This window comes from Ictalurus punctatus, chromosome 1 (genome assembly GCF_001660625.3).
Source record: "Ictalurus punctatus breed USDA103 chromosome 1, Coco_2.0, whole genome shotgun sequence".
In the NCBI taxonomy this organism is placed as follows: domain Eukaryota; kingdom Metazoa; phylum Chordata; class Actinopteri; order Siluriformes; family Ictaluridae; genus Ictalurus; species Ictalurus punctatus.
Window position 1 is genome coordinate 21516568 of NC_030416.2, and position 102500 is coordinate 21619067.

Below are 102500 nucleotides of genomic sequence, written 5' to 3' on the forward strand. Positions count from 1 at the left end.
TGTGAACACCTAACATATAATTGCAGAAAGTGCAAAGATCTTAAATCCACTGCTTTGGTTTTGCCGCTCCACCCTGTTGTTGTGAGGGAGCCCCAGAATACAAGGCCTAATTATGGGCTGCAGAGGAACACACCCAACCGCAGAGCTATTTGACATCATCCAGCCTATTCAGGTCAGTTATAAACCAATGGGATCTAATGACATGATCCTGACCCTCACCCTTAGAATATGAGATCAGATACTGGATGAGAGAATGAGTTTATGAAAACAGGTCTAATGAATTGAGGTCATAATCTGGTGGCCATTTTAGAACAAGTGATCAGATTTGGCACAATAAGAGGACTGTACAATATAGACTTCAGCCTGTTATTCATTATCCAGTCCATACAGGATTTCATAGAGTTTTTTTTTTGGTGATTGTTGCAGCAAAAAAACAAAAAATAATGCCTGATTTTACTGTGGCTTTTTTCAAAATTTGTGCTGAGTTTTTTTGTGCACATGAATTAAAGACGGCATGGGATGAATGCACATTGTGATGACGTCACATGACGTGTCTCGGCCCAAATCTGCAGAAAATTTGCAGCAATTTTGAAAAATTCGAAGCTCCTCTGAATATTGCAGAGTTTTGCTTTCTGTGATCGCAAAATCCTGGAGGGACTGATTATCATGATCATGGCCTTGTAAATGCCTTGCAACAAGCATTCAAAAAAGTTTAGTTTAGTTTTTTTTTTAATCAAATATAACAATCACAAGCCTCGTATCGTTTGTACACTTTTCTGTGTACAACCTTCAACGATCTCCCATGTTACAATCTAACTGGCTCTCTGCAATTCTGTGCACTAATTTCCTGCAGGAAAAAAAACTGTGCAAGTGAAACTCTGCAGAACATCACAAATGGAACAAACCTTTCAGAATAAGATATAGTCACTTTACTGAAAACATTAACCCAGAGTTTTGTTTGAAGCACTTGTTGAGTAAACGAGATGCTCCTGCAGGAGCAAGTCTGTAATTGCTCAACTGCTATGTTATTTAAAGTGCCTTTTTCTGTGATAGTAGATAGTTCTTGGCCACATTTATTGACAAACTATAGGATATAAGATATATAAACTATAAGATATCTAGCTTGAAAGACTATAGGTATACAGATGTTTATAGACACAGTGACCTTTAGCTGTGCTGGACTAGCTCTAATATTAGACATCTGCTGACCGTCTGAAGTCTGTCTGCCTCATGGTACTTGCAAACCGCTCTTTAAATACACAGTTTGTGAATTCCCCTTTCTCCCTCTAACCTCAGCCAAATGGGAATTGAGGTGGAGCTGCTGAAGTTTGAAATTAGACCTTATCATGTATGCTACAACATCAAAGTGATACTGTACATGCAGAGCACAACAAGCATTCAGCACACTGTTAAACACAAAGAAAATTAGGACCCTAGAAAGACTTGATAACACATAACTAAATAACGCTTAACTAGCTAACCACTTCACCAAATCTTATTACATTATACTAGCTACCACTTTAGTCTAGTCAGTCTTCCAGACATGGCTTTTTATTGCAACTACTGCAAACTTGTGGCACAACAAAAGTAGAAACAATTATTGACAGGGTGTTTTTCCCCTTTTTGACTGAAACCAATCATAGCTAGCAGATTCACATTACTAACATTAATTATGAATTGAAAGGATATAGTGACCAAAACAGTTGGACTTTTTTTTTTTGTCAGTTTACAGTTTTGTTTTTTGTTTTTTTTTTTTTTTAAAGGTATTTAGAACTATTGCTGAAGTCCAGACTCCTCATTATACTGGCTACAATGTAAAATGAAGGTTAAAAATAGTCATGGAATGTATTCCCACTAAATCCTAACTAACTAACGGACCACAATATAATATTCAGAACTGTCCTTCAGAACAACGATTAATGAAATCCATCACATGGTAACTGACCATTATTCATTTCTGTCCAATGGTGAATGAAATTTTGTCATTGAGGGTACAAGCATATGATTGATAAGGTCTTCTTGAATTATTGTTCATTTTCTGAAGTCAAGTGCAGTTCATCCCAAGCTGCGGTAAGAAATCGCCAAACACATTACACAAATATTAAGTATGATTTAAAAAGCAAATCTCCATCTTCCTTAAACCAATAAAATGATATGGAAGTGTCTGACATGTTCAAATTGCATTATATTCAATTAGTCCATCCTGGCTTACATGAAAGCAGCTCTGAGCTCTGAATAAAATAATAAATGCATACATGATCACCCCAAGACACTCTTTAACCACTTCACAGTGTCAAAACCAGCATGAGTAGAATAATTTAATTACTGAATACTGGGTGTGTTACGTTTTGAAAGCCATGCCCGTATTAGTGAATGAAGTCATAGGCTGTGTACGAAATCACATACTGTGACTGAACCTGCTGCATTTGATTCAGTACCTACTGCCCAGTCATTGATGCAGTACAAGTGGTAAGCACGAATACAATCCGGACGTACTACGCAGTGCAGGTTCTGACAGCTCTTCCGCACCAGTCCCGTTCCCTTATGGGATAGCGCAGTATCCACAGTGTCCATTGCTTCCATACTGCAGAATCTCAGCGGAAGCAGTAGGTCATCCGGGTATTTTTCATGCATACGGTTTTATGAATACTGAGAAATCGGACATACTACTCCTTTGGCATACTGCTTTTTGTCTACTGTGTAGTAGGGATAATCGGACGCAGCCATAGTCCGGCATGAGTGTGAGAGTGTGTGGGAGTGTGAGAGCTCAGTGTCTGACGGCATGTGATTTAAATGCTGCTTGGGTGCTAAAGACTAGCACCATGCCGGTAATGTGATCCTCTCTAAACGCACACTCAACCTCTGCAGCGTTACCACTGCTTCTGCGGCTTCCTCTTCCCACTTCCTACTGACACTCTTCATCTCTATGGGACGGTTTCTATTCTATATGATGATAGAGCCTGATGGGGGGCACGGTCGCTTAGTGGTTAGCAAGCTTCCCTCAGCGATTCCCGCGGCGATTCCCGCCTCTGCCCTGTGTGGGTGGAGTTTGCACGTTCTCCCTGTACTTCGGGGGTTTCCTCTGTGTACTCCGGTTTCCTTCCCCAGTCCAAAGACATGCGTTGTAAGCTGATTGGCATCTCTAAGTTCTTCTTAGTGCTTGTGTAACTGTGTCCTGCGATGGGGTGTCCCCCGTCTGGGATAGGCTCCAGACTCCCCCACAACCCTCTGTAGCGGGTTTGGAGGATACGTAGTACAATAAATGGATGGACGGCTGGATGGAGCATGGTGATAGACTGGAAAAAACAGGCAGAAACTTAATGATGAGCATCTTATTGGTTTCTAAACCAACAAACACAAAGCCAGTTTGTTACAATCCTGCTAAGAACTGTTATGACTTTTTAAACTGGAATCCAGAGAGAAGTGACTAATAGAGAGCACATTTTTGGATTGTGAGCTTTTTTTTGTTGCACACTGAAAAGAATAAGAATTTGTTTTCCAACAAAGAGGATTTTTCTAATCCTAAGTAGCCTGCATGTTCTTGCAGGTTATTTCTTGCAAAACTGGATAACAATGGCAAAGACACTTCCTTAAGCCATAAACATTATGTCAGCTTTTCACGTGGGTACAGATTACAGGATGATCAAGGCTTATGGTTCCATCCAAGTAGCTCCAAGGCAAAATTTGCCTTTCTCAGTTATATAAATCTTCATAAGAGGTTAGCCTCATTTTTTCCCCCAGATCTGTAAATAAAAGGTGAGCTTTGCAACTGAGTGACTCAATGTCCCTGATATTTTAAGTGCATGTATTGAACTGCACTATAAAATCTAGTAGCAAAGTTATTTTAAACAAGAGCAATCAACATTGAGAAACAGCTCAGAATTGTAGGCCAGATGCAGTCCTTGAAAGCCAGATGATACACAAGTTTCTTTACGTAAATAAGGAATAAATCATGATGGGGCATGCTGATATAGGAAAATAACCCATGACGGGTGGTGTTATGTGGCCCGATGTGAAGCAGAATGAATGTTCCCTCCCAAATAACAGCACGACCCAATGAGTTTTCTTCCTCTTACAGCACGGCAAATCGCAAACAATCATGCTACACTTAACATGTTGTACTTTTTATCCATTTAAGGGTACATTTAATGTTGTGAAACATCTGTGAATAAAAGTTAGCTTGTCATGATACAGAGAAACCACAAACACAAAGCTGTCCTGTTAAAAAATAATAAATCAAATTTGAGGTTTTGTGGCTTTTAGTATGAATATGTTAGCCTTAAGGTTATCCATAAGCTAGTGTTCTCCGAAACAATTACAAAATTCAAATTTAGAAGATATATGCATTCAAAATATACAGTCTCTTTCTCTATCACCAATACGAATCAACAGTTTTGATGACATCATTCTGCACTTCAGCTTCTCATCAGATTTTATGTCCAATCAATAGAATTTGAAGTGTCCCACCCCAACATTATAAAAATCCATGGAACAAACTGTCAGCACGGTTTAGCCCGGGCTGTGAGGTAAGCTATACACTATTGGCTATTTAAAAAGGGGGAGGAGCCACACTATATGTCCCGTCCTGACTTCCTGTTTCAGTGGAAATGACATCAAAACATCGAATAATGCGGAGTGTTTCACGGCACTTCACTTCATCGGAAATTAAAGTGAACGCTTCATCTCTGAGTTTTACAAAGCACTAGCACTGAAGACTCCTTCCAAAAATGCTAAACAAACATCACCTTACAGAAATTTTGAGCAGATCAACAATACCACACGTCCCCCCCCCCCCCCATTTGTTAAAAGGTCTCAGTGTATGATAACATACAACAAGCATATTAATATAAATCTATAATTTTCTTGCAGCTAGCACTACTGTCAGAAAAGAAATTCACACTGTCTGACCAATCAGAATCGAGAATTCACCAGTGCTGTAGTGTAAAAGATGTTTAAGCTGGCAAAGAAATGTTAACCAAACCATATCAATACTGCACAAAAGTGAGTTTTATCAAATAAAATAGTTTGATCTCACTATAGCAAGAACTGCTGTGTGTCTTTATTTCATAGAGTTTTTTGTGATTGTTGCAGCCCAAAATGCTTGATTTTGCCGTGATGTTTTTCAAAATTTGCGATGCAACTTGCGGTGTTTTTGTGGGTCTTTTGCAGAAAACTACTTGCATTTGGCGAAACTGTTTTACACGGTCTTTTGGCAGTGACATTTTGCATGTGTATTGAAGAGGGCGTTGGCTGAACGTGCATTGTGATGACATCACATGACTCGTTTTGGCCCAAATCTGCGATAGTTTTGAAATTGCAAGCTCCTCTGAATATTCCGTTCATTTCTGCTATCGCAAAATCAAATAATCCTGGGGCGACTGAATAATGTCTGTTTCACAAGGCCCGAGTGCTGCTAACGGCTGAAAAAGGACTTTGCTGCTTGCTTGCTGTTGGTTGGGTAAAGGCTCAGTGTGCTGTGGAGCTGAAACATTCAGTTCCTCAAGAGTGACAGAAGGAAGGTGGCAGGAAGCAAACAGCATGATGCAGAACAGAACCTGTTTCCCATCAGGCTGCATCCGTCCCTTAGCATCTCACAATCAGTATGACCAAAATCTCTCTCTCTCTCTCTCTCTCTCTCTCTCTCTCTCACACACACACACACGTGAGATAGCATCTTTTACTGACAGCAGTCTATCTTCTCAGGTAGAAACAGGACCTTTTACATGACTGAAGGGCAACTGTAAACATTAATTGAAAGCCATTAGTTTCAACCTTGTTGAGTAACCCTAATCCTAGCACTTGTTCTTACATAAAGAGGACTGCAAAGCTCAGAGTTAACAGCTTTACCCCAGGTTAGCACTGACGTCCAGGGGAAGATATCTTCAAAAGGGAAATATTAACTTTAAAAGGAAATAAAGTATAACGAGAAGCTAAACCTAAGGCCAGATGAGACTACCTATCGATTAATCAATAATTTATCATGTGTCAGAAGTTCATCTGGAAACAGCCCAAAACACTGTTTTCACTGTGTGCTCATCTGAGAAAGAACAACTAACTCGATTTCAACTATCAAAACAGCACTGGTCCATGAATGGTAGACCTAATGCCTGATTTACTGCATTCACGGTGCAGTCATAGCAGAAACGTTTACAAAGAAAAGCTCACATGTGAAAGCAGTGTCAGGAAGCCTTTTGTGAAGCTCATGCCTAAAAATTGAGATCGGCCTGGGGTCATGAATCTTCAAAATTCTTACAGACTGATCTCGCTAGAGAGGAACACCTTAACGTACATACATGCTGATGACTATGTGAAATTTAATGGCATGAAATTTCCTTTCAATTTTACCACTACAGAACTTTTATAGACTACGGAAGCACATATTTGCTAGCAAACATTTTTGAATAATTAACCCAACAAACAATCCACTACAGATGACTAATTACTACTTTAAAATTGTAATCTGTTTACATTACTGATTACTGCATTTAAAACGTAATCAGATTACTAATTACTTTACTTTCAAAACCTATCAAACCTATACAAATACACTACAAAAGATTCATTAAAGCACATGCTCATTGCTCATTAACTGAAGCAGCCGTCAGGGGCGTGAGCTGGACTGTTAATCATCCGGGGCTGAGCCCAGATTCTTCTCCATGCATTTATTCCAGCTCATCAAGTAGCCCAAGTTTTGTTTTATGGACGCTGACGTAACTTAGCTGTCAATGTATGGCATGATCAGAAAAAGTTTATCATAAAACTTGCCTCGGGTATAATCACTGTTTGTAGAGCTGCCAGACTGATCAAATATAAAACTTTTCTAACTAGACTACTTTGGTGTCACTAGCCAAGGGGAGGCACAGCTAAACTCTCATTGTATGGGTTACAAAATACATTATCTTTCCTTATGCTCTGCTCAGATCATGTTCACATAACTTGGAAGTCATATGGACATTTACACACCTTGTTTTCCTGTTCAGCATCAGAGGATGTTACTTTCAGTTTCAACCCCTATACTGGTTTAAAAAATAAATAAATAAATAAATAAATAAATAAACAAACAAACAAACAAACACCACAACAACGACGTATATCCATTTTTCCTCACACTGATTGTGTGAGCTAGGGTTTGGCAGAATTGAGACCTGTCAGCCAATGAGACACGAGTGTTTCCACATATTTTCCTGTAAATACTGTCTGATTGGTCTCACCTCCATTCACTAAAGATGTAAAATTACAACACTGTCTTCTTTTACTGACATTCAGTTACGAAGTGACAAATCACTCCAAGTGGAGAAGTATTCGGGGCTAAAGAAAAAAATCTTCGGGATTACATCCCCCAATGCCCAGGCCAGGTTATGCCCCGGCAGCTGCGCAAAACCTGATTTATTTATTTTTATTAATGCATTTTACTTAATACTGTTTTCTTAACAATGAATTTGTAACACAAGTAATGTAACTGACATCAGTAACTGCAATCAAATTACATAAATTTATAATGTAATCCGCTACATTACTGTGTTATCAGAAAACTTCATTAGATTACAGTGACGCGTTACAATACCCAACTCTGCTAGCCAAAGTGTGGTATTGTGCAAAAACATTTTTAGCACCAAGGATTTATGTTACAGTTACATCCAACTAAGAACATGAAACAAATTCAAAATATGTTGATTGACTGCATGAAAACATCTCAAGTGGTGGATTTTGTTTATATTTTTTTAAAAAAACCTAACTAATCACCATGCAGAATGTGTAGCCAACATTTAGCTACTAACTATTCAAGTTGTTTTGGCTAAATTGCTGGAACGTTTGGGCTATTTTGCTAACAGTCTGCTTAGCAGGATTTAGTCTTCTGAGCCCGATAAGTGCCAACAGCATAGTCAATTTCAGCATATGGATTCCTAGTTGTTATTTTATTTTTTGGACCTCAACTGCTTCTGTTGAGGGCTAGCTTCACTAGCATGCTAGTATTTGTGGACACTTCATAGGTGGACACAGTGGCATATTTCCTGGCTAGCTAATAATCAAAACAACTAAAACATCTCATACATCTTACTTGTAAATATCTTGGGCTTAAAGCTGATTTCACAACATAATCACAAACAATAGCCAAGCGTTCTCTCATGTTTTGACAGTTCGGACTTGCGGCAGACATTTCTCAGGAATCTAGATATGGGAAACTTACTTAAAAACAAAACACATACAGGCCAGAGTGAGAACACTGCTCAGAGCTTGTCGAGAATGTTGCTAATAATGTTTTAGGTATGTGGGACAAATCCACAACACAGCAGCCCACAGAGAGAACACACTGGTCAGCACTGTCAGGCAAATTCTCTTGAGGAGGAAAGAGATGTATCGGAGACAGATTTCTTAAAGAGACATTTCATTCTGAATCCAAAAGGTACTGTTTAAATGTGAACTCTGAAAATCCCAAACACATGAAAGAAGCAGTGTTTTTTTTAACCAGTGTTAAATCCTGTCAGTCTCATAGAAATTTATTCCAAATAGATAAATAAATTCTTGCTTTCTTCCAAAGCAAGAATTGTGTGTCATTGCATTAATCTGTGTCAAAGGCTAGCTGGATGCACATCCCACTACTAACCTGCACATGGTAGTGAAAGTTCAACAGCTTTTCAATACAACACTGTGGTAAATGATTTGATTCTGTAAGGTTTCGAGATTAAGAAAACAAGTTTCACATCCTCATCTTGTAGAAAAGTCAGGTTTAAAAAAAGAGTGAGATTTGGAGATATTTCAAAACCAGTGGTGGATAACGGTTAAACAGTTTTATGGTATGTAAGGTATTTTTACCTTCACAGCGGTGCAGTATGGGGTTGTACAACACCGGTCTATAATTATAAGTGCTGCAACTAATATTTTTGTGCATGTTTGTAGTGAAAACTAATTGAGATTCAGACAACGATGACAACGGCATCAACCCCGACAATACAAGAGCTACAGTTAATGTACATTACAAGCAACAGAATGGAGAGAAAATGTGATCTCAGTAACTCTGACAAGGGCAGTGGTAGATCAGTGGTTAAGACATTGGACTACTGATCATATGGTCATGAGTACAAATCCCAGCACTGCCAAGCGGTCACTGTTGGGCCCTCAAGCAAGACCCTTAACTCAGTTGTATAAATGAGATAAATGTAAGTCACTCTGGATAAGGGCGTCTGCCAAATGCCATAAATGTAAATGTAATGCAAATGACAAGGGCTTCATCTCAATCAGCTACCTAGGTCGTATTTTGTGCTTAAAATGGCCAACTCCCTGATTAGCGCCCTGACAACAAGAGCTGGTTCAGATACATCCGATGGCATGGGTTTTGGTGCCAGATGGGCTGATTTGAGTATTTCAGAAACTGGAAATCAATCCAAGGATTTCCTCTGATTTATACGCACAACCATCTCTAGAGAAGGGGTCTTCAACCTTATCCGCTAATGGCCAGACTGGCGGCAGGCTTTCATTCCAGCCAAATAGGAGGCACACTTGATGGTTGATTGCAGACAAAGATGAACTGATTAAACAAGTGGAATCAGGTGTGGCTCCTGTTTTGTTGGAATGAAAGCCTATTGCCAGTCCGGCCCTTTGCAGATAAGATTGAAGAATGCTCTAGAGTTCACACAGAGAAAAGATGTCAGAGGAGAATGGCCAGACTGACAGGAAAGTTACAATAACTTGAATAATCACTCTTTACAACCATGGTGAGCAGAAAAGCATCTCAGAATACATAACACATCGATGCTTGTGGCAAAGGTCCGCATCAGGTTCCACTCATCAGCCAAGAACAGGAATCTGAGGTTACAGTGGGCACAGGTTCATGGAAATACGTTGCTTGGTCGGTTTCCAATGTGCCATTTGATTTTATGTGAAGAAACATAAAGCAGCTGACTTCGCAAATCTTTCTGGGTTTTCCATTGTACTTGATGGAATTGAAATTAGACACCACTGAGCAGAGAAGTGATTCTAGGCCATGCTCCAAACCAAATACCATCAGTCAAAATGGTACAGCACTATACAATTTATAAAGTTGTGGAAGGCAATTCAATTTAGTACAGTAGTATGCAGCCCTAGTGTTCTTACAAAATTGCACTCGTCTGAAATGAATGGCAAACTTAGACAATTTTGTGATGATTGTATTTGATCAATTTGCACTTTATCCAACTCCACTAACTGTTCAGTGCTCATGCTACTCAGCCAAGAATGACAAAATTCAATAGAGGTGTAGTCAGAAGACTGTAATAATAATAATAATAATAATAATAATGACAAATTGTGGGATCACTGACTGTGCTATAGGAGATCAGATTTTCCCCTCGCTGCTATCCTGACTTGAAGCCAAGAGCATCCACCCCACTGGTCCCCCAGCACAAGGAAGGAAGCACAATCTTTTGATATCACCAGAGAAAGCTTTACATAGAAAAGCCTTTTTTTTCCTAGCCAGATCTAGGGTGGAGGTTAATGCATACCACACAAAAGGTACTAGTAAGAGTAGAAGGCTCCTAACGTACCACTGCAGCGATGTTCCCAATCATACTTAATTGACACTAATGTATTCAAATGTACGGTCAGCTCAAATGCAAAATGAACAGCAAGTGACCGCTCTATTTTTGCTCTGACTGCGTTGATGTAATTAACTCAATGGTTCTCTATTTATAGATAACTTAATAGCAAAAGCCCTAAATTTAAACACCAGGAGGGTCACATTAAACTGTACATGTATTCACTTAATCAATATGCATACTGTATACCTGCAGTGTGAGCTAAAATTCAACCCGGATCAAATACTGCATTTCAGTGCAAGCCATATGCAGATAAGGCTGGACGATAGGACAAAAATATCATATCACGATACATGAGGACATTTCTACAATACAAGATGCACATCACAATATATAATTTAGCTAACAAACTGCCTGCAAAACATTAGAAAAATAAGCAAATAATGTTAAACGTTAATGCCTACAAAGACCAAAAAGATGAAGTTAAAAATAAATTACGTCAAATCAACATCCATTCAATACCATTTCATTTGTAATTTTTAAAAACGTATTATTTTTTTAAAACATCACCGTACCAATGATCTCAGAAAAGTGTATCATGATATCATATCTCACACAGCCTTACATGTAGAATATTAAATGTATAAGAGTTTGTTGAATGTATAAGACATTGTTCAATATTGCTGTATGTACTTTATTCCCTAGTGATGCTCAGCAACATATTGTGAAAAACATCCATCTGACGTGGACAAAATCGTCATACTGGTGGCATGATGTTCCGCATGTCCAGTGGTTTCCTCCTACCTCGCAAAAACATGCCTGTAGGTGAATCGGCTACACTAATTCGTACCTAGGTATGAATAAGTGTGTAAATATGTGTATGGTGCTCCGCGACAAACCAACATCCCATTAGGTGTATATTCCTGCCTCATGCCCAATCTTCCCAGATCGATGTAGCCCTGACCAGGATTAAGTGGTTAGAGGAAACGGATGAATGGATGAAAATACCATACTGTGGTACATATATTATGTATTGGGATTGCAATATGCCTTGCATGGTATTAGAATTGACAGGCCCCTGATGTGACACGGTTAAAGAATGGAAGGAACAAAAGTTCTGCTTGTTGGATCATGTGAAAGCCATGATTCATCAAAAACACCCACAAAATATTCATCTGGAATATCTGCAGCTGATCATCAGGATGCTTTCAGCTCAAATGGACAAAGGCCTTCAATACCAATCATGCCAAAGCTCATATCGTGAGAAGGATTAAGAAACAATATATTATCCAGCAGGGGGCATGGTGGCTTAAGCGGCTTTAACACTGGCAGTTTAGTCCGAAACAGAGCACGGTTTGCATGAAAAATTGGTAATGTGAATGCGGTCATATGGACCGGGAAGCGCACTGCGGTACTGAACCCTGTACGAGGTGATCCGAGCTCGGTTGCACTGGAACTGTGCAACGATTCCCCTGAATGTGAACTCAACTCGTATTCGGGTCCACACTTGTTCTGGAAGTAAAGTAATCTGCGCGTGTGTTTTAGCCGATGATGATGACATACGTTTCCACAACACGTGTACCATAGGTGGCAGGGGAACATTGTGGGACACAGAAGAGGTCCACTACTATGCATAATAGCAAAAAGACATTTAACATTTATGGCATTTGGCAGACACCCTAATCCAGAGTGACTTACATTTATCTAATTTATACATCTGAGCAACTGAGGGTTAAGGGCCTTGCTCAAGGGCCCAACCGTGGTAGCTTGGCAGTGCTTGGGCTTTAACTCCTGACCTTCTGATCACTAACACAGAGCCTTTAGCCACTGAGCCACCACTGGCCACAAAAAAATAGGGTGAGTTGTGTAGGTCTGTCACGATAACAACTTTCGTCAAACAATATATTGTCCCAGAAATAAATGTGATAAATGATATTCTTGTCATTTTAAGAACATTTTATGCCACTGATATATTTGAAACACTAGAATGATTCTTTCTAGATTTTTCTTCTTCAGTAAACATTGTAAATGCAGTGTTAATATCTTGTTGTTTTTTATTAAAAGTGAAATATTACTTTTTGTTTATATCAATTATATCATTTTAAACAACACTGATAGTGTCTGTTTTTGTGATGTAGCTGCAAGAAATTCTGAATGGCCGGTAAAAAATTAGTTTTTTAAACAAAAATTACCAGCCACTGTGGCAGGTGGAAGAAAATAAAATTCATATCAGACTCTGGTTGGCACCCGTTCAGGGTGTCCCCCGTCCACCTTGTGTCCCCGTCCAGGGTGGCCCCCATCCACCTTGGGTAGGATAAGCAGTACAGACGGAAGGAAGGAAGGAAAGACAGATGGAAGGAAGGAGAGAAGGAGAGATGGACGGAAGGACGGAAGGAAGGAAAGATGGACGGAAGGATGGAAAGATGGATGGATGGATGGAAGGAAGGATGTCGCAGTGTTCCTGCTGCAGTATCCACCAACACAAACACACATGACGCATGGATCTTTTCATTTGAACAAATCCAGGGCTCCATAACACACACCACTAGTGTATAGAGAAATTCGGCACAGATCTTCAGCTGTGTCTGAATCACAGAGAAACAATGACCAGACGAGCTCGACATACCCGTCCTGCTTTCACTAAGCTTGTGTAATTGCGCTTTTCTATGATGAGTTGTAACATGTCGCGCCTTTATCACGCCATGCAGATACTGATGACACGCACAGCACCAACCAGAGAACATCTCTGCATCAACGCAACTTTGTTTTCAGAGGAAAGTATGAAGTAGACTCCATTAAATCTCCATTAAAAGAGGAGCTGATTAAGATTAGCCCCCAGATGGTTTTAACATCGTGATTACACATAGCTGAAACTCTAGAGAAAATACACATAGCTGAAACTCTAGAGAACTTCTAGAGCAGTATGATTAACATTAGGAACAAATCGCCACGTGGTGAAGCTGAAATCCAGAAGATCTGGCCCTTTTCTTCAGATCATCACGCAGCTGAAGGAAAGACTGATTTCTCATGACTTACGTGTCTGTGTCTGGATTAGTCCACTAAGATCTTCACGATCCATATTTCTCTGTCGATCAGACGGACTGTCGCTAGTGTATTCTCCTGAACTGTATACTCATTCCTCCGAAATAAAAAAGGAAGATGAGATAAACCCAGTCGGCTCTCTCCGTCTCTACAGCCCCCTGTCCTACAGCACACAAAATCTCAGCTCAGGAGAGGGGAAACCTGTCGATTTAGTAAAAACCCGACACTGCCTCGACTTAGAAGGGACTTAAAACGAAGTTCAGGACCAAACACACTCATACGTACACACTTCTCACACAACAGCTGATGATATGATTGCTCGCAGTAAAGGTCGCCCCACAGCCGAAGCCAGAATCTGGACCGTACCATTGTTGCTCAGAGGGAAGAACGCTTAGCCGTGTTGACTTCTTTATCACGAACTGACCTTGTGACACGGTTTATATTCTGCATTTAAATCCAGATAAGAATATACTGTCTTATTTTGATAAGTCGGCTAGAGGATAATGTTTTATCGTGTCCCGACGTCTTGTAGTTTTTAGAGGATACCCCTGCGTTCTGCTTGCGGTGGATCTTACCCAGGAGCCTCACTTTCAAACCTTGTAGGCGCTTTTTTAACACTGCCATGTCATATAGTGTACAGGTAGCTGTCGGCTACAAGAATATAACTTGTAGAATATATCGTTAAATAAACATTTATAATTTTTTTTTTTAATCATTACATATGAAAGTATATTACCATGGAAATATATGTAACGTTGAATTAGATTAGAACAAGGCTAATTAGCTCTGATACTATGAATGCTAAACTAGCGTCCAAAAAACAATGACCGTCCAATTACTCGTCATATTCTTGTCAAAGACATGTAGATTGCATTAAAACAAATATTTTAATGCAACCAAAGTAATAAGCTCTCAAAAACATAATAAGCAGGGTTATTATGCGAGGGTTGGTGAATGATGAGGGTTGGTGGATGTAGCCAGGAAGGTCTTATACTCTTAGATCACTTGCAAATTTGCTATTTTGATCATTTTATGCAGATAGTATTTCTAAATTTTCACAAATCTCTATAGCTCACACTGACAATATGTTTACATGCACATCAGTATTCCAATATTAATGGGAAAAGATTGCAATCCGATCGCCCGAATCAGATTAAGACAATATTCTGATTGCCAAAATTCTGATTCCCACCACTGGAATATGTCTGTTTTTATCAGACATTTGTTGCATGTAAACACAGTATTCAGAAAATCCACTGAAAGAAGATGTATGGCAGCTCAGGCATACTTACAACAACCATGTATACAGGAATATTCCGACACCAGTATGCATAGAAACATATAAGCAACATATTCTGACTATGGCTGCACGCTGAATATAGACCTTAAATGGAAGTTGATGTGCATGTAAACATTTTTCAAATCCATCCATCCGTCTTCCACGCTGCTTATCTTACACAAGGTCACAGGGGTCCCAGAGAACTCGGGACTGGGTGCCAACCCATCACCAGGCATAATCACACACACAGAGAGACAATTTGGAAATGCCACTCAGCCTACAAGACTGGACGCATGGGGAAAACATGCAAACTCAACACACAGAGGGTGGAGGAGGGACTCAATCCCCCAACCTCAGAGATGCAAGGCAAACACGCTAACCATGAAGCCACTGTGCCTCCACAGTTTTTAGATATCAAGCTATATGTTAGCACCTCTTATAGCACACGAAAACAGGATTGTGTATACTTTTTACTGTACTGTCATTGCTAGGTGTATTTCCAGTAGCCACGGTACATTCAGAAAAGCATTTCTGTTCAAACTAATCAAACTAAACCATGACACTGTTTGTCACCTGTAGACCACAACAGAAACAGACATGGCTGCGATATAATGAGGGGGAGGAAAATGACACATTTGAGAGGGGACACACTGTCCCGCCAAAGACCCAGTAGGGCTCCTTTGTGCAGCTGTTGGCCCATGCGAACACACAAACCCTAAGAGCCACCTGTCACACATAAGTGGACACAGAAGAGGAGTATGAAGGGGGATGGGGACAAGGACAATCAGGAGAAGTGAAAGTGCCGCAGCAGAGACTGGCAGATAGAAAACAATGTTGGTTGTTCCTTGGAAATATAATGAGAAATAAAATGTCTGATAGATTAAATCTTCACAGTCAAATGCAGATGCTCATTACAATGCCTGGAGCACATCCATATAAGGGCAGAAGTTATTTTATTTTATTTTATTTTAACCTAGCCATAACATCTAACTTTAATTCCATGCATAAATAGTGGAACATAATTTGCAACTCTCTGGAAATGTAAATGCAGTTAACCTTTAATGTGATTACTAATCCATGAGCTTTATTTTAACAATATCTTGAACAAAAACCGTTCATTATATAGCCTATAAAGGGTGGTATACAGTCATACAACTGTTATCTACAGGATCATATTATAGTTTAATAAATACATTCAATATGTTCTAATCTGAACTTGTTTTGTGGTGTAACTGTTCTTAATCTGAAGTTAGTACAGACTTGCCCTTATTAAATACATCATCACCAACTAGTCTTATTTAAACTACAATTTGACTACAACTTAACTACAATATGAGAGATTTGTACAGTTTGCACCAAAAATATAGACAGATTTAAAAAATAATTATAGTTGTTTATTACGATATCTTGAAGTCTGTTCATTTTTGCTCCGGAATCCCTGTGTTTTTGTATATTTGGTTAAAAATGCTACACAGTAACATTACTTTTAATGAACCCCAGCATTCCAGGAACATTAAAACTGCTCATTCGGTCACATTATTTTAGGAATCAAACCAGAATCTCTAATGAGCTGTAATGCTTAAATGAAATCATGAAATTGCATCATGATAACAAAATCTCATGGTGTTTCATAATCAGATACTTAGTTAAATGAAATATTGTGCTGCTTTTTGATGATGCACAAAATAACACACTCCAGCTGCATCTCATACAGTATTTACAAGAATAAATTCTTTCTTAATTGGTTACATTCAGACTCTTTCTGCCGGTAGGCTTTGATTTGCACTGATGCTAAGTGTTAAGTGTTAGTTATTGCTTGAAATGACGTAGGATTGTTAAGGAAACCTCACACTGATAAGCTAGACCAATACTGTCTAAAGATGAAAGCACACGGAAGGAAAGAGACAGGAGGGAGTTTATTAAGTATCCAACCATACATGGGTGCACAGGAAAAGTATCCCCCCCCCCTTCCTCCGAGAAGGAGAGAAGTAGTGGTTCATTTACAAGCAGCAGTCTGTTACTCTCTCTCTCACTAACTCTCTCTCTCTCTCGCTCTCTCTCCCTCGCTCTCTCTCTCACTAATTGTATAGATATGCACACAGGAAGCACATGTACACACACACACACACACACACACACACACACACACACACACACACACACACACTCACACACACAGGGATGTATGCATCCATTCACAAACACAAGCCGGATTACTTTGTGTGTAATCAGAGTGAACACTCCAGGCCTGAATCTGAATACAGAGCAAGAGATCCAGGCTCGAGGTAAACAGCACACACAATAGAGCATGATGTAATCACATGAGCAGTGGAGCAGCCAGCAGAGATTCAGTGAACAACACACTGTGCATAAAAGAGTATCCTGAAAACCTGAAAACACCCCCCACTACTGACACGGACAAGGAAAGAAAAAAGGGATTTTTTTTTATGGTGGTCGATTTGTCACATTACACAAAACTACGCTAGAAGGTTTACTTGTAATGTAAATAGAATGAAAAAATGGCAGAGACCTCTACATGTCTTAAAAATGTTGAACTGTAGCTCACATCCTCAACAAAACTGTGATGGGATTATTTCAAAGCAAAGATAACATCCAAAGATCAATGCCGAACCATTGACGTTTCAAAGTACTTTAACATAATCTGATTACGGGCCATATGTGACAAAAGGATAGCAGTTTTAACACTGAAACTCTGTTTATACAGTAAAATAAAGTGGAGCATAAACATTGAAATAAAGTACTAAAGCTCAGGTTTAGCATGGGTTTCACTGAAGAATCTTACCTTTTGTGTCATAGAGTCTAGGGGTCACTTTACTGAGTAACCAGGGTCATCGGTGGCCCCTTAATCAAATCACAATGGTGTGAATGCCAAGAATGTCCCCCACGTGTACTAGTTCACTATCCATGGCCAGGGTAGAGTATCTATTAGAAATGAACTTAGTAGTAAATTCAGACCATGCAGGATTTCGCAGAGGCCTTTTATGATTGTTGCGATCAGAAATGCTTGATTTTGCTGCGGCTTTTTTCAAAAATTGTGATGCAACATGCAGAGTTTTGTTTTTGTTTTGTTTTTTGCGGAAATTTAAATTGGTGAAATTGCAACTGTGCAAAATTGGTTTGCACGGTCTTTCGCAGTGATGTTTGTTGGTAAATAAGACCTTTTAGCTGTAATCATGCTCAACACACTTGAATTGAAGATGGTTTTGGCTGAATGGACGTTGTGATGACATCACATGATGTGTTTTGGCTCAAATCCGTGAAAATCTGTGGTAATTTGGAAAAATTGCAAGCTCCTCCAAATATCAGAGAGTTCGCTTGATTTTGCGTTCATTACTGCGATCACAAAAGTGAGAAATCCTGGAGGGACTGTAAATTTGCAGTAGAGCTGTATGAACCCAGAATTCCTCAGGTCTAATCAGACTTACATGTGAAGAGAGAATACTTTTCTTACTGACATATTTGTTAAGAAGCAATGTGACAGAAAACAGGCTCTAACTATTACACTAAAGTGTAATAATAAATACACATATCTGTTGAATTGGCTCACACATGCTGAATACCTGCAATATATTCTGGGTTACCAGTCCCCACATCTCTATACAGGCTTCACTGTATTATTTTATATAGTACAGAATGCAAATATGATAATAAACACATATCATTTTGTTTGAATCATGGTCATTCAATAAATTTCACCATTTTACACATGAAACCAAAGCTTTTTGTGCCTCTTGTTACAAATCTGTTTCATACTACTCCCAGGCACACATGCACACACACTTTCGGTGAACTTTACAAGTTGTATTTGAGGTCCAGCCCAGCCCAGAACACCTCCTTCTACTCTACTGTCATGCACACAGGCTCCTACCCCCCTCCAGCTTACTATCCTCCCCTTCTACTCTCCTTAATTAACATGATAAATAGAAGGCTGAGTGGACAGAGAGGGAAAAGGACCAGCAACCCCCCCTCTAGCAACCGGTGAATGCTTGCAAACTGTTCTCCAATCCCTATAAAAATGTTTCTATTTCAGTTTAGCATGAGGTCCAGGAGGAATTATGACAGACTGATGAGAGATCAGACATGTTATTTGCAGCAGTTCCTCTTCAGGAATGGACAAGCAGCTTGGACATGAAATGAGGCCTTTCAGTAAAAGAACTTGACCACTTGTATGTGACATAGTCAGACTGTAGACTGAAGCTGCATGTGAATAGAGAGCCATGAAGGCCGGCTGTTATTTGACGCTAAATAGATGGACAAGTGGCAGCAGGACAAACACAAGCTCAGTGGGTTAAGATCACATTGGATGAAAAGGTCATAGAACAGTTCTGCTTCGCTGCTTTCAATCGCTCACTTTCTCTTTCAAAAATAATGCTAAGACTCAGACTGCTAGTGAAGCACGTAGATGCACTTAAAACAAGCTTACTTGTAAACACAGCAAAAAAAAACTTCTTGTACAATCCAGCAGAATCCTCAATATAATTGTACATTAGGCTAAACGTCCTGCACACAACACTCAAGCTACTATGACAAAGCAAACCAGTGTATGAAGTGCTGACACCAGCACATGGCCAGAACCACTGAAGCACAGTACCGTTACACACAAATGCTGTGTTCCCATGTGGAGGTTGTGGAGTGAAGCACACTCAAACTGAGACTCTCAGCCAGTGACAGGATCTTTAGCTTCATCTCATCACATTCACTTGCCAAATGGCATTCATGTCATCAGATAGCATTTCCCAGAATTAATAACCGTTAATGATGTTGTTGGTGAACTAAGAGCCATCGTGTGTCTCATCACTGTTATACTCTCGTTGGTGAAACCTGATATAAAATAAGAACCCTAACCCAACCCCCCTAATGAGCACTGACCAAGAAAACACACACACACACACACACACACACACACACACACACACACACACACACCTCTTTAGGTCAAATATCAATAATATGTATAAAAAAAATTAGGTAGCTTACTATGGTTTTAAAATGCTCATCACTGGGGAGGTATACTCAAACAATACCAAATAAAAAGGGTCTTTATTAGTTTTAATACATTAGTAATATCAACCAAACACTATCAAAGCACCTCGGTACTTTATTCCCAAATCACCCCAAACGTTATTGTGGATTAACATGGGATTACCTAAAACATCTGATCAGTCTGTGAAATCAGAAGAGTAAATTAACAAGGAACATGTGTTCACAGCAAAAGTTCTAGCACCTCTTACCCATTGCAAATGGTCTTCATCTCTCCATGATACGTTAAAAAAGGCCTAATCCTCAGACCCCCAAAGGAGAAAACCTCTTCTTGCCGAACCCCTTTGACTGAAATCCCCACCATTCCTTATTTAAGGGGTTAGATACACCTCCAGTCGCCAGCAAGCAAAGAGATGACTTGTAGCATAAGCTGAGGCAAAAGCAAGCAGTCCAAAATTACATGAGAGAAATAATACTTCTTCATTTTCTTCACAATAACTGAACAGGTCCATCATGATAAGCAGCAGCATTTAACAATGACTGGCCTTGCTCAGGCTGAATGGACTATCATCTATAAACTGAATTTGGACTGTAACATCTAAGTGCTTTACAACATTAGAAAAGGCTTTAAATGATTCAAATTATGGGCAGTTTGATTTGAATTTCAAATTGATATTTTCAAGTATTACACAACGTAAAAGAAAATTAAGATCAATAAAAGATTCCAACACCTAACGATCAATAGTAGTCATCCATCCATTTATTTTCAATACCGCTTATCTTATACAGCTCTCCCAGTATGCTCGGGGCAGAAGGCAGGGGACATCCTGGACTGGTGCCAACCCATTGCAGGGCACAATCACACACTACGGACAATTTGGAAATGCCAATCAGCCTACAACACATGTCTTTGGACTGGGGGAGGACACCAGAGTACCCAGAGGAAACCCCCAAGGCACACAGGGCAGAGGTGGGGTTCGAACCCTTAACCCCAGACGTTTGAGGCAAACATACTATCCACTAAGCCATGGTGCCCCCACTGAATGTTTTTCTATTTTTATACTGTGGAATTAGAGTACACTCAGTGATCAAAACCATCAATGCTGTCGTACAACAAGGAGAACAAAGCCACTATCATTACAATGCCTGTTAGACCTGTCATGTGAAACAGACTGTGTGTAAGCAGAGAGCAGAGAGCGCTGACTCAGATGCCAAGCCCAGACACCAACACATTCTTGCAGGTACACCTTATTATGTCTCATCTCTATTCCATCACATGACACTCATAACCCAGCCCGAATTCTTGCTTTCTGGCACATGGTAAAACACCTCCTTATTGCCAGTCAGCTGAGTGATAACACTGCTGGATAAAGTCCAGAGCCAGCAATGAGCGGACACGGAGACACAGCAGTCCACAGACATGAAAGCCTTACTGTCCTACCTCTGTAACACAGTGTGTGTGGAATTAACTCATTGTATACACAATGGCAGGTAAAAATAATAATAAGCTGGATCTAACAGGCACCATGACTGAGGCCAAGTAGATGTACTATAAACAACAGAAGTGAAGCGTGTTGCCTTGCACCCTCACCTGGTGGATTCATGTAAGAACACAAGGCAAATGGTTTTTCAAAAATAAGTAAAAATCCGGTAAAAAACAAACAAACAAACAAAAAAAACATCAAAAGAAAAATGAGTACAACCTAAGAACACCATGCAAATTCCAACATCCAGATTTCTTCCTGGTGTCTCTCCTCATTTCTTTAGTGAACAGACAAGCATGCACTAGTCCAATGTCCCAACATGTCTCCTGTCATGTCATAACAATACAATGAGGTAAATAAGTAATGGGAATTTCAGCTGCCATTCTCCATTTTGATCCTTACAAATGGATTTGCAGTAACACAAAACACTGAAGACACACCCAAACCCCCCCACCACCACCAACATATACACACACACACACACAGACAGAGACAGAAGGGGGAAGAAGTGGCTGGAACACATAAGAGACCCACAGCTGTTGCCACGGTGAAGTCAACAGCATGAAAACACCAGGAAGGATGGTCTGAATGTTCAGCGCTGCCTCACTTCTACCACACTGGCCCAAATGATGTCAAGGAAAATATCTGACATATTTGTCCCAGACATGCAACCCATCATCACATCACATTATATTTTTACACTGTCTTCCAAAATAAAATGACTTCATCAGTTAATCCATGTTCTTCTTTACACTGTCTATTCTACTGCACTGATATTCATAGAAATATTAACGTTGTATCAAGACCACAGTGTATCTTGGTCAATGAGTTTGTAAATTCTGTGCAACATCAGTGTAGCATCTCAACTGTTGTCTAATATCTCCCCTTTCTATAGTCTGAGCTTGCACACTATATTCCTGTGGGGGGTTTTTTTCTGGAAAAAAAGTATATTACCTGAGTAAACATGCAATACAGTTTTTAATTATTTTTAAAAATGTTTTATTGAAGCAAAAAAAGTTATCCAACACCTATCACTCGTGAAAACTAATTGCTCCCTTAAACTTAAAATCTGGTTGTGCCACTTTTAGCAGTGATAACTGCAACCAAATGCTTCTGATAACTGGAGATCAGTCTTTTACTTACTTCTAGGACTAGGACTTACTCCTATGCTTTGGATCATTGTCTTGCTGCATAATCCAGTTGGAGTTTCTGTAGCACTTTCTGGTAGAGAGCAGAATTCATGTTTCCCTCAATTATTGTAAGTTGCCCAGGACCTGAAGCAGCAAAGCATTCCCACATCACCACACTTCCACCACCATGCTTGACCGTAGATATGATGTTCTTTTTGTGGAATTCTGTGTTTGGTTTACGCCAGGTGTAACGGGACCCCGGTCTTCCAAACAGTTCCACTTTCGACTCATCAGTCCACAGAACATTCTCCCAAAAGGTTTGAGGATCATCAAGGTGTGTTTTGGCAAAACTCAGATGAGGCTTAATGTTATTCTGGGTTGCATTTAAATGCATTTTTGCCCAGTGTCTTTCTGATAGTCATGAAAAGTTACCTTTATTGATACAAGAGAGGCCTGTAGGTCCTTTGATGTTGTCCCTGGTGCTTTTGTGACTTTCTGGGTGACTAGTTACTGTGCTCATGGAGGAATTTTGGAAGGTTGGCCACTTCTGTGGAAGGTTCACTACTGAGCCAAGTTTTTCCATTTGGAGATAATGGCTCTCACTGTGGTTCTTTGGAGTCCCAGAGCCTTTGAAATAGCTTCGTAACCCTTCCCAGACATATATTTCAATCACCTTCTTCATCATCATTTCTGGAATTTCTTTCAGTTTTGGCATAGTGTGTTACTGGGTAAAACCTTTTAACCAACTTCATGCTGTTGAAAAGGTTCTACTTAAGTGCTGATTTGATTGAACAGTACAATTTAGTATGCCATATACACAAAAACAGAAGAAATCAGACAAATACTTTTTCACAGCACTCTGTGTGTGTATGTGTATATATATATATATATATATATATATATATATATATATATATATATATATATATGTGTGTGTGTGTGTGTGTGTATATATATATATATATATATATTTGGAATGAGATGTTCCAAATGAGACAACAAGCACATGTGGGTGTGATGGTCAGGAGTCCCCACACTTTTGGCCACATAGTGTATATTATAATAGGCAAATGGGTGGCTGTGGCTCAGGTGGTGGAGCAGGTTGTCCACTAATCGTAGGGTTGGCAGTTCGATTTCTGGCCCATGACTCCACATACCGAAATGTCCTTGGGCAAGACGCTGAACCGCAAGTTGCTCCTGATGGCAGGTTAGCACCTTGAATGGCAGCTCTGCTACCATTGGTGTGTATGAGAATGAGACGCACTGTAAAGTGCTTTGGAACTGCTAAGGTTAAAAAATAAGTGCAGATCATTACGCTGTTTTCTTTGAAGCTTTGAAGCGTTTAAAACCGAACATAATGGACAAAATGAAGGGGATGCTCGTCTGTCTCAGACATTGTGCAAAATTGCACATACTGTTTTTTAATTGGCTTACAGTCTTCTGGGGTCTTTTACTCTGTAACAATGATCCAAAATAAGTACAGTGAAGATTAATATTTTATTTTAAAAAACCCTCAAATAAAACTACTGTGATTTAATTAGGCTCACAAGAGTACCCTTACAGTGAACCATGTATTCAAATACTGTATTAAGAGTACTTGTAACTCATTACTTTTCACCCGAGTCTAACATACAGTTCTTACATCAAAGCAAATCAAATATAGGTGGTGCAACGGGTAGCAGCCTCACCGCTCCAGGGTCCTGGGTTTGATCATGAGTTCAAACTCTTCATGAGGTTACTGTCTGTGTCTACATTTCTGTGCATGTATTCAGGAAACCCATTTACAGAGTATGCCTACAAAACATGCCAGTAGGAGGATAGGCTAAGATAAATTGCGCCGAGTAGGGTGTGTGTGTGTGCAACCCTGACTAGGATAAAGAGAATGAGTAAGAAAGAGCGAAAGAGAGAGAAAGAGTAAAATCAAATACACACAGTTAATGAATCAGGACTTGGATCAGTCACAGTTTTAATATCCATTATTTTGTAGTGTTTTTGGTGTTAGAAGAAGCCTTACAGTAAGAAGTGGATTCATTATAGAGTGGAAGCTTTAAACAAGTAACAATTACAGATTACATGTTCAAGTTTTGTATAATTCTGAAGAATCCATGAAACAACCGACATGCACTTCAATAATAAACCTAGACATGGTAAAAATCACAGTGTTATGTACACAAAGTTTCCAACGAAACAGATCATTTTAAATAGTCCACAATTTACCAGCTGTGTAAAGCAAACAAATTGCTTCTGAAGTTGGAGGTAAAAAATATTTGACATTCAATATAATAAAAATGTCAAATCACATTATGTATTCCCACAGCTGTACAGACACGCAGCTAACAAACTAAAGGAAAAACAGTGGCTGTTCTGCTTTGGGTCCACTTGTTCCCTTAGAGGATATGCTCACTGCAGATCAATGCAAAAGTTCTCTGTCTGATCACCTTTATCCTATGATGAAACATTACTATCATGATTAGAGAGGTCTTTGCTAGGATAATAATGTCATCATCCACAGGGCTCGAGGGCTGAATGAACGGTCTGACAAATATGAAAGTGATGTAAATGATATGCTATGACCTTAACAGTCACTAGATCTCGACCCAAATGAACAGCTACGGGAGATTTAGGTGTTTAGATGTGTTAGACAGCACTCTCCACCACCACCATCAAAACACCAACTGAGAGAACAGCTTTTGGAAGAATGGTGTTTACACATCAAGTAGAACTCCAGAGATTTACCAAGGCACATTCAATCTGTTCCACCAGCTTGTTTTGGCCTAACACTATTTGTTTTTTCCTTTCATTTGTCACCTGTCTGTACATCTAAAGATCTATATCTTTTTAACTATATATAATATAGTTACATGTACACACACTCTTATAAAAAGAAGTTCTAGCTCCCTAAAGGGATTGCATGTGGAACCCTCTTTGATGGGGGAACATTGTTGTAATGTTTTGCATAGAATGTTTAAATGTTTGTCCCTAAAGGGACAAACTAAAAACCTCATGGGCCGAGATTAAACCCTTTTCCCCATTGCATACACATACTTATGCATATGCACAGACACAGTGTGTACACATGAAAACACTCAGAAAAGAGAACATAAGAACATACATAGCGAATGAGTATATCATCATTTTAGAAAATGCAGCAATTTCAATGTCATTTTCCTCAATGGACAGAATAAATATATCAAGATCCCAGACGAAAGGCACATGTTTCCAGACAGGAAAATGTTCCAAGCTCACTGAGCTCATATGAACCTCAAGTCCCAGTGTGGTTTGGTAGTTAGAGTACGGTTTCTTCACTGTCCTCCATGACCATGCTCAGGTGACTCTTCCTCTGAGTAGAAATGGCTCCCCAAAGACGACACACCATCCCACCTCTGTGATTAAACACCCAAAGACAATTTCAGAATAAATTCAATACATCATTTTACAGAGCTTCAAGACCTCATACACAAGTTGGACAATTCAGTGTCCAAACTATTTCTTTTTTAATTTGTAGTTTCACAGTAAACAAAGAGGTTCAATGACCAGAAAAAGAAAAATTAATCCTATTAGCTTTCACAAACAAAATTTTTCTTCTGGCATGGATGTGTAAACTTAATGTGTGTCATAATGGTAAATGGTCTGCACTTATATAGCACTTTGATCCAAAGTGCTTTACACTGTGTCTCATTCACTCACACACCAATGGTAGCAGAGCTGCCATGCAAGGCGCTAACTTGCCATCAGGAGCAACTTGGGGTTCAGTGTCTTGCCCAAGAACACTTCAGCATGTGGAGTCATGTGGACCGGGAATCGAACCGTCAACCCTACGATTAGTGGACAACCCACTAATCAACGTCACCTTGTGGTTAATATACTGACAGAAACTAAAGATGCCAGCCATAGTCCAGAACAATTTTACATGTGATGTGAGAAAGAATGCCACATTTCATAGCTGAAATGTTGGCCATCGTATAGCTGACTTGCTCACAGGGCACAAATACAAAGTGCTACATTAGAAATTTTGATTGTTGCTGCCAGGACTGGGCTACACAATAGAGCTCTCACTTGCTCCATGGGCTAGCTAATGAATTTGAAGAAATGCTTACTTGATGCCACAGTACTTGAGGTCATCTCTGCAGGCCATATGGAGCAGGATGTCTAAGGTGAAGCCATGAGCCACGAGCTGGACAAGAATATTTCATTTACTTTCACACAGCAGTGATGGGATGTGTAAGATTCTTTGCATGTCAGTGATGAATAAAGTGTAAGGTAGAAACTCTCACTGTGTTTATGGTATGCTCATCTGCTGGGACAGCCTTCAGCCAGCGCACCATGGCAAGGGTCTGAGCGTTATGGCAGACAGCCTTATTATCTACATGGGATAATGACATGCCAGAACATATTACATAGACGTAATAATCACTTTCACAACTGATTTATGCTGACAGACATTGAAAGAGAGAGAGAGCGAGCGAGCTGGTCTATTCTCATGCAATGCCACCATGCTGAGACAATGAAACGCGTTAAAGAGTAGGGAAATATTTCAGCATTCCAATGCACACCAGCTTCAGGAGCCTTTATCCATTTATCCACAAAAAAACACAACTCTATTCATCTTGCACTTTTTCTACATGCAGTGAAGTGTAAGCTGCGTTTGACTAAAACGCCTTTCTGACATCCTAAGAAAAAACTAAGAAAACACCCAATGAACATACACCCATCGTCATTCGTTCAATTTATTAGGAAAACCTGTACATTCATGCAGCTATCTAATCAGTCATTAATGTTGCAGCAACGCAATGCAAAAAAATCATGCACATACAGCTTCAGTTAATGTTCACATCAAGAACCAGAATGAAGAAAAAGTGTGATCTCGGTGACTTTGTGGCATGGATGTTAGTACCAGTTGGGCTATCTGATACTGCTGATCTCCTGGAAATTACACACACACACACAAAACCAGTCTCTAGCATTTACACATAATTTTCTCTCAACAAAGAGTTTCAGCCTGCAGACCCTCCGGTCATATAATGTTTTTGTTGTTTTTCTGTGAAAACTCTAGAGACTGTTGTGTGTGAAATTCCCAGGAGTTCAGCAGTTTCTAAAATACTCATGCCATGATTAAAGATCACATTTTCCCCATTCTAATATTTTATGTGAACATTAACATCTTGACCTGCAGGATTTTAGGCATTGTGCTGCCACCACATGATTGACTGATTGGATAACTGCATGAATGAACAGGTGTACAGGTGTTCCTATTAAAGTGCCTGTACAGACATTAAGCTTGTAAAGAATATAACACTGAATAAACAGCTCAGTGTTTTGAGAAAGTAAGTATACATCACTCATCAGTTAGCTAGATTGTCATTGTTAACAAAATACAAACAGGAAGGCCTCCATGTTTTTCACCCCACTTTGTGGCTCAAACACCCCGAGGCTGAACATTACACAATTAAGAGTTACGTTTTCCTTCTTCAGCTGTTAATTTGAACGCAGCAGTAAAACCCTATATAAAGCCATTAAAATCTACACACAATCATACTTAGTTTGCAGAATACACAATGTGTAAAGTCATAATCTACAACGTGCTCACAGAGCAAACATGTTCATGTCACACATTTTGAATGTTTCTAAACAGAACATTCACAGCTCATCAACTACGAACCCAAAACGAAATCACTTAAAGTGTCCTTACATTCAATTCTACATTTCTGGAGAATATAACATCAGACATAATGATCAGAGTTAATGCAGCAGGATTATTTCAACAGCTCAGCAAATTATTTCATTGTCAAAACAACTCCTAAATCATCATCGGGGTGTGGCTGATGATTAATGTAACATCCCTTATTAACCATGACTTTACACGTCAGGTTTGCAGACATGCATGAGCAAGTGAGGACAATCCAGCTGTGCACCACTTCTTTGTCACACCATTCATGAGGTTCAGACGAGAGTTTTTTGTTGCATGCAGACAAGTCAGACGTTGTTTTATACAGCATGTCCACTCAACTTAAAGTGAAATCCTTCTAATAACTGGATTAATGTATGTAAGGGGGGCAAAATTAGACTGGAGGCAGAAGTAAATATATTTACCACTGCTCTCTGTTGCAGCCTTGACCTTTAGTGTGTCTATTGCTCCTTGTACATTATGCAGAGAGTTCATTACAAGCTCTTGGTATTCCTTTTCCTTCTCGTTTAGCTGAGTCAGCAACCTGGAAATCACAAGTAATGCATGGTTCACGTCAGCACTGAGGCTACACAAACTGTTACACTATAATTACACACCATCCTCTCTGACATTTAGGCTACAGAAGCTAATCAGGAGAAAGCTGACTTTTGCCATTATAAAAACCATGAGTGTGACTCAGATGGGAGGAGAAGCTATACTTACCATTTCAATGCAGCACTACAGAGCAAGTGGCGTATGTGATATACAGCCAGGTGGACTAATGTTGTATTTTTAAATTACATTACTACAATTAAATTACAATATTCAGCTACAATATTCATCATATTTCATAACTATAGTTCTGAGTCAAGTTGTCTGGTTACTTGAACTGAATGGCTTTAATTTCACTATTTCAGTTTTAATTGAACTACAAAGTGATTTTAATATGATACAGAACATTTTCAGTCATTATTGTTTGTGTGTGTATTTATTTGTCTGTTTGATTTAACATTAACTAAGTACTATTTCATATTAGTGGTGTAAAACAAATACCTCTAGCTATATCCACTTAGTCCTACAAATAGTTGCATCTCCATCTGTATTTTTAAATTAAATTATTGAATAATTAATAAACTCTACCACTATAGCCGCAGAAATACTGGAAAACCCTGCCAGCATGGTCAACATGTTATAAATAAACACTGTCAATGCACTGAACATTATGGTTTTTCTTTGCCCTGAGAGCTCCGAGCACTCACTCACGGCCACATTAAAGTAAAAACCTCTAGGTTTGTGCAACTTTTTCTGACAAGCTTTCTAAAGAAACAAACAAAGAAAGAAACAAACAAAAAAAAAACTGTTTGTATTCATTTGCAACACTATCTGTTCAATCAAAATTAAACCATTATTAAACCATAATCCAAATTCTCACCTGGTTTAAGCTAAACAGGATTGAGCATGGCCAGTACCTGGATGGGAGACCTCCTGGAGAAAACTAAGGTTGCTGCTGAAAGTGGTATTACTGAGGCCAGCAGGGGGTGCTCACCCTGTGGTCTGGGTGGGGACACTATACTGTAAAAACAGCACCATCTTTTGGATAAGACGTTAGACCGAGGTCCTGAGTCTCTGTGGTCATTAAAAATCCCAGCAAAATTCCCCCATAGGCCCTTCTCTATCATGGCCCCCTAATAATCCCCATCTCTGAATTGCCTACATCTCTCTCTAATCTCCACTAATAGCTGTTGTGTGTTGGGTGTTCTGGTGCACTATGGCTCCCAACGCATCATCCAAGTGGATGCTACACACTAATGGTGGTTGAGGAGATCCCCCCATACTATGTAAAGCACTTTGAGTGTCTAGAAAAGCGCTATATAAATGTAACTGTAACTAACTAACATATAATGTATTAGTAGTGGATATTCAAAAGTTATTTGAAATCTTTTTTTTCCATGAAGAGAGGTTATCCATCCATCTATTTTCTGTATGGCTTATCCTACTCAGGATCATGGGGGAGCCTGGAGCCTATCCCAGGGGACTCGGGGCACAAGGCTGGGGACACCCTGGACGGGGTGCCAACCCATTGCAAGGCACAATCATGCACACATTCACACATTATGGACAATTTGGAAATACCAAGCAGCCTACAGCTCATGCCTTTGGACTGGTGGAGGAAAATGAAGTACCCGGAGGAAACCCTCGAATGCAGACACCATACACATAAAGTCGGGATTCGAATTTCACAACCCTGGAGGTGCGAGGCAAACATGCTAACCGCTACGCCACCATGCCCTGACGAGAGTTATATTAAATAAAATGAAGTAAGCAAATCAGCAAGCTAGATACCTCTTGGTTTCCTGGCATAACGAGATAAATTCCTGGGCGAGGGGGCTACAGCTAGTGGCGAGGCCATTAGGCAGCCTGGAACTGATACTCTGCAGCCTGTGCTGGTGAGGTTCTTGAGACGTGCCATTAGTCTCCTTGTGTGACTCTGCAGTTGGTTCCTCATTCGGCTGTTCTGTTTCAGGAGAACCCTCCTCCACTTCGAAGGATGACTGGAGCTGCAGCTTGAGCTCTGAGAAACAAATAGAGCCGGTGTGAGTGATGCTTGAAGTTATGGAAAATTTACGCCATTTGTTAGGACTGTCAAATGTACCTGGCAGAAGCACGGTAATGGCATCTTGCACAGCCTGTCTGAGCAGGTTATCCAGAGCAAACATCCAGTGAGGTTTCACCTGCTGCTGCCGCAGCACCTTCTTCACCTGTACAGACAATCTATTAAACATGGCTGCATATTTAGCAATACAACATTTACATTTTTTTCAAGAGTAAAAACACGGGCTGGGATCACCACTACAGTGATCACAGCATATTGATTGTCACATACTGCATCCTGGAAGCTGAAGAGTGCCGCCTGCAGGCTGCAGAGAGGTACTGAGTCATTATGCAGGCTAGTGTGCAACATCAGGAGTCGGTTGGTCAGTTGCTTCCTGTCTGGAGATCGGATGTTTTCTCGTAGGCAACCAATCAGCTGCTCGATGTGCTCGGCGGTGATGCAGGGTTCTTCAGTCTGGAGGACAAAAGGCAATCGCTTGGGTTTTCACAGAAACCATTCAGTACATTTAAATATAAAAAAACAACAACTTAATTTCCCTTCCATTTCATTTTGTGCAATGGACAAAACCACACACGCTAACAAAGGCTGCATGTGTACATATGTATACCTGTGGGAGTGATTCGTTTATATTGTGCAGTACTTGGCTGATATAGTCAGTAAGGACTCTGTGCAGAGTGCTTCTCCTCTCACTGTCTTTCCTGAGCAAGAAAAGACCAAGGTTCTCTCCTGACACAGCAGGACTCATCATGTCCCCCTGTGGTCCCTCTGGCATCCTGGGTCACACACAAACACCACTCAGAAACACACACTTGTGCAAAGTCCTACCAAACTTCATAGGTGATTAAAAAATGTTTGTCGGTGCTCTAGCTCACAGCAGGAAGTTGTTGGTGCAGGTGCTCTCTGAAATGTCATTTTCTCTGAGGCAATGGATCGTTTTCCTCAGATTGAGGGAATTAGACAGCTCTGTCCTGTCAGCATCCACATCCTCCACATACACAGCTATGGGTACAGACATGCTCCTCTGGTAGTCTCCTGCTGGCAAAACCAAAGTTTCACTCTCTCACTTAATTTTTTTTGGTAACATTTCTTTGCCTGGCTTTAATGCCCTTTATTTAAAATTTTATTCAAATTTTGCCATTCTGTGTGCTTCTGTTCACTACGCTTACCATAAACCCCCTCTCTGTGTCGTGGTACAGATATGCAAAAACGCTTTAATGCAGTAGTATAAATCAGCGCCAATGTTTCTAAAGTCATGCTGGCTCACCGGAGGGATCTGGCTCGGCTAAGCTGGGCAATGGCTTGTTCCTCTTCTTGGTGCTGCTCTTAAGGAAAGCATCTTTCAGCAGGTCAGATGCTATGGTCCTCTTGTCGGGATTGGGCTCAAAGCAGCGTATGATGAAGGATTTGGCCTCCTCTGACATGCACTCTGGCACAGTGGGGTGGATCTTAAACATGCCGACCTGTAACAGAAGCCTGCTTTAGTCATCCTCTATTCATCACATCATACCTGTTTAAAATAATGCAATGTAGTTCAGCAATGTAATAAATACATAAAAAACAATTAGCACCTTGAACATGGCAGCCTGTGGGCTGCCCAGCTCATGGAAAGGGGTTTTCCCAGTGGCCATCTCTATAATGGTACAGCCTAGAGACCAGATATCAGCCGGTTTCCCATAACCCCGCGGACCCTGGTCTATAATCTCTGGAGCCATGTACTGCAGAGTACCTACACACAAGTGACAAAATAAATAAGGTCCCACATACAGCTTAAAAGGTTTGTATTGTACATAAAACACACACACTCACACACGGACAAAGATATTAAAAATGTCTGTAAAGAATCAAATCTGCATACAGCAAGTATAGAGTTATAGTTGAGTCATGAACAGACTCACCAGACGAATGCTGACATAAGGGGTGTGTGTGTGTGTGTGCTGTTAGCTGCATTAATAATTATGTAAACGGAAGGTAAGAGAAGAAAACTAAGTAAGTAAAACAAACGTGTGTGTGTGTGTGTGTGTGTGTGTGTGTGTGTGTGTGTGTGTGTGTGTGTGTGTCAAGAAGAAACTGTGTGCAAGAGGAACTTATCTGATTCAATCCTGAATGTCAGCTTTGTTTGATACCACCAGTTATACTACTATACTTATCCCTCCCCAATATACACACACAGACAAAGAGAGAGAGACACAGGGAGACAGAGAGAGACAGAGAGAGAGAGACACACACACACAAGCAGAGACACACACAGGCAGAGACACACACAGGCAGAGACACACACACACAGGCAGAGACACACACACACAGGCAGAGACACACACACACAGGCAGAGACACACACACACAGGCAGAGACACACACACACAGGCAGAGACACACACACACAAGCAGAGACACATACACACAAGCAGAGACACACACACACACACACACAAGCAGAGACACACAGACACAGAGAGTGAGAGAGAGACACACACACACACACAGAACGCGAGAGTGAGAGACACACACACAAGCACAGAGACACACACACAAGCACAGAGACACACACACAAGCACAGAGACGTGGACAGAGACACATGCACGCACAGACACACGCACGCACAGACACACGCACGCACGCACGGACGCACGCACGCACGGACACACGCACGCACGGACACACGCACGCACGGACACAGAGACACACGCACACAAGCACAGACGAGCACACAAGCACAGACAAGCACACAAGCACAGACAAGCACGCACGCACAGACGCACGCACGCACAGACGCACGCACGCACAGACGCACGCACGCACAGACACACGCACGCACAGACACACGCACGCACAGACACACGCACACAAGCACAGACACACGCACACAAGCACAGACACACGCACACAAGCACAGACACACGCACACAAGCACAGACACGCACACAAGCACAGACACGCACACAAGCACAGACACACGCACACACGCACAGACACACGCACACAAGCACAGACACGCACACAAGCACAGACACGCACACAAGCACAGACACACGCACACACGCACAGAGACACAAGCACAGAGACACAAGCACAGAGACACAAGCACAGACACACAAGCACAGACACACAAGCACAGACACACAAGCACAGACACACGCACACAAGCACAGACACGCACACAAGCACAGACACGCACACAAGCACAGACACACGCACACAAGCACAGACACACGCACACAAGCACAGACACACGCACACAAGCACAGACACACGCACACACAGACACACGCACACACAGACACACGCACACACAGACACACGCACACACAGACACACGCACACACAGACACACGCACACACAGACACACGCACACACAGACACACGCACACACAGACACACGCACACACACGCACAGACACACACACAGACACACACACAGACACACACACACACGCACAGACACACGCACAGACACACGCACACAAGCACAGACACACGCACACAAGCACAGAGACACACACAAAAGCACAGACACACGCACGCACAGACACGCACGCACAGACACACGCACGCACAGACACACGCACGCACAGACACACGCACGCACAGACACACGCACAGACACACACGCACAGACACACACGCACAGACACACACACGCACACACAGACACACGCACACACAGACACACGCACACACAGACACACGCACACACAGACACACGCACACACAGACACACACACACGCACAGACACGCACGCACACACAAGCACAGACAAGCACAGAGACACACACAAAAGCACAGACAAGCACAGAGACACACGCACGCACAGACACGCACGCACAGACACACACACACGCACGCAGACACAGAGACACACGCACGCACAGACACACGCACGCACAGACACACGCACGCACAGACACACGCACGCACAGACACACGCACACACAAGCACAGACAAGCACACAAGCACAGACAAGCACACAAGCACAGACAAGCACACAAGCACAGACAAGCACACAAGCACAGAAACACGCACGCACAGAAACACGCACGCACAGACACACAAGCACAGACACACAAGCACAGAGACACACACACAAGCAGACACGCGCACACAGAGACACGCGCACACAGAGACACGCGCACACAGACACACGCGCACACAGACACACGCGCACACAGACACGCGCACACAGACACACGCGCACACAGACACACGCGCACACAGACACACACGCACACACAGACACACACGCACACACAGACACACACGCACACACAAGCACAGAGACACACACACACGCACACACACACACACAGACACACACGCACACAGACACACACGCACACACAGACACGCACACAGACACACACGCACACAGACACACACGCACAGACACAGACACACACACACGCACACAGACACACACACACGCACACAGACACACACACACGCACACAAGCACAGACACACGCACACAAGCACAGACACACGCACACAAGCACAGACACACGCACACAAGCACAGACACACGCACACAAGCACAGACACACGCACACAAGCACAGACACACAAGCACAGAGACACAAGTACAGAGACACAAGCACAGAGACACAAGCACAGAGACACGCACGCACACACAGACACACGCACACACAGACACACGCACACACAGACACACGCGCACACACAGACACACGCACACACACAGACACACGCACACACACAGACACACGCACACACAGACACACGCACACACAGACACACGCACACACAGACACACGCACACACAGACACACGCACACACGCACAGACACACACACAGACACACACACACAGACACACACACAGACACACACACAGACACACACACAGACACACGCACACAAGCACAGACACACGCACACAAGCACAGAGACACACACAAAAGCACAGACAAGCACAGAGACACACGCACGCACAGACACACGCACGCACAGACACACGCACGCACAGACACACGCACGCACAGACACACGCACGCACAGACACACACACGCACACACACACGCACACACAGACACACACACAGACACACACACAGACACACACACAGACACACACACAGACACACACACAGACACACACACACAAGCACAGACACACACACGCACACACACACGCACACACAGACACACACACAGACACACACACAGACACACACACAGACACACACACAGACACACACACAGACACACACACACAAGCACAGACACACGCACACAAGCACAGAGACACGCACAAAAGCACAGACAAGCACAGAGACACACGCACGCACAGACACACGCACGCACAGACACACGCACGCACAGACACACGCACGCACAGACACACGCACGCACAGACACACGCACGCACAGACACACGCACGCACAGACACACACACACGCACGCAGACACAGAGATACACGCACGCACAGACACATGCACGCACAGACACACGCACGCACAGACACACGCACGCACAGACACACGCACGCACAGACACACGCACAGACAAGCACACAAGCACAGACAAGCACACAAGCACAGACAAGCACACAAGCACAGAAACACGCACGCACAGACACACGCACGCACAGACACACAAGCACAGACACACAAGCACAGACACACGCACACAAGCATAGAGACACAAGCACAGAGACACAAGCACAGAGACACAAGCACAGACACAAGCACAGAGACACACACACAAGCAGACACGCACAGAGACACGCACACACAGACACGCACGCACACACAGACACACACGCACACACAGACACACACGCACACACAGACACACACGCACACACAGACACACACGCACACACAGACACATACGCACACACAGACACATACGCACACAAGCACAGAGACACACACACACACAGACACACACACACACAGACACACACACACACAGACACACGCACACACAGACACACACACAGACACACACACAGACACACACACAGACACACACACAGACACACACACAGACACACACACAGACACACACACACAAGCACAGACAAGCACAGAGACACGCACGCACAGACACACAGACACACGCACGCACAGACACACGCACAAGCACAGACACACGCACAAGCACAGACACACGCACAAGCACAGACACACGCACACAAGTACAGAGACACAAGCACAGAGACACACGCACAGAGACACACGCACGGAGACACACGCACGGAGACACACGCACGGAGACACACGCACAGAGACACACGCACAGAGACACACGCACAGAGACACACGCACAGAGACACACGCACAGAGACACACGCACAGAGACACACGCACAGACACATGCAGACACACGCAAACAAGCACAGACACACGCACACAAGCACAGACACACAAGCACAGACAAGCACAGAGACACACGCACGCACAGACACACGCAGACACGCACAAGCACAGACGCGCACACGCACAGACGCACACGCACAGACGCACACGCACAGACGCACACGCACAGACACACACGCACAGACACACACGCACAGACACACACGCACAGACACACACGCACAGACACACACGCACAGACACACACGCACAGACACACACGCACAGACACACACGCACAGACACACACGCACACGCACAGAGACACAAGCACAGAGACACAAGCACAGAGACACACGCACAGAGACACACGCACAGAGACACACGCACAGAGACACACGCACAGAGACACACGCACAGACACATACAAGCACAGACACACACACACAAACTACAACACCAATAAACAGAGGTGTGAAAGGTGTGTTAATGCACAATCACTGAAAGTGAAAGGTCACCTGTAAAGGTTTCTGTACAAGGGTTGATTCCTGCTAGTCTTTTAGACGTTCCAAAATCAGATATCTTGAGTACGCCACTGTAGGTGTTGATCAGGACATTATCACCCTGGTGGGAAGAGAAAAGCAAGAGCAATGGAGAGGAATCAAACGTAATATGTTTGATGCATTACATACATGTTCTCACTCTTAGCATGAACCCAAATGTACCTTGATATCTCTGTGAACTATCTGGTTATCATGGAGGTATTTCAGTCCTTCTAGAATCTGCTTGGTGTAGAAGACAATGGTGGGCTCGTTGTCTTTAAGAGGACCCCACTTTGATCTTAAGAGTGAGGACAAGCTTCCTGTGAAAACAATGAAAAGTGGCTTGTGTGCTTGTGTGTGCACATGTTGCTTTCTTACAGACAAACATTCCCTGTGCTGCAAAGAGCAATGTGCCAAAGGCACTTTGTGGCAGACAGAAATCCTCCCACACGCACACACACACACACACACACAGACACTTCAAGAATTTCCGGCCGACCATAAATGTCTGAATTTCCACACACAATGTTAATGACGTTATTAGAGAGAATAGGGTGGAGCAGCTTTACCGCCTGGCACCTCCTCCATGAAAATCTTGATGAAGCCATCCTCGCTGAGAGAGCCCAGGTACTGCACAATGTTGCGATGCTTCAGTCTCTTGTGCAAGGCGATCTCTTCGTGGAGAGGCTGAGAGTAACTGGCAAACACAAATAGATGCAAAAGTGCATGGAGAGAAAAAAAAACGTAGTTCTAATGGCATTTGCTAGTTGAAAGTAATAACGCTTGATTAACACTTTTAAAAAGTTTAAACAGGCTTCAAATTCTCATGCAGGAAATGAGCAAGCCCTTGAGAACACAAGGTCAAATCTTTTTCCATTTAAACATAAGTGCTGGAAAAAAACAAAACCGTAGATTATATCTAGTCAGTTTAGTCAAGCATGCTGCACTATAAAAATGGCAAAAATGAAAAACTGAGCATGACCATACGTGCGGTCTTTCTCTGGGATCTCCTTGATGGCGATGCGCACTTGATTACTCAAGTCTCGTCCAGCATACACCACTCCATATGTTCCTCTCCCCAGTACCACCTTCTCTCCGTTTTCTCCTTTCTCATACATGTACTGGGAGAAATACAGCATCGGGGGTTAAAATGAAAGCTGATATTTTTGTCACAAGATGTTGAGCAGAGACTGGAAACTTTGACATGCATGCTGGGACTGGTCACATAGTGAAACCTGTTCATTGGGAACCTGTCATTTAACGTACCATGATAAATAAATGTTAGTTAATCATCACAGTCATTTCTTTAATTACTTAAGCATGGAATAACATGACAGACCATGCAGGCTGTGTAAAACAACCCTACGTGAAGTGGATTTTTTTTTTGTATAATTACACGTTTTTCCACTTATACAACAATTACAATATGTATTAATGACACACATCATGCACTGAAATTATTTATAGTTACATTTAAATTTTATGGAACGTCACTAGAAGTTAGTTGCTATTATTGATATGCTACAGCAGTTATAAACACTCGTCCCCTGGTGAGCCTCCCTTTTTCCCCCTCTCTCTCATTCTCACGCTCTCTCTCAAAAAAATAATAAGACAATACAAGAAGAACTCAACTGCCTCCGCTACCAATTTGTATGCCTGGAATACCTTTAAAATATAATTCAAACAGAAAGGAAGCTATTGAGGAAAACCTATTGTAGACATTTGCCCTTGACCCGGTTTGGATCAATTCCAAAATCGAATCAGTCCATCTGCTGGGTAAAGAGATAATTCCATATAAATCATTAAACCATTTGTTCTTGAAACATCATGCTAACAATAATCTCGGACAGACGGACAATCAACCTGAAAACATAATGCCTCCACCACCTATTGACGGAGACATAAAAAAAAAAAAAACGCAGCTTCGTGTGTTACCGAGAAACTAGACCAGGCTCCACAGTCCTGCAGACTTCCTGTTTCAGGAAACTTAGTGACTTTTACAAAGCATGGACACGCAAGACTCCTTCCATAAATGCAAAATAAACATCTACTCGTGGAAAACACATTTTCTTTGTTGAACAAAAGCAAGTTTTTAAAAAAAATATCCATTAATTATTAAGCTTAAATTATGTACAGCATCCGGCATACAAGTCCCTGTGTGTGAGCTGTTACTATAGAAACAAGAACATATTAGAAAGTACGCATTAACATAAACCTTCGTTCACGTTACAGTCAGAACTACTGTCAGAACCGTCCAGTTGCATAAAAGTAGCCCACACCTTCTGACCAATCAGATTTAAGAATTCAACCTTGCTGTGGCACAATTATGGAAAATCTGGATGAATTGATCATCAAACATCAGATATGTACAAATCTGTATATACACACATTATACATTAAATAGAACGTATAAAATATCTACTACAATAAACCAGATATTAGTGTTGCCACAATACTGCAATTTCTAACTTCGATACATTGAAAAATATGGATACTCGATACCATTGGACACCACGGGGAAACATTAAAGGCATAAAACATTTGATTTTTATTAAAAGATAAATACAGAAAGGCAATAACATGACAACAAGGTATATTTTTACATTAATGAAAACTTCTTGAGGATGTGCACTTGTTCAAAAGCCTCTGAGATCGTCACACATTTAAAAGGCAATAAAGTGCAAGGATAAAACAAAACGGTGCAATCTTATGTATTTTCAAATAAAAATGAATATCTTTCACAGAGTATTTTAGGCGCTGTTACCAACCATGTCCTTCAGGTGCTTTGCTAAATTAGCGTTGTTAACAAGCAACACCTGTATATTTGCTTGCGTGTGTCATTCGCCTTTCTGTGTTCATTTGCCTCAAATCTTGAAATATTTCCAAATAGCACTACTGCTGTGCCATCTTTCTAATAGCATACAGTGAGGGAAAAAGTATTTGATCCCCTGCTGATTTTGTACGTTTGCCCACTGACAAAGAAATGATCAAATAAATCTACCATTAAAATTATAGAATGAACAGTGAGAGACAGAATAACAACAAAAAAATCCAGAAAAACGCATGTCAAAAATGTTATAAATTGATATGCATTTTAATGAGGGAAATAAATATTTGACCCCTCTGCAAAACATGACTTAGTACTTGGTGACAAAACCCTTGTTGGCAATCACAGAGGTCAGACGTTTCTTGTAGTTGGCCACCAGGTTTGCACACATCTCAGGAGGGATTTTGTCCCACTCCTCTTTGCAGATCTTCTCCAAGTCATTAAGGTTTCGAGGCTGACGTTTGGCAACTCGAACCTTCAGCTCCCTCCACAGATTTTCTATGGGATTAAGGTCTAGAGACTGGCTAGGCCACTCCAGGACCTTAATGTGCTTCTTCCTGAGCCACTCCTTTGTTGCCTTGGCCGTGTGTTTTGGGTCATTGTCATGCTGGAATACCCACCCACGACCCATTTTCAATGCCCTGGCTGAGGGAAGGAGGTTCTCACTCAGGATTTGATGGTACATGGCCCCGTCCATCGTCCCTTTGATGCGGTGAAGTTGTCCTGTCCCCTTAGCAGAAAAACACCCCAAAGCATAATGTTTCCACTTCCATGTTTGACGGTGGGGATGGTGTTCTTGGGGTCATAGGCAGCATTCCTCCTCCTCCAAACACGGCGAGTTGAGTTGATGCCAAAGAGCTCCATTTTGGTCTCATCTGACCACAACACTTTCACCCAGTTGTCCTCTGAATCATTCAGATGTTCATTGGCAAATTTCAGACGGGCATGTATATGTGCTTTCTTGAGCAGGTTGACATTGCGGGCGCTGCAGGATTTCAGTCCTTCACGGCGTAGTGTGTTACCAATTGTTTTCTTGGTGACTATGGTCCCAGCTGCCTTGAGATCATTGACAAGATCCTCCCGTGTAGTTCTGGGCTGATTCCTCACTGTTCTCATGATCATTGCAACTCCACAAGGTGAGATCTTGCATGGAGCCCCAGGGCGAGGGAGATTGACAGTTCTTTTGAGTTTCTTCCATTTGCGAATAATCACACCAACTGTTGTCACCTTCTCACCAAGCTGCTTGGCAATGGTCTTGTAGCCCATTCCAGACTTGTGTAGGTCTACAATCTTGTCCCTGACATCCTTGGAGAGCTCTTTGGTCTTGGCCATGGTGGAGAGTTTGGAATCTGATTGATTGCTTGCTTCTGTGGACAGGTGTCTTTTATACAGGTAACAAGCTGAGATTAGGAGCACTCCCTTTAAGAGTGTGCTCCTAATCTCAGCTTGTTACCCGTATAAAAGACACCTGGGAGCCAGAAATCTTTCTGATTGAGAGGGGATCAAATACTTATTTCCCTCATTAAAATGCAAATCAACTTATAACATTTTTGACATGCGTTTTTCTGGATTTCCTTGTTGTTATTCTGTCTCTCACTGTTCAAATAAATCTACCATTAAAATTATAGACTGATCATTTCTTTGTCAGTGGGCAAACGTACAAAATCAGCAGGGGATCAAATACTTTTTTCCCCTCACTGTAACTAAATGCTATTCAACTGGAGCGAATGAGACGAGAAGACAGCACTGTGAGTGAGTGAGAGGAAGCGGGTCTATGTGGGCACTGCAGTGTTGGGTTGAAGAGAGATCGAGAAAGCGCAGTTGGTATCGGTGTATCGATACTGCGGAAAATATTCAGAATTGATACGTATTGAAAAATCTATATTTTTGAAAACTCTACCAGCTACATTGTTCGCTGCTTCAACTGTAAGGAGATAATGAAATGTTATGAAAGTAGTACTGACCTCCAACAGACCTTCACTCTCCAAGCTGGAGTCGTCCCCTGCACCTTCTCCCTGACTGATCAGAGAGCTCACCAGTTCACAGAATCTGAGTAAAGAAAGTCATACTCGCATGTGCACAATAGAAACCCAAAAAGAGGCATTTAAAAGAAATAACTCATTAACATGATTTACCATGGAAACAACCCTTTTCTAGTTATTGTTTAAATAAGCAAAAAAAGGCTAACACATTTCCAGTGAGTTGCACGAGACAGTCAGTGCGTTTACATGGACAACAATAATCCACTATTAACCCAATTAAGACAATACACTGATTAAAAACTACCATGTAAACGGCAATTTTTAATTACCTTAATCCGACTAAAGTCATACTCGAAGTAAACACAAATCGAATTAAGTCATGTGGAGTACTCCTGTTTTAGTCACATTGTTGACGTGTATTACAGACATGTAAACACCTTAATCACATTATTAACATCGTGTGAGAGTTTTCACTGCATTTTGCAACAGGACACGACCACACACGGCAGTGCTCAACCGTTTTACAGCGGACAAGAGAGCACGGCTGCATCCCAAACCACGTACTTGCCTACTATAGGCCTGTAGTAGACGAAATACATGTATCTCGGCTACTATATAGTAGGTAAGTACGCGGTTTGGGACGCAGCCCACGGCTTCAAGCAGTCGTCTATTAGCAGGTATAGCATGACAAATAATTAACCGCACTGGAAGCGTTCGTAAAAATTAAAAATAAAAAACACACAAAACTGTATACACGGTACCATAACGAAGACGAACTGTATGTAAATTACGTGAAATTCTGGAGGGACGTCGGACAGCGTGGCGCGGTGACGTGTGCCTTTAATGACGTGTGTCTCTAATCTAATTATGTGCTATAACATGTAACACGGGTACATGAAATGAGTATTCTAAAAGCAACTCATGTAAACACTTTAATCACATTATTATCTTAGTCAGAGTAAGGTCAATAATTAGATTTCTGCTGTCCCTGTAAACGTAGTCATTGAAATGAAATCAGGCCAAACAACAGTTTCTAAGAAGAAAGTCTCTCATCACCAAGACATGGCCAAAGTTACAAAGAACAATGCTGGGTGGAATTTTCCTGTTTGATATATTTTGGCTCAATCTTAGAAACAAATTCAACTTTACAGTACAGATCTTGGCTTAAACATACAAGAAGAACATTACAGTCCCGCCTTGCAGCTTTCTTTGGCACTCACCCTTTGCAGTGCAGATCACTTGGGAAGCACAGCTGGAAGTCATCGGAGTTGTAAAGCACATACAGGAAACAGCTCCGCTCATCAAATTTAGAGACACTAAAAGTGAAACATGACAGATCATGTAATTATATATATTATATATATATATATATATATATATATATATATATATATATGGTAAATGGCATTTGTATTTGTATATTTGTATAGGCACTTATATACTTGGCATATATATAGCGCTTTTATCCAAAGCGCTTTACACTGTGTCTCATTCACCCATTCACACACACACCAATGGTAGTAGAGCTGCCATGCAAGGCGCTAACTTGCCATTGGGAGCAACTTGGGGTTCAGAGTCTTGCCCAAGGACACTTCGGCATGTGGAGTCATGGGAATCGAACCGCCAACCCTACGATTAATGGACAACTCGCTCTACCACCTGAGCCACAGCCGCCCATAAATATAAATACCCTGCACGTGATTTGTGTTGCAAACATGTAGCTAGAAAGAAAGCCACCTACTGCTCTGAATGCTGTATGGAAAAGAAAAGAAAAAACCCAAGAGGAATGTACACAATGATGTTGACCTGTAGCCAACATGACTGTCATGCCCCAGTCACAAAAAGGAAACTACAGAAATAGCCAAAAAAGAAAGAAAGAAAGAAAGAAAGAAGGAAAGAAATCAGGAAATGAACAGTAATCATCTGGGGGAATAAAACAGAGAGCGATTCAGACAGACAGAAACAGAGAAAGAGAGACAGAAAAGAGACAGACAGACACACAGACAGAAACAGGAAAGAGAGAGAGAGAGAGTCAGAGAGGGACAGTCAGAGAATGTGCACATGAAAAACTGAATCAGACAGAGAAAGAAAGAAAGAGGCAGAAACAAAAAGGAGAGAGAGACAGACCCAGGTGTCCATACCTCACTCCACGAATTGCTGATGCAGGGAATGTCCACTCATGTAGGCCTTTCTAAATGTGGCAAGACATAATTGAACACGAACGAATGAACGCACATGCACTTGCGAATGAACACACACACACACACACACACCAGCATGCATGCTTACACACATGGTATCTAGTGAGACAGACAATGCAAAGTGTACAAAGCATTTGATATGTATGGCATAATATGGCAGCACGGTGAAACATATTCTAGTCACATAATGAACAAAAGTGTACAATTTCTGAGATGATACAGCCGGTTTATGATTGCTGTCTTGTTCTTGCCTAAGTAACACCCAATAGCATACAATATTCATGTTCAACAACCTATACACAGTGCTGTTCCAGCCTGTTGGGTGTAAACTTCACACTAATGTGTCACGTTACAAACAGTATAACTAAACCCCAGCTGTGCTAACTGCGATAATCAGGTATACTTTACACACTGACAAGTAAAACTCCCCTCCTTCAATTTCTTAAATTATTTAAACAACCTTTTAATAATTCAGTATTACTGCCAGTGCCATTCAGATGGAACTGAGGGGAAGTTTAGCAGAGCAGACAAGCGCATGCAGCATGGTGTGTACCTGTAGTGGTGTAACATGTCTCAGCTGCACGGTGCGGCTCTTGTCCTCCTCACACACGCTCACTATGCTGGGCTGGAAGATTTTAGTGGGCTCTAGGATCAGTACCTGCAATGACAACCATTACAGAACTCATTGTCTTTTTTTCTTACTGAAGTTGCTGTTTCTAATTAAAAAGCTTGAATGGAGAAGAGATCTCGACAAACTTCTGGAACACTTCTCGCCCTATGACTTTGCCTGATTCATCCTGATACATTACTTCTGCTCCAAGCTTCCACACTCACGATTCGCTTTATACTGCAGTTAACGGCCCCACATAGATACCTTAAAGATGTGCACTTCCCAAATAAACTTCATGGCCAAATCTCACCATTGATTTAATGGATAATCTCTCCAGATACTGTAGACTTGTACCTAGGACCTGCTGCTGTAATTAGAAAGACTGTCCTGTGCTCATCCCAGGACTCCTATTAACAATATGTTCAGACTGAACATCTTTTGAACACAATCTGGGGTCTCCCAGAAGAGGACCTTTTGGTTCTGCTTCCTCTTCTGGTTTCTTCCTCATGTTGTCTCAGAGTTTTTGCTGCTAGCTTGTACATTGGAGATCTAAATATAAATCTACATCCGGATTACTGTGAAGCTGCTTTGAGACAACGCATATTGTTAAAAGCACAATACAAATAAATACGATTTAATTGAAGAGATTGAACTCGTACGGGGCAACGTGCTGTAGAAAGAGTAGGTTTGCATGCTTGCACATGAAGCTCCATCCAGAAGTCGACAATTTCTTGTTTTGAGTGTTTCACCTCTGGCGGTTTGGCAAACTGTTTGTATAGAATGTATGTCTCCATGACTGATCCAACATACCTGTAAAAAAAATCCAGAAAGTACACACCAAGGCAAAAGAGTACACACACGTTAATCCCTGGATGAATGAGTGATAAAGTGTTAACTGGACATGAGTTGTGGCACTCACCACATTGGTGCTTTGAGACGGTAGAGTTTCTCTGAGGCTTCGATTACTTTCTTGTGTTCATTGGCCAGAATACCAGCCCCAAGGTAGAAACCTACATCCCAGTAATCATGCATCTTCTCCAAACTGCCCTTCCTACCGAGCAAACTGCTGAGAGTGACGCCTTTCCCCCGGAACAAAGGAAGTAGGCACAACATTACACAACAGCTTCAGTTTCAGAGAAATCAGATACCTTTTATGCACAAAATCTGTTATAATGTCAAAAACCCAAGTGAAGTTTAGAACTAAAAACAATCTTAAACAAGTACACAAACAAGGGAAACGACATCAGGTCAACCGAAAGTTTACGGCTTCTCTAAATGGACAAGTTATACATACACGTTATATACAAGCTATATATAATATATATATACACATGTTACAGACATACCGAACTTTCTCAGCTCAACAGAAGAATCAAATTCATGGCCGGCAGCCATGAGAAGCACCACGTTGTTAATGCCCGAGTGCAGTGAGGGCTCCATTTCAAACGCCTTACCATACCTTGGAATAAACATGTGGATATAAAGAATCAGACAAGACTGAGTTGTAACAGCCTTCTGAAGAACAGAGCAGTGTTCTCACAAGATTAGACTACTAACTCATTATGTGCACCATCATTTTCATCACCAATAGAAGGGTCATCAATACTCTGAGATAAGGCTCTCTCCAAAAACTTCTACACCTTATTTTAATCAAAGGATGGCGGTCTCAAAAAAAAAAAAAAAAAACCACCACGCATGCACATGAACAACATGGTGAGCCAAATTATTGTGTTAATTGGTAGGCTCAGTAACAATATCATTTTCCATTCATTTGAGCCGAGAGAAAATTAAAGATTGTAATCTAATTTATATGGGCAGGGGTCATCAGCTGGAAGACGGTGGTCCAGATGTGGACCCGGCAAAGTATTTCAGAGGACCGAACTGAATCCTTGGGAAAACAATACTGTAGTAGAGCTGATCAACATATGAAAAACGGATGGTGGGACCAGAAAGGGCACATGGGACCAGAAAGTAGCTAAAGGAGTGAGGTCATTAGTACATAAAGAGGAGAGTTTTCATAGACTTCATTAGATTTTACATTCTATTTCATTTAAGCGCTCTGGTCTGATTAGCAAACTGACAGCATGGCTTGTTTAAAAAGGTTCATGACAAAAACAATATTTAAACATGAGTGGACAGAGTGTGTTTATTCTGTGTATTTAAGCCTGTGTTTATTCTCCCCACATCAAATTCTAAATATATGTGTTGAATGTTGCTAGTCAAAACTGGTAAATTATGCCACCACTACAAACCACTCATTAATGGTTATGAATTCAAAGCTAGCGGTTTTCACCATTCACTCATGTTAGTTGCTTAATCTGACTTTTGTATAAAAGGAATTTTACAAATTTGAGTTAAACACCCCTGATGTAGGGAGTAGAGAATTGAGGCAGATTATGGATAGGGACTGGGTGCAGTTTCTCACCAGTAGCAGGCTTGATCACGGCAGTGTACATCCTTGAAGCCGGAACTCAGGAACATGTCCTTATAAATGCGTCCACAGAGACAGTATACGTCTGAGGCCACTGGCTCTCCTGACTGTAGTACGGGCAGAATGACTGATAGGGCTTTCTCACGGTCACCCTGGCGATTCCTCCTGAACAGATTAGTCAAAAGTACATGTTTGATTTAAAAATAGTCCAGATTATGAGTCATGATTATGACTTCCTAGTGTCACGAATAAATATAAAGGCTTACCTATTCAGAGCAAATATGTACTGAAACTTGATATTTGGTTGTGTAGCCACTGCACACATGGGCAAGTCATTCAGGGTTTCCACCAGATTGATTATGGACTCGTAATCCTGTAAAGGAGTCCAATATTAAATTACAATGTCAGTCGCTCATTTTACAAATGGCTGTCACAGTGATTGATTTGTTTGCCAATTACAGGACATAATACAATTTCATTATTTTGCGACACAATTTCATGCATCATTTACTCAGAATCTTGACTTCCAGTTGTATAGCATTAATCCAGAATAGAAGAATACTGTCTTACAGTGCTACAATGGGATTAGACATTAAATATTTTAATCTGTGTGGTGACATTTTATGTTGTGGATGCATGGTTTGTTTACTGACACAATACCCATCTGGCACATAAAAACAAGACACACAAAATCTTAAAGCAGGCCACCATCACACATATTGGCAACACTTGGCAACAAAAACTTGTAATGGGTACTGGCTGATACTCAGAGCTCTGATATTGATTTTGTATCTAAAAGAGGAACCAGTCCATGCAAAATACAGTAACAAAACCAGGAGTGATGGAAAAAAATATCTTAATATGGTCCAGTCCTCACCAAGCATTTGTAAGCAAGAGAGAGGGGACACAACAAATCATAACAAGACTGTAAACCATTTAATATGGTAACAGAGAAAATTAGCACTATATTTCCAGGCACGCATGCACACAGAATTCATGCTTGACCATAGTGTAAAGTCTGACCTGGATATCACGATAAGACAGCAGTAGATTCATCACTATATCAGGGCTAAGCAGCTCCACAGTGTCCAGGCGTTTCTGGATTCGGTTCAGCTCCTGGCTCAGCGATTCCCCACTGAAACGCTCGCGTGCCATTCGGATCTCCCGCCGGATTGATTCGTGCACATACTCACTAGAAAACAGTTTAAGTGAGTAATTTTATCAGCACTCCAGGATAAAAAGATTGAAAAGAATAAGCAACATGACAAGTAGACTAACAGAGACCTACACTATATGACCAACAGTTTGTGGACACCTGACCATAGCACTGATATGTGGGACTTTCCCAGACTGTTGCTACAAAGTGGGAAGCACACAATTGTATAGAATGTCTTCATATGCTGTAATATTACAATTTCCCTTCACTGGAACTAAGAGGACCAAACATGTTCCAGCATGACCATACATCTGTGCAAAAAGTGAGGCTCATGAAGACAGGGGTTGCAAAGGTTGGAGTGGAAGAACTCGAGCAGCCCTGACCTCAACCCCACTGAACACTCCTGGAACACCACCTGCACCCCATGTCTCCTCATCCAACATCAGTACTCTCAGTGTAGCTGAATGGGCACAAATCCCAACAGCAACATTCCAAAATCTAGTACAAAGCCCTCTCAGAAGATTGGAAATTGTTATAGCACCAAAGGGGGAACCAACTCCATATCAAGGGCCATGGTTTTGTAATGGGAAGTTCAACAAACACATGTGGGTGTGATAGTCAGGTGTCCACATACTTTCATCCACAGGATCCACAGTATCAACTGCACAGAGAACTACTAATTAGAAGCACATACAGTGTGCTAAGTAAACAGTGGAAAAAAGGTAATAATTTATGATGAAGATGACATAGTTTAATAAGAAAATTCTGTTTTTTTGCGTTGCTTTGACTAACTGCTGAGGGCTATGAGTGATCCTATTAACAAAATAATTAAAATCCTATTAATTTAAAAAAAAAAAAAAACCTGTTACAATACTGTGCAAAAGTCTCATAACAAAAATGCCATAAAGCAAAGACGCATTCAAATATAATAAGATTAAACATTTTCTAGCTTTCTAACTTTCAAACTTCTATAAAGAGCAGTAAACAGCACTAAATTATGTCAATATTTGTTGTGAAAACTGTTAGCATCAGTAGTCTCAGGTAGATTTTGTGCAGTTTTATAAGGAAATTGGCTAGTATTCTTTTTCTAAGCATTTTGGAAAATTTGCTATAGTTCATCATGAAATTTTGACTCACACAATTAGCATTCTTTTTTTTTTTGTCTGAAAAGGGGTGCATTACAGAATACGTTCCCTTCTTTACTGACACACAAACAGGTTTTCTGTAACGTTTCATTTTAGCTGGAAAAGTAATGCTTGAATCTAAAACGGGGTTTTTACTGATCTAATAACATAGAAGTCATCAAATAAGCGTCGAAGACAAAATTAAGACTGTTAAGTGGTTAAGACTTCTGCACAGTACTGTAGATGAGTTATAACAGTTGTATTGTGACTACAGTGTTATGTGGCATTAAATGCAATCGCTGTTGAAAATGCGACATCAGCAGACTGCATCGCGGCAGATGAGCTTAATTAGAATATATAATACAAGCAGGCAACATACAGAGACTTACCCTGAAAATTCATTAAGATAAGTGGTATTGTTAATTCTGTGACTTCTTATTCCATAGGAATTATCACAGTTTTGAAAACATCCAGGTCAATTAATGTCACATCACAACGTAATTCTTTCACCTGGTCAAACCCTACTACCCACCTTGCATGGACATGCACATTCTCAAACAGCTTCACCAGCTGCTCGACTAAAGGGGTCAGGAGAGGCTCGATGGTAAAGCTAGGCTGCAGTATCTCGGTGATTCCCCGCATTAGAGTCGCATCACAGGCAAACACCTTTCCTTGAGGTGACACCATGTAAGCAATGAAGGTGTAGCTCCCACACTGCTCCTGTGTAAGACATATGCAATCAATTGATCAATCAATAATGGAATTAATTCCTACATAAACTTTTGGAATGGAATTTTCATAAACAACTGATCACAATGAATATACCAAAACACTTATATGCACTTTCACTCACTGGGTGCACTCAAGTGCTGTTTTATTAGATAAACCAACCATACAGGCAACATTACCGAAAGCAGCCCATCTGTTCCCATACTGCTCCTGAATACGCTGTCCATCGTGGGAAGGAGACCATCAGAGGACCATAAATGGCCAGATATTATTTGTTATTTGAGGGCTGTTCACAGAACAGTAGTGACCAACCAAATAGTTTCAAACCAAAAAAAAATCTCCAGTCAACAACATGAAGGGCTAACTGACGATTAACACCGATATGTACATGGAAACAATGACCTGTTGAGTGCTAAACTAACTCTAACATGGCAAGAAAGGGGGGGGGGGGGGGGGGGGGGGGGCGACCAGCTTGTACCAGCAGCACACACTACCATGTCAATGCTGTGCTGAGAATAACTGCCTGGTACTCCTATGCCGAGTCCTTAGCACGGAAACATTCATTTTCAGGAACAGCTTCGGGTTAGAGTTGTGGTGGATCTGAAGCATGTCCCAGACATTTGGCTTGAGTAAAGCAGGAATACATAACGGACCGGACACTAGTCCATCACAGGCCAACACACACACTCACACCAAGGTTAATGTAGCTAATTCTCTTACATGCATGTTTTTTTTTAAGGAGGTAGAGAGTAAAACCAGGAGGAAACTCACACAGACACGGGGAGAGCGAACAAATCTCCACACTCAGAATTAAAAGCAGCGAGTTTTGTCGTGTGACACAGCAGCACTACCTGCACCACCTTACCAGTGATGGATGGAAAATAGGGTCTGAATGGCTAAGGACACATGTTGATTGCAGCCACAATGAGTCACTGTACACCTACAAAGTGAATCTGCAGGGTAGGGGGATCTTACATGAACAGAAAATAATGGCTCCTGCATATACACTAATACTTAGCTGAATGTCATTTTCCTCTCCCAGTGCCAAAAAGTTTCACTGAGCCACCCACCGTGAGAAGCTGCAGGTCAGTCTCTTGCTTGTTACAGTACAGTATGATGTTATTGGTCATGCTGAAGCTCTCTCGAACACCCAGGTGATAGAAGAGAGAGGGCTGACTGAGAGAATCAGTCATCTCAACTATGGCAACATCTGCAGCAACAAGAAAACAGCAGAAAGCAAACAACAGTTTAGTATGTTTAGCAATCTTGTGGAATAATGTCAGAAGGCTGTCTGTGTTACAGGTAGTGCTATACATTTACACTGAGCACTTATTCTCACACAGCTTTCTGGAAGTTTCTAGTTGTTGAAGCGTGTCTGCACTTGCCTGCGTTGTAGAAAGTATCCAGTGTGTTGGCCGTGGCGTGTGAAATAGACTCAAACGGGACGGTTTGGAGCTCGGCGTGGGAATCCGCACACGCTTCCCGAACACACCGCAGAGAAAGATTTTCCTCGCTTTGCTCCACTGAAGCGTCTTCTACCACAACATAGACTACAGACAAAGCGCGGCTGCGGCTCCGCGGTGACGTCACGCTCTTGTTAGCGCTGAGCTCCAGCGCCAGAGCGTCCTGCCATAAACTCCCAGCCGAAACCCGAACAGAGTTTCTCCTTTTCACCTCATGCAGGCTCATGCGCCTGCGCTCGCTCGTGTACATCGTTTCCTGCGTGTCTCCTACCACGTTAATAGTTTAATCCCATGATTTCCGACGACTTCGCAATTGCATACCTGAACTGCAGCGCGACGCTGTCGGGTAATTACGCAGGTGATATAGAGTGGGCGTGGCTTCTCGGCTCGACTTCGCCTGACGCGTGTCATTCCCCGCCTACTTTCGCTATCGCGTTATTCCAGATGTGGGAGCGCCATCTTTAGTCAATATTTCACTGGAAATTCATTCTGTGACCAAAATACTCGAGAACTCCGCGGTTTTGTAGAACTTGCAGTACACCCACAGAGTTTATACCGTAGTTTTGGGACACGGTTTGACGAGTTTAAATGAATTCCCGCAGAGAAAACAATAAGACAATAAGTTTACAAGTACTGAGTCTTAGCCTAGAATAAATATTGCAGCTGGTGCAAGGGATTTTACCATGATCTGTCCTTAATGATATCCACTAGACATAACATGCCAACAATAAGAAGCAACAGTTTACCAGTAGACATCCAGAGGGACCATTACAGTTTCCATTAAAACCAATACAATTCCCATTATAACCATTATAAATTCTTTGTGGTTTCTAAATGGTAAATGGTCTGCACTTATATAGTGCCTTTTAACCTTAGAGGTTCTACAATGCACCGTTTCTCATTCATACACACACCAGCCAACAGAGCTGCCATGCAAGGCACTACCAGCCTGCTATCTGGAGCAACTTGGGGTTCAGTGTCTTGCCCAAGGACACTTCGGCATGTGGGCCGGGAATCGAACCAGCAACCCTGTGATTAGTGGAGCGAGAGAGAGAGAGAGAGAAAAGCTTTGACTCTATCTGGCACCAATGATTATTTTATAAACTTATTGAATGTGACATAGGGGGGAAAATCTATGACCTTATTAAGTCAGCGTACACTGAAAGTAAATACGGAATAAAAATTAACAACAAGTGAACAAAATATCTTCCTCAGGAGCGCAGAGAGAGACAGGGCTGCTGCCCAACATTATTCAACATTTACATAAACGAACTGCCGAGCAATCTGGAGCGATCAGCTGCCCCTGGTCTCACTCTGCAGCTCAAAAATCAAATGCCTGCTCTACGCAGATGACCTGGTCCTGCTCTCTCCTGCTGAAAAGGGCCTTCAGCAGAACCTGGACCCACTGGAACAGTACTGCCAGACATGCGCCCTGGCAGGAAACCTCAAAAAGACTTGGGTCATGACCTTTCAGAAAATATCCAGATCCCAAAGAACACAACACACATTCACATTCGGAAATAAAATTAGGAAATCTAGGACTAAAAATCATTTCCACAGGCAACTTCAACTCTGCAGTGAATGAACTGAGAGATCAAGCCCACAGGGTGTTTTATGTCATCAAAAGACAATATCCTTTAGAGATTACTGTTAGAATTTGGCTGAAATATAATAATTATAATACAATTATAATTAATATATTAAAATATAATAATTATAATCAGTAATTGAGCCAATTGCCCTCTATGGCAGTGAGGTGTGGGGACCAATAACAAATCAAGAATTCACCAAATGGAAAAAACATCCAGTTGAAACCCTGCATACAGAATTCGGATAAAAAATATCCTACATCAGCACACAACAAAAAATGCATGCAGGGCAGAATTAGGCAAATATCCACTAACTATAAAAATACAGAAATAGGCAATCAAATTCTGGAAACACCAAAAACTCAGTGATTCCCAATCATATCATCACAAAGCCCTGCAATACCAAGAGCTGATCAAAGCAAACAGCCACCTCATTCAGCTGGTCAGAAGCTTTAGCCCTGAACGATCACCAACAACTACTAACCCCCATACACTGACACTTCAGACAAAAAGAACAAAGTCAAACACATCAGATTAGACCAAATTACAATATAAATGAAACAAAACTGTGTCACCTATTTGGAAACCCAAACACAACAACAGAGTAAAATGCAATACTATTTGGCCCTGAAAAAACAGTACACCATGGCAGACAGTAGACAGTGACAGATAAAAAACTGAGAAGCACCTTGACAAGGTACAGAGTGGACACGCCCTAGCAATAGAAACAGGCAGACAGAGGAAAACATGGCTCCCACAGGAAGAAAGGTTGTGCCCACATTGTAACCAAAACACAACAGAGACAGAGCTGCACTTCCTAACAGAAGCCACAAAATACACACACATCTGAGAAATATTCTTCCCCAAAATGAAAACACACACACCAAACATTTGACAATCTATTAAACAGTGAAAAACTCCCCCTCCTACTAGGAGAAGATTAAGACAATATATCTCGGCCTGCCACAATGTTAAAGACAGTGAGTTATCTGCCTTGCCCTTATGTGTCCTGCAATTGTTGTGATTACTCTTCTTTATTATTATTATTGTTTTATATATTTTTTCTTACCTTTATTAGTAAATTCACTTTTATGCTGTAATTTTACACATTTGGTCCTTCTTTTTCACTAATTCTGTATATAGTAAATTTATTTGGTCCTTAATTTGTACATTTATGTACATTGTTTGCACTATTTTCTATTTATTTTTTATTTAATCTATTAGTATTTCATTCAGTTTCATTTAATTTTGTTTTGTCTTTTATGTTATTTCTCTTGTGTTTACACTACCCTTCCCTTGGACTTGCTTTGGCAGTACAAATGTACAATTGTTTGTCATACCAATAAAGCACATAAAAACTGAAAACTGAGAGAGAGAGAGAGAGAGAGAGAGAGAGAGAGAGAGAATCCAACTGAGCAGCTGAGGGTTAAGAGTCTGTCTAAATGACCCAAGATTTGAAAACACAATCAACCCAGATCCTTAATCATTGATCCACCACTTCCTCAGGGTAACCGTCTGGTCCTCTAGTGAACCCTCTTTGACATTTTCTCTGTGACATGGGACAAGAGGAACTCTTTTAGGAAGCTAAGATCACTTTTTGTAAAAAAATAATAATAATAATAATAACTTTTTCTATGGCAGGTTGTTTTAGGCTAGAGTCTTACAAGTGCCACAAAATTCATAAAAAAATGTTGTTGCTGTAAGCTACAGTGATGAGTAGAAAGTATGCTTCACTTTTTACATGTACATTAGGAACAGCGTACAGTACATGTGACGCAAATTATGTCATCAGCAGAGTACACGCATATTGTACTCGACGCCCGATTTTTATAACTGCGCGTACTTTGTATGCGCAGGTCGCACATGCGCATTTAATTCTTTTGCTATATTTATTTGTTCCACAAGGTGGCAACAGTGACCCAGGGCTGTTGATTCTCAAGGTAATTGAAGAAAAAACGGAATAAACGGAAGAGACGGAAACGAGTGCAGGTTAGAAAGTACACACATTGTATAATTCTAGCCTTAAAGAGTATAAGGATTTGTATATGGGTGCAAATCATGGCAAGAGATTACGTGAGCATTGTTCTTTGTGTTGTTATGATTCTTCCTTCATAACAACAGACCTGTTTTACTGCTCTGTACTGACTCTAGGCCAGGAGGGACAGTGCAAGTTGTCGTAATGCGGATGCGTCAACCATCTGTGTACGCATACATATCAAAAGGAGTATACTGTGAAAGGCTATGCGTGCGACTATGCGCACGCGTGAAAAAAACAAAGCATACCAAAGGCTATATAGTGATTGGGCATTCTGTCAATAATACTGGAGGAACGGTGACAAAATCCTGATAACATGAACCCATATAAACTCAAAGAAGGAGACAACAATAAGAACACATCCATGGTTATGTTGAATTTGTTTTTTGTTTTTTATCAAAGTCTTATCAGTAACCATTTTAAGACATTTAAGAACACAATTTATATACATATAGATATATATACATCTATATGTATATAAATGTACATACTTTCTCATTTGTAAGTCGCTTTGGATAAAAGCATCTGTTAAGTGAATAAATGTAATGTAATATACATATACAGTACTTTTTTGGCAGATGTGCCAACTACCCCAATATTTTCTGCCACTCTGAAAAGTAAACTCTTTGTTGTGTGCAATTACATGTGTTTCTCCATAGGTCATAGGTCATTTTAGTCATATTGGTACATTCAGAACTACCTCACATATCACATACACACATGCTATTTTTTTTCAGTCAGATCTGGTAAAAAAGGGGCTGTTTAGATACCTCACAGCTGGGTAACAAGTTGTTTATTTTGTTATCTGTACTTTTTAAAAGTTTACTTAATAGCCTATCAGGTGATTGTTCTTCTTCTTCTTCTGCTTCTTCTTCTTATTATTATTATATAACTGTTCCAATGAGCTGGCCATCCTTTTACATGTCCTTGACTGGCCTAATCAGAGTCAGGTTGTGATCTCTGGTGAAAGACTGAAAACTCTTCCTGTCCGCCTCCATAAATCCAATGAAAGAATCACTGGCACAAACCTGCCCTCTCTCCAGGACCTTTACTGTTCCTGAGTGGGAAAATGCAGACACCTCAACACCCAGACCCTTCATATTTGAACTTCTTCCTTGTGTCAAAATAACCAGACACAACAACAGTTTCTTCCCAGTGACGATCATAGTCACTAAGGGACATGGGTCTTAAATGACATTTTCAATCTTTAATATGGAATCACTAAGCAATAAAAGTTAAGATAGTTGTGTGTTCAGGCATACTTGGCAAAGAACACCGAGTCTGATCTCATGATGTATTTATTTATTTATTCATTTTTGTTCCTGGGCAGTATGTGTTATTTCCTAACTGCTTATACAGCTTTTGTTCCCCGCAAACTATGCTTTTGTGAGCATGACATTGGGATTTTAAAATTTACCTATTTATATATTCATTTTACATTGTATAAATCAAAATGAACATGTATTATTCAAAATCTATACAAAAATGACCACAAAAGATTTAGCTGTGAGTAGTTTTTCGAGGTTTACGATTATATTGTAAATCACTTTCACAAAGCAGCCCCCAAATGTAGTCTTCCATCATGTTCTTGCTATAGTGCTGTGAAAAAGTATTTCTTGTGTTTTTGTGTATATCTCATACTAAATAGTTTTAGATCTTCACATGAAATACGACATAAAACACTTCCAAGGACAATATTTTTGTCCTTGGAAGTGTTTTATGTTGTATTTCATTTGAAGTGGCATTCAAAGTATAGTATATCCTGGTATGCTAGCCTTGCTCCTCTGAGTACGCTCCCATGTTCTCCTTGAATTTATCAAGATGAGCATCAAGGATATGGACTTTTAGAGACATCCTGCAGACTAATGTGTTGTAGTTCTTTACCAGAGTCTCAACCAGCTCCATATAGTTGTCGGCTTTGTGACTGCCCAGGAAGTCCCGAACCACTGTGACAATGCTGTTCCAAGCCACTCCCTCCTTCCTAGTGAGCTCCTTGGGAAATTTCTTGCACTCCAGGAACTTCTTTATCTGTGGGCCGTTGAGGACACCGACTTTGACTTTTGCCTAAGACAACTTAGGAAAGGCTAAATTTCAAAATACCAATGTCCTGGTCACAAAAGTAAATTTTGAGCAGATTAATGGCCATTTCATAAAGGTTTGAGGCATGAGTAATTAGAAAATAACATGTACTTCTGTGGGAAAATACATTTAAGAATGAGTTTTTTTTTATGTGTGTATCAGACATGGTAGTTTAGATAGGCAACAGTGTCAGCTGTATTACACTGTTAAACGGAGCTGTTAAGTGGAGGTCTCTGCCAGATCCTGTTCACCTTTTTGTGGGTCGAAAAAGAATGGCTTACTGAAGCTATCACCTTTGGTGTGTGTTGGGTCTTGGTGCCTCCGTACCAGTCACTGAATTGATGACCATCGTTCATGATTTATTCATTGTCTGAGTCAAATGTAAATATAATGGCTTAGGTGTGGACCTTCTTTTATCCCTATGATAATGAAGTAGTCTGAGTGATATTTACATTTACGGCATTTGGCAGCTGCCATTATCCAGAGAGACTTACATTTGTTTCATTTATACAACTGAGGTTTAAGGGCCTTGCTCAAGGGCCCAGTGGTGGCAGCATGGCAGTGCTGGGATTTGAACTCATGACCTTCCAAGCAGTTATCCAATATCTTATCCACTAAGCTACCACTGCCCACTGATATAAGAATGTTGATTGGATTAAGGGCTGGTGAAACTCCAGGGTCTGGGGAGGGTTCCTACAACTGCTTACTTACTTTGTACACTTTGTTTACAGTCATCAACTGGGTGCTTTATCTTCTCATGGAAGGACAGCCGCCTAAATATCTTTAAAACTACAATGTATAGCTCATTGTTTTAGACTTGATGACTGCAGCACAAGACAGCAGGTTCTGACCTGTAGACTGAGGCTCCTGATGTTCTACAATAAAGAACCCTGCTGAAGCTTTACCCGAGTCTCCTGGTCTTCGCTTCTGAGTTTCCAACACTACCCAGGAACGAAAATTGTGTACCTGGTATGATCATTAAATTAAAATTTTAAATCTAAAATACATTTCAATGATTAATTGTGAATAATAAAAATAACATGATGAGTTAAGGTTCTATCAGGGGTGCCATTGGCAGGAGGAAAAAAACAGAATATTAATGTCTTGATGCAAATGAGATAAGACCGAGCAAAAGGGATTTTACATTTATTAAACATAACCAGCAAACACACACAGACTTTGGATCAAAATTTACTAGTGATCATGACTTAATACAGACTATATGTTCAGGAAAGATGTGCTCTTGGTATGGCTCACTGAAAAATGCAAAGAGGAGGAATGTGTGTGGGTTATGTATGTAAGTTATTCAAGAGGAACGGTGGGAAGAATTGGGAAGATTTTAAAGTCCCACGCAGCACAGTCTGTCCTCCCAAGTGCCAAAATATGCAGTCATTTCAGTAAACAAAATATTAAACTCATATGGAAATCATGGAGGTAAAGTGGTAAATGGAGTGGTTAGTGTGGAAAAGATCACACACAAGAGACACAGATATCCCATGAGTCAGTGGAGAGTTCACAGCAATACACTAGAATTTCTTTATCTAATCAGTTAACTGATTTAAAGATTTCAACTCGGTGTACTGAACAGTGAGGTTTTATTAGTGCAAGTTGGAGGTGCATCTCACAGCCTCAGTTGGTTAAGAAATTGATGGAGCAAAGCTCAGATGAAATTGTTAAGTGTGATCCGATTAATGATCCGTCCTTCACGTGGCCTTATACGCTCATGCCCACAGTATTATCAACTCCCCATGATGCGCTTCCTGCCCAAAATAGGGCACTTTCTAAATGTCAACTGAATGAGAGCTGGAATATTGTTTTTAAGTACATACAGTGCCCTCCACTAATATTGGCACCCTTAGTAAATATGAGCAAAGAAGACTATAAAAAAAAAATTCTTTATTGTTTAACCTTTTGATCTTTTGTTTAAAAAAAAAATACACAAAAATATTCTGCTCTCATGGATATCAAACAAATGCAAACAAAACAGGTTTATCCAAAGAAATTATATTTGTTTGATATAGGTATGCAACAATTATTGGCACCCTTTTAGTCAATACTTGTGTTCTCCCAGACTTCCATCTACTTATGGAAATACAACACTCTGGGCAAACTGTAAGGAATTATCAGATTACAATAGGAAATTGTGATTATCACTTTGATTAACAGCATTTAAATGGAATTTAAACATGAGCCTAATCTCTGCTGTTTCAAATGAGGAAATACCGTAATTTTCGGACTATTGAGCGCACCTGAATATAAGCCGCATCGACTAACTTTAAAAATAAATATTTTTTTGTACATATATAGGCCGCACTTGTCTATAAGCCGCAGGTGTCCACGTTGTAACATGAGATATTTACACAGAAAGATGTTACACAAAGATTTATTTTTAACTTTTAATTAAATACGTACCGTAAATGTTTTTTTTTTTTCCGAACAGTGCCTGTAACACGGCTGGTTAAAAAAAAAAAAAAAAAAAAAAAAAAAAAAATACAGTTGCCTACCAGGAAAAGTCATTGATCGCTATCTTCATCTTCCTCCTGCGCACTAAAATCACTAAAGTCGTCTTCTTCAGTGTCGGAATTGAACAGCCTCAGAATTACCGGCACTTCGTCACACACTTCCTCAGTCTCTCTTTCGTTGTCGCTCTCAATGTCACTTACATCTCGATGCAAATTCAGCCTTGAGCTTGTGCTATCCTCTTCATCACGCAGCAGTCCAGCCTTTCGAAACCCGTTGGTGATAGTAGATTTTTTGACACTGCTCCACGCTGTTAGGATCCACTGGCAAACCTGAGCAAAAGTTGCTCTTCGCATGCTATTTCCTTCTTCGACAGCCAGATCGATTGCCTTTAACTTGAAAGCTGCATCATATGCATTTCTTCGTGTGTTTTCCATGATGAGGGTGTGCATGAAGCGCAAAATGACTGAGTGCGTTTGATTTAATTCGAACAGTTTCATTGGTCCACTGTGATCTGTTCGGTAATTTCATCGGTCCGATGTGACGAGGCTAAATGTTTTGGCGGCATGAAGCTCGTTAGCCCGTAAAAATCCATAAATTAGCCGCGTCATTGTTTAAGCCGCAGTGTTCAAAGCGTGTGACAAAAGTAGCGGCTTATAGTCCGGAAATTACGGTAATCACTGATTCATTCATTTAGTTTTGTTTTGTTCACTATATTTCTCATTGTTAATACAATCTAGGTAAAATATACTGTATATAAATTAAACTATGTTGAGCATAATACACAAGTGTCCAGAGCTTAGAAAGATTATGAAGTGGCATCATGAAATTAATTAATTTCAGGCAGCAGAAAATTTCATACATTTAAATGCTTTTTTTTTTTTACTGAATCATTTAAGGCATGATCTGCTGTCAATCTTTCCATGTTAATAACACAGATATAAAATACCTTTATGACAGGTTCCACTGGAAAATCATTTAAATAAGATGCTAGTAATATGGAAAATTGGTATTTTATCTTACAAAACCTGATCTAAAGACCTCCAGTATGTCATAGGCTATCACCTAAATATCCCTCAGCTGAGAGTGGAGTGAGCTGGCTTTCAAACAGAAATGGGAAAATCAACCAATCCTAATTGGTTAATCCTGTTTCTCACCATAGCTACTGCACAAAAAAATATGTCCTTCAATTACATTGTGTGCAATAATTGCACTGTAATACTCACAAAATGTACTACATACAGTATATTATAGTACATCAGCTGTGCTGCGTGTTGTGTTCTGCATTCAAGGCGAAGTTACAACTTGTAACTCCCCACCTGTAACCAGTAAAACCACTGAAAACACCCCCTCAATCTGCAATGTCAACTCTTGTCAAGACTAACTTGGGGTAGTCTTTTCAACTACCAGTTCTTTCCCTGTTTATGGAGTGACATCAAATCAACATGGCCGTGCACTCTGTGAACACTGTGGACTATTTCTCTAATTTCAAATTAGTTAATTTGCTTTAGATCAGTTAATATACAGACACAGTACTTGGTTAAATCTATAACACTGACTACACCAATTGCTGTTTTTAGAAGGTTGTCATAAACATTAGAGATATCACTAATGTTTGCTGGCTAGCTTGTTACTAATGCTAGCTATTGTCTGCTGTTGTTGCTGTACTGCACTTTCAGTCCAAAATGGTGCATGAATGTTTATAGTAGAAGAGAACCAGTAGCCATTCAGGCCAGTAATTGTAAAAGTGTAGTTAAAGTAACTTTTTATGTGCTTTACATGCTCTAACAGAGCAAACAAAAACAAACACTTTTATGGAGGTATCCATGATTCCAAGACCCCCCCAAACACTTTTTTCATGTTTTGGGGGTATTCCAGAAAGCAGGTTTAAACTACCGTCACATAAACCCTGAACTCTCGGTTGATTAACCCTAACCTTGCTTTATGTCGGCTTTGAGTATGTTGGTTCCAGAACACCGGTGAGGAGTCCGTTCAATAAACCTCCATTTGTAACTCAGAGTTAATGCGTGTGCACAGCGGTTACATAAAGACATTATCAATGGATCACCGATTTCAGGAGTCACCATGGAAACCCAGGGCAAAAAAAAGTGAGCTGCATACTTCAGCTATGCAGAGTTAGAGGTTTTAATGCATGTTTGGAGAAATATAAGTCATTTATAAAAGTAACTGCTGCTTCGGACAGAGAATTGCCGTGGAAAAAAGTAACGGATCGAGTAAATGCGTGAATTTATAAGTTCATACATTTCTGAAATGTTTCCTTTCATTATGATGCTAAATTAAACATTGATCTTATTAGATCCATGCCTTAACATTTAATAGATATGGCTTTACTTTTAGCCCTCCATCAATTTCTTAACATCGTACATAGTACTAATAACATAATAGGATTTATATTTTATTAGGTGTAATCCTTCTGGACCCAGAAGAACTTGGACCCAAGTCAAAATGAAACACAAAAAAAGATTTCATAAACTTCCTAAATTGTAACCTAACTTCATCTTCAAAGTTAAAAAAAGACCCTGCAATCTCTTTGATTCACGGGGATTCCTCTTGCCATCTTCATCAATGGTTCATCATGGTTTATGGTCAGGGAACGGCACAAAATTGTGTAGGAACCGTTTGAGTGCAAGGCATACTGTATGAACCCTACACACCGTTGCCTTTTCCACATGCTCTGCACCACCCAGGTGGAATATTTTGTACAATAATTAAGCTTTACTTCATACAAAAATACAAAATGTTCCCCATGCTTGGGTTATTTTTGTAATTTAGGATAGGCTCTGGATCAAATGTGACCCTGACCAGGATACAGTGGTTACTGAAGATGGATGAACAGATGAATGGATTAATGAACAAACGAATAAACTTTGCCAAACGTTTGTTTACCTTTTTCCATCTACGTATTTCTGACTAATAAATAAAAGCAGCCCTTTACAAGTATGTTTTCAGCCCTACACGCCTCTCAACGTTTTTTGGTTAATTTTATTATGCGCACTGCAAAACTAAACCTAAACAAATAGCAAACAAATCAAAAGAATTCGGATTTAAACTTGCCAAATGGATTAATCGGTAACCACGTTTACATTCACATTAAATTCCGTTTAAGGTATATAATTCGTGCTGCAGCCATATTCTGAATACGATGTTTATATGCGCAGAGGCATTGGAATATTCCTGTATACATGGCTGTTGTAAGTATGCCCGAGTTGCCATTCTTAAATACCTAGCCTACAGCTAAGCATCTGTTAGCACCCATTTCAGTGGATTTTCTGAATATGATGTTTACTAGTGATGTGTCGTTCATGAATGATTCGTTCATATTGAACGAATCTATAATGACTCGGGAACGAGTTGTCTTAGAGAGTGATTCATTTCTGGACACACACAGAGAGAGAGAGAGAGAGAGAGAGAGAGAGAAAGAGAGATAGATAGATTTGAATTATGTTCTGCTCATTTCGTTCATCGGATTCGTTAATTTTGCTGAACAAGATTCAAAGATCCGAGTCAGTAAAACGATCCAAACTTCCCATCACTAATGTTTACATGCGACAAATTTCTGATTAAAACAGACATATTCCAGGGGTGGGAATTAGAATTGGATTGCGGTGTTTACATGACTCAATACTAATCAGAATATTGCCAAAACCCCATTAATATCCGAATACTGATGTGCAACTAAACATATTCAATGTAAAAGTGTCTTTAGGGTATTGTCTTTTTGAACAGATCCCTGTGTTCAAATTGTTTTGGTCCCTTTTGGTTTGGGCAGGTGAGAACACATCAATTACAATCAGCTTCAGAACTAAATTAATGCATAGTTCGACTTGCTTTTGGTTCATTTAATTATGTGCAATGCGAAATAAAACTAAACAGACAGCAAACGCACACGTTTCGCTCTGATACGGGCTAATACATGTAAAAGCGCTCTTATTATCGGTACATGTACAGGGGTCTCAGTCTCTCTCTCTCCCTCCCTCTCCTGCAGGCGACCCCACTCTCCCCTCCTTCACTCCAAACCCACTGCACGCGCACTACAAAACATGGCGGACTAACGTCACATTTGAGGTATTAGCCAAGTTCAAACGAGGTAACTTGCCACGTTTACCTATTCACCTTACTATTATTACAATATTTACAATGTGTAAACATGGCTTTACTACGTTCTCGAGGAAAAAATCTCTAAAAGGCTAGCTATATGAGTAAACTGGGGAGGCTCTAGGTTTGCTAAGCTAGAGCATATATCCATTGCTATTGTTGTTAGCCTAGCTAGGCATCTGTTTTTAGCTAGGCTAGCTCATAGACATTCCCGTTGTTGTTGTTAGCCTAGCTAGCCTACTGTAGCTGGTGGACTGGTTTTTGTTAGCCTAGCGCTTAGCTAGCTCATAGAAACGGTTGTTGTTGTTAGCCTAGCCTAGCTATGCGAGAATGTCCTCGAGCGTGTGACGTACCAGCATATATTACTGATGCGCACTGCTCACTGAACCGGATACTTCTGGGTTGCCTAAGGATGTCTTATAAACAGTGTCTCAGTGCAGAGAAAATAATATATATGTAGATATTTATGGTGTAATTATTTAGTTTGGTAGCCCTGACTGACGAGGTTTAAATCAAACTTACGAGACACGTGACGGTAATTACGTTAGCTGTCTCTTTGGTGCGTGTAGTTCCCATGACTATTTGCGATATGAACGTTTACATTTTTTCTGGGTTTTGATTGTGTTTCCGCTATTATCGATTTTAAACCAATTAATTTGTTTAACTGTTCGTAATCAAAACAGCCAACAAAACGGTTCTTCACTAACAGCTCCTGGCTGCTTGCCCTTTATTGGAGCCAGTCCTGTTAGGTCGACTCCCAATTTGCTCCCTACTCCGTATAATAGTGCACTACACTCGCGTATGAAATAATGCCCCCGTGATCCCTATGTAGTGCCCAATGTGTGAAGAGGACGTCGTTTATGATTTAGCCTTAATTTAGCTTGCCGCGTCCCAGCAAAATAACGTTGCCGTCTGTCATTTTCTTGGCGGGGAGAGAGAGAGAGAAAGAAAAGGAAGGGAAGGGGAGGGGAGAGGAGAGAGTGAGTGAGTGAGTGAGTGAGCTGGGCAAGGAGGGAGGAACTCCGGGCGCCTGCATTTGGACGCCATCCTCAAAAAAGGCGCCCTTCTTTTGAAAGGAAGAGAAAACGGAACTGCAGTGAAGGCACCGTGTTCCTACACACTAATGCAGGACTAAGGTATCGGTGTTCATGTTATTATTGTTTACTACAGGTTATAAGCACATGGTTCTGAACTGTGTCTTATTAGCCATATTAGTTTATGCGATGTATAACGTTTAGATCCTTCACTTGTTCTAGCTAGATTGACATCATAATTATAGCTCCAACGTCATATAATAAAACAAGTGTGCTGTGAATATTTTTCTATTGAGTCAATCTCTGGACTTTTTGGTCACTTGGCCTTTGCCTGACCCTACGCTCTTTACTTCACTTAAATCTAATTCATTATAAAAGGTAGTAGTCTTGGACACGCACAAATAAGATAATCCTGAACGTTCATCATAAGAAGTCTTGCATCTGCATGTGATTGATTTCAAGATTATTTCACGTCTGATGTCATTTTGTGTGTGTGTGTGAAACAGGACAATCCAGATATAACCGAATCATGAAAAAACCGGTGCCAGCAAAAGGTAAGGTGTTATGTTTTTTGTTTTTAAAAAAAAAAAAATGTTATTGTATTTTTTTATACAGAGATGCACCAGTCCCACCCGTTCCATCCTACGCTCACGTTAGAGTTCTGTTTGATTTCTTTAACCCCATGTCCTGTCGCTCGTGCAACTATTATCGTTCGCACCTGTACGTGGTACTTTCCGATGAGATGATTCGGCACTGCTTGTTCAAAACATATACAAGTTTAATCATTTAAACCACTGCGGCCCAGAGCAGACTAAAGCAGTAACTGTGCATTCGAGTCCTCCTGGGAAGTTCGTATTTAATATATAGGAAGTCGTAGTTATGACATCTGGTGCATTCGAGTCACCGAGTTACCAGTACCTTCTCTTAATTAACTACAAAAAATACAGCAAGGTTTTTTTTTTTTAACTCTCCTTCTAGAAAATGAAGAACGAAGAATGCGCATCAGGTGTGTGTTGCTTTTTTATGTTTTCAATGAATTTATGAAGCCACTGTCAACTTTATCGTAAACTTTATTGTAAATTAAAAAAAAAAAACCTGACAGACACATACCCATAAGTAATGTGGTTTATATTTTACTTTTATTACAAGTAAACATTCAATTTCAACAAATTTACCGTCAACTACAGATGTGTTCATTGATTCCACCGTATTTTCTTACTGACACGGCCCCAACTCGAAAATTGGAGTTGAAAGAAAATCCGGAGTTTACCACTCGTAATTATGACTTTGCGGTGGCGTTCATGCGCGTTCAACTCATAAATACAATCTTTCCGACATGACTTGAACGCACCATAACTGAGGATTAGTGAAGGAATGTCATGTTAAAGAACATGGTCCTTCTTTGTCCCGTGAGATTCATATCTGACCACCAACTCCAGTTCTGCAAGAAAGTAAAAAAAAAAAAAAAAACAACACCAGCCATTCCTACGACTTCTATTGCCGTGTCCTGCAGGATCCTAGTCCTAATGCTCACCTTTAGGTCACATGCAAAAACAAAACAGATCCCGACAGCATAAAATATATAAATGGATTGGATTAGAAAACGTTTAGAATCTGATCTGATGTGATCGACTTGATACTGCTGCTCAGTATCAATCCAGTACATCACTAGCCTTTTAAACTGTGTACAGTTCAAGAAATCATATAATCATGTGTGCTGGTGTGTTAGACTGAAATATGTCTGATTGTGACTTTTGTCTTTATTAGTTATCGAGTGGAAAGATGGAAGACGGATCAAGCATTCCCGCAGTGGGCGGCCCTCACGGGTTCCCTCACAGTATCAAGGTACCTCAATCATCACAGATTTGCATTTGCTTTAAACTCCATGTCTCCATCAGCTTTATTTCTTTTCTTTCTGCCTTTTTTTTTTTTTTTTTTTTTTTACTGACAGCTACCTTATCATAGCTCTGTTCTACCAATCAAAAAGACCAGCCGATTTCAGAATTTCTGCTCAAGAATGATGATTGACTCCCATTTGATTTTCAGTTTTAAACTTTACTACCCATGTCTCAGCAATGTAGATTACTTTCTCCACTCCCAGAGCCTCAGCTGAAAGGTATGAGACAGGTCTCAATGCAGTAACATCGAAAACACAGAGTTAGGCTTCTAAGTTTGAAATGTTTTCTGTATTGCTCCTCCTTAGGCCACTTCAGTTGGGATAAGTATTTGAAAGAGACAGGTGCTATAGCTGCTCCGCCCCACTGTTTCAAACAGGTGAGTGTTCTTGCCTTATTCCCAAACAGTATACCAAGTCTAGCAGTTTTGCTGAGAAGTATTTATAGACAGACATCACAGAGCATGCGCATTTAATTATTATTATGTGAAAGGTTGAGGAGTAACGTTGTTGCCGAGAGACTAAGGCAGCGTGTTAATGTTGTGTGCCCTCGCCACAGAGCACTACACCCCCAGTCAATGAGTTCAAGGCAGGAATGAAGCTGGAAGCTCAGGATCCCAGGAACACCACTTCTACTTGCATCGCTACAGTGGTGGGGCTGACTGGCTCACGTCTTCGGCTGCGCCTCGATGGAAGTGACAACAAAAACGACTTCTGGCGCCTGGTGGACTCGTCTGAGATCCAGCCCATCGGTAGCTGTGAGAAGAATGGAGGCATGCTGCAGCCACCCCTGGGTGAGCAGGACCCCTATTTGCTCACATGATTATTTATAGATTCAACATTACCAACATTACTTATTTGGTATAAGAAATATCCTGTGTTATAAGAAATGGGACTACACTTTTAAACCATTGCTTGAAGTCAGTGAAATACCATTTGAGTTTTTACTATGAAGGGGTTGAGATCATTAATGTCCACAGCAATTGGGCTAATCTAAACTATAAATTAAAAATAGCAATTGGGCTGAACTAAACAAAACTCGCACCCAACCGAATTAGCAGTACATTGATATGATGCCCCTAGGATAGGCTAGTGTCTACACATAGTAGAGTCTTATTAAGATTAAGATATTTGCAGCTCTATTACATTTAATAGTTTTATTAAGCATTTTGTCATCTGAAGTATTTGGTGTCCTCTAGATGTCACTACGAACTAAGAATCCAGGTCAGGAGTAAAATGCTGGTACACTTTTACCACTGAAAGTGTTCTTTTGGCGTTTGTAGCACTAGTACATGTCTGCACAGCACTTCTCATTCATTCATTTAAACATCAATTACCCTTGGGATTTCTGTAAATCATTTTCTGTGTGTGAATGCTTTCTCCAGGGTTCCGCCTGAATGCGTCATCCTGGCCCATGTTCTTACTGAAGACACTCAACGGTGCCGAGATGGCACCAGCACGCATCTTTCACAAGGTATCTGTCTGATCCCGTACAACACACACGTTTCTGCTGGTAGGAGAGCCGTATTCTCCTTCTTATAACAGAATGTAAATGTCTTCATAAACTTGTAAAACAAAACCTGTAACAGCATTTGAGCCTGAGGTGTCGATTTGCTGTTCACTGTTGCACTTCATATAATATATAACAAGTGCAGACCATTTAATATAGGTAAAGTAGAGAAGACAGTCCTCCTCGTTACAGGCTTTGTACAGATGCTAGAAAATATTTTGATTTTTAGAGTTGTGTTTTCAGAGATTGAAATGTGAAATGGACCAAAAAAGGTAGAAAACAACAGCATTTCATTATTTCATGACTATCCTTTTCATAATGTTAAGTTGTTATGATGTTGACTAATGTTGGTAGCTAACTTATTGAATCTGATCTTAGCACTGGGTGTAATGCAATTGATAGGCGACTTCCATATGTTTTAAATTATTACCCTAAATTGTCTTTCCTTGGCTAGACCAGGGGCTCTCAAACGTTTTGCAGACAGGTAGCCCTTTAACTGTTTCTGCAGCAAAGGTTTTTTTAATACACATGATCCAACTATTAAATTATTAGGCTTATTATTTAAATGCGTGTATCTTTGGTAATATAGAAGCATTAGAGGAGGAGGAGTTGTTGTTGTTTTTATTCCTGAACATTCCACTGACAGAATGCAGTAGTTCTAAGTGGACAGTATAGACCTAGTTGTTTTTGAGTTCTGAGTGTTTGGATTAAATTCAAGTGACAAATGAGACTGGCTAATAACTATAAACACTCAATAGTAAATCAAATTAACTATAACAACACTGATAATGGTGGGTTGTGAGTTCTACCACCGTAACAGCAAAATAATGTGCCTCACAGACCCCAGGCTGTGCATCACAGACCCCTGTGGCGCTAGATAATAAAAGTTACAGAGCAAGGTCTCCCATCACCTACAACTGAATACCCTGTTGAAATTCAGTGAATTAATTATAAGTATTCTCTCACAGTGGCAGTTGCACTTACACATCAGGATACACACATCTTAAACAGCTTTACCAAAGCACACACACTTAAGAGAAAGTGATGCCAAACAAAAGTTTGTTTAACCTGGTTCAGATTCCTTGGATCTGCAGCATATTAAGCATGTTGGTTTGTTGTCATACTGGAAAGAGTCTGATTGAAAGTGATGGAAAATACGTTTGATTTTCACTTCAGAACAGATGTACAAATGCAGACTTCGCCATTGTATGTTTTCTTTTTTCCTCCATAATGATTTTCTTTCTGTCTTTGTCTCTGTTTCCCTGACCCTCTCAGCAGGAACCTGCTTCTCCAGAGCAGAATCATTTCCAGGTGGGGATGAAGCTGGAGGCGGTGGACAGGAAGAACCCTCATTTTATCTGTCCTGCCACAGTGGGGGCACTACGAGGAGTGGAGGTGCTGGTCACCTTCGATGGCTGGAGGGGAGCTTTTGACTATTACTGCCGTTACGACTCCAGAGACATTTTTCCTGTAGGCTGGTGCACTCTCACTGGAGACAACCTTCAGCCACCTGGCACTAAAGGTCTCCTTTTTATCTATTTCTGTGTGAAAGCAAATCATCTGTTAGTGTCGAGTGATGTTTTTTGTCAGCATTCGGTCACAGTTTGATTACTGCTCAAATGAGAAACGTGATGAAGGAGCCATGTTGGAAGTGTAATGACTGGTTTGAGGGCCGAGCCGTGCACATTTCAGGACCAAACAGATTAATCTCTATTGGGTGTAGCTTTAGTGCATGTGTAATTATAACATAGAGGAAATTTAACATGTTTCTTTGCACAAAGAGAAGAACAGAAGACTTCTTTGCTTGATCTAAAGGCATTTGTTGTTGCAGTCAGTAACTTCATTATATAAAGTGATTTCTAAATTACCACCAATACGCTCAAATATTATGTCATAGGAAGAGAGAAATGAGGAATGTCTTAACAAAACTGTTCTTATGTAGTTTATCACCTTTCAGTACACAAGCAATTAAGTAAAATGTTATGTATGCTTTCCCAAAAGGTTCGGTCATATCCGTGTGTGATTAGATCCACACAAATTCAGATGTGCCAGCCTTCTTCAATTTTGTGTAGGAGTGCCGCCTTTTAACATCACAGTAAGCTAGTACGAGTCGTCACCAGGCTTGCTGCGGTAGTCTGTGTTCCCGGTGTTACACGGTGTTCGGACCACACACCGATTACATCACTCGCCCACCGCAGCACCGCCCCCACCGTCGTTTTGCCTTTTTATAGTAATAAAAATCATTTAGTTCAGTTAGAGAACAGACGCTACAATTAAAAACTGAACGCATCTGCTCAATTCAGCATGAGCTGAATGATTCGCAGCACAGATCAGCAGGAGTCAGATTTCATTTATCAGGTGACGAGAGTGAGGCGAGCTGACCGACAACACAATGGCGGAAGATTCGGTTTCAAAAGTTCCATGTTTAATATAAGCGAGTTTGTTATTATACTGTTTTGTAGTTGTTATGGTTTTCATTAATAATAATAATATATTCAAGCAATTGCCACCAGCAAATTGGCGCTAATTCGAAAGCTAAAGTGAAATGCGCACAGCTGTACGGGCATTCAGAAGCAAGGGGGAAACGGATCATAGTATCAGAGCATAGGGTCAGCAATTATATGGCACAGGTGGAGCAGATAGGGTTAAGGGCCTTGCTCAAGGGTATAACAGTGGCAGCTTGGCAGTGCTGGGGCTTGAACCCCCAACCTTCTGTTCAGTAACCAAGAGCCTTAAGGAACTGACGGAGTTATGGAAGTTGAATGCAACAATTAGAAACCGCTTCATATTGAAAAGGTTACAGGACGTGAAACATGTAACTGGTTTGCTACTGAGCAAAATGAGTGAAGCAACAATGGTCAAGGGTTTGTGCAGGCGTTATTGCTTTACGAGCTCTTGGCACCTGCCCAGCTGGCACTGAGGAGCGGCGCTCGGTGCCCAGCAGTGGGCCTCAGGTTGGCGCCTGCTCGCAGAGCTAAATGAAAAGAAAGTAGCGAAGAGTGAGAGGTTTACTGTTTCATGTGGGTGTAGTTTGCCTTGTCAGAGATGGGAGGAAGAGCAGGAGTGGTCCAGCTCTATGGGTGGGACTGTGGATAAGAGGGTGAAAGGCAGGACACAGGGGGCACTGAGTTCTACCCAGGAGAAAGACAGAGACTCGCGGTTCATGACAAGCAGTGAAAAAAGGAGCTCAGATAAATCTGGGACACTAGGTCATTTTGTGGTAAGTTCTGTGTTTTGCAAAGAGTACGTGACAGTATATGACAGTGTATCAGTGCTTCTTTTTTATTTTTTAATTTAACACCTTGGAACGTTGTGCATTTGTGTGTAATAGATAGACATACAATGTGTACTCATACCTCACAGGCCAAGGCAAGCATGGGCCACTCCTATAGTTATAAATCTGACTGGGATAAGTCCAGAACAAACACTGTTATATGTTGCGTGTGTTTATGTGCAGGGTCTTTCCTATGCCTTCTAAGTTTTCAGTCTCAAGTGGGTGTAATCATATAGGTGTCAACGCTGTACACTCAATGTGGCTGACGTATGCAAATGGTGTTTTGTGTATGTGTGAGAGTGAAAGGGGCCCACGTAAAGGGTTAGAAAGTGGAAAAGGACTGCGAGAGGTTGAAAACTGCAGTATTTTGCCAGCACCAGCGCATGCTCTGTGTCCCTGTGCTGGCACACGGTTGGCACAGGTGTGGTGTGTATACAAGTGTCTCAGCACTCCTGAATTCCATCGCTTGGAAGCGGGGCATCACTTTCTCCTCGCGTTGCTTTGCAAGGGCTTTTTGAAGATCTTGAAACTGAAGGGCAGGAAGGAAGTGTGGGGCCTGTAACACCCTAATCACACACACGCGCCTGCACCTACACAGCAGACCATAGTGCAGACAGCGTATCTCTCTTTTAGTCTGGCTTGTGAACTGGGCTGTCTGTGAAGCTCTCGAGTGCTCCTCAGCTTGTTGTGAACTGCAAAACTGGCTGCCTGCACAGGTGTGTACAAATCTAGCTCCACAGAAGATGAAGGATGTGTGTGGGTTTTTGTGTTGCATTTTTGACCAGCTGTCTTGCTTTTCAGGATTGGGTGTTTATTTATTTTTTATTATTATTATTGTTTTAATTTACTGTGCTTTTCATGTAGCACAATAGCATTTTATTGTTAATTTCCTTCACAGTAGACACCATTACACTGTATCTCTCTCTCTCTCTCTCTCTCTCTCTCTCTCTCTCTCTCACATACACACACACACTCTCATTCTCTCACACACAGATGCACACACAGTGTGTGTAAGGGGCCATCAGCAACAGGACTATGTTTTTGTTCAGTGGTGTAAACCAAAATGGGTCACCATGGCTCTGAAAACAAAAGCCTTGCCATGTGTATGTTGAACAATGCCTCAGAAGCAGCTGCAACAGGGATTCACTACTATATATTTACCAGGCATGCAGATGGTGTTTATGGACAAAACTTTATATTTAGCTCTCATCAGATCACAGCACATGATTTCTGATTGTAGTTCCAAAATATTTCTGACTTTTTTTGTATGTTGATCAGTCTACAGTTTTCTGCTGTGAATGTATATGATGCTGACTGACATGACACAACTTGTCTTAAAACCTGCTGACATTTAATATCTATATATGTACCTGTATATTTAATATCTATTACCTCACTTGTGAATGGCAACAACCAGCTTTCTCTTTGGTGTTCAGAAAGAGATTTTTACATGTGAGAAACAGGAAATGGTCATTATCAGCAATCAGTTCCTGGAAATAGAGCATTTGCAATTAATTTTAGTGGTTCAATGGGATGACAGCAATCTTGATATTTATATTTTCAAGGGAAATTTCTTATCAGAAGGAATTAATAGCTGTTGTTGTTGTTTGTTAGAGAAAAGCTAAGTTGTTTTTATTGTGCATAGTTGGGAATTACTTGTCTTTAATGGATAAAAAAAAAACCCCAGCAACAATACAATGGTTATTTTATAATATATCCAAATTTTTTCATGACATTTTTAGTAAATAAGAATTCCCACCCACTAGCTAGAACTCCCCTATCACCTGACAGTACCCAACCAGCATGTGGTTCCTTTGTGATACCGCATTAGGCAAGTCATAGCATCTGTTCGAACAGCTGCTCATGCTACATCATAGAGCAGCTGAACTCGCCGAATAAAGTGCTAACTTAATAAGATTAAATGAATGATATTAAATCTACCTCTCCACTTGATAAAACATTTCATAGCACCTAGACATTCTGGTTATAACATGATTCTTCTCATCTCCTCTTCTCAGTGGGTTTGCCAAGGCCACTGGGTGCTTCAGGTGCACTACCTGACAGCAGCGTGGAGGGCACAGACATGCACATGCCCCCGGCGCCCATCAGGCCTCCTGCCCAGAAGCGCCGTAAACCTGGACGCAAGAAAAGCAAGCCATCCAGCTCCTGGGCTCAGAAAGATAGCACCTCTACTGAGGTGCCCCACGCAGACCAGCCTGGAAATGGACCGGAACCTGTGAAAATCCCGAAGAAGAGAGGGCCCAAGCCTGGGAGTAAGGTACTCTAACGACCTTTTAGGATGGAATAACTGCTTTTACTGCCTAACTATAAGAGTTTTCATTCTTAATGCCAATTAATTTATTGAGGTCTATCTCTTGTGTGGTCACTCCCCAAGTTATGTCAAACACTCTTTGTGTGTGTCGTAGATGGGTTGGGTTAAGCATGCTGCATGGTTGGAAGGGGCAATGGCAGGTCCTGGCAGACCCAGAGGCCGAACATCAGCTAACTGGACTCAGAAACCGCATCAACAGAATGAGATAGAAACTATCAAGATCCCAAAGAAGAGAGGCCCCAAACCTGGCACCAAGGTTTCAGTCTCACCATTTTCCTTAATGCAGCCCTTTATCACATCAGTTTAAAGAAAGAGTTTGTTGTTTTTAGAGATCTCTGCTGCATGCAAGGCAAATTGCAACTTACAATGAAAACTTTGGAAAGAACATTCCTGTTTTACCATACCATCCTGCCCCATCTGTTGAAACTATAAATACTTTGTGACAATATTTGGAACTGAAGGTTTTTTTGTTTTGTTTTTTTAAGATATCTTACTTACTGTACCTTTAATGGACATTTTTGACTATTCGTGTCATGTGAGAATAAGTTCAATATAAATCTGTCAGTAATTGTATTTTGGCATGCATGTGTGCGATCATTTCCATAAACAGAGAAAACAGCGTGTGGCATCTGACCCGGTGCCCACATCCCCCACCAGTAGCACTCCAGAGCCTGACACCAGCTCAGTGCCTCTGGATAATGCCACCATCCCCAGCGCTGCCATGCAGGCTCCAACAGGTACTGACATCCTGCTCAGTCTGACATGTGCCCTGTACTATAAGTGAATTGATTCCATAGATTCATGTATTTCAGAATTCACTCAAGTACATTTTACACACAGTATGCTTTCGAGTTAAACAGCGTGGACATTTACACCTGAAGTGTGCACAGTTCAGTTTGTAGCACTACAGTAACCATGTGCCCTCTGGTGTTTGTTCAAATTGAAACTATGTGAAAGTTTTTATTTCCACAGAATGTAGGAGTGAAAATCTTATTTGATTAATGAACTTATCATATACAGTGATCATGCATGCTTTATTATGATGCGATGGTTAGTAAAGATATTTGCACATTTTCATTTACTAAACCACGTCAAGGAAGCACAGAAGTGAACGCATGGCTCCCCATGTACTTGATGTGGCGAGTGTAAACTGAGAAGCATCACAGAGCGGTTGCTTCTTTTCTAAAATGGGCTTCATATCCAGCTGTTTAGCAGCAGGCATGTATGTAATGTGGAATGTTCTGTCTTACGGCTCTTCCTCTCATTCTGGCTTTGTATGTATGTGTTCCAGTATGTGTGTATCTGAACAAACAGGGGAAGGTGGGTCCTCACTTGGACGCACGGCGCGTGCAGACTCTGCCAGATCACTTTGGGCCTGGACGGGCGTCCTCAGTGCTGCAGCAGTGTGTTCAGGCCTGTGTGGACTGCGCACATAATCAGAGGGTTGTCTTCTCCTGTCTCAAACCAGGTCATGGAGGAGAGCTCATCTCGGGTCAGCACGTACATAAAACTTGATTATGACTTAGATATATAATCATCTTCTGGATGCCTTTCACTCTGCCTCTGTAGGTACTAAGTAATAGTAACTTGCTGACTAACCCCTGACCTCTGCTCTATTTCCCTGCAGCCCACTTTGAGCAGAAGCAGCATACTCTTACGTTGCCAGCAGTGAACAGTGTGACATATGTGCTGCGCTTCCTGGAGAAGCTCTGCCACAATCTGCGCTGTGAACCACTATTCGGCAACCAGCCAGTGCCCCTGGGAGGAGGTCACTACGACAGCCACAACTACACAGGTCTGCACAGGGCACACAAAGTGTCTTTCATTAATAAGAGAATATTTTACAGTGAATGTGCTACCTGTCTATCTGTGTATTTATATACACTACCAGTCAAATGTTTAGACACACTCATTTTTCACACTCATTTTATTGTGATAAAAATTTTGTATTTTAGCATCTTAAAAGTAGACCCCCTTTTTGCCTAGAATTTCCAGAAATGTATTCTTGCCATTTTCTCAGCCAATTCCCTGAGATGATTTTTAAACAGTATTAAAGGAGTTCCCACCTACGCTGGACTCTTATTGGCTGCTTTTCTGAATATTTTGCTCCAAATCATCCGTTTATAAATTATATTTCTTTGTAATAAAAGGTTAATTTTCTACTGAAAGATAAGAATATTTTGGCACAATTATATTTCTGTCTACAAACACCTTCAGATCAAAAGATTTTTAAGCTCATGAGAAACATTTCAGTCGAGTGTCTCCAAACTTTTGACCGGTAGTGTACGTCTTTTCTTGTATGCTACGTGTCAGAGAGGAGGAGCTTTTCAGAGTGTCTCAGTTCAGGACCAGGTCGAGGGACAAAGAGATTTCTGTCAGACTCCTGCAGCAGCAGCTCCCTGCCACACAAAATGGCTAAAAGCCACTGCCTCTCATCTGAAGGTACTACACTTATTAGGCTGCCTAATTAGGTGCCCTAGGCATGATTCACCAATTGAAAACATGTGACTTTAAAAATAAAGATTTATTTAATGAAACTTGTCCATTAAAATGCAAAAAGCTTTTTTTTATTTATTTGGATAATCAAAGATAATGAAAATCCTCCCCATAGCACCCAGAAGATTTTAACTGCTCAGTTTATTATAAACAAAACACTCCTCTTTTGTTGGCTCTCTAATAGCAAACCTGAATATCAAGCGAGATAGTTATGCATCCTGAAAATAGTTATTGTGATGTTGATATGTGTGTGCAGAGTCTTTTCTGGTGGAGAATGGAGGCTCGGAAAACTTGGAGAAAATGCAACTGTCCCCCAGTAAGCCTCTGAGTTTGCATCCTCACTCCCAGAGCACCATCTCTCCTGGTCAGCTGTGTCGCCTTGGCTCTGCAGGTATGACCACACACACATGTTATGTGTCCCCTTGTTTGCTGTGTAGTAAGTTTGAATCATCCAAACCGCAACCCTTATTTAGGAATTAAGATGATAATAATAATAATAATAATGATTATTTTAAGATACATAATTTGGGTATTTTGTTTCGAAATGATTTGTTTCATCATAGGATTATGCAGATTACATGAGCAATGCACTTTTCAGAGTTTCTGATGATTGCTTCTAAACAGAATGTCTAGTAAAAACACTTAACTCATTTAAACGGATGCTGAGGAGTAGTGAAGATAGTGCAAACAAATATATGCGTACCTAATCGATGTACTATATCTGTTTGGGTACAGGTTCAGAGCGTTTCCTGAACTCCAGAGAGAGCCCTCGGCCCAGTGGGCAGGATCCAAACCTGTGGACGGTGGAGGATGTCATGCACTTCATCAGAGAGCTGGACCCTCAGTTGGGCCCACATGCAGAGCTTTTCCGCAAACATGTATGTATCGAGTTTAGGCACCAGCATGGTTGTACGTCAGTGTGGTTTGAATATGTTGATTTTGAGTCTCTCCGTTGCGATTGGCCTGTTTCAGGAGATTGACGGAAAGGCTCTGCTTTTACTGCGAAGTGACATGATGATGAAGTACATGGGCCTGAAGCTCGGTCCCGCCCTCAAACTCACCTTCCACATCGATAAGCTGAAACAGGGTCGCTAAGCACGAGAGGCTGACCTTTAACCCCTTCTCTACTCCACCAAGCACATAGCATCGTGGAAACTCAGTCCACTGAAGCTTACTGAAGCATTACTGTCATTACAGTGGTCATTTCTGAGTGTGTGTCTTTTTTTTTTCCTTTTTTTTTTGTCTGTTACCTGTTTGTGTCTCTTTGTTCTCATTTGTTTTGGTGCCCATTACATGTAGCCCGACCCCCCTTGTCATGATAGGGTCAGTAAATTAACGCACATCTCTCTCCACAACGTTCAGTGTGTTGCTGTTTTTGCCAGGTCTTGAGCTATGCAGGATCAGAGCAGCATGGACAGTACGCAGGCCATTTTTAGGCCTCTGTTTTTTTAATACTTTCTTATTTTTATCCTCAGTAGCTGCAATCAAAAAGGGCTTGGATATTTTTTCCTACAGTATTCTTTTAACAGAGATCACACAAACACTAGATCTGTCCCACTGAACTTTGGGACTGGTTCTAATTCATGTCTCACTCTGAGGCACTTTCATATCTAATACTGTACTTTATACATACTTATACACCTAACCTGCAATTAATGCCATGATGAACTGCATCTCGTTTGTATGTGTCTGTGGTTAAATTGTAAATGGTTTTTTTTTTTTTTTTTTTTTTTTTTTTTTTACACATTTTTATACTATATTGTTAGAGTTCATACATTGTGATAAGACTGAAATAAAAATATGAAGTCGTTTGACAGATTTTAAAACTGTGTTCTTGCATCTTGTTTGGTGTTTTGTTCAAGAATGCCATTTCATGACCTGCAGGAAGACTTGAGTACGAGTATATTCAATTCACCATTTTGAAGATGCTCAGCAGTATCACCTATACGTTTAGAGCCAACACAAGGGGGCAGTAAAGCCTTTGTAGTTTCTCAGGATTTCTTTGTCTATCTCAGTGCATAAAAGCTCTCACACATTTTCTGCATTAAAGAGCAGCTTTATCAGCCTGTATGCATGTTCCCATGCTATGCTTGGTGAACCACAGAAAGACACGTTCCAACAGAATGCTTCCTTGCTGGCAGAAATCAGGGATGAATTTAATCATTCTGACAGCTCAGGTATATGAAGCTGTTTATAGTGTTTTACTACTTGAACAATACAGGTAACTTAAGTCTGAACCTGTATAGTCTATATACAAATATTTACGAGGTAAATATCTCAGTAGACAATGTTTGTGTTTCCTTTTTGAAGTAATTTTGTTGCCATAGTATTAACTCCACACAGTATTGCATGGTTCTGAAATCTTTACCAAATACACTCTTGTGTAACGCATCTGTTAATGTCATTAGGAATACATAAAACCTTTTTCAGTTTATTTATTTACTAGGCATACTGAAATTACTGCATTTTTATACTAGACTGTTTCCTTTCTGTTGTTGCATGTGTATATAACACTGGGGCAAGTTATGTTACCGCACTTGAATTTTCCTGGAAATTAATTCATTAATGTAACATTTATTTTCCAGTATCGTTCTGCTGGTATGTTCAACTTTTGTCCTGTTAATTTTGCTGTGATTCAGTGCTGTGCTTTCCCCCCCCTATCTTCCTTTTCTTAAACATCTGTAAGTCTGTAAATACACCCAAAGAACACCTTGTAATAAATGTTGGTTAAACTTTGTAATTTTACTTTATAAGTAGCTTCAGATTGTTTGATCACTAACACTACATCAATGCTAACTTCCACAGGGATAACAGGCCCATGTAACTAAGACAGCCAAAAAAAAAACCCCTCAAACTTTGCCCCTCGCAAATTCTATACATTGCCACATGAATTGCAAAACATCTCAAACCTTTCGATTTAACACATTTATATTTAAAACGTCCCTAAATAATTATTTCACAGAGACCCTAAAATGGTCTTGCATTATTAGCTATATTATCAAAAATGCATTTATTCAGTATTTACATTTCAATTCATATTTATCTACCGCACTTACATTATTCTGTTTCTCTGGATTCACCCGATAATTCACTACATCTAATCCTAACCATGACATATGCATGTGTTATTGTCTGTGCATCTACTGTTACCTTTTACATTCAGCTTACCTACTTAACCTTGAAGAAGATTAATATAATTATTCTAATATATGCTAAATGCTGAACCTCCCAAACTACAGAGCAAAAAAATTATTAATTACGGTGGCAGTTCAAAACACATAAGATCCCATTGCTATGTACACTGCTTCATTGTGACTGTTCATGAAACTGCGGAACTAATGACCCAATTACCACATCAGTGCAGACGCATTGCTAGATCATATCTTATTTTGACAAACTATTCATGAGAACTGTGTAGTTGGTTTTAACAGGATACATGTAAACAGCCCTCAGATGCTGGATTAGAGAGATAGAAAATACTGTAAATCTCAAATCATTCTCACAACAAGAAGGAAGAAACAACTGACAGTTTAGGCTACTGGCCTAACCCACACAATATACTGTATGTGTGCTCCATAGCATAGTAAATCATGTGCATGAGTGTCACATGATTCATTATTAAGTGCTGGACACACTGCGAACCTCCTCTGACCAGAAATGTACCACAGTATCCCTGCATCAGAAACTGAGATACAAGGCTGCTTATTGTTCTGCCAACATAGCTGTCAAATGTGATTAGCAGAAGAACAAAAGTGAATCATGTCCGAGCTAGGACTGAGACCTGAAGAGACGGAATCAATTAAGTACAGAGAATAATAATAATAATAATAATAATAATAATAATAATAATAATAATAAAAGGGAAGTCATAAGAAACATGTTGTTGCATGGAGTTACACGTGTTAAGATTAGACGTGGCCCAGTGCAGCGATTAGTGTCATGCATTGACTATAATATATCAGAGTTCCATTTCTCAGATTGAACTAATTGAAGTCCAGCCAAGTCCAGTCTCAAACTCAAACCAACATGTTAACGTCCATATTTTCATCATGTTGAACAGTATTGGGGCAATCCTGCTTTCGTAACATCTGAACATCCACATTTTTTTGCACAAGATGCCTCTGCTAACGTCAGACAAATGTGTTATGCAGTTGTAGAAATGCTGATGATGCTGCACATCATGTCAGTGTTACAGTAATCTCCAGCAGGTGAGACATTAAACCTGCTCAGTCTGGACTGCATTTGTAATTTGGCCACAGTACTCAAAAAACATTTGGATTGTGTGTGTATAAAACCTGCTGATCTGCTTTTTCCTAATAGTAAAAAAAAAGTAAAGGTGGCTTGTAATAGTTGAGGAGCTCACTCTCTCTAGCCATGAATGTGTCAGTCAAATTAAGCCACATAGGAGTTTAAAGCCAGTTCCATGGAGACACAGCAGGGTGACACACACTCACACACAACAGCACAAGCAAACAAACCGTGCCACTCCCGCCTCAACCTGTTCTAGCTGGCCAGGCAGAGGTCTGCACTTCACACAGGCAACTGAATAATTTACACATTGCCCTTAACATGAAAGGCGGGCAGCAATAAATGCACAAGTCGTAGGGGGCTAGAATTCAGGCCACGGCACAGGAAGGGGGTATGAAGGCCTGAATTTAAGCCCCCCGACCAACCTGCACGTTTACTGCTGCCATATGCATTCTGGTCCACACATAAATGACATGGAAACATAAACATTTAAACTGAAAAGATAGTCGTAGGCTTAGCAGTGCTTGTATTGATTATGTGCTGTATCTTATCACTTAGGAAGAGTTACTGGAACATGATGGAAGTTTTTTTCAACAAGATTTGGACATGATGAGTTTCAGTGATCCGTATAACCAATGATGCACAAAAAGATCAGGAAGTCTGGATCTTTCTAAACTCCACACATCAATGTGTGAAATCCCAGTGCATTGCCAATGCCTAGCACATTTTCACAGACCAAATGAAGAGCATGTTGATACATGTAGCTAATCCATGCCTAAACATGTATTCTAATAGCAGACACTTTTTCTTAAGGGAATGTCAAGCTCTTCAGCTGCACTACGAGTTCTCCAACTTGTTTTGCATTGCTAGTTGTAGATACTGACATTTCTAGTAAACAATGAAAACAACTGTGACCTTTCGGTGTGGATAATGCGGCAAAAATATCACACTCATTTATTTTCACGATACCCGATTTACACCGTAGGTTTTCTAAGCGTGCCAGCCAAACAGTGGGAAAGGCTGTGTAAATACTGTGAAAAGCTCTAAGTACAATACTATTTATAATTAACAGCTACAAAAATAAAAGAAGAAAATGAATTGATAAATACAAAATCATTGATTCTTATGAAGTAATTGATCATGATGATGATTTTCTATTGTTATATCCATCAGGTCAGTTAAATTAAATAGACAAAACTGACGAGATAGAACCTATAAATGCCCATATATGTTTATTTCCATACAGATTAAGGTCTCTATAGAAAGACTAGAAATGTTTAATGAACACAAAACAAGACTTTTCTAAAAACTGAAGAAATTGATAGACCTGGAAATCCAAACATTCAAATTGGTTCCACAGGAAATTATGTTTAAATGCTCTAAACGATTTGCTCATTTATTGATTGCAAAGGCTTGTGCTACTGATGATCACATCAGGCTGAATCATTGGAAGCCATCATATAGCTTATGTAAACAACAGTGGTTTTATCATTCATTGATTATACCATTAAAATAATCAGTGGTGCTATTAAAATAGTTTTATTTAGTAGTAATTTATACTCAGAGATGCAACCTTATGGAGTGTCTGGAACTGGCTGTGTTGAGGTATATTAATTTACAGAATAGTAGTCCTTATCTCATTTTACTTATCGAGAAGAGTAGGCGGACGGGGACACCGGGTGACTCAGATGAGATGTACCGCGTACTGCCTGGAAATCAAACCCTGTGAGACTGCCTGTAAAACCAGAGTGCCATTTGAGGAGTCCCCTATCTGGGATTATGTTCAACTCAGGGTTTAACCCCATGGTGAAATCCCCAGACCATGACCAAAACAAGACCTTCTTAACTTTGTCATTTGTGATCGCACTTTTATTTTTCTGGTTGTTCTGTAACTCTGTCAAGACCTCAGTGTTTTACTGTGGTGGGTTTTCGGTTGTTGATTTAGACTGAGAACGTTGTAAGCACTCACAGGAAGCGTGTATAGCGGTTGTTGTGGGTGGCCCAAGAGAGGCAGGAGAAAGAGAAAAACAGTCACCAGTTAACTGTAAATATATGCCGTCACACCCTGCAGAGTCTATGTCTAGTCTGGCTCCCATGTCGAAAACCGACACGTGCAAACGTGAACACGAACTATTTCAAGGATAACGATCATGACAATGAACAATCATGATGCACAATAATTACAGTCAATGAAAGCACGGCTGTCTAAGCAATATTACCCAAGCATCACACTGGGCTAAGACAAATGCAGTGTGTAATAATTGTTCACACCCATTTCCTATCTAGCAGACAATTTGTGGCTTGGGTGGGAAGCGGTCATCTAAGATTCTGGATAAACTTGGAGCGGAAAGGGAAGAGCCGTTACATAGCCCAGGCAAGCCTTCTCCTAATTCACACACAATCTTGTCTGCAAGTTTCAAATTGCAGTGAGAGGCAAGAATGGCAGCTGAATTCCCCAAAGGTGCAGAAATTGGTGATGCAGCTTTGTGCAGAAAACCCCTACCATTCATTCAATTCAAAAGATCAACTCGGGATATTCATTTCTAAACCTCACACTTTGATTTTAAATGCGTGACCAGAAAGCAATTAACAAATATGTAATAATCAAAGCTCTCAGTCTGAACAATAACCACACATCATCCAGAGGGTTTTGTTCCATAAATAAAATAGTTTATTATTGCTTAAAATAAATACATTTTCTTCAGACAAAAGCAAGAGAAAAGGCAAAGGACCAGTTGTATCCACCCTGATATCTAGGCAGCCATGAGTGAGGGTCAGCTTGGCTTCCAATTGCCATTCCAGAAAATAAAATGTCAAGCCAGGAAAAGTCAATTATACATAGTAAGACTACTGTATATTTATAGTGTGACAGCATTATAGTTCACGCCTCAAGCACAACACAAATTGGCTGACCTGGGCAGAATAAACATGTTCTAGGGTGCTCGATCCAGAAACTGAAAGTTCTATTAAATTATCTTCAACTTGCCTGCATGTTCTCCTTAGAGAAGCATGTTCATTATAGGCATCTACATAACCTCTGTCCTGCTGTACCCTCACCCGCTTTGAGAAGCAGGAAATGACAAAGGAGCGTTAACGACTTGCCATTGCAACCCCCTCCAGAAGGTTGAGCAGGACGTGGCCATAAATGGAGCCTGTGGCCATAAATGAAGAGCCTGTGTAGTTAAGGTAAGTACAGATTAACCTGGACTGTTCTCGCTGACCACCCCACCCCCCACCAAACAAAACACACATACACCATTCGTTTAAAAGTAAAAACATACTACATTATGTGGTAATCTGCTTGGCTATGGGTCACAAAGTCAAGATACACACCTAATGGATCACGTTTGATCAATAGAACAGATAAGCGGGTAGAATGATCTAGATTTAAACCTTTAAAATATGACTAGCATGCAAGAGGATCAGTGCACACTAGAGGCTACCATTTGGTGTCAAGCAGAAGCAGAAGAAGACAGACAATATGGCTTGTGCCTACTTTTTTTGTAGATACATCACTCTTGAAATCATGCCTGGACTGAAAAATAAGGAGAAGCTCACTGTTAAAGCCTCTACTACAAAAGGACACAAGATGGAAACTCATGGCCTATTTATTGATTTCAGCAGCATTCTCTGTTATTCCAGTAAATTCAGAGAGAACATAAAATTAGGCCACAGATAAAGCTTGGCCATCTTTATTAACAAAAGGAGCAAAGCCAAATGTTTGACCCCTTCTTACCCTCAAAAGGTCAATGAAACAAAATAAATAAAAACTGTGTTATATAAGGCAGTTCTACATTTATGATGGCAAAATCCACAGTAGATACTGGAATATATCTATATGGGTTTGCTTGGTACATCTAATGGTGCACATATATAGCTGATTAATCCAGTTAATACTGTTGGTGACCAGTTCATTACAAATAAGAACCTCCCAGTTCAACACCAAACCATAAGACTACAGAGCCTGAAGTTACACATTTTAGAAACCCAAACCCCATCCCCCAGTCAAAACTGCAAGACAACATCCTGCACAGAACTTCCTCAGCAAAGCTTTGCAATCTATGTTGGTACTGAGTGAACATAAATAAGTTACATGTGAATGCAAAACTGCTAGGAGAACTAGGAGCGCTTCACACTGCACCAAGCTCATAGTTCAGCAATGCTGTTACATTCATGTCTGGAAGGGCAAGAGTATTATTTACTACCCCATCCCAAAAGGGATACAGCTCTGGCTGGAGCTCCACCAATCTTGCCAGTAGTGAACCAGAGAAACATCTGCCCGTTCTTCTCTACTTTGCAGAGACAGTTCTCTCCAAGACTACGAACAGGGTAATTATCACCTCTTACTGCATCGTTCACCCTTTCAGTGTCTCATCCTATACGCCTCAGCAGCTGACAGTGCTGGGTTGTTGTTTGCTGACAAAGTCTGGTAGGAAATCAAACTCGTTCTGTCCCAGAAATAGTTCTGGCAGCTCCTGCACTCTATCCAGTCCCAGCTCCATGACTAACGCTGTGAGAACCTCTTCATCAATCAGGTCAGCATCCATGCCGCTGAGGCCCAGTGCAGGACCACCCATGTGCTGCACATTGGCCAGCTGAGTCGGACCCATGCGAAACTGAGCTCCGTTTGGCACATGGTGCCCATTCATAGCACCGAGTGGGTGCCCGTGGTACTGGGTGTTCAGTTTCTGCAGGTGCATGCTGGCCATGAGTTGCTGGGAGTTGAGGCCTCCAGACATGTACTGCTGCTGCTGCTGTTGTTGTTGTCCTTGATGGTGCTGCTGGTGAATATGATGCTGTTGATGCTGCTGACCCTGGTTGTTGTACATCATGTTGGATGACTGCATTTGGTGATGACCCATCGTGCCTCCATTCATCTGCCCATTCATCACCATGTTGGGCCGCTGCATGGCACCCTGATGCCCATAATGCATCATCTGTCCATTGGGCATGGCTCTTAGGCCGGGCTGCGGAGCATGTTGCTGGCCATTCATGCCCATTCGGTAGCCATGCAGGTTGCCGTTCGCCTGGCCGTGGCTCATGGGCATCATCATGTGCTCTGCAATGGCTTCTCCCTTGCTTGAAACAGAACACAATGTTACATTTTAATAATGGAATTGTGTCAACAATGTAAACAGGAATAGTTAAGGAGTGACTACCACCAACTACTAGTCAACAACAGCAGTAATTGAATGACCAAAGAGAGAGAGGGAGAGTTAATGCATTAAAACACCAGAAACAAACGAAGCACATACTAAAGTGCACTTCCATTGGTGCATACCCAAGAAGACTTAGCCATTGAACAACAAAAGCACGACTTAAACCAGGTGTTGGACAAGGACAATACCAAAACTACGGTGTAGAGATGGATAAACCTGAGCTGTCTTAATAGTCAGAACATTGGTTAACCAACGTAATCCTCTGAGACACTTGATTGTAACAACACACAGATCTGCTTGCTGACTCCTCAATGTGTGCACCTTTCCCACTGCAGAATAACCAAGGTGTCTCTCTCCTTCTCCAGCTGGCTACCCATGGCTGCTTCTCAAATACAACCTCTCAAAATACCAGCGATGCAAATCTAAACCACTCACACTTGGACTGATTTTTTTTTTAAAGTAACACTATTATGGACACGTCTCCTGGTACATTTAGAAGACATAAAGGAACAAGGCAACAAATGAGAGCAGTTATCTCACTTGGCCTGAGTCCCAGACAAAGAAATGCTACTCTCTCTCAAATGTGCACGATCGCATGAAAGATCTAAACTCAATAAGAACATTATACAGGGTTGTGAACGTCAAAATGCAACCCCGTGGTGTGCAGTGAAGAAAGTGAGCACTGGAGCGAACAATAGAGCTGCGTGCTAGTGTCCTGATTCAGCTCTGTGTCTCACAGCCATCAGAAATCTGCTTACCTTTTAAAATACACAAATTTCCCAGCAGCACTGCAAACGAGCCCTGGTTTAGCAAAGCGTAGCCAAACTCCTCGGGATTAGCTTTTATATTCCGAAAAGACTGAGCTTCATTGTCGTCCGCGAAGTGAGCGAGTGTGTGTGCGTGCGAGCGTGTGTGTATATGTCTTTAGTGGGTCAGCTCGAAAATTATATGCGCGTGAGCAACTAGGAGGCAGGCTGAAGCGAAAGGGGCGGGGCCTCTATGTGTCCTTTGTTCCTATTGGCCGTGCTGCAGTGTTATTGTGCAAAGAGTGTTTCAGGGTTTCAGCGTTTCTTATGAGAAAGCGATTTAGTACTGTAGTACTGACATCTCAGTGTTACTGTTTTTTTGTTGTTGTTGTTGTTTTTTTGTTTTTACCAGTCACGTAAAAACTTAAAAATCGTTAATTGTGCTAATGGAGGAACATTTGTGAAATCTAACACACTTCAAATAAATTTGTATATAACAAATTAGTTTGTCTTCTCCATGTTGTTCTAAGGGAAATGCAAATTTTCGACTCAACACACAAACAGATAGATAGATAGATAGATAGATAGATAAATATGTAGACAGATATATATATATATATATATATATATATATATATATATATATATATATATATATATACATATATATAGATAGACATATACATAGATAAATATATAGATTGATTGATCGATCTTTTAAAAAGCTTATAGAATCCTATAAAAAGTTTCCAGCGTGTCCCTCTGCATTAACTCTTTAAAGTTATATGAAGAATCCCAAAACTTATTGTTTTGTTAGGAGGTTCGACATATGAGTATGCAGAAGATCTCTTTACCGAAACTTTTGTGAATCTGGCAGGAACTTGTAGCTTGGTTTGGCCTACAAAACCATGTACACACAACTCTACAAAAAGATTGCTAAATATCTACATGCGAAACTGCCACCCCAGTTCTCAGCTATCTCTGGCAAGTTTATTATTCCTTTGCAATTCACTGATAATGAAACATATTTAGCTTATGCTGACTGAAATGATCGTTGTAGCATTGTGGACATTTTGACCAAATTGCTTGAGAAAGTACTTACTTATACTTCTTACCAAAACAGAAGTATATGACTCACTATCAGCACCAAAAACAGATGAGTTACTCTACAAGCACAACCTTGGCCAATACATAATTAGGTGATACCACCACATGCCTTAAAACCAGAACGTGCCACTAAATCAGTAAATCAGTAGCCAATTCCAATAAGATAACACAAGAGTAAACAGCACAGTTATGTTGCATTCTGAGTTATGTAATGTATATAGATCATATGCTATATTCAGTACCATATGCTGCATTTTTGCTTACCTTTTCCTTCAGTAGGAATGCACATGTGTGTGTGTGTGCATGTGTGTGAGAGAGAGATTGAGAGAGAGAGAGAGAGAGAGAGAGAGAGAGAGAGAGAGAGAGAGAGAGAGAGAGAATTTAGCAGCTCAGTGGAAGTCAGTGTGACCCACTGGTTTGTGTAGTTTTTGTGAAGTGGGAAAGAGATGTGTGTGTGTGTGTGTGTGTGTGTGTGTGTGTGTGTGTGTGTGTGTGTGTGTGTGTGTGTGTGTGTTTGTGAGGTGCTGGTGTTATTCTAGGCCACCGGCTGCAGGAGCAGGACTGACCACTCTCAGACAGTGGCCTCTTCCAACCTTCATAATGTGACATACAAACAAAAAATAGTTCCTAGCATTGTTTGAAGGAATGCAGAATAAAGTAAGTAGCTGCTGTGCTTACATGTGATGTCGACTGGTGGCGTTTATCAATTTTATCACACAGACCTTTAAAAAATTGTTGGGGTTTTCTGTCTCATAGATCATGGAATCAACATCCTGGTGTGAGCTTAAAGGCTGACTGTTTACCCAAAGCTCAACATTGGTTAAAAGAGTGACACCCACCTCCAAGGTGCAGTATCTCTCACACACATTAGCATCTGCATTGTGTAGACTTGTGCCATAATTTGCATGACAATCTGTTCAGCCTCTGGTGAAAACCCGGTCGTACAGCAGGGTGTCAAAACATGTTCCAACCCATTAAGATTCCAGCATATGTAATCTCATCATATCATGTGTTAGTCTTTTAAACAGAGTTCACAGGCCTAATGTCAACTAGATCAAGTTAACTAGCCCTTATGCAGAGGCATGCTAAAGCATGTTAACTGGATACCTCAGCTGTGATAAAGGTAGCTGTAATCAATAAATCCATAAAGCTACAGTTGAATAAATGTGACAAGTTATGGTGTGATTCATTTGACCTTTTCCCAAAGAGTAACAGTAAGCAATGTTCAGTAGCTAGCTCTATAGTATATAGTAACACTGCGAGCTTAACTACATTTTAGTAGCGTGGCGGTAAAAAGTCTCACCAGGTACTAGCAACAAAACTAGCTAGCTAGATATTTCGATGGATAAGAATAGAACCAAGAACAGTATCTGTTGCTTTTTTGATGATTGTTGATAAATGTTAACTGCTTCTTTTCATACAGTTTTGCACTTTAACTGCTTCTTACTAAGATAAAAAAGGAAAATTGTTTGTGTAATCACTTAGCTGCACAATAAAATGAAAATGTTAGTTGATCTTTATCAGTTTGACAAAGTAACTTTAGTGTATTTAGCTTTTTTTTTAGTAGCTTGTAATGTAAGTAGCTACTTTATCAAAAGCTTACTTTGGTTGTAGCTATTTTAAATCATGAGTAGCTTGTGCTTGACAAGTTACAAGTGCAAATTAGCTTCCCCCAACAATGCTAATAAGTTTAGCCATTTGATTCCTGCTCAGAAAACATGTTTGGCATTTCTGCAGTGAGCGTACGTGAAGAACGTTCTAAGGTCTGGTCCATGGAAAACTAAACAATGGGATATAATTCTTTATTTATCTAGTATTGCAGTCCCCTCCAGGGATTTAAACACAGGCTTACTCTCTATTGACATTTAAATCATATCAACATATGATTATCTAATGAAAAAGGCACTTTTATATCTAACAGCATCACACCTTCCCATTGTAACATGTTTATTTTTCAGAGAGACTGCATGCATGTGTTTGCATTTTGCTTGTTGTGCCATTGACTCTTCTTTAACCCTTTTGAGATGCAGTTACACAGAGCAGTACTTGCTCTTTCCCAAGGCTCTCTTTCTTCCTCCCCCACACCTGATTAACAAAGATACCAGAGCGTGGAGGAGGGGCAGACCAACTGCCAACAGGAGCTGCTCAGCACAGCAGACAGGGATAGAACGTTCTCTCTCTCTTTCTCTCTCTCTCTCGCTGGGTATTTTCATTCTCTATTTCTTTGTGCCACGTTTAATGAAATCTCACTCTCATCTCCACAAACAATAACCCCCAGGTATTAGATTTAGTGCTCGTGAATGTCCTTGTCTCACATTTGCATGGGTATGTCTTGTCCTTGACCTACACATCTGTTCTCAGAATCATCCATTGCTACGGTAAATTAAAGTGCAGTCTTGTCACTCTGTGGTTTTAATTCAGTTGAGGAGAAACACTTCTTTCCCATCCCCCGTTTACTGATCTCATTACCCCGGGTTTGTCCACGTAGTTACCTCACACATGACCTCATGGACTCTCTCAGTTGTCCCCCGTTCTAGCATGTTATTGTAAAACGGAGTAGCTCAGCAGAATAGTGCTGGAATGCTGTCGGCTCATGCAGCCATGTTTATGGTAGAGCTAGGAGTAATGGCCCATATTTGTGTTCCTTTCCCTGTTTGGAATGCAGGCATTTCTTTGGCATGCGTCACTACCAGCTGGCCAATAGCATAGAAAGAAAGGAGCAGCAGTACAGGTCACATTGGATTAGGATGGTTCAGTCTGTCGCCAATTCTATCTTTGAATTCCAACTGTATCATTGTTTAGTATCTGCTTTCCATTTGTGTAAATTTGACTTGCATCCATTGCATGTATTGGTTTGTTAGAAGTAATCAGTGTATTAATATAAACATATACAGTGGCAAGAAAAATTATGTGAACCTTTTGGAATTTCATGGTTTTCTGCATAAATTTGCCATAAAATGTGATCTGATCTTCATCTAAGTCAATGGTATTGACAAATATAATGTGTCTAAAATAATAACACAAAAAAAAATTCTGATCTTTCATGTCTTTATTGAGAACAACCAAAAAAAAACTTGTGGAAAAAGTATGTGAACTCTTGAGTTACTGACCTCAAAAAAGCTAATTGAAGTTAGGTTTTAGCACACCCGGAGTCTTATTAATAAAATGAGTTTGGAGGTGTGGACTACAGCTACTTTGACTGATAAAAACCCCTCAAACTTTTGGAGTTTGCTCTGCACAAGAAGCACATGCTTATGTGAGCCATGTCTTGCCAAAAAGAGCTTTCAGAGGATCTACGATCAAGAATTGTTGATTTACATAAAGCTGGCAAGGGTAACAAAGTGATTTCAAAGACTTTAGAAATTCACCAGTCTACAGTTAGGCAAACATTCTAAAAATGGAGACACTTTGGGACTGTTGCTACTCTACCAAGAAGTGGGCGCCCAGTCAAAATGACACCAAGAGCACAATGAAGACTCATCAATGAGGTAAAGAAACAACCCTGAATGACAGACAAAGATTTGAAGGCATCATTGGAACTGGCTAACATCTCTGTTCATGAGTCTACAATATGTAAAACATCGAACAAGCAAAGTATCTATGGCAGGACACCACGAAGGAAGCCACTGCTTACTAAAAAGAACATTGCTGCACACCTGAAGTTTGCAAAAGAGCACATTGACACTCCACAGCGGTATTGGCAAAATGTTTTGTGGACTGATGAAACTAAGATTGAACTATTTGGAAAAACCACACAGCACTACATCTGGCATAGAAAGGGCACGGCATATCATCATGAAAACATCATCCCAACCGTAAAGTATGGTGGAGGAAACATCATGATTTGGGCCTGCTTTGCTGCATCAGGGCCTGGCCAGCTTGCAATCATTGAGGGGAAGATGAATTCCCAAGTACATCAGACAATTCTTCAGGATAATGTGAGAATGTCTGTACAACAGCTGAAACTGTGTAGAAGTTGGGTGATGCAACAGGACAATGACCTAAAACACCGGAGCAAGTCCACAACAGAATGGCTTCAGAAAAACAAAATCCGCCTTTTGGAGAGGCCAAGTCAGAGCCCAGACCTCAACCCAATAGAGATGCTATGGAATGACTTGAAGAGAGCCATACACATGAGATGTCCAAAGAATATGACCGAGCTAAAGCAGTTCTGCCAGTAAGAATGGGCTAAAATTCCTCCAGAACGATGTGCAGGTCTGATCCACAACTACAGGAAGTGCCTGGTTGAGGTTATTGCTGCCAAGGGGGGGTCAACCAGTTATTCTAAGGGTTCACTTACTTTTTCCACTGCCATTTTGAATGTTGAATGAGTGTGTTCCATAAAGACATGAGGGATCAGGATTTATTTTGTTTTTATTTTAGACACATTATATTTGTCAATACCCTTGACTTAGATGAGGATCAGATCACATTTTAGGACATATTTATGCAGAAAACCATGAAATTCGAAAAGGTTCACATACTTTTTCTTACCACTGTAATTAAATTTAGGCATTGCTTTGGTTATGGTATTACTGGTCAACCCATCATGTCCTGCTTCCTCAACATCTCATACTATAGGGTTTGGGAATGTGACATTATGGCACAATCTTATGGGTGATCTCCATCTTGGAATAGATACTCAATCATCTAGTCAGATGACTAGCCTAGCAAGTTGATACAACCCTTTGATTAGCTTTAAAGCAAGATCTAAAAGACAATTCTGAAAATCCATAATAAAACAGCAATCTCATTAAGCTCTCACAGTGTACATGAAAATGTTTGTAGCATGTAAACAAAGAACTAGCTCTATGAATGATCCCCCTTGAGCTGCACTCAACATTATGTCAGTTGCCGATCGCACGTTTGAGGAACAAGGTACTTTTGCCAAGGATTAGAAACCACCTTGGTCACTCCACCCATTTCTCGTCTCCGCTCCAAAACTCTTTCATTTCTGTTATGCAAACATTCACTGACATTACCACCTTCAGATTGTTGTCTACTCCTACACCATGATTCATTAGAAATATCCAGTAGCATCAAGGAAAACCCCTCAAATTTTGTAAAGGTGTCATCATCTTCCTGAAAACATATGCCACTGAAACTATGCTGTAATCTATTAACCATGATTTACTTGAATTACAGTGTAGCATAAATATTGAACAAAAGTGTTGACCTAATTGTAAGAACAGAGTGTTCTCATGTCTCAATGAAACAACAGCACACCTGCTGAATGTCAGTGAGATTTCACTCCCCAATCGGTCGAAACTTTACACAGCCTGGTGCCTTGTGTTGTACTTGTGTTTTATGCCAGTGATAAAGCTTACATAGCCTGTTCATTACTAAATGTAGAACATTACAAAATGTAATAGAGTACAAAACAGAAAATAAATTCTGGCAAATGCTTTAAAACTGAGTACTTGAATGAAGGTTTCACCCTTATTTCCAGAATATCGTCATCTTGCGTAGCTTGCATTTTCGCTTCCTATAAGTATGTTTTGAGAATGTACTTTTACTTTAACAAACTGCATCACAGCTCACAAGTGAGCCTACATGCTGGTAAACTGATGATGTTATAGCATTAACCTGATGCTAGAGCTGGATGTAGCTTTACTGCATGATGACTGATGTTGTCGCATATAAATAGGGTTTATAAATGCTTGTGTTACAATGGTTTTTAGAATTCAAGCCCATTCCTACTCCATTATATTATTATTATTATTATTATTATTATTATTATTATTATTATGTTTTGTCCTTGATAAGCACAACCATATTTCTGATGATCAGAGAATGATTTAGGAGTCCCTGAGGTAAACCACAGGGCATGTGTCTCAAGGCAGAGACTGTTGGGGAAGGTTGGGTTGGGGTTAGGGGACTCAAAACTACATGACCCACTGGACCTTTTTGCTCAAACATTGTGTAACCCCTCACTTTAACACTACCAGTCAAACGTTTCTGAACACATGGGGTTCAGTATTATTTCCAGAGACCAGTGAGTCATCAGTGAGCACAGCACATTATGTATTTACTGTAAAACCATCAATTTATAATGAAACTGTCAACTAATGACCAAATAATTATTTCACGATGTGTGCTTTTTGTGATCTAAGACAGCAAAATTGGACCAAAAATCGTATAGCATGAAGCTGGCTTTAGACTGATAAAGATAAAAAAATTATTTATCAATGATAAAAGTCATCAAGCTTGTTCCTTTAAAAATCATTTCTAATATTTCTCCTTTAACTAAACATTCTGTAATAAAATAAACATTACATAGATTATTTAATATGGGCTCGTTTATAACTAAAATATAGGTGTTCAGAAACTTTTGAGTGGCAGTGTATATAAACACCTTCTCTTGTGGTTTATCCTGCATTCAGCTGTAAACTCGTAAAGTCACATTGCTTTATCAAATAAACACATTTCAATGTGTTTCCCACACCACCTGCTCCTGCTGCGTTTGTTCTGTGTTTCATCTCCAGCAAATTGCACCACTTCTGCATGATCTTTGCCCTCCTATAGTGCGGATGACAACCACAGCTGTGCAGCCAGTGCGAAGTGGGACGATCCTATGAAGCCAGTGCTCACCTGATATTTACAATGAAAGTAGATTAACCAGGATGCCTGCTGGGTGACCATGAACCTCAGTGTAAGACAATCTCTCATTCATCCAGGGCATAGTGCCAACAATATTTGAGGTGTGGGATGGGAAAAATTAGTCACAGCACTGTATAGAACAGTGTTATAGTATATTGGTGTGAAGTCATAAGCACTGAGAGTGTAAACAGTACATGACTCTGGTTGGGCCAGAATTATGGGAAGCAATATGCGTTGTATAAATAAGACAGAAAGTTAAAACTCAAAACATTGTGTTAAGACACAAAGAGTTTTCACATCACTGGGGCACCAAGGGCACTGACACACCAAGTGTGTACCTTCTATGAAAAATTGTCCTTTAGCACACAGCAAAAACTACAGTTGATAGCTGAAAGGTATGTACAGTACATTGTAAATACAGTCCCCTCCACTAATATTGACACCCTTAGTTAATATGAGCAAAGAAGGCTGTGAAAATTGTCTTTATTGTTTAACCTTTTGATCTTTTGTTAAAAAATTTAACAAAAATACTCTGCTCTCATGAATATCAAACAATTGCAATACAAAACACAGGTTTATAAAAAATATCTTTGTTAAATATAGGTGTGCAACAATTATTGGCACCCTTGTAGTCAATACTTTGTGCTACCTCCCTTTGCCAAGATAACAGGTCTGAGTCTTCTATTATAATGCCTGATGAGGTTGGGGAATACATGGCAAGGGATCTGAGACAATTCCTCCACACAGAATCTCTCCAGATCCTTCAAATTTTAAGGTCCATGCTGGTGGAATCTCTATTTCAGTTCACACCACAGGTTTTCTATGGGTTTCAAGGCAGGGGACTGGGATGGCCATGGCAAGACCTTGATTTTGTGTTCAGTAAAACATTTTTGTGTTGATTTTGATGTATGTTTTGGATCATTGTCTTGCTGCAAGATCCAACCATGGCCCACTTTCAGGCATTCAAGTTTTCATTTATTATCTGTTGATATTTGATAGAGTCCATGATGCCATGTATCCTAACAAAATGTCCAGGTCCTCTGGCAGAAAAACAGCCCCAAAACATTAAAAGAGCCACCACCATATTTAACCGTGGACATGAAGTACTTTTCCATATAGCTACCTCTCTGTGTGCGCCAAAACTACGTCTGCTGTTTATTGCCACAAAGCTCTATTTTGGTTTCATCTGACCATACAACTCTATCCCAATTGAAGTTCCAGTAGTGTCTGGCAAACTGAAGACTCTTGAGTTGTTTTTGGATGAGAGTATAGGCTTTTTTCTTGAAACCCTTCCAAACAACTCATGGTGATGTAGGTGACTTTGGATTGTAGTTTTGGAGACTTTCTGACCCCAACTAAATTCTGCAATTCTCCAGTTGTGATCCTTGGAGATTTTTGGCCACTTGAACCATCCACAGTGCGTTGAGACAATATAGACCCACATCCAATTCCATTTTGATTCATAACATTTCCATTTGACTGGAACTTTTTAATTATTGCCCTGATGATGGAAATGGGCATTTTCAATGCTTGTGCTATTTTCTTATAGCCACTTCCCATTTTGTGAAGAACCAACAACCGCACATCACAGCTACATTCCTTGGTCTTACCCATTGTTATGAATGACGAAGGGAATTTGGCCTATGTGTTATCTCATATATTTACCCCTGTGAAACAGGAAGTCATGGTTGAACAATTTCCTGTTCACAGTCACCCAGGTGTACTACAATTTTTTAAAATATCAATGGGAATATACTTCAAATATATTTTCTCATATAAATTCATAGGGGCGCCAATAATTGCTGCACAGCTATATTTAACAAAGATTTTTTTTTTTATAAACCTATGTTTTGTTTGCAATTGTTTGATATACATGAGAGCAGGGTATTTTAGTTTGTTTTTTTTTTTAAACAAAAGATCAAGGGTTAAACAATAAAGACATTTTTTTTTCACAGCCTTCTTTGTACATATTTACCAATGGTGCCAATATTAGCAGAGGGCACTGTAACTCTCCTTAACAGCAATGGCAGTAGCCTGTATTAGTAATCATAAAAATCATACTGTGACAACACCTTAAAAATACTGCATTGAATTAAGTAAATTAAGAAAATTGGCCTGATACTGTCTCTGGTTGTTTTGCCATTTTTTTCTGGCAAATCTACAGTTTGGTATTTTGCTGATATGTTCTATATCAGTGGATTAAAATCGACCGTCTCTGTTTGATATGTTCCATATCAGTACCTGGGCAGTAAGGGAAACCAAATTCAGCACTGAATTCGGGTATTTTGAATTCTAATTCAGGGATCATGGTCAAAGTACCATGTGATGGGAAAGTGCTATACTCCTAAACTGGCTTCCTAAGCAGAACAGCCAATCAGAGAACTATCTCTTGCTGCTGGACTTGGATTCAAAATGTGCAATTAGCTGAAAGGATGCTGACAAGGGCAACCTAATGCCAGTGGTGGAGACACAACCAAAAAAGTACAAGTGATGGCTCCTGACAGATGCTTGGTATGTCAGGGCCCTTGGCCTTACAAAACAGAGATTATCTGAAATATCTTTCTGTTTTCCCCAAATAAATGTCAAAGAGAAACCACCCAATTCCATGTTAGTTGTAAAACCACACTGCAGCTATACTCTGTAATACTGTAACCTTATGTACATTCCATTGAGTTTTACTGAAACTAAAGTATGACTTACATGTTTTCTTTTTTTTTTTGGGGGGGGGGGGGGGGGGGTGTTGGTGCATTGTTCAGGCAAATGAGAGTTTCTATAAATAAACTGAGGACTTCCTCTTAGTAAAGCAAAGAACCAGTGACAGGGAAGTGGAGGCTGCTGGATGTTCACGTCAGGGGCAGGGGGAGAGTTAAGTGGGAGGAAGAGAGACTTGAGTCTTCATATGGGGATTTTTGCAGTACATTGAGAACGGCAGTTGCTGTTCTCGAAAGCAATCAGTTTTCTTTCTGTTTTTGTTCCTATTTCTCACTTGAATGGACTAAGATGACCGGCATCAAGTTTCAAAGCATTGTGATGTCACTGCTGAAGGCTACTAATGTGATATACCCAAAGAGGAAAATACTGTATAATGAAATATTAAGAAAAATCATATTCATTTAATTACTAAAATAGCCACATATACTATATGTACCCCACACCATGCTTCAGTCCATTCCAAACAGCTGAAAGTTTCATTGAAAGGTCACTTTGTATAATCACAGGATGGTCAGAGTGGTTATTACCTCAAATTGTCAGATTATATCAACAGCTATCTCAGGACACGGTGACTTTCACTTACAGTTTATAGCTTAGACTTCTCAGTTACTAAACCATACCGAGCTTGCATCAAGTTGAGTACTATGTTTCCCCGCACTCCACGTTGAGGTGATGGAGGTCCCCTTTATTTATGGATTTTGGAGACAGGGCCATCAATCACCCTCTCTCAGTGGCTGCAGGGCAGGAGCCAGTGGATCAATACCCCACCCCCTTGCTGTCAGAAAAGATTTAGTCTTTATCCCAAACTGGCCCAGAATACTGAAGGAATCACAAAAAACCTCACAGAAATTCACAGTGTTGTAGAACATCTGAGTGCCAAACTTGCAAACTTTAGCAATCAGTCACTTCAGTAAAACACAGAGTGTGACATTGTGGTGTGACAACATCTTGTGATTTAGACATATAAAACGATTTTTGGAGTTCATAATTATACAATTTACTGTTTAAACTATTGTTTAAAACGCTGAACAAGCAGTACTAAGGAAATCGCTAGAGTCAGTCATAAAAACAAAAGTTTAACTTGCTTTCCAGTAAGAATTAGAAAGTAGACAACTACTTACGGCCTCCACAGCCTGTGACATCATGAGGTTTTGCTGTTTCGATGAGACTAAGTGGTTTTTCAAAGAATATATTCACTTATGGTTTGCTTAACACAGTAATTTTACTGCAAGCTTCGTAAGTTCTGACATTTGGAAACAAGAAAAGAATATTTCTAGCTTCCCTTAAGATATATTTTTTTGGCCAACGTTTGAAGTAATGCTATCTAACTCAACTGAAACCTGTTGGTTTTGTTCATCTCTGACATGTGTTTTTTTGTGTGTGATGTGTGCCATCATACAGTTTAATGGCTCAGTGTTCTCTCTGCGTATTTTCCCACTTATGTGAGTTTGTTGACATTAGCATTAAAGAGTTGGAGGTTGGAAGGGTTGGCTGAGAGTGGAGCTGTGCATGAATCTTTTATCATCTCAACCTAGTTAATAATGAGGTGGCTGCTTTTACTTAATTGGTACTGAGACTGAAGCATAGTCTACAGCATATTGAAGAGCGAGAATGAGACACGAACTGTGAGAGAGTGAGAGAGAGAAAAAAAGAGTGTGAGAAAGAAAACAAAAGATTGATTGTAATGGAGACTGTAATTGTATGTAATCTTCAACCTTGATTTGCTGTGTATTTACTGCAGAATTTTTCATGGTGCAGTCATTCTATGCATGAAACAGGGCCATAACTAGTAGAAGGGGCATTCACTTTTCATTCTTTTATTCATTCAGTCATCTTCTATAACTGTGGGTCAGGATAGAAATGTATACAATGCTTGCCCTGGAGCACTGTTCGCAAGGTGAGAATACACACTGAATGGAAATCCTATTCATTGTAGGGCACCATGGGCACATATTTACACACTCACACACATTTACACTCTCATTCACACCTAGGGGCAATTTAGTATATACAATCCACCTATAATGGCATGTTCTGCACAGTGGGAGGAAACCCACGCAGACGAGAAGAGAACATGTGAAACTCCATACGGACAGTAACCCAAGCTAAAGATCAAACCAGGAACCCTGGAGCTGTGAGGGGGCAAAACTATATACTATACCACCATGATGCCGGTAGATAGAAATTGACAGAGAAAATTTTATCAGTACCTTCATACACGCTAAAACGTAAAGATAACTAATTATACTTTTCCTTGTTGTTGGGATGGTACCATCAAGGGTACTCAAGGGTAACATTCAGGCTTTTCACACTTGAAATAGTTAACCATGGGTCATTTGAAACCCAGGGTAAATGGAATCCTGGATTATCTTGTTTCATGTTTCAAACTTTACCCAGGGTTAACAATTAATCCTGGGTTTTCATAATCTGACGTTTCAAACGGTACATTCCTAAACCCTGGTTTAATGTTCTTATTTGCATATTTGCTGTGTCAACAGCCATGACTGAATGAATACAGTGCGTGACTGGTTTAAATAACGTAAAACTTTCAACTTTTGTAATAACCATAATTGTAAAATATGTTTTCCGTTATCATTTGTCGTTTTTTAAAAAATTATTATTATTTTTCCTCAAACGCTATAACTATTGTTTACACAACAATCTGGGTTTCTGTGACTGTACAAAGCATGTGATATGAGGCATGCACTGTTCAATTTCTGATTGGATGTCCGTTGCTAAGCATCTAACCATAACACTTTAACACTTCATCATTTCACACTGCACATGTTTGGCACAGCAATGCAGGGATAACACCATAAAAGGGCTTCAAACCCTGATTCGGAGCAGAGTTTCATAACCCCAAGTGAAAAGCTGTGCTAACCCAACTTTTAAATTATAAGTATGAAATGTTCCTCTACCCAGGGTTAAAACCGGGGTTTAGAACAACTTAATAACAAACTAATTAAATTTACTCATGCACTCTCCTAAGAAAGGGTATCTTAAAGGTACAAAAGATGTATCTCTTGATAGTACCACCTAAGTGACAAGAAAATATACAGTTTAGGTTATATTTGTTTCTGAGAACACCTACACCTGATATATGTGGTACTACTGCAGCTAGCAACAAATAATAATTCTCCAGATATACAGTATTTGTATGTATGCCTTTTTTATGTTTGTTGCTCCTAATACCTATGGTATTTCTAAACTGGAGTCTTTTTCTCTTTTAACCCCTTAAATTATCCAATTGTATTATTTGTTTATTAATTTAAAGTTATTTCTCAGTAACCACTATACACTGTTTAGTAACTACAGTGAAACTAATAGGAAAGACATATAGTTGAAAGTCCTAGATATAAAGAATAAAGTCTTGACATTGTCAAATCCTGGGAGTGTTAGCCATGCTGCCAAGCTAGCTAGCAAAATAATGTTTTGATGAATATTTGGACCAGACACAGGACTCTGGTGTTAAATGACATTATTCTGTATGTAAACCCATCAATACATCCATTTTCTGTACTGCTTATCCTACACAGGGTCACGGAGAGCCTGGAGCCAATCCCAGGGGACTCAGGGCACAATGTGGGGGACATCCTGGATGGGGTGCCAACTAATCGCATACACATTCACACACCTATTCACACACCCATTCACACACTACAGACAATTTAGAGATGCCAATCAGCCTGCATGTCTTTGGACTGGGGGAGGAAAACTGAGTACCCCGAGGAAACCCCCTAAGCATGGGGAGAACATGCAAACTCTGAGCACACAGGGTGGAGGTGGAAATTGAACCCCCAACCCTGGAGCTGCAAGGCAAACATGTTAACATGGCAGAAAAATATTTAATATTTCAAATAAAATACCACAATAAACATCACTTAATATGTCCTTTTACTTGATGGAGTAATTTATGGGGGCATAGCAGGGATATTAGATCAAGCCCTGGCCTGAAATGTTGTTGCCTGTGCCTGTTTGTGAGTTGTGACTCGGGTGTGACCCAAAATCAACGAGGAGCTGCCTCACACACCTGACAGGCTTTTGTCACATAAACACTGCACAAAAGAACAAACCTAGAACTAAACTCTTGTGACCCCTCCCACTTCCCTCCTCCCCCAAGAACAAACACTACCGGCCTGCTCTCACGTAAACACACGTAGCGTGGTGTACTGCCTGTGCCACGTGCTTACCTCGTCCATTGTTTTTTTTTTTTTTTTTTTTTGTGTGTGTGTGTGTGTGTGTGTGTGTCTGTGTGTGTGTGTGTGTGTGTGTGTGTGTGCGCGTGTGTATATGTGTGTGTCTGTGTCTTGTGGGGTTGGAAGGCATGCTAGTGAGTACTTGGCTTCCCTTGGCTCCTTCTGACATCTGTGAGTCAATTAGCTGACTAGAAAGAAAACATCCATCCCCCACATCAATCTCTCTCTCGCTCTCTCTCTCTCTCTCTCTCTCTCTCTCTCTCTCTCTCTCTCTCTCAGGCTTTTTTCATATCAGGCTTTTTCATTAAAATTAGTATATACCATTAGAGCATTAGTATATAACATAGAGTTTTATTCAGTGGGCACACACACACACACACACACACACACACACACACACACACACACACACACACACACAGTCAGTAAGTAGCTACATTCCATACTCTGTATTCACTCAGTCAAAGCTTGTATAAAGTAAAAAGCCTTCATAAATGATTATCAGCAACAACATAAGGCTTTGGTGCCAATTTATAGTTTGTGGAAGCAAACAAAATGGACCATGGTTTGTCTTTCCCACAGAGACACACTCTCATAATTAGGATGGTTAATTAAATGGGTCCTTCACTGACGCATGGACAACAGCATGAATAAAAACCAGAACCTGCTGTCTGTTCTGTCGCTTCAGGGCTGGCTCTCTGTGTTAGGTCCATATTCATCTTTATCATTTGATAACATGGCAGCAGCCATTTATAGATCTCTCTGGGGTGGTTTGAAGTGCAAATGTTACTAATGAGTCA

General features: G+C 40.5%; 4 protein-coding genes across 25 annotated transcripts in view; 1 reads left to right on the forward strand and 3 right to left on the reverse strand.

Moving 5' to 3' along the window:
* Nucleotides 1–13877, reverse strand: part of map7d1a (MAP7 domain containing 1a) — a 52498-nt gene extending 38621 nt beyond the window's left edge. For all 6 annotated transcript variants that reach the window (XM_017475425.3, XM_017475409.3, XM_017475417.3 and 3 more), the window contains exon 1: nt 13548–13877. In XM_017475425.3, the coding sequence (XP_017330914.1) occupies nt 13548–13590 (43 nt within the window). In that variant the 5' untranslated portion in view covers nt 13591–13877. The remainder of the gene's footprint in view (nt 1–13547) is intronic.
* Nucleotides 13878–24381: 10504 nt separating this feature from the next.
* si:ch211-1i11.3 (mitogen-activated protein kinase kinase kinase 5) lies at nt 24382–52495 on the reverse strand. 3 transcript variants are annotated; one of them, XM_053682636.1, is made up of 28 exons: nt 52036–52494; nt 51721–51860; nt 50454–50641; nt 48665–48833; nt 47908–48014; nt 47636–47806; nt 46557–46669; nt 46130–46289; nt 45870–46020; nt 45154–45258; nt 44541–44590; nt 43620–43715; nt 42382–42466; nt 38578–38711; nt 38160–38287; nt 37774–37910; nt 37567–37672; nt 32295–32452; nt 31991–32186; nt 31599–31761; nt 31334–31499; nt 30997–31179; nt 30766–30871; nt 30456–30684; nt 28538–28656; nt 26722–26810; nt 26545–26621; nt 24382–25830 (listed from the first exon to the last, which is right to left on the reverse strand). In XM_053682636.1, exons 1-28 carry the CDS (start codon nt 52361–52363, stop codon nt 25734–25736), a joined length of 3951 nt encoding a protein of 1316 aa, XP_053538611.1. In that variant the 5' UTR covers nt 52364–52494; the 3' UTR covers nt 24382–25733. The 3 variants fall into 3 exon arrangements, with proteins under 3 accessions (XP_053538611.1, XP_053538614.1, XP_017328507.2); XM_053682639.1 differs by having other exon boundaries at nt 31599–31758; nt 52036–52493; XM_017473018.3 differs by lacking the exons at nt 24382–25830; nt 26545–26621; nt 28538–28656 and having other exon boundaries at nt 52036–52495.
* An 11806-nt stretch (nt 52496–64301) lies between these two features.
* On the forward strand, nt 64302–78672 carry LOC108269585 (polycomb protein SCMH1). Of its 14 annotated transcripts, XM_053682658.1 has the most exons (19): nt 64369–64384; nt 65469–65528; nt 65933–65980; nt 66405–66432; nt 67194–67271; nt 67500–67542; nt 67630–67700; nt 67880–68114; nt 68706–68794; nt 70106–70352; nt 74123–74382; nt 74531–74692; nt 75047–75173; nt 75728–75928; nt 76064–76231; nt 76750–76878; nt 77189–77323; nt 77668–77810; nt 77905–78672. In XM_053682658.1, exons 5-19 carry the CDS (start codon nt 67209–67211, stop codon nt 78025–78027), a joined length of 2196 nt encoding a protein of 731 aa, XP_053538633.1. In that variant the 5' UTR covers nt 64369–64384; nt 65469–65528; nt 65933–65980; nt 66405–66432; nt 67194–67208; the 3' UTR covers nt 78028–78672. The 14 variants fall into 14 exon arrangements, with proteins under 14 accessions (XP_053538642.1, XP_053538626.1, XP_053538644.1 ...); XM_053682651.1 differs by having other exon boundaries at nt 64303–65528; XM_053682655.1 differs by lacking the exon at nt 66405–66432 and having other exon boundaries at nt 64361–64384.
* On the reverse strand, nt 78218–87280 carry cited4b (Cbp/p300-interacting transactivator, with Glu/Asp-rich carboxy-terminal domain, 4b). Of its 2 annotated transcripts, none has more exons than XM_017475548.3 (2): nt 87098–87280; nt 78218–86259 (listed from the first exon to the last, which is right to left on the reverse strand). In XM_017475548.3, exon 2 carries the CDS (start codon nt 86232–86234, stop codon nt 85566–85568), a length of 669 nt encoding a protein of 222 aa, XP_017331037.1. In that variant the 5' UTR covers nt 86235–86259; nt 87098–87280; the 3' UTR covers nt 78218–85565. The 2 variants fall into 2 exon arrangements, with proteins under 2 accessions (XP_017331037.1, XP_017331029.1); XM_017475540.3 differs by having other exon boundaries at nt 78218–86255; nt 87098–87279.
* Between the last annotated feature and the right edge of the window lie 15220 nt (nt 87281–102500).

Coding starts and splice junctions, on each gene's coding strand:
- si:ch211-1i11.3 (XM_053682636.1), bottom strand. CDS start 52,363: ATGTACACGAGCGAGCGCAGGCGCATGAGCCTGCATGAGGTGAAAAGG. Junction 48,834..50,453: donor AATGTGCATGTCCATGCAAG/GTGGGTAGTAGG, acceptor ACTGTTTTCTAG/TGAGTATGTGCACGAATCAA. Junction 38,288..38,577: donor ATCCCAGAGAAAGACCGCAC/GTATGGTCATGC, acceptor TGTGTTTGCCAG/TTACTCTCAGCCTCTCCACG.
- LOC108269585 (XM_053682651.1), top strand. CDS start 67,209: ATGGAAGACGGATCAAGCATTCCCGCAGTGGGCGGCCCTCACGGGTTC. Junction 67,272..67,499: donor GGTTCCCTCACAGTATCAAG/GTACCTCAATCA, acceptor CCCATGTCTCAG/CAATGTAGATTACTTTCTCC. Junction 75,929..76,063: donor TGGAGGAGAGCTCATCTCGG/GTCAGCACGTAC, acceptor ATTTCCCTGCAG/CCCACTTTGAGCAGAAGCAG.
- cited4b (XM_017475548.3), bottom strand. CDS start 86,234: ATGATGATGCCCATGAGCCACGGCCAGGCGAACGGCAACCTGCATGGC.